Source organism: Porites lutea, chromosome 3, assembly GCF_958299795.1.
Source record: "Porites lutea chromosome 3, jaPorLute2.1, whole genome shotgun sequence".
Lineage (NCBI taxonomy): Eukaryota > Metazoa > Cnidaria > Anthozoa > Scleractinia > Poritidae > Porites > Porites lutea.
Genome location: NC_133203.1, coordinates 44,900,189 through 45,044,367, shown reverse-complemented (window position 1 = coordinate 45,044,367; position 144,179 = coordinate 44,900,189). Strand labels below are relative to the sequence as shown.

At 38.7% G+C, this 144,179-nt stretch overlaps 2 protein-coding genes, 3 long non-coding RNA genes and 1 other non-coding gene across 9 annotated transcripts; 1 reads left to right on the top strand and 5 right to left on the bottom strand.

Moving 5' to 3' along the window:
* Positions 1-23,276: 23,276 nt before the first annotated feature.
* On the bottom strand, positions 23,277-32,283 carry LOC140931237 (uncharacterized). 3 transcript variants are annotated; one of them, XR_012164947.1, is made up of 5 exons: positions 32,123-32,283; positions 31,826-31,902; positions 26,836-26,898; positions 24,006-24,137; positions 23,277-23,606 (listed from the first exon to the last, which is right to left on the bottom strand). It is a non-coding gene; the product is annotated as an uncharacterized lncRNA (long non-coding RNA). The 3 variants fall into 3 exon arrangements; XR_012164946.1 differs by having other exon boundaries at positions 26,836-26,901; positions 32,123-32,281; XR_012164945.1 differs by lacking the exon at positions 26,836-26,898 and having other exon boundaries at positions 32,123-32,277.
* Positions 32,284-44,979: 12,696 nt separating this feature from the next.
* LOC140932388 (uncharacterized) lies at positions 44,980-48,041 on the bottom strand. Its single transcript, XM_073382000.1, has 2 exons — positions 45,170-48,041; positions 44,980-45,080 (listed from the first exon to the last, which is right to left on the bottom strand). The coding sequence occupies exons 1-2, from the start codon at positions 48,039-48,041 to the stop codon at positions 44,980-44,982; spliced, it is 2,973 nt and encodes a 990-aa protein (XP_073238101.1).
* Positions 48,042-72,959: 24,918 nt separating this feature from the next.
* Positions 72,960-82,731, bottom strand: LOC140931236 (uncharacterized). The gene is made up of 3 exons (XR_012164944.1): positions 82,464-82,731; positions 82,168-82,244; positions 72,960-73,160 (listed from the first exon to the last, which is right to left on the bottom strand). It is a non-coding gene; the product is annotated as an uncharacterized lncRNA (long non-coding RNA).
* A 15,762-nt stretch (positions 82,732-98,493) lies between these two features.
* Positions 98,494-98,566, top strand: Trnat-agu (transfer RNA threonine (anticodon AGU)). Its single transcript has one exon. It is a non-coding gene; the product is annotated as a tRNA-Thr (tRNA).
* A 5,566-nt stretch (positions 98,567-104,132) lies between these two features.
* On the bottom strand, positions 104,133-109,216 carry LOC140931235 (uncharacterized). The gene is made up of 2 exons (XR_012164943.1): positions 108,673-109,216; positions 104,133-105,372 (listed from the first exon to the last, which is right to left on the bottom strand). It is a non-coding gene; the product is annotated as an uncharacterized lncRNA (long non-coding RNA).
* Positions 109,217-122,274: 13,058 nt separating this feature from the next.
* LOC140931234 (uncharacterized) lies at positions 122,275-133,836 on the bottom strand. 2 transcript variants are annotated; one of them, XR_012164942.1, is made up of 6 exons: positions 133,173-133,836; positions 132,769-132,956; positions 126,693-127,801; positions 126,032-126,168; positions 122,803-123,740; positions 122,275-122,420 (listed from the first exon to the last, which is right to left on the bottom strand). XR_012164942.1 is itself a non-coding variant. In XM_073381000.1 (5 exons), the coding sequence occupies exons 1-4, from the start codon at positions 126,872-126,874 to the stop codon at positions 122,933-122,935; spliced, it is 606 nt and encodes a 201-aa protein (XP_073237101.1). In that variant the 5' UTR covers positions 126,875-126,964; the 3' UTR covers positions 122,275-122,420; positions 122,803-122,932. The 2 variants fall into 2 exon arrangements, 1 of the variants encoding a protein (XP_073237101.1); XM_073381000.1 differs by lacking the exons at positions 132,769-132,956; positions 133,173-133,836 and having other exon boundaries at positions 122,803-122,984; positions 123,478-123,740; positions 126,060-126,168; positions 126,693-126,964.
* Positions 133,837-144,179: the final 10,343 nt, after the last annotated feature.

Genomic DNA, 144,179 nt, shown 5'->3' with positions numbered 1-144,179 from the left:
TCAGTCAATTTTGAGCTTACAAGAAACCTTTAAAAGTTTCGTCTATCAAGCGTTATTTAAGAGGTAAGTGAGATGTGAGATCTCTGACAAAACTTCCACTCGTTATTCAAAAGTATGTTAAAATAGCGTCCTTTAACGACGCTACAGTTCTTTAACAATGATTTAATTCCTCATCGAACTCAAAGCTAAAATAGCCTGCGTAGGCAACCCGGTCTCTTTTTAGGGCGAAGGGAGGGTGTTCCCCTCGCTTGCCTTTGATGTGCCCCTATATAAAATAAGCAAGAAAGTCATCGGCACCAATGCCACACTGGTTAAAGCTACCACCAAAACTATGTACTGATTGAAATGCGTATCATTTGCACCATAATATGACCGTACAGAAAATCAACTTTCTATACACGAGTTTAGTAGATAGTGGTAACAGTAGTTTAGTAGTAACAGTATAGCGTTATACTTGTCAAGTTGTACAAAAAAGTGGTTACCAATATCGTGCAAATGGCGTTCACGCAAGTAACAATCAGTTTAGCACATGGCGAAAGCTGGCGAAATTCAATAGTAAAGCGCTTTGATACACGATAAAAGCTACAAAAGCAACGTGACAAAGCGGCCAGTGAAAGATTTATAATGAAATATATATGTTTACTTTCAAAAAGCTAGTTTCCTTGATCAAACCGTGCCGCACAAGTATTAGTAGCCCAAATTCTGATTAAAAGTTCCATGACTTGTAGACTAGATTTCTTTCTCAATCAAAGAGGCAACTAAGCATCGTGACGAACTATTTGATGGTATTTATTCAGAAAACACAGAAGAAAACTATGTCGGTACTTCCTTTCCCCATTCCAGTCAACTCTTGTGGGTGATAATGGCCTGATTTTTTTTCAGGCTTTCTTTTCGCAACTGCATGCATAAGTTGCGTATACAACTGCGATGATCTTCTTTCAAATAATTCTTCACTCTATACATATGATTTTCATATATTCATAATTTTAAAAGTGAAACTTGTTTGAACCAATCAGAAGCACTCTGAGTAGTGACACCTCATTGGTCATCCTCTGTTGATCCTCGCGCGTTAGTCAGACGTCGTTTCTCGGGGGAACCAGTATTGGTCGGCCATTCTCAGGCCAACAAACAATCAATATTAAAACTTTCAACACACTGTTTTTTGTTGAGGGATATTTTCTTACGTCACACTATATCACTGTTATCGTGTCATGCTTCAGAAGGTGTTACAAACTGACTTATTCCCTCAAAAAATTTGAAAAATAAAAATCCTCTAAAAACTAGAACTATTTGCCGAATGAATTTTTGCATTGTGTGTGTGTGTGTGTGTGTGTGGAATTTGAAAATTCAATCATTGCTTTAAGGTGTCATTGGGCTAATGAAGCTGATTTTTCTTAGAGCATTTAAACAAATGTTCCTTAAAGAACGGATGATAGAACCGTAATTATTATTTTGGTACAGATAATTAAATCGTAGCGGCAAGGCATTTTCACATTATGGTCTGGGGCTGATACATCTTAACCAAAAATTAGGAACATGTGTAAAAACACTTTAGCATAAGAATACATCTTCATCCTTCTATTGATCCTCAGCTGTACCCCAGTACTAGAACTAGGAGTACCTTCCGGCAAGTGCAAACGAAGCGAATTCGTTTATCTTTTGTGGAATGTGCCTATTCAGATCTTCGCGATATTTTTTTCATAATTTTGAGGTTTAAAATGGATTCTGCTATAGAAAAGGATGCCACCCAACTAGAAAACAACAACTTTGGCACATACGTGCATGTACAGTAAAAACCCGCGTATAAGAACCGAGGTTTTTCCAAGTTAGCCTAAACAGGTTCTTATATAAATGGTATTTAGTGTAAAATTAGGCTAACTAGGTTCTTAATTAGGTTCTTAACTTTTGTTCAAGAAATAAAGCTGAATTTTTAAATGATCTGGTGTTTAATGTCCAAAAACAGTATTCTTGGAGGCTTCGTTAAGCAAAATACTATACTATTTTAATCTGATTCTGTTACAATCAAACCTATGGTAAAGTTTTATGTAACCATGCTATAGTGTTTAGAGTATTATTGCATACAGACTGTGTTATATATATATATATATATTTTGAAAATAAGAACCTGTTTTAGGATTTTAGCCTAAAATTGTTCTAATGTGCTTAAAAATGAAACTTTAGCCTAACAGGTTCTTAAATGTTAGGTTCTTATACGCGGGTTTTTACTGTATGAATAATAGTGAGCAGCCGCGTCTTTTCGGTTTCTGTGCTTTTACTCTTTTTACTCTTCGTTGGGAGAATTTATACCAACCACAAGTATGTCAGCTCCTTCCTAAAGTTTGGACACATAACTGGGCGAATTTTAACTACAGCAGAGTCGCTATTTATGTCTACAGATGGAGTTTTTGGTTCTCGATCTGCGGTAAGGGACCGGTCATTATTTATCACCTGGGGGGGGTCGGAGGATTTTGGGGGGGATCACTTGATTTTTAGGAGAACAGAGGGGGGGATCAGTCGTAACTGAGAGCCCAAAAGGGGGGGATCACTGAAAATTTTGGAAGGATTCAGAGGGGGGACCACTCAAATCTGCTTGAACAATTCCAGTTTGAAAGCATACAACATAAATGTGCCCATTCTGCTGGGAGATGATGGCATTTGCAATCTCAATTTGTTCTATTAACACAACTTTATTTAAAAAACGGAAGTCTGTCACTCTGGCGAATGTGTGCATTTCAATTTATATCGAGAAAGCTTTGTTTTAACGCTTTTATATTTTTCCTTTTATAACGTGCTCATGACTTAGCTAATATTCATCTTTAAACATGACAGGTGAATTCTAAATTGTGAACTATATAAACTTCTGATAACTGGAACATTGTAAAAAGCGTGTTTGTTTAAACATAAACCATTTATCGCCTCTCCAGGAATGGGCGTCCTGTGTCAGCTCTATACTAAATTCGATTCAACTGCTTCATCTGCCTCATCTTGAGCCTCATCATCCCATTCAACAACTTCATTTGCCTCTTGAGCCTCGTCATCCGATTCAACAGCAACATTTAGTCCCCTTCGGCAGGTTGACCCTGGACTTTGTGCCCTTAAAATGGCCGCTACTTGCTCTATATTTTTTGCTAGGGTCGTGCTAAAAATACCCTTTTCTAGTAGCCATAGCAAAGGGTCTAGATGCAAACGCCTTGTTAGTTTCTTAGCAAAGTCAGCATTGATGCTATCTACAGGAGTAACTCTATCATTCTCTTCGATTGAACCGAAAATTTGCCCCGCGACCTCGATTGAGGTCAAGTTTCCTAAGAGATGACGTGCCCTCTGCTTGAGTCGCTTGTCCTTGGTTTTTCGGACCTTCCTCTTATTTTCCTTCTTTCTTCTTGACATTGTTGATTGTCTCGCGCACAAAGGAAACTTCTTTGACAGGTTAATATGCGCTGTTGTCAACTTGTTGGATGCGGACTGAAGTTCCTCGTGCAGTGTAGTGATTCGCCTATGTGCTTCTTCTAAATAGGCCAACTCATCGCCTGCAAATGACTTTAGAGTGTGGTCCTCTGAAAACAGCTCCTTACGTTTGCTATCGATCAATGACCGTAAATCAGACGCACTGTTCAAAGTGTCATTTACAGTGCTCAAGTAAGACTCGCACTTTGCAACGTCACTGCTGTTGCAGGTGTTTGTGCCTGAAATGAACTTTTTAATGTTTTGGCACACTCCATATCTCTCATTCTTCAGTAAATTGTTCGCTTTGTTTGACAGCTCCTCTATCTTGTTATTTAGCGCCCATCGCGTTTGCTGTTGTTCAAGCAGGTAGTTCCTGAACCCAGATTGCTTGTGACGAAACGCAGACTCGTAACTTTGTTGGACAATGCTGTTAAAAAACCTCAGTTTCTTGGTGTGTGCGTTTGAAAAAGACACGGATCAAGAGACACTTTTAAAAAAAGACTGCGCGATAACGGCTTTATTATGCTGTAAGTACATCATAGTTAGAAATACTACCTGTATATGAACGTTTAAAACACTAAATATACACGTCGAAAGGTGAATATGGGTACAAAGACATGGGGGGGGGATCACGAAAGTTATATATAGTTATGAGGGGGGATCACTTCAATAAAATAACATTTAAAGGGGGGATCGGCTAAATTTCATCGTGTTTAGCCCAAAATCCTCCGACCCCCCCCAGGCGATAAATAATGACCGGTCCCTAACTTCGTATCTTGATGTCGTGTTCGACCGGCCCTTTGGCCAATAGCGCTGAATTCTTGTCTAATGATCCAGTGTCTGCTTTGTTTGGATGGAATTAACTAAAGAATGGAAGGCGCCATGACGGTGGGCTTAACAGTCTTAACACTTCATTCTTTCATGGAAGCTCGAATCATGCACTGTGGAATATTCATACTGCGGTCTCGCCTTCTGGTATTGACACTGAATGGGAAGCCAGCCAGGAATTCCTGCCACCCCTTACACAATTAATCACAAAGTGTAAAAGAAGAACAAAAATCACCAGAACGATCAAAAGATCTAAACAAAGTCATTGTTACTGCCCTAACTCGGTTACGACAGATCGTCTCGTTCTCGCCGGCTGGTGACGTGGAAACAAATCCCGGTCCTGATAACGCAAACATGAACGGGAAGGAAAAAGTCAGTGCAAAATATTACAGTCAAGAAGAGTTGTTTAGCATGCAATAAAACTATATGGCTAAACCAAAAGGAATTGACATGCAATCTATGCTCTGGATCTTTTCATGACAAATGCGAAGCGGGAAAATTGAAATTAATGATAACCTTTGGAATTGTAGGTACCTGCCACTATCTCCCACACCATGCCTTGTTTAAGGAATCTGCAACCACACCAATACGCGTCGTGTAAGACTGCAGCTGTCGACAATCCTAAGAACACCCTAGCCTTAATGACAGTCTGTTACCAGGGCCACCTATTCTTAATGTCTTAACTGCTATCCTACCCCGATTCCCCCGCCGTACGTTTGGTTTTGCAACTGACACTGAGAAGGCTTTCTTAAACATCAGTCTTGGTGAACAAGATAGGGATGCTACGCGCTTCTTCTGATTGAGTTACCTCAGTGACCCTAACAGCCCCTTTCAAGTTTACCGCTCCAAGGTTATCTCCAACCATTGACCATAGATAACCAACAGACCTATCAGCACCATTTCCAGGCTCACCTACGTCAAACCCTACGTCCTGCGGTTTGTGCTCAATACCAGAAAGAAGAACAAGAACAAAGGAGCTCTGACAACACAAGAACTGGCTCATGCCCAGAGAGAATGGATCAAGAATCGTCAGCAAGTGAGTTACCATAAGGAGATCTCCAGCATGCTCTCCAAATCTACGCCAAAAACCACTAGTTCGACAGCTACTCCTCTTTTTAGATGATACTAATGTTATCCGTTTCGGCAAGAGGGCTCACAATGCGCTAGTTTCCAAATCTACCAAGTTCTTACTCCTCAGACATCAGTGTCACGCATGTTAATCAATTATATGCTTGTTCGAATTTCACACTGAATCTCGTACGTCTGAGATATTGGATTCCTGCTGGACGCCAGCGTGTCAAGAAAGCCGATCAATCACTGCGTCACTTGCAAGACGATTATAGGATTGCCGTACAACATCCTGACCCATCTCTTCTTCCAAAGAAAAGACTCACTCAAGCAGAACTATTTACAGTCTCTGACGTAGACTTTACAAGAGCTTTAAACACCCGCAAAGCTATAGCCGAAAAGAAAGATTACATCTGCTTCTTTACACGTGCTACAACAAGAGTAGTCTACCTTGTAGTCGTTACAGATTTTTCGGTACAAACCTTCGTTCTCGCGTATCGAGGATTTGCTGCCCGAAGGTCTGTCCCCCAACAAACGATATCTGATAATGCTTCTACGTAACTGTTAGCTGCTGAAGAGGTAACCGCACTGTTTCCATCGCAGATATTAAAAGCGTCACTGAGCAAACAGGGTGTAGATTGGCGCTTTATACCTAAAAGAACACCTTAGCATGAAGGATTCTGGGAAAGGTTAATAAGTGTCACCATTCACGGCTTTTCAAGGATAATTTACAACACTGGTTGGAGGACTTTGCCAGACTGCTTAAGGTGCAGTTTACAAGTAATGAAGGAGTGAGTAATGATGCCCCCATACATAAGTGTGAAAGTGAGATAGACCACTACACCGGGCACTACATATACGTGCCCTACTTTTTACGAAGAAGAGAAGAGTCCCACAGATTTATTACATGTGCAAGGGCTTGTAATTATGAGAGGGGGACTACAGTTTATAGTCCTTATCCGAGAAGACTAGAAAGTCTAACCGTTTGCAGACGTTATTACAAGGGCAGCAATTTCTCCTCAGTTATTTAAAGACCCTGAGTGTTGGTCCGGCCGGGGTTTGAACCTACGGTCTCCCGCTCAGCAGACCGGCGCTTATCCCATTGAGCTAACCGGGCGGCGGTCGCCTCAGATAACTCTGAAGAAGGTCCTTAGACGATCATTTATAACTTTTAACACCCTGCACACCATTGTTATTTATATTGAGGTTATCCTGAATGACAGACCACTGACACATGTTTCTTCCAACGCACACGATGAAGAAACGCTCACTTAACCCCTTCTTCTATAAAGAAGAAGGATCACAATCCTTCCTCACATTAGAGTTAAAGAAGAAGAGATTCTGATTACACTTAGAAAGGAGATGCTTCAAGAGAATTTCAAAACGCTTTGCTCTTCTCCTACAACACTTTTAAACTAATAATAATATGAAAAGTTTAATGAATATTTAGCTGAGTTATTTCGTTTTGCTTTTCCGTATGTAAGGATTTCCGGTCGTCTTGTGCCGTATTTTGGTGTAATAATGTTCGCCTTTTTCTAGTTTTGTATTAGAAATATGGACTTTCATTGTACATTTCTCGGGAAAAAGGAGATAATTATTACATCAAAACACGGCACAAGGATCTTTTTGCCCATTACAATCTTATTCTAAGAAAACTTTGTCCCGAAAAGCGCTCGAAAATACATGCCCCCTGGGCATCCTATAATACTCCTTAAATCGAATTAATTCAATATGGCCGCCGTATATCGGTAAAAAGGTCTATTTACGAACTTAGCTTTCCGCCCTATCGGGCGGGGTGGCGGGGGTGGGGGCAGGAGGGTATACAACAACAAAGTGTTATAATTAGAGACTCTCCGTCCTGACTGTTCAACCCATCACTCTTTTGTATACCATTTTTGACTGAAGAGGTGTCCCTTGAGGGGCAGAAAGCAACGCAAATCGCAGACGAACGTTTACCAAAGCCGAGTGGCTCAAGTTTTGTCGCAAATTATTTTCGGTGTACTTAAAGACTATGCATACTGAAGGACGATGAGGAACCTGGAGAAAGAAATGGCAGCAAAGCTGTGGTGGAAGCAATTGCTGGCAACCGCCCTCTGATGTATGATGAGTACAATCTTTGCGAGAAGGCTCACGTAAATCTTTTTCCTTCAAAAACAATTTGCTTAGGGAAATTTACAAGCATTTTGAGATTTCGTTCGGCACAAGAACCACTCATTTTTCTTCCGTGGGCTAACTGTGAATTCACTGCCCTACAGGAAAAATCACCAGCTTAATATGTGCATTCAAGAGAGAATGAGCTAGATCATTCTCTCTTGGTGCATTTCTGCAAAAACGGTACAAGAATTTGAAAATATGGCGCTATTAATAATTAACCAATTTCGCATTAGCGAAGCTTTCGCACGCGCGAAAGAAAAAATGGAAACCTGTAGATACGAAAAAATTAGGTAATCACGTGATCGTGCGTAGGTCTGTTCACCCCTACTATCACTACACTGACGCCAGTAACAGATAAAGAGCTCGAACGAAAGACAAAACAAACAAAAAAGAAAGGAGACGAAGTTCATCGAGGAAGAAAAAACATGAAAAATTCAAAGGTGTGATGAGAAAATAGGAAATGCTAGCGGCCAGCGAGGTTCATTTGAGCGAGGGGGAATGTCCTCTTAGGGGCCACCAGACTGTTCACTGTCCCTTACCTTTCCGTAAAATCGTCCAGATGTGCGGCCTTCTTGGGTCCGCTGCGCCAAAAGTAGATTTCATAGTTATTCACGGGCTAAACCCGGTACATTTGAAACCAAGATGGCGACCTGTTAGAGAATGTGCTTGATCCCGACGATTTTACGGACAAATAGAGGACTGTAAACAGTCTAGCAGGCCTCCTGTCAGCAAGCACACTCCAACCCCATCCCCAGCCCCAGCCTGAGTCGGGAACCCTGATAAGACCTGAAAACAGATACTCGTCGGTTTAATACTACGGGCTAGCAGAAATTTGAAATATATTTTAAAAAAATAACAAATGCAAACATAAACGACAAACATAAAACAAAACAAAGGTCGCCAAAGTTTATATCGAATAACAGTGTTGGATTACAAATTAAATAAACAAAGGGAACTAAATTAAGTTGCATAGGTGAGCTTCGAACCCCGAAGTGCTAGCTCCGAAATCCATCACCTGTACCACTACACCACGGAGGATTTAACTATTGTAACAAAATTTTCTTTAATTTCACATATTTTTAGTGGCAAACCTAACAGTAAATGCTTGCTAACAGTGCTTAACCCTAATCACGATAGTCAGTGCGCTTACTCCCATATTAGGAAATATTTTGTGTAAACATAATGAGGTGTCCAATGTGGTTCTGGACGATGGAATCTAATGTTGACCATAAATAACACATTTTCACAAAGAAAGAGATATCGCATTTATCTCAGACTTTTGCAATATTCATTAACGTTCCCCGCGTGCCCGTCCCACACGTCCCCATGTCCCATACTTGATGTCCCCAAGTCCCTCGTCTCGCGTCCCCAAGTCACAAGTCCTCACACACGCGTCCCAATGTCCCCGTCTCCTTGTCTCTGTCCCAGTTTTATACACATCCGTAAACAGGCACACCTGTAGTATTAATGCGTTCGGCTTAAAGTGCTTACTTTCCTAAATGATGTTCAATTGTGTTAAAAGTCACCAAACGTTTATACGTTTCATGAATTATAATATGTTATTGCGGCTTTGCATTAAGACCTTCCATCGTGTATTGTAAACAGTCATACTGACAGAAAATAGGCATATTTCGTCGATCGGCTGTACTGATAAATCGCTTACATCACAACATATTTTTATGTTTCTAAGTTTTTGGACATTCCCTTTGTTGGTCTGAAAAGCTATTTTGTTTAGAAGATGTGGGAATTTTGCACAGTGCTAGGATGAAAATATGCATTTTGAGCACCTTTACCGCCTACGGCAAAGTGGGTGTAAATCAAAAACTTTTTGGTAGATATGAGTTGCTTTTGAAGGACCAAAATTGTGTGCTTTACATCATTTAAGGACCAATTTAATCCTAAGAAGTGAAAAAAAAAAAAATCGCTGAGAGTACAAAACGTTGAAGTGGTGAACTCGGCAATATGCGCTATTTTTACTCTTTGTCACTGCAAAAATTTGGCCGTGGGGCGCTGAAGTGAAATATTTTCAAAAACTAATGCGGTTTCAATTTACTTTTGGACTAAGATATATTCATGGGCAAAATTTAACGGAAATTGATTCTCCGACCCGAAACGCAGTGGACCGGTTTTAGGGAGACTCCCTCTTAACCAAATCCTTACAGAAACAAACCGCAGGATATAATTGCTCAGTATGCATGACTGACCCTCTTAATGTTAGACTCAGAGCGGCAGAAATTTGAGTTGCTCAGTTAAAAGAACGAAAACCTCTGATGGTTATTGAAAGCTAATTCAAAGGTCTCGTTTCACACTATCACGAGCTTATGATTCGCGTCTAGCCTTTTAACACTTCATTTTACAATTCAGTTCAGTCTGTAGTTCATGTTACAGTTACACGGTCGGCGGTCAATTAAGGGCGGAAAGAGCTCTGTAAGGGAATGTTTACAGGCGTTCCCTTTCCCCCTTTAGTCTCCCGTCGTTTTTTTTTTTCTTCGTGAATTTTTCTCCCGCGCTCTACTATCTGAACGCCTAGAACAGAGTAGTCCATCAGCCAGATGTCTCCTGTTCACTCCCTTGGACAATTCAATCCCTCCTTAAGGATATCCAGTAGATCACTTGAGCGTGTTAATAGAATCAAGCCCCTTGGGATCCATTTCAGTGAACATTTATATTGGGAAGAGCATGTGCACAATTTATCAAAGTCCTGCTACAGTGTGCTTGGCATTTTACGGAAAATTAAAAAATTAAAAACTTATCTCACAATAACCCTCGAGAAACTCAAGTTAAGCCGGCCTGTCTGGTTAGGAACTGGATGGATACTTCGCTGCGAATATCGCCGTGAAGGTGACTACTTTTTTCTTTCCTTTGTTCTTCTTCTTTCCGTATTGTCTAAACTGAAACGCACTTTGGAGAAACATAAAGTAAAACAAGCTCCTCTGCGGAGTGAGATTTACCGACAATTGCTCTTTTATCTCCATTTTGGATCGCTCGTATTTTGAAGCTGCTGGGCCAAATTGCTTCAATGCTTTCTGTAAAATACTTCTGAAATCAATATTTCTAGCCAGGATCATTTCTTGATCGCCAGAACGGGTGCAAAAACAGTGAAAAAAAAAACACTGGGCACCTCGACGTCACAAATCGATGACGTCACTGGACTACCAACCCGACTACTCGCCGCTTTATTAGGGAATGCAACTTCTCAACTTGCAAATTAATTTGACTTTATAAAATATTTTAACGATTTAAGCCAGCAGATTGTATAGAATGCCAGAAAAAAACAAGCGGAAAGTTTAACGTACGGTTTCGAATCGCGCTCGAAGTTGTTTTTGTCAGTATGCAAATCACCCACCCCTTCGCATACTTTCCATCAAACTTATTTTACATTATTTTGTGAAAGCGGAATTCTTTCATGTGAATTTACGCTAAAAGGAAAAAAACTTCCAGGAAACGTTGTGTTTACAACCACGGCGATACGTATCTATTTCGCTCCACTTGCACTTATACTCTACACCTATTTCAATTAAGGTTGCTTCAGAGAAGAATGATGCATGATCCATTTTTCATAGCCCGCGGTGCATTATTGTAGAAAGTCCAGTAAATTATGTGCCCGCAACGAGCTTGAACCTAGAAAGCAAACGCTGCTGACGCTTCTATGCTACGCTAGCAGAACGTTAAGACAATATACTTCAAAACACTGAATCCTATTCTAGGCTTTTTAATGAAAGACAGTGATTGGAAGTTAGGGTTTTCTCTGTGGTAATATGCAAATGCTGCAAATTTTCAACGAGTTTGCCTGGCTCGGACACATGGGAATTTTGGATGGAGTTAAAAAAAGTAAATTCAAGGTGTTTGTTGAACAACAATAAATAACTTAACATTACGTGTTTACGTTAAAACTGAATATATAAAAAAAAGAATAGCGTTGATTTGCTTTATTGAAATAACCAGCATTCTGGCCCATGCAAAAACGCAGCTTAATCAGGCGGTAAAACCCTATTCATTTAATGTTGTTAAAGGAAGAGGCTTCCAATTTTTTACTATGAGATTTTAAAAATGAAATTTTTCAGCTCGCTTATGCTTAAGAATTTTAGCAGCCATTTGACTTGAAAGCTCTCTCAGGTGAACGCCTTTTCACAAATGGTCTCCATTATTTCAATGAACGTGAACAAGACTAAACTTTCTGCTACAAAAGGGTTTACCATAGTGCACTGCAGGCCATGGTTCACAGGAGCAACCTTAATTAAAATAGGTGTATGCAAATTCCCCTTCATTCGGCGGATCACGCTAGAGACAAAAATGTCGCCTTTAATTGCTCAGATGCTGGCCTTTTTGGGCACTCTGTTTATTTTGACTATGGCTTCAGACTTTTCATTCCAACGTTTTAATGACGGAAAGTTATGACAAATGCTGTAACTGAATAAAGTCATGCAACACGCTGTAAGACCGCATAACTTGATCTTTCTGGTATCTTTTGTTCTTTAGTATTGTCTCCAAAACAATCAAGAGGTTTCACCAATAGACCTCTTTAGCTTGTAAGTTTTGTTTCCCCAACACAAGTCATGTGATAATACTCTAGAGAACTGTTTCTTTCAAATTTCGTCTCTTATGTGCATATGTACGCATAATTTATGAAAAGACAAAGGGCCAAGTTCCCCTGGGACCTCTATTGGGAAAACAAAACATACAAGCCAGACGCGTACAAACTAGTAATAACCAAAGGTTACGGAGTGCGGGCGACAGCGATCGAAGGTCAAAACCAGGGCGGATAAAGGTTGGGCGGTGAAACGAGCGCGTCCGAGCAAAAAGGTGTGATGCAGTGGACTGGGACTCTGCTCAGAAATGTCGCTTGTTTTCGACTTCGGTCAGGGCTTGCGAAACTTGCGATATGATGTGGTTTGCAAATTAGAAACTGCCGCTGTCACTGAATTATGGCGGCTTGAATTGTTCTCTTGCACTTCTTCCTCGTTCCTTTGTGCTGGTACGCTGTCTCCGAGAGGCAAATGTTGCTATTTTTTGCGGGAGGTTTAGTTGGAGTAGACAAACATCCCTTTCAAGGGGTTTCTTTTGTTGCTTCCGTGACTCTACGACTGAATTATATTTTCGTTCTGCTACTCGCCAATGTCGATGTTATTCCAAAACAAAAACAACTAAGTACTGTCTAAAACACGAAGGAAAATCTCATCCATGTCATCCATGGCAAAACTGAAAGAGAGCAGATCGTGTTTCATAACTAGATGACGTGTATTTTATAAATGCGTGCAGCTCGTGCAAGGTGAAATTATAGCTAAATTATGATAATTTCAATCACCATCATCCTTCTTTTTAATTTTGAAAAAAACATCTCAGACGTACGCGTCTTTCTGTTTCTTCGATACTTCAAAATTAGTTTCCCCTCAGTTTTTTCTGTTTACCTTGTTTTGTTTTAGAGAGAAAAACGGAGAAAAAACCTTACAACTAACCTCAATAAATTTTGTTTACATGCGGTTGCCGGATTTGCAACGCATTGCGCGAATCGCCGTGGCGCGTTGCACCCGAGAAGCAAAGTTTGAAGAAGTACAACGCCACTATATCAATATATATCAATCTAATTTTTTGTTATGTTATATAAGATTTATCCCCCTTTAACATATGTAAAAATTGAGGTTAAGAAGTGTTAAGCTTTTGCAAACGAAACGGCGAAAGACGATTAGGTGATATTAAGTGGAAGGAGGAGGTATTCAACACTTTCAAATTAAACTCAAATTTTGGCATTATACGACCAACAAGTTTGACTTACAGACGTACAGACACAAACATATGAAACTGTTTATTGATACTGTTATGAAACGAATTTATCTATTTAACATTGTAGCCTGAAATTACAGAAAGAAAATAGGATTTCCGGTTTGCAAAAAGGAAAATTTCGCCGGCCTTCAAGCGCACCCGAAGCGCGGAAAGAGCGCTCGTGCCAGTCCTACTCCGTATCACACATCAAATGAAGAGCGGAGCGCTCGTTTCACCGCCCAACCTTTATCCGCCCTGGTCAAAACGCTTTTGCTCCAGTGCTGTGCTTTGCGTAAGTTTCACGTGGCAGATGGTCAAAACACGCGTGATCAGATTACGAGTGATGGAAGGTCCAAACAGGCGCGGGCGTCTCTTATCGCCCGTAATAATTTGATTGAGAGAATAATTTGCATTTTCTAGCAACACATTTCAATTGGCGGGATTTCGTAATGAAGTAGACTCCTGTTTCTGTCTCGCTTTGCATCCACGAACAGTCCACGTGCGATGCGAATTTCGACAAAATTATTAACTCCATCCGCCTGCAAGGAACAGACTTTAAGGGCAGAAAACACCTAATTGAATCATTAGTCTCATCTGAAATAGACCGGCGGTCTTAAATTCTTGATAAGCCGAAAAGTCTGGTATTCTCTGGAGATGCGAAAATTGATTTGCATACCTCTTCTGAACAACTGGGGAGAGTTTATGGCTATGAGAAAGCCATTTAGCCAAAAACGTTATTCTCTTGATTCGATCATGCAAAAGCAAAAATTATAATAGAAGGGTGCCCTTATTGTTTACACGTCAGTTCAGAACTATTTTTTCGCATACCGTATTTTACCTCTTACATTGATGTTAATGGCTTGCCTTTGAGGCAAATGTGCAATAATTTATGTGTTTTATGGGTTGCCTAATGACCATATGGTAGCCTGCAGTGCAGGCGTTTTCTTTGAGTGCGCCATGTTGAAACTTCCCGAAGAGAGGAGGAAACGGGGCGAGTCAAAGGGAGCGGGGAGGGGGCGGGGAGAGAGAAGAGAAAACGCCTGCCCGAAAACACTGCGAAAATGAGAAACACCCCCTAATTAGACGCGCGTGACCGCTCCTCCAGAAATGAGTAGCCGACAATAACAAAACAATTAGTCACTCCAGTCCAAAGACTCGCATTGTCTTAAGAAAAACAAGCTGGAGTTTATCATTGTTTTTATCTTGACTGAGTCACAATGCAATTCTCCACAGCTGATGACGCTTCAGTTTAACCTGCAATTCATTCTTCTACATTCATTTCTGCAAATCGCTATTCGTGAGAGTTTAACATCCTGCAAACAATTTAAAAAACTAACGAGCTGGGCCTAGTGTGATAAAACATTGCAGGAAAACATCACATTCTCGGACTAGAAAGAAAATCGCTTAGTCATTCAGATCCTGAGGCACTTTGGACAAAAATAAAGAACCCAACAGTCTTATTTAGCGACAAGAAGAGCTTTACGCTTCAGAAGAGGTCAAAGAAAACGCTCTTGCATCAGAGGGCAAATCATGAAGACCAGAAATTCAAAACCCACGGAAAATCAATAAGCGTGTCATGACCTCTTAGTGTGAAACAAGCGGCTAAAATCACATTTGCTCAGTCAAAACATAGAACCCTCTAGAGCATAATCTACTCGCCAGAAAAAAAAAAAGTATTGGAACAAGCAGCATTTGGCATGAGGTAAAAGTGGTGTAGGTTTTTGTACTGCGACTAAATCTTGTCCTGATGACCACTGTAGAAATCGCTTTGACTTTCGCATTGTGTAATACATGCGACATTCCCACCCGCTCCAATTCCAAAAGACTGACGGAAACGGAATAAACAATATAGACTTACAGTTAATTGACAGGCATCAATCTACTTCCCTATCCCGCACCAATCAGGAGCTCAGTTTGCCAGCGTACGGAGTCACCCAAAAGAACAGGCGTATTTTTTTTCTCCCCTCCCCCTCCCCCCTTTCCTTCTTTCGCCCTCGCACCTACCGTAGGGACCGTAGGGGTTACTATTTCTACTCTCCCCAAACTTCCACTTTCATAAAATCGAAGATGGCGGCTACAACAATATTACAAACACGAACAAGGTTTCGCCCACCTAAAATACGCCTGCACTGCAGGCTAACCATATGTAAGCAAAAAAACACCTTCGCAAGTACATTATGCCAAATGGACGCTGTTTCCAGATAAATTATCTAATTTTCCATCATTTTTTTTCGTGATCGAGAAATACACACGCTTGTTATCTCAGCATCTGCTCGCAGCACTTAACCTTCTTTTAGGAACCAATAGTTTTGTCTTATGGTATCTATACGTTTAGTCCGTATTTCCATTCAGTTTTTTATCATTGTTTTGTTCTATTATTCGTCATAAAACCGCCATACAGGGATTGTTAGTACAGGAGCATGGTCTATTCATTACGGAACAATATGCAGTTTGATTTAGTCTAGTTTTTTGTGCATGAAACAATGTTCAGAGTCAAATACTGCTAAATGTTATGATTAAACATATTTTAAACTATATTTTGTGTCCCCAATTAGTTGTGAAAACTTAATACATTTGCACATTAATAAAGCTGTTACTTATTTACTTAATTACTTACTATATGCCGATTTCAAGTGGACGAGGTCGACAATTAGTTCATGGCTTTGCAAACCAAGCACAACGTTAAAAAGCCTTTTGTTGTAAGGCGTATGGATTTTAGGAAACTAGGTCTGAAAACGGGTGTTAAAAAGGAAATATGAAACAGGCTCGCGATTTGAAGAATCCTGCAGCACAACCCAATACGAATTCCGAGGGTTACGCCTCCCTCGCTACCAATGGGCACAGTGAGTTTTATTATAGATTTGTTACTTAATGTTCCTATGGCTGGAGCAATCGCTGAGCGTCGTTTAGATCGCAAAAGCCTCACAATCTTTTTATTTTTTAAATTCCCATATGGAACCAAATAACGTACATGTTTTAGTGGCTCCACTGTAAGGGTTTTTTAATCTTGTGTCATTCGTAACTGGCTCACGTAATAACTATTGTACCCTGGGTGCCAGAGACTTTTCTAGCGCGGTTTCTGGTTTCTGTCAAGCCTTTATAGTGACCCGCGCGAAAAGAAGGCGCCGAAGATGTGTCGGCCTTTGGCAAATCCCGAAAATCCCCGCTGCACGCGAGAAAAACCTCTGGCGCCCAAGGTATAACTATTGGTCACACCGTTATCAATCACGAATAAGATAAGCTTTCGGAAATATCACTCGGTATAATTTCAAAATTCCATTTGTTTGTACTCATCTATAGCTTTTAATAAATAGCCAAGCAGACTACATTCATCAGTTTCTACAAATACCGCGTTCTTTTGTTAAAATTTTGGGAGGTTCATTTTGCACCATCGAAGAGCAAAATTCACTTCCCTTGAAGCGAAATTTAACGCAAATTTCATCGTCTCAATGGTAAAACTACGAGTTGCCAGACTTTGAGTAACACCTAAGATCAGGCTTTGATGCAGCCTTTGTTACTGTGTGAGGGAATTTGAAAATTCAATCATTGCTATGTTAAGGTGTCGTTGATGAAGCTGATTTTTCTTAAAGCATTTAAACAAATGTTCCTTAAAGAGCGTATTGATAGAACCGTAATTATTATTTTGGTAAAGATAGATCATAGCGGCAAAGCCTTTTCACATTATGGTTCTCGGGCTCATGCCGGATCTTACTTAAAAATTAGGAACATGTATAAAAACATTTGAGCGTCAGAATACAGCATCCTTCTATTGATCCCAAGCCCGGGGGGGGGGGGACTCCCATATGAAACAGACGGGGATGCTCGTTGGAAATTTTGAATTTAACCCCTAAAGGAGACCATCTGGGCGTGGCTCAAGCTTTTTGTGACCCCTAAAGGAGTCCAATCTGGGCGTGGCTTAAGCAAATTTTGACCCCTAAAAGAGACCGCTTAAAAACAAACAAATACGAAATGCAATGAGTTTTAATGATATAAAGACATAATCATCGAATGCTTTATCTAAAAGTAATTTTTAAAAGCATTGTCATAAATCTCAAGTTCTTCGCGGAACCCTAAACTTAAAATATTGGCGCTTTGCCCGGAACACCCTAAGCGAGACCAAAATCCAAAATTTACACCCCTAAGCGAGAAGACGAGCATCCCTGTCTGTCTCATATGGGAGTCCCCCCCCCGGGATCCCAAGCTGTACCCCAGTAATAGAACTAGCTCTACTGGCGCTCGTGATTGCCAGACTGGAAAGTTTATGTTTTCGTATTTACTCGCTTGCCTAAAAAGCGGACGTTCACGTGTAATCTTCATGAACTACCTTCGTAACAACAACGGACAACGAATATACTACAGGGAAGAAACAAGGAAAGATATAAGAAAATCAGGTGAAGAAACAGTTGGTGTAGCTTTTTGCCCAGACCTAACTCAATACTTGAGATAAGCATTTCGTCACAATGTGTCTGTCAAAAACAGTCGATAGCGTGAAGGGAAGGTTGGACATGCAGCAATGTGCAAAGCACCACGTCGCGTATGGCAAGGGAGCTCATTTGGAACAAGCCGTCGAACCACTGGCGCCCTAAGGCTGGTATTTGCACGATCGGCATAAACTGCCCATTTATGACAAGATGTCAAAAAAAGGTCTCAGGAAAGATCGATATTGCGTACTGATATTAAAATGATCGAGACTACATTTTGTACGTCACAACGTAAGCGAAACACTAGCCTCTGCTCAAAGGGTAGAGATAGTGCGAAGTAGTATTTCAAACACGACAGGCACTGTTTCATCCAATTTCCAGACACCGAGAAGTGGGTGCACAATCCTACTTTTTGTACTCAGCTGAGTTGTCATTTTTATGCTAGAGACGATAAAGCCGTCATAAGACGACTATAACATCTATTGTAAAAACGGCAAATAAGACAGACGCATTTAACGTCTGACGACATTAACGTCTTCTGTTAGTGCGTCGCTTAGACGCACTCACTAACAAACGACTTTAACGTCTCCGGCGTTAAATGGGCCTAGCCTAAAAACGGGACGGCGTAAACTGGGACGCATTTACACGCCCAACCCGTTCGAAAACGACTGGGAAGAGTCAGTGTTTTGTCCTTTTCGGAAAACTCTGTTTTGTTCAACGTGTACCTCTACTTTTATACGTCCCGGTCTTACACCAGACGACTTAAACGTCTCCAGCATAAAAACGGCCAGTTAATAACTTGTTCTCCTTTCTTTCCTCTTTATACAATATTTTACTCACTGGAAGTGAATTCAGTTAACCCAGGGTCATAAAGCGAGAATAAGAGAGGGAGCTGCAATTTCTTTTGTTTTACAGTGAATCGTCTTTCGTTTTTTAACAACACAGTAATTTATCGTTTTCTATCTAACGTGACGCGTTTTTTATTCTCACTGGACGAAAGCTATCCGTCTTATAATTATGGAGACGTCGAAAATTCAGATTTAGCATCCTTCTTCAGTGCTTAGTGAACTCAACTCCAGCCATTTAAAACGGACCCGTGAAGTTCAATTCTTGCTAGACAGGCAGAGGTGGAAGCCCGAGCTTCTGTCATGCCGCCAGCTTTAGCTAAGAGAAAATTTCAAAGAAACAACCATATTTATTAATGTCGAGGGTCAGTTGACTGCATTTTAACGCCTTGCAAGTCAAAAAAGCAAAACTCAAAGAAAAGACAGGGATGGCTATAAATTCAAACTTTTAGATTGAAACTTTTCATGCGCATCACGTTTTGACTCTGAGAGGTACGTAGTGTGGTACCAAATGAACACTGATTTTGAAGGAAGGGTTAAGCTTCTAAGAAATAAAACTGTGGTGTTGCGGCGGTGGTGGCGCCTGACATGCAAAACTTTGGTTTTATCAACTGAGTTGATAAAGTAGTTTGGCCTCTCTAGAGGGATTGAGAAACGAAGCTGTGGTTTATACTGATCAGATGCTCAGTTTTGAAACACAATGCTATCTGATCCGTTCGATCAAACTTTCAGTCAGAGGTGACGTAGACTAAAAACTTAGCAAAAAACGAGTGGAACTGGGTGTGTCACTAAATTGTGATGCAGATTGGTTGAAAAAGGGTGAGAGGTAGTCAGTTTGTCTAGTTTGAAAGGGTGACTCTCCCGGGCGATAAACAAATTAGGTTTGACTCTCCCCTAAGGGGAGTGGGGCTTCAGAAGTCGGAGGGTCCCAAAACAGGTAACTTTCCTGAGAAAAAGCAGATGGTTTTTTTTTTCACCTCATAACGAGTTCCTTTTTCGTCGCCTTTCTGTTGTCGTTGCTTTTGTTTTCGATATTGCTTGTTTTCTCTTGATCTGGCGAAGTTCCAGAGCAAAATTGTTCTCAAAGATCCCGCAGAGTTTCTCAGGAATTCTCGAAATTCCTTCGCGTTAATTTACACTAAAATTCTCCAGAATATAAAATAATGGTATTCACTTCACATCTGATCTATTTTTTTCAAAGCACCTCCATAACAAGAACAACAATAACTGGTATAGTCTTCAAATAAAAAGACACAAACTAAAATATAAAAAAAGTCAAGTGGAAAAGCGGTTGTCATAATCTCTTTGATCAAATTGTACACGTGAGATAAGGGTGCCCGTAGTCACAATACACGTGTGAAAAAGAAACGCCAGAGTTTACGCTATATAGTATTTCGAAGTCGAAGGTGCGTGTTCGTGGTGGTGGTGGGAGGGGGGGATATTAACAGAAGAGACAATATGGGCTTCCTCAAAAGGAAAAAGATGCCAAGCGTCTCTTATCGGTCTTTCGGGTCATAAAGGACACCCTCAATGTTATTGTCTAGTATTGATACCATAAAAGAGATTTATAGTAATCATTAGTATGAAGGGAAAGGCAATATAGAGGGTGCATGAGCCAGGCTACGGAGATTATGTTCAAGGCCCGTTATTATGCGTTATAGCAAAGGATACTTAATAAACATCTATTCTGAAAAGTAGGCGTAAAGCTCATGTTGGAGGTGTGGTCACTCGGGTTTATAAATTGGCACCACCTACCATAGACTACCTAACATTCTCCCCATGGAGATTATGGGGGAGGTGCTGCATGCTACAGAAACCGCAACCCGTTTAAGGCTAGCTGCATATGCATAGCCAGGTGCGCCTTTACCTACTCAGTAGCCTTTGACGTTGCGAGCGAAGGTTGTATTTTTGCCGTTCTTTATAAAGATAGTGAATGAAAACGAGTTCTCTTGCAAGATTTTGAGTCGTTGTTTTACATTTAAAAGAATATTACGTTTGAAATCAAAGAGAAATTAATCATATGATTTGATAATTCAGAAACCTAAAGCCCCAAAGAGGTGGGAATAAACTGCAAACTAGGTTAGAAGAGATAAACATGATCCATTACTGCCAAGGCTTGGAGGAAATTTGTGTATAAGAAAATTAACGAATTCCTTAGAACATAGCACGATGAGATTCATCTTACTGTCCCTTTCCCCAAATAAAAACCAACTGCTAACGCGCTGTTTAACCGTGTTGTTTTGTTGCCCTTCTGTTGCCGTGGTCTTTCTCTTTTAGCCTGTGTAGTATTATAGCAGGCGTCAAAAGTGGCAGGGGATTTGGAGAAAGAGGAAAAGGGAGGTGGATTGAGGAGAGAGGGTAAGGGACGCCTGCTATAAGAACCCTTTAGTTCATTTCTGCAGACGCTGGCGTCGGCAAATTCCTGATTGGCAGAGTCATAATGAGTAACTTATTGACGTGTATTAGTAAGAAACAACCATGATCCAGGAATCAAAGGAATTGTGTCCTATAGAGACATATTTAAGCTTTGGAAGATCAAAATTACTCCATTCATGTAGTTGCTTCACGTTGAAATTCGAACTAGAACAAACTGGTATAGCTTGTTTAGCAGGCAGAAATGCTCAGGAGGTTTTCTATTCTGGATTTGTCCAAACACCGAGCGGCGATTCGAGGCGATTTTTGTCAGGCATCTGCAATGCCGATCCACAAGACCACCGGTTATAATATTTGAGAAACTGTACGCGCGCCTGTTCCGCAAAATCATATACCGCCTTGGATGAACTTCTAAATGGTTTGTAAAGAGAGAGCTCAAGTTTCGGTTAGTTAACACTATCCGTTGAGCGTTTTAAAAAATGTTCATAAATTACTTTCCACTCAGGCTGGCGACTGTTACGTTTTTTGCGACCATTGTGTTTGATGAGGCAAGACCAAAGGTTTTGTGTACTCACACGAAACTGATCATTGTTTGTCGTGTTTGCTACAGGAACCAGAACAGTAAAAATGTTTCATTTTGCTCGTTCCGGCAAACAAAGTAATTCAGTTTGGACCATGCTGGGAAGCGCCCCTATATACTTGTGATTAGTCATGTATTGACAGTTGCCGTCATCGGATTAGTATGGAAATTGATGAGCGCAATACAAAAACACTGACTCTTAGGGACGGACCATTAGAAGAGTTATGGGGTAGGGGGGGGGGGAGAATTTTCGAGCAGCAGGAACTTTTTTTCGTTATCAAATTCCTTTTATGAATTTTTTTAGGCCATAGCATGAATATTTTTCGGATTAATTGGCATGCACGAATTTTTTTCAGTTAATTTTCCCTTGCGCGAATATTTTTTTTGTACTTCGCCCCCCCCCCCCCCCCCCCGCCAATAAGTTTTCTAATGGTCCGTCCCTTATAGCAGGCACTCCCTGCCCTTTTCCCTTTTGCGCTCAACCTCGTTTTCGGAAATGACCTATTTACCCATAGCTGATTATGTCAAGCCTAAAGGCACACCTCTTCAAAACCATCCCGCAGAATGTAGGGACATCATTACTTATTCATAATCAGCGAAGCGATAAATCTGAAGGCGAGTTGGCTAAGAAAAGCTCACAATAAGCCAGGTAGCGCTGATAAAACTTGTTTTCCTGCTTTCCAAAGCCAATTTCTAAAAACCTTTATACGCGCGGCTTTTTGAAGAAGAATGGCGTACCTGCAATTTGAAACTAAATCGAAGATTAAACAAGAATAAATATATATTATCCCTTTGAACTTGAAAATATAGTAAAAACGGCCTTTGTTAGTATGGACAAGAGAGAATAGCTCATTCTCTCTTGCTATGGAATCTATCTTCGAAAGAGGTTTTCTGAAAATTTACACCGCTTTTGAAAAATCTACGCGCGGCAAATGAAAGATGGACCTTTTCTCGAACAGACTCCGTTTTAATATGGAAAATCGTTTGAGTAGAATCACTATCCCTTTCATTTTGAAAACTTCTGGAAGGAGATGTCTTCGAAATTGGCGCGGGATATTCGCGGATCTATCTGAGCTGTTTGGGTTGTAAGTTTGAATTTTTTACTTGTTTGTTGGTTATGATCAAGACTAACACTACGCGCAAGTAACCACGTACATACGGAGTCCTTACGATAACCTGCCCGGCTGCAAACAAGGAACAGATGTAGTTAAGACAGATATTTAATTTGAAAAGGCCTTTTCTACTAATTATGAATGACATGAGAACATAATATTACGGTAAGATTCATACTAGTAATATGCTGAAAAAACCATATGCAAAAAAATGCCTAATTAACCTGTTAATACCTTGTGCAAGGCCTACGTATCACCACGGAAAACGGTTTATTATATAGATACTGATGAAATACCAGTCGCGCGCAGTGAACATATATACTATTTTTATCTTTCACGTGTGAGGATATTGGTGTCGCCATGGTTACTAACATGATTAGCCAATTACAAGTGAGCTTCCCGTTTTTAATAGAGTTTTCGAAGTTTTCACGACAAACTGAACTTCTCCGGGCCCTGTGGAAAGGCTAAACAAACCAGATGTCTGATGGGCGAAAAGCTATAACCAGAATCTGTTTTAAAGTACAACTCCAAGTAGCGATTAACCAGTATAGGTAGGAAGAGACTCAAAATACTAAATCTGAAATGCAACACTCTCCCGCTGTCCATGAATATCTGGGCAGAACAGGCCAGAAGATTAGCCAATGAATTAACGATGAAAAGTAAAATTGAGATCAAACAGCGAAACAGAGATGGGGCAGAGGACAGTTTATTTATGATCTCCCTATGGTTTTTCAATAATATTTTGTCATGCGGCTACACTAAGCTCCAGAAGTGTACAACATTAAACTACTGTCAAAAAGTTGTAGAAATGTAAATACAATATTGCTAAGTATTAGGTATTAAAATTAAGTGCATGTTTGTGCAACTTTATTTGGTTTGTAAACATTCCTCTAAGTCTATTAATTTTGTTGTTCAATACCATTCCATCTAGTTGTCTACTTTTTTCTTGTTCCCTCCTGCACTGGAAAAACCAGGGCATCAGTAACTACTTAAGAGGGTATATGTTGCTTTTAATGATTCCCTAGAAAAGACAAAAACAAATCATTTATGAAAATTAGGTACGCACTCCTCCCAGCCTAAAACAAGTCCGATCCAACAAAAATAATTACTGTCTGCAAAAAGTACAATCCCATGCATCGACCGCCATTTCCTGCCAGCACAACCTCCTGTGTTAATGGTCAGTGGTCCGCTTGCAGCTGTGCAGTGATGCAGTCTAGAAGTGCGTGTGTGTTACTGTTAACATATTCAATAATTACATGTATACTATTCAGAGGAACTACCCCAATTTCAAAGTGGCACCAGCCAGAAACATCAGATTTTCTCAAAATCTCAGTAGTAAATACTGAGTGTGTACATGTATTATATACAGTCTGTAAAAACACTGGCAATCTGTTAGGTTAATTATTAACGATTAACTTACATCTTCATTGTACAGCTGTTCAATCCATTGCACTGGGTCAGTGGTTTCAGTCGTCCCTAAATAACTTGTTCTTAACTTTGTGTGCTATTTCTCTTCTGTGGCACTGTAATCTTGAAATCCGTATATATGTGGCTATATACAGAAAAAAAAAAAAAAAAAAAAACACTTCACTTTCTTTGTGAAAGCTCATTCTGTGTAGGTTTTCCTCTCTGAGTATTGTCACTTGCACTGGATGTCTATTCAACAAAGGCCTTGTTGAATAGAAAGTGTGCATAAAATGTATACAACTAGCTAATAACAAAACTTGCCTTTTGCTTAACCTTTCCTTATATAATTATGTAGGTTAAAAATTAACTTTGTTCCAGCTGTTTGGCATTATAAATTGTAATGCTGTATTAACATCTATCTTTCCTGCAGCTAGTAGCCTCTTTCCCCTGGTACTACAGAAGACCAGGGAAAAGTCAGCCTTCTTTTAGCAGGGGGACGATATTATCCACACACAGAAAACTATTTTTTAATACACATGTTCATGTATAGTTATTTCATACATGTAGTTTAGTTTAGGTCAAGCTATCCTACAAAAGGATCATAGTACCAAAAAGAATATCCCTTTTGAGGATAGTCTGAACAACTCACAATGCTAATTCTGCTCAACACTCCCATAAACTTAGCATAAAAAAAAATCCAGTAAAAGTTTGAGAAAAATACAAAATCTCCTTTGCCATCAGCACAAAAAAATCCCATCCCAAAAGAAGATGAAGACTGTTGCCATTCCATTTAAAAAAACTAAGAGTCATCACTCAGTAAAACCATGAAATTGATTCAGTCAACCCAGCTTGGAGCTGATAATCCAACTGGACCACAAGAAAAGGACCTTTGTCTTTTAAAATGTTCCCCCTTTGCTCAAAATTATTGTCTACATTTGATAATAAAATGCAATATTGTATTCAGAGGGAGATGTGTAAAATAAAATAATGTTTACTTGTCCTAACACTGATCACCACAACCCACACGACCTCTAATCCCCACTGACAGTTTATTTATACGACTTACGTTAGAAGGAAACAAAAAAATAAACAACAAATTTAAGTATTTTAACTCTATTCTTCATAACAAAAAATAATCACAATGGGGAGTCATAAAAAAAAAAACACTTTGTGTTGGAAAGTGCACCTCTGAGGGTCTAGATTATTTCATTCTTTTTTTCTAGGGGGTGGGGGGTGGGGGGGGGGGTTGGGTGGCAGTGGTGGAGGGCAGGCAGGCATGCCCCAGCCTCCTAGATTCTAAGAGGGTCTTAGTGACCTTTTACCCTTACAGTCTGTAGCACTTCCCATGACACATGGGTAGCCACCTTATATCAGACACTGAACATATTGAAACAGAACTCTCTGTGAATTATCAAAAAAAAAAAAAAAAAAGACACAAGTGCAAGCATTCCCACATAAAAAGGTATTTTATAGTGGAGGTGTATGTAACCTGTTATTTTCAACATTTTTAGTTCTCTGATGAAATCTAGGGAATGATGTGTATGCAACTGCAATTTCAAAAAAATGTTCATGGGATTTCACCTGAAAATAAAAATCATTCACAGACACATTTGGGTGGGGAAAAGAAAGTTCTGTAGACTGAAAATCTCTTGAGCCTGCATAACTGGCCAGATTGTTTTTGTGCTTGAGAGTTTTGGCAGCAAAGCGACAAGAAGTGAGTGTCTCCTCCTTATTCTCCACATGGCTTTACAGCTTGACCTCTACCAAAACTTTGTGCACACTTTCAATCCTGCCAGCAGCTACGCTAGAAATGTCCCCCCCCCCCACCCCCACTCCATCGCATAAAATTCAAATGCTCCATCCCTTATAAAGTTTAGTAGCTGTTGATGTTGTTGTCCTTTGTCAAGGGATCAGCTAACCCTTCCCACTGCACATGAAGGAAAAAAATCAACATGGCTGACTGAAACACTAACCTTTAACACTTGCCCCCAACATTTACAAAAACCATAGAGGAATAAAAATACTTATATGAAAGTGGATCATTGCAGTTATAATATAGACGCAACTTTTGCAGTTGTGAAAAGAAAGCAGAGGTCAAGGGTTTGAATCCCGTACAAGCCTGAATTTTTTTTCTTTTAGGCTTTCTTTTCACAACTGCACAAGTATAATTGCATCTATAACTGCAATGATCTACTTTCATATAATTCTTCAGCCTGCAGTTCACATACTATGATTTTTATATATTCATGTACAGTTAACTTCAATAAAAAATACTCTCATACAGTCACTATTCCTTTGTTGTAAAATATATACTTGTGCATGTACATGAAGTATAAAGCTGAGCGATTACCTTTCTTTCAATTTGGTTGCATTTTTTTCTGCAAGCCTTTATGGCTCAAACACAAACTCCACAAGGCCAATTTTTAAACAGTCAAACATTCCACTATATCAGTTAGGGTATTTGTAAATTAACAATAGAAAAAACACTGAGAACATTAGGCAAGGTGTCTTTAAGCACTTGCACAGCAAAATTCAGCAGCAACTATTAATGCTTAATTTACACTATCTAGTACAATGTGCAGGCTGTGTATTACAGCTGTATGTACTCATGATTACACCACATATGCTGTAGTGGTACATAATATCTACGTAATGACCAGCCTCCTCTCTATCAGCAATATTTTATAATATTTTGTTTACCTGTTTTAATTTTTGGTCTATTGTATTTCAATTCAACACATATATAATACTCTTACTCTTACATTAAATGATAGAAAATCTAATAACAAATTCTCATTTCAAGACAATATTCTTTGACTGTTAAATGCTCAAATCACTGGTACCTTAAATCCTCCAGAAACTTTGCTACAGATACCTTGGTTGTGTTTCACAAAAGGACACATTCTCTGCTGTGAAGAGGACAAAAATAAATGATAATACCTTCGAGGAAAAAATTAATAATATTAGTTTGTGGTTACTTGAAATTTTTTGCCTTCCAATGTAAAGATCACAAGAAACTTTTAAACTTTTTCTTTGCATCTGTATTTTCTAACTGTGCATTTTTAGGCTTACAGCTGTACCATGAAAACAATGGCATATAAACCAACCCTCAAAAAGAGGAGAAATCATTAATTTTGAACATGTATTAAGTGCCCCACAGCTTAATTTTAATTCCTCCATCTTGCATTGTTCTCATGACCAGATAACCCAAAATAGCTTGCACTTTTACTTTTTATGTTATAAAAACAAAAACATTGGTGGGGTGCAGATGCTGAACATTGGCAGATAATAATTAAAAAGGTAATTGAAGTCCTGCAATTTGGAATGCTGATCTGTTGTACATGTATGCCAGGAAGGTTCTTAAACCTGAACAAAATTGCCGTGACCACTACGTACTCTGCTTTATAAAATAATTGATATTACAAGAAATTTGATGCTGATCAATGTTTAGGGCTTAAAGGGTTAAAACATCACTCAGGTTAATCAAACATAAATTAAAGGTCCTAAGAATAACAAAACATGATCACTAAGAAAAAAAAGGTCTTTGATGTTAAATAAATTCTCCCCATCAGTACCATTAGATAGGAAATGTAAAGAAAACAGTGTGCATGGAGAATATTAGTGAAATTAAATGAAATAGAATATTTAATTAAAAGAAATGTACATAACATGTCTGCATATTTTCCAACACCCATGACCAAAAACTGATGCACTCAATTTTCAAGGAAACAGGAAAAAGTATAATACATGTATTATTCCTTTAATTTATAAGTATCTGAGCACAAACAAACTAATTATCATCATTTCAAATTTGTTTTAATAAACCACACAAAAATTAAACATTAACAAGATTTACTTATTTTTAGTCAAAAATGTTTTGTTTACACTTGTACTTATGTTAAAGCTTAAACAATGATTCATTCACTATATATATAAAGCATTACATGTACAAATCTTTGTGGTAATATTAGTGCATGCAGTGTATGCTAAAACCAGTTGCAAAAATGTTGAGACACTCCAATGAAAAACCAGCCTTTCTTATTTCGAATCGCTGCTAATCACACTAATGACCTTGATCTTTTACTGCTAGCAATTTTGATAAGGGGAGAAGGGGGGGTATGACAAGCACAAGATCATTGACAGGCCATTAAGCCAAAATAAGGTACACTGTCTCAAGTACTTTTGCAACTGGTTGTAGATTTGCTTGGTGCAGCATGTATGAAAGCTTACCGAAAGGGTTTATAATAAACAGAAATTGTAATAAAAACAAGGTGCTGGCACATGTATATTGGGAGTAATTTTTAAATCAATAGTGAAAGGAACAACAAAAATGACAAAAAACAATATTCTTTTGATAAGATTCTGGTGTTTCAAATCCAGCTTAACTCAGTAGATAATTTAACCCTTTTTTTATAAAAGAATTATCTTGATGAATAATCAGCACTTTTATTTGCTGAAAGACATGTTACTGTGCTCATTTGTTTACAGGAAACTTGCCAGGCGCATTTGAGAGGCATTACATGTATGTGCAAAATTATAATCACTACGCAAAACAAAAGAAATAAATTATATTGAGCTGACCTCAGGTGACACAAGAAACAGCAGTTTTTCCTAATAGACATCGACTCTAATCAGTTTACATGTATGCAAACTTGTTATAGTTATGTCTTCAGTGCAAAATTAAGTTAAACGCATTTCATGCTGTACTTTGCTGTACTTTGTTGCTGAGCAAAAGTTCAAACTCTTCAAAACTAGACCCATAACTATCAACTCAGGCTTCGTACAGAAATAAACTTTGCTTAAAAGAATATAAAGAGGTCCTTTAGTACTGAAGGGTATTAAATTGGGTTTCCTTCAGGAGAAGACAAAATTCTTGGGTAGAAGTACATTAGTAGAAGCATGGTTAAAATGTTGAATTTCATGGGCTACATTATTTTTTGCATCATTGTGCTTACATGAGAATAATATTAATAAATGAAAATATGTATACAGTCATGTAAAAAATATTATAATCAATAAACTTGCATGGCAAAGATCTTACAGTATAGATTCAGGATGTATTTTGTAGAAAATGCATGTATAAAGCGAAGCTGTAAAATTTCAACATAAACAATTTATATTACGATCATGCTCAGAACTATTCTACACAAATAAAATCAATAGCAAATTAAACAAAAAGACATGTAGACATACAGGTGTATGTCCAAGCTTTGTTCACTTCTCTGCCTCAAAACAAACAAAATGAACATTAAAAGGAACGTTACACGTGAAGAACCCTGCAGTAGTACATTACAGCGGTTCCCAATAATACGCGCCCTCAAAAGGTTTTTCTGTTGGTTGAAACCTGAGTTTTGTGTACATTAATCAACTGCTTCCATTGCTCTGCTAGAGAAATTGTTTTACTCGATGAGCAAAAAATTGCAAGAACATTTTCGAATGACAAAGGAGTATCCAATTTTGCTGGGATGGAGAATTATATAATGGTGAAGCAAAGTGGACGATGGCTGAATGAATTAAATAGCCGAAACACTTTCTCAGTGTACTATGCAAAGTTTTTCAGGTTGCTAAGATTTTTTTGATTGTATGAAAACACGAGCCATGAGCAAGTTCTGCAATGGAATATAAAGTCAATGAAACAAAAGATATCAGGTATCAGTCAGAGAAAAAATTCTCCTATGAAACAAGACTCTTTTTCCAAAAAGTGAATATTACGTGAATGTGGATTTCTTTAAGTTGCAGACTAGAAGCATCTTTGATTTGTACTTTTTCTTCTTCTTCTTCTTCTTAATGTTTTATTGTACAGAACTACAGTAAACACCCGCATATAAGAACACACGATTTCGGAGTTCAGGCTGGTTGAGTTCTTATTTATCGGGTGCTTAATGACAAATCAGCCTCAAAATGTTCTTAAAATGTTCTTAAATTTTTATTAAGTAATGCTATCCAAAACAAATTGTTGCTTGAGGTATATTTAGCATATTTTAGGAAAATAAAATAAATAATTATTCTGTAATTTGATTTTAAATATTATTAATATCATAGGTGACGAATTACTCCCTCATTTTGGCGCGAAATTTCAGCGTTAATTGTAATTTCACATGTTAAATTACAAAATTGCCATGGCAACCTTCCGTACGTCTCAGTATCAAGATGGTGATGAAGTTTTAAAATGTCATGAATGAAGATGTCAGGGCACAAAAAGACGCTTTAGAAAACCAGGGCCCAGTTGTTCAAAGGCCGATTAGCACCCAACCCGGGGTTAAATTTAACCCGGGTTTCTTTTTCTTGTGTTTAAAAGCATTTTCTCGAATAATTTTCTGTGCTATTTTTAGAGATTCCAATCATCAACTTGTAGACAACAAGAACTAAAACTGAAATGCCTTTTAAGCTTTCAAATCTGAATTCAAATCTCGCACTAACCCTGGGTTATCTTAACCTAGCTTTGAACAACTCGGCCCTGAACACACGAAAGAGCACATCAAGAAGAATTCTAACAGGTATTTTGTCGAAAAACTCTGAACTTAAGCCAAATTTCAGCTCTAAGCGTTCGAGAGAGTGCAGGAGTTCTCGATCAATACGATCCAGGATAGACATGTCCAAAATCCAAGATTACTAACGTAATTCGTCACCCATGATATTAATAGGTAATCAAATGGTATACTGGTGAAATTAGGGAATAATTTCACTCGTCACCATTTGATTAGACATACATATTATATTATATTATAAACTTACATGTTTTGTAATTATGACACTTTTTCCATTTTATAAGAACATGTTACAATTTTCAGCTGATCTTGTTCTTATAAAAATGGGGCTTTATTGGCCAAATTTCAGCCTGGTGTTCTTAATCCGTTTGTTTTTATATATGCGGGTGTTTACTGTATAACTTCTATAGTTATGTTTACAAGCATTGTGAATGTCGATTGAAACAACAGTATATTAGGGTTGTATAAATCCCCAAAACGGTAAGTGAAACAGGACCCTGGACCCATGCGAGCTACAGCAAGAATGGTGAAAAAGCAATACAGTGTCCGTTTAGATTAGCAAAACAACAAGTTTGCATAACGTATCTCACGTTTTCATTACCATCACTGCATGACTACCACGTGGAATTATTTCATGTTTCATGAATGACACAATACAAGGATTTTCTGTTTCTATTTGTCTGAACTGTTGGCTGCCCGACCAACCTGTCACCATGATCTTTTTCTTGCATTTCTCTCAAAAATGTCTCTAAATTTTGTCCTTAGAGCTGCCAATTGATAAGAGTATTTCCATTTCAGCTCATTACAGGTGACATTAGCTGATTTTATGTCTTCCAAAACTCATTAATAATTCATAAATAAGAAAAAAAACACATGGCTACACTTTTTTTATGTCCAATTCTTTAAACCAAAATAACCCCAAACCTAAATATTAGTGCAACAGTGAGTTGATCTGTATCAGAGATTTTGAAGCCGTTCAATGAAAAACTCGTCTCGAGTTTTTAAACCTGATAATACGCTCCTGCTCGTACTCTAAACAGTACATGATGTACAATGCACGCTTGTACCTCATTGTAGGTCGACATTAATTTTTTGTAGGTCATTCAACCTCATTGTAGCTCATTATTTATCACTGTATAAGCTCATCGTACCTCATTCCTTGTTGTAGTAACGATAGTGTACGAGTTTTGAAAACATAAAGTTTCATTTGCTTAACAAATGGGCGTTTGCAGCGACAGTGGTCAATGCACTTATATATAAAAGGAAAAATGTTAGCAAGAAGCAGAGAGCGGGGAGAGAAATTAAGTGAAACCTAACATTCACATTCCCTAGTACATGTATGTACCTGAATCACTTTGCAGTTGCTGGTGAACACCTCGCAGATCCCGTCCCACATCCTTTGATAAGCTTATTCTTCTGTGGCTATAACGACGAGCACATACAATTAATTTCAGTAACGGTAATGACATAATCGTAAATGGATTACCTTGCAAATTCAGAGGAAATAGCACATGTACAAAAAATCGGAGGGAAAGTGGCATAACTGTATAGTATGCATAATGGCACTTGGCATTATTGATCTTAATATCGCATCGAACAATTTTGATGCCATGGTGTATCGAACGCGAAAATACAACCATACCTTTAAAATTTCTGAACGGTCTCCAATTGTAAAATCGTAGCAAACTACTTTTGACATCTCTAGCAAACAAAATTTCACGAGAAATTAATGCAAACCGTCGATGTTAGTTTGTGCTTACTGGTCCGCCATGATACATGTTAGCAACATCGTCCCCAGGGTTTTCTCGTTTGGTCAGCACTCGTTAACATCCGTCGAAAGGCCCTTGTATCTTCGGTCGGATTTTCGTAAACGTATGACGTCACGCTCGCCTTGTGGTATATATAATGTATGCTTCTGCTTCGATCGTGTACTGATTTGTCTGATGATCTGACGGTTTGTTCCCAGGTCTTGTCTTGCTTTTTTGATCATCCCTCGATTGATTCAAACAAGAAGATGTCACTGTCCCCGTTTAAAGGATGTTTTGAAGTTTCAAGCCTCTTCTTGCTCCGCGGGGTAAATTAAAGGACCTTTCAGTGGATGTTACTGAATAACATCCTTTGCATCGAATGGCCCCAGATCCCGGGGGAGGGACTCCCATATGAAACAGACGAGGATGCTCGTCGGAAATTTTGAATTTAACCCCTAAAGGAGACCATCTGGGCGTGGCTCAAGCTTTTTGTGACCCCTAAAGGAGACCAATCTGGGCGTGGCTTAAGCAAATTTAAGTAGATGCCATTTAACTTCATGAAGCAAAAAAAAACATGAAAGAGTAATTATTCAACAGAAAGATTGTTTATCCTTGTTTGATCATCAATAACCATCCCTTCTGTTTTCTATGTGCATTATTGACTGTGTGATTTGACTGGTGGACTGATTTTTAGTGCACTCTCAATCCTCCTCTTTCCCTCTAAGTGTTAATTTGTTCTCTTATTTAGTATCAAAGTGTTGACCAAATTACTCTAGAATTATACTGCTTGTAAAAGGCATCTGTTCAGCCGAAGTGTCCCATGTGGCTGAATGAAGAGAGGAGTATTTGCTAGCTATGGGCTATCATGTACCTCTATATGGATCATTGTTACCAACAAAAAATGTCTTTATGTACAATAGTTTGTAAACGCAGATTTTTAACATAGAAATTGTTGTGAATCCAGATTAGTGTCTGTTAGTACGAGGTGCATGTAAGCTTATAGGAGGTGTCTGTTAACAGAGGTTCTGTGCGTACAGTACCTGATGGAAATTGGGATTTTTTCTCCTGCTCAAGTTCTCTGCTGCAAACTAAATGTCATGTAGTAACGTTAACAATGCGAATCATAATATTATAATCTTTACTATTACATTATTATTGATCAATTATAATATTATAGCCACTGCTATTACAAATTTTGGCAATACTATGCAAAATGTACTGGCCATGCAGAGAAACTCAGCCAAAGTGATAGTTGTTTACTTGAAAGGGAATTGCCTTTAATGGATCGTTTTAGCCTTTGTTTGAACAAATGCCTACTTACGCATACCCAACGGTCAATTACTGATTCTATGGACACTGTTAAGATCTCACAGCGGTTTGCTTGTGCCAACGAACAAAGCAAATGACATTTTGGGAAATTGAAGTAAGGCTATGGGCTAGGCTTGGTGTATGATGTGTCCCCACCCTCCTCCCCTTTCTCCTGAGTTTCAAAACGCTGCGCCGTTTTTCTAAGGCTTCCAGACTTCTAGTGCTTTATCCCTGGGGCGATATGAGAGGGGCGGGAATACCGAGACTTTGATCGGTACAGGTTATTATTAAGTTTTGCTTCCTTAGTAACTAAGGTAAGATTGGGTCAATGGCCCACTTTGTATGTAATAATATAGCTACTTCTCACCTGTGCCTCCAAAGCCTTTGCTTGCCATGTAGTAGGAAAATTTTACGGTATGTTGAGTCTCAAAATCGTCGATTAGCTTCTGGGCTTCTTCAGCGGATGAAAAAGAACATAAATTAACCTCGGGGGGAGGGAGGGGGGTGGTACCCCATTTAAGGTCCTATACGGGGAAGCCCCGCCCGAAAGGGGTACTTTTTCAGGCTTCAGGTATATGAAAGGGTAGGAATTTTACTTGTTGAAGTTTTCAATAGGATAGGGAAATCTGTCATTTCGGTCTGTGAAATGGCCCAAAGGGCCGAACAGATAAATTTTATGACTTTGTAAAGTCGGGGAAACATTCTATTTTTGAATTCATCCCTGTGTAAGTGACAATGCATTGGATGCAATGTTCTAAACAAGGTGTGTAAAAAGGGTACCATTTGTCAACAGAAATTATACGAAAGGGGTACCTTTTTCGTGAAAAATGGTATATAAAAGGGTAAGGGGCTGGACCTCGGGCGGAGCCTCCCCGTATAAAAATTTGTTAACTACCCATCCACCCTTCTCCCCGGGGAAATTATCAGACAGCTTAGTACAAGGTTTGGCTTTCTCTTATTAATACTGGTATACTTAGCTTTCTTTTGCTGTCTTCCCCTTTCCACTAGTTTTTTTCTTTTAAACTGTGAATGTTTTGTGTAGCTGTGTGTGGTGTTTGGTCCCTGACCCTTTAATATAATAATTCATTAATAATCTTATTGAGACTGACCTATCCTTTTAGCCCTCAATGGTTATTAAGGGCACCCTGTACTCTCTCCATATTTATATCTATTTTTGGTATCATGCAAATCAATGTAGGGTACTGAAATAAAGTTGTTGTTCTTAGTTGCAAGCATTCATTATTATTCGACAGAGACAGACATTACCGTATGGATAATTTTCCATTATTCCCGCCAATATTTTGAAAAAGTTGTTAGATGGGGCAGCGGTTCATTTGAGTTTTATTCGCTTATTTGTGTAATTCTTCCTGAATGCCATTCCAGCCGGGGCCATTCAAGGAATGTTACTCGGTAACATCCACTGAAGGGAGCTTCTCGATTCGCCAAGAGGCTTGATCGAGGCGAAACATTAAAGCATTATTTCCAAACGGATGCAATATCATCTTCTTGGTTGAATCAATCGAGGGATGATCGAAAAAGCAAGACAAGACCTCGAAACAAACCGTCAGATCATCAGACAAATCAGAGTGGAAGATCTAGGCAGAATGAGTCACGGGTAAATATATACCACGGGGCGAGCGTGACGTCATACGTGTACGAAATCCGACCGAAGATAAGAGGGCCTTTCGACGGATGTTAACGAGTGCTGACCTTCTCGTTTTCCGATATGGCGGCCATATTGGAAAACGACAGGAAATGAGAGAGACGAGATTAGCAAGGGGAAGGATGCTTTGCGCTGCTGTCCAACCTTCTCCTCTTTCCCAACAGTTACAAAAACTCTCACTGTCAAAACAAGGGTAAGTGCAAAATCTCTCCGGAGTGAAATATTTTTCAAACCAGTAGCTTCGCACTTAGCTTCGCTTTGACACTGAGGATTGGGGCAGCTCTCAGATAGCCAATTCAGTTTTTATCTTTATTTTTATTTATTTCCTTTTTTTTTTTTTTATTTTTCACTTCTATTTCAACATGTCGGTTAACCCGAAAATTCCAATTAAACACGACTTTCTGAAAGACGCAAAAGTAAATAGTCCCCAGGGAGAAAAATCAGTCTTTTACAACAGCACTAATCAGTTTCAGCAATATTATGATGATGATGATGATGACAATGATAATGATAATGATAACGTTGATAATGATGATGACAATGATAATAAACAAAACAAAAGCAAAATAGCCGCTCCAAAAATATAAAACTCCCGCCAACATTTCGTGCCACACGGTAAGTTGACAGGGTTGCACAACATTTCGAGAGGGGAGGGGAGGGTAACAGAAGACACAATAAGGGTTTCCTCTGAAATAAAAGACAGTTGGGGTCGAAGATGTCGATTAAGCGGGGAGAAGTCGAATTCAGTCCAGGGTTTCATGCCAATGGGCTTTTTGCTGGTGAAAAAGACCCAGAGTATATAGCACACGAGTGAATAGTGTTTTTCGCGCGCTGATTGGCTAGCCGGGTGATAAGCCAAGTGCCATTTATTTCCGAGCCGCGCTGAAGAGAAACAAAAAACATTTTGAAGTCTTAAAAGGCTGAACGGGCCTGTACTACAGGATAAAATGTGAATAGCTTTTACAAACTGGCGACCGAAAATGATTTTTTCTGCTTATCCCACACAAATTGACTATCATTTCTTTTCCTGCAGGTATTTGAACGACAACAAACTGAAGAAGCTTCCGTCAGGGATATTTTCAGGTCTCGTTTCCTTGGGGCTTTTGTAAGTAAACGACACATTTCATTGCTTATAAAGTGATAGAAATCTCCCAAAAGGAATCAAAGACCTCTCACGGTACCGGGTTGCTAATGAACAAGAGTCAGGGATTGATTGTCCTCAAGGTGTAGTTATTCGTCTTCGCAGTTTACTAATTTTATCAGCAGGTTTGGCTATATTTCAAGGTAGGTCTTATTGATCAGCCGAGCCGAGGGCCGAGGCTAATAACACTTACCGAAACTTTGATTAAACGAGATATTACAAAATCTGAAACTAATAATTGTTTTATTATACACTGTTTTAAAGACAACATCGACAAACACACCATTGCAGGGACCGCAGTCTCACATTGCTCTTGGAAATCATGCACTTCGCGCGTAACCTACAGATTTAAGTCAACTAATATCTGCTATCAGCAGATAACTAAATAATCTGTAGGTCGCGCTGATTTCCACAATTAACTATAGGCTCTTATCAATGAGAAGAAAGATAGTGGACCCAATGTATAGATAGCTACATGGTAGATAGATAGTTTATTCAAGCTTGAAATTAAAAAAAAATTACAGCTCTAGAGCTGAATTAGATAAAACTTTACAAATAAATACAAACATTTCAACCACGCTAAAATGTACATCCACAAAAATCATTTAATAAAATCACCCGGCCTATATACAATTCCTGTAAAAAAGCAGAAGAAAAAAAAAAAGCTCTTTAGTCTGTCCGTTTTACAAATGGAACTTGAATTATCAAATCTTCGGGTTTTTTTTTTAGATTAAGACTGTTTGTTTGAACCCGGTAAAAAAAACTGTATAGTTTGCCAGGTCGGGATTGTTACTTATGTTTTGAGACAATATAATTTGACCGTTTGAACCTGCCTCGCTCAAAAAGAGTTTGTAAACTAGCGAGTCCAAGTGCCTCCTGATATAGGTGAGGGCATGCGAGAGAATTAATAATTCTCATGGCGCGCTTCTACAAGCCCTCAAGCTCATCTGAGAGGTAGCTTGGAAGTGAGTTGTGAAAAACGGGACAAGCATACTCTATGACCGGACATACGTATGTTGAGAAAAAGTTTAAGATTTCCTTGGTTGCGATGCTCGCCCTGTTGCTTTAGGTTGCTTTAGGTAGTAGAGCCATGCCGAGACCTTGCTGGAACTTTCTGACATGTGACAGGTTCATTTCAGATCTATTGAAATGTTCAGGCCAAGTAGCTTGACGCTGGACATCACCTCGATTGCCTTCTCTTTGATGGTAGTTTCATAATACCAGTGAACTTAGCATCGATCTTAGCCAAGGAGAATTCGCATCTCTTTACGTTTGCTTCTGTTCAACTTAATTTGTTCGTCGGACTCACAGGGACTCAGTGACCTATTCGCTGGCAGTGTTTTGAATCATGTTTCCTTGATTCTTAGCCACAGGCTCTGGAATTGTTGTATGGTCCACGCACTGCCATATTTCTGTATTCGTATTATTGGTGTGTTTTTTTGTCTTGTTATGAAACTGTAATGCCCTGGGGTTTCACCTCATGGAAAGAAAGCGAGCCACACCACACAGTAAAACTCAACACAAACTTTAAAGGGGCTGTGTCACGGCCGTCCAGTTTATTTTGTTTAATTTTGCCAATTACTCGCCCTCAATCGCTATGGAACTTAAAGTAAGCAAAGATTTTACATGTAAATGACAAAATCAGAGATCCGAGACAAACAAATATGTCTCCTGAGCATAATTTTTGAAGTTGCAAACGGCACCAATCAACTTTAAACTTTCAAAAAACCATAATTTCAATCCCGGTTTCAATCTTCTTCAGTTTTGCCCATCCGTGCATCTGTTATCTCTGTTATGTTATTTTAAACTTTCTTTAAAGTTTTAAGCGGATATTTTTATGTTTCTCTTAATTTAACGGGCATTTTGTAATTACCTAATTTGGCTGAATTTCGTGAATTTCTGTGCGGGACGTTCCGAGTTCAAATTTCCATGTGTGACCCCAAGTCCTCAGCTTGTTTCGACTAATCTATTCTTTCCGCGTAGCCTAGAGTAGCTTTAAGGTCATTTCTCTGGAATAGAACTTGCTATGAAATTTTTGTCAGAATTTACCGAATTTTTGTTGTTTATGTTGTAGAAACTAAAGTTTTAAAATAAAATTGAGTCCCCATACTCGTCTAGGAGCAGCACCAACTTGTATATACGCAGAATTCCTTAAAATACCAATATGACTATATTTACAAGTACAAGCTTTGAACACGTTTTGAATAAGTTTCTATTTATTCGAGGGAAAGAAAGAAGATTAAAGAAATAGGTCACCATACTCGTTTAAGAGAAAATGAGGATTTAACTCTCTGGGAAGCACCAGTCTTAAGGCAAAAGCCAGCATGTTTGTACGTGCGTGCGCTAATCAAGCTTAAAACTAAGGAAAAATCTTTTAAGTGACTGGTAAAACGGAGCATTAGACTGAGCACTGAGTTGGAAGGGAAGGGGGTATGACGTATATTGAGCGCACCGTCGCCATCAGATTCGTCAGTCTAATGAGGACCGTCTCGTGATACCCACGTAAAAGAAGAACCATAACCTTAACCTCTTGACTTCTTTCTCTACTTTGTCCTTCTAATCAGTGGATAGCACAAGGCAAGAAAAACGACGACGGATTCGACCTTCTTCTGAGGTACATGATAGATTATAATCAAATTCCTTGATAACCTATAATGGCATCGAGGCTACGATACCAGTTGAAACAACGGATCTTTCTTTTTTCTTTTTTTCTTTTTCATCCGTCTTTACTCCGACGAGTCTCTTTGTAAACAACAATATTTCTGTTCTTTAGCAACAACATAAACCAGTTATACAGATGCGCGATATATCACTTAACTGAAACATTCCTCCATGCCTCCTAATTAAGGAATGCAGTAAGCAAAGTGCACTTAGTCTTTGTGCTCTCTTCAATCTGTCCGTTACGAACTGCTTGCATCACCTCTGAATGGAAAAAAAACCAATGTAACACCAGTGCATATAAAAGACTCTGTGAAACCGAATGAAAATTATAGGCCTATTTCCGTGTTATGTATTATTAGCAAAGTCTTGGAAAGTTGTGTCTGTATTAAACTTTACAATCATGTTAAACAATTCATCAGTCCTCTCCAGCATGGCTTTTTGCGAAATCGCTTCTGCAGTACACAGCTGCTATCTGTTAATGCCATTAGTCAAAACCTGGACAAAAATATTCAAACAGAAGTTATCTACCTGGACTTGGCTAAGGCTTTCGGTTCCGGCCCCAGGTTACATCGGAAGTTCCTCAGGGCAGCCTACTTGGTCCAGTTTTATTTGTTCTCTTTATTGAAAAGTTACTGCGTGTACATGAGGAGAAGGATCTGGGTGTAGTTATTTCGGACAAGCTTACCTGAGACCTACATTTACACCTGACTACAGCAAAAGCAAACAAACTTCCATCTGAACTAAAGTGGCATTAAGAAAGTCTCTATAATTATCAAGCGATTATGAAACCCCACCTTTGTTACGCTACAGAAATCTGGTCTTCTGCTCAAAGGTCACTAGAACTTGAGGTTGAACAAGTTCAGAAGCTTTCCACCAGATAGTGTGATGACAGGCCAGATGTGATATGAGAAGAGACTTCTTACCTTGGATCTGCTGTCCCTTCCTTACGATGGAGAAATCAAGGATCTCATTTTCTTTTACAAAGCGAGTACTAAAATATTGATATAGACATTACTTATTATGTAACCTTTAACAGTCATCCACGTAGACGCCGCGGCCAGTCTGCTGGCTGTTACTCTTACGTACCGTCCCGGCCTGTAAGACCTGCACTTTTCAATCTTTATACTTTGTTCGTATTGTAAAACTGTGGAACCAGGGGCACGGGAGCATTTTGTGATAGAGGGGTCCTAGAGATATAGTATACATAAGGACAGCGAATGACGCACTTTTCTAGGGAGTTTCGGGCGCATGCTCCTTCGGTAAAATTTTTTAGATTGAAGTTCTTCGAGATGCAATCTAGTGCATTCTGGACGCTTAAATTTAGCAAATGCCTGGATTCCATGTTGAACATTTAATGCTGAAACATTTTATAAACCGCAGGTGTGGTTATGGCCAAAGAAGTAATTAACACTTCATGCCAGCAGTGGCCGAAGCGATTGCAGCGAGAGCACAAACTCCCCGCAAAGGGGCAGCATTGTCTCCCTGAAAAATTGTCAAATCAGTTTGTTTGAGACTGATATTTACTGCATGTATTCTGATAGCTTTGGTCATTTGCGACTAAAAATGTAGGCTTCGAACACAGATTCTTTTCTTAAGGTTATTAACAATGTTTGTTAAAGAAAATATATATTTAAGTAACAAAGCTCGAAGTACCATCCGGCGCACGTTTACAAAAGAAAAAAAATTCCCAGACGAAAGGGGGAGGGGGCGGGGCGGAGCCCCCTGGGCCCACCTCTAAATCTGCCCTTGTGAACAACATGTGCAATGTAGCTTTACCTAGAAGTTTTACGTACGTCCTTAGCTGTTTTTTTATCATTTTTGAAGAACCTGTATAAGTCTCTTTTAACGAGTGTTTTTTTTTGTGGACCTGCTCTGCTCATGGTCCATCTTACGTGACTGTTCATGTCACTACATTCGATTGCTTTATTATAATTAGATTTTTTACTGTAATAAGCTTTCCCTACAATTAGACTGCAACTTATTACAATTACATTTTTTGCTACAATTTGATTTCTTCTTTTATATCTCACAGATTTTTCATGTCAATTAGTTTTTTTCTCTTGTACGTGTTTCGAACTCTGTAATTTCCCTTGTAGTGGGGCGGATATGTGCAGATTTGGGGCCGGATTGTTCACTTTTTGTTAAAAGCACCAAATTTTCAGGAATGACAGAACTAATTATGACTATTAAAATGTGATATGGTGCCATCGCAAATTTTTCCTGTTAAACTGGTTTTTGGAGTGAAAATTAAACCGGCCGCCATTTTGACGGGAAGTATTTATTATCTAGCCGAAAGTACACAAAATTAAGCATTTTTTAAGCCAAAATAACGATCAAATTGTTTATCATATTAACTAATCGTGGCTATTAATATGTGATGTGGTGCCATCGCAAATTTTTCCTGTTAAACCGGCTTTTGGAGTTATTACTAAAATGTTCGCCATTTTGACCGGAAGTAAATATCACCTAACTAAAAGTACACGAAATTTAGCATGTTAAGGTCAAAATGACGACAAAATTGTTTGTTCTATGTTTTTCCGGATATTTATGTCATATAAAAAAGTCAACCGTGTTACAAATTAGCGGATTAAATGAAAGAACCGGAGGTAAAAGCGGGCCAAAATGGAAAATGCAACTCATTCAAAGCCCCTTACCAAATCCAACACTGTTTTGAATGTATTTTTAAGCTATTTTTGAAAACTGTTTTTAACCTGTTTTGTGAAATAGGTTTTAAATAGGGTGAAAAGTGTATTTTTAATGTATTTTTCGACTGCTTTTAAAGGTGTTTTAACCTGTTTAAAACGCTATTAAAAAAGAATTTTTAATGTATTTTTAAATTCGTTTAAAATATATAAAAAATTCCAGGGCTTTTGCAAGGCTCAAAACAGGTCTAAAATAGTTTTTGAATATCTTATAAATCGGAATAAAAACAGGATAAAGACAGTTTCAGAAACATATTTTAATTTGCTATACTATTTTAAAACTATTTTCAATGGCAATTTTAAACGTATTTTGAAAAAAACAGGTTTAAAATAGGTCCAAAAATATATTTTTAATATATTTTTCGACTGATTTTAAAGGTGTTTTAACCTGTTTAAAACGCTATTAAAATGTTATGCTTCACAATATATTTTAATAGCTTTTTAATGGGTTTCGAAATTTAGTAAAATAATCGTATTTGCAAATACAATAAAAATACTTTGAAAATAGTATTAAAATACCACAGAGGAAGAAAAGCAATAGCACGCGTATATTGTGAAAATACATCAAAAATAGGATGCAAAAATGCAAAAACAGTATAAAATTGTAAGAAAATAGCCTTAGAGTTGTCTGAAAACAGTACAAAAATCGGTCGAAAGAGCATAAAAACAGTACAAAAACAGGATGAAAATACCATTTAAATTCATGAAATAAAATGAATACAAAACCGTCGAAAATTACAGGCGGGAGTATATAAATGTTTACTACCCTTCATTTGTTTCTCATATGGCGTATACTTAAGCGTCTTAGTAACATGTTATGCATATATTGTGTATAATACTCACATAACAGAAGACTCTTGGATTAACACACAAGACAGCACAAGACCGCGTGCTTCGGAGAGAAACTGAACCAGATCCTTTCAAAGTACATAACAGTCGCTGAGGAGTCATACCCATTTTTGATCCGTGATAAATGCAACATCTACGCGTTCAGACAATCCGCAGAGTTGAAATGTATACTTTTGTAAGATCGTAACAAACAGTAAAATCAAGCGCACCCGCCATCACAGCAACCGCCAGTACAATAATTTGAAATGAGCAAAGGACAAAGGACGGTTTGTTTATCACGTGCATTTGTCACATCACCGCGGCGCGAAGTCGTGATTTCAGTCGCGCGTGACATCTTAGAAATAATATGCCATGCATGTGCGGAATTATCTATGAGAAAAAGATAACCATATGTCGGAGTTTATTCATATCTGGGCTTTGTTTCTTGATGCAATATATATGAGGTGAGATCTTAGCTTGGATAATTTATTTATTATGTAATTTCAAGGGCTTATTTCCGATAAACCTCTGTTGACCGCGTGCATCCGGTTCTCGGCCCGCGGCTTCGGCTGTTTGTGAAAAAATTTCTATATGAAATTAAAATACGATTTTAAGAAGTTTCTTTTAAAAAACTTATGGAAAGTCCCGTAACTGCATTAATTGAATCACGGCTAAAATCTACGCGGAGATTTTCGCAGAGAGCTTGCAGGTAATGAACAGTGAGGAACGGATAGATCTTTTATCGGAACACTGTCACAGTTACGTGTTGTCAGTCAAAGCTAAAACCTGTTCCTAATTTTCTTCTCTTTTTTTATTTAATTTAGATTTAATTTTTCGCTCAGCTTCGAACTTTGTTGGGAGGAGAATCCGGTCCACAATATGTGACAGCTTGTTTTGAGTCATTTATGAGTTCGTGACACGATGAAGGCTTAAAAATTAACTTTGTGCAATTGTTACTTTTATTTATAGTCTGAGTATAAGTCTCCCAAAAGACATTACAGTATTGCACCCTAGTAATAATAAGTTATAAGTACACTACTTTAAAGTATTTACAATAAGTGTAACAATGACGCCCGGATGGCCGTGTAATAAACCCAGATTTAACTTTAAAAGGAACTACACTTTATTAGGCCGCCATGACACCCGGAAAGCATGGCCCACACAAATATCCATGATCCTTTGCACGTTTACAGTAACCGAGAATTTCCGCTAACACAACTTCCGGTAGACAATAATATCGATACATTACATCCCTTCCTTTCTTTAGAAACAAACAGACTACGAGAAAAAGTCAATGAGGCACTTAACCGCGAAAAATAAATCTGTATGAAAACTGTTCTGCTCGCATTGAGTTATCTCAATAAGACTGTTCAATAAAATCTAATAACATGAAATCAAATCTAACAGACTTCAACATAAGTCCAACGTGTCAACAGAGTTCAGTTCATAAAGTACATAGTCCTTGTACTTCTCCGGCATTCTGACAGTCCGTCTTGGTCTTGATGTCGCTATACTCTCCTCCGGTGGAAGAGTATTGGGTGCTTCTTGGGAAGCGGCCTCTGTGGCTTCTGGGGATTCCCCGGGTGGGTTGTACCGCTTAACAAATGAACTGTTCCGCCTGTATTCCACACCCTCCTTTGACCTAACAGTCACCTCACTGCCTTCCTTAGTCTGCACTGTGTATGGCTCACTCTCGAAATTGGCTTCTAGCTTGCCAGACGTTTTCGTGTTCTTCAGTAAAACCAGATCTCCAGGCACTTACAGGGCTTTCGGCTGCACCCCGCTTGTTGTCAGCATGTTCCTTGTGGGCGAACTTGTGATTCCAGTCACGATCTCTGACCCCCTCGTCCAACAGGTTACCAGCGCGCCTCAACTCTGGAAGTTTGGTTTTCAACTCTCTGCCAAACATAAGGAAAGCAGGAGTAACACCAGTGCTTGTTTGCGGTGTGGTTCTATATGCTAGCAGAAACTTCTGCAGTTCTTCACGCCAGTTTTTGCCCTCGACGTGAGCAACTTTCAAAGTCTTAAGCAGAGTTCTGTTCTGTCTCTCAACATGTCCATTGGCCTGCGGCCACAGCGGTGGGGAAGTTAAGTGTTCGATTCCGTGATCAGAGAGAAACTTCTCAAACTCCGCAGAACAAAACTGAGGACCATTGTCAGACTTGAGTGTAAATGGAAATCCATATCTGGAGAATATCTGTGTCAGTATATACATCCACTACTCTCTTAGCTGCTGTTGAGCACATGATCGCTACCTCGTAGAATCTACTGTAATAGTCTACGACTACGAGCAAACTTTCTCCAGTGGGAAGGGGGCCCATCAGGTCTATGGCTATGTCTTGCCAGGGTCCAGTAGGCGGCTCCACTCTCTTCATGGGCTCAGGAACCTGGAATTCACCTACGACTTGGCAACCATGACAAGAGTTACACACCTGCTCTGCGTCTGAGTCAATCTTTGGCCACCAAACCTTTGTCCTTAAACGTGCCTTCATTTTTACGATGCCCTGATGTCCCTCGTGGGCAAGACGCAAGACTTCTCCCCGTAAAGCCTTCGGAACAACAATTCTCGTACCTCGCAAAACAAGTTTGCCTAACACACACAATTCATCCTTGACACACACATAAGCTGTCATCCTACATTGAGACCAGTCCCCACTTAAAATGTACTGTCTCAGGCTAGCAATTTCTGGGTCACTATCAGAAACCAGTTCGACTTGTTTCGCTGTCAGGGCAACAGGTAAGCTTTCCTCAGCGACTGCCTTGTCAAAGTCAAATTCCTCCCCACTTGTGTCTTTAGGGTTACATTGATTGAGTCTTGAGAGAGAGTCTGCGATATTCGCTTTGCCAGGCCGATAAACAACTCGGTAGTCATACCCCTGCAACCTCAAAACCCAACGTTCGATACGTGCTGATGGTTTTGAAAGCCTGCCAAAAATACACTCGAGTGGCTTGTGATCAGTTTCAAGTTCAAATTTGCGCCCGTACACATAAATGTTGAACCTCTCACAAGCCCATACTAGGGCAAGGGCCTCTTTCTCGGTCTGGCTGTATCTCCGCTCCACTTCAGTGAGGTTTCTGGACGCGTACGAGATTGCTCGCCACTCGCCATCTTGAAGTTGAGTCAGCACTGCACCTAAACCCTGTGGACCTGCATCGGCAATAATACGTGTGTTACAGTCTCCTCTGAAATATGCAAGCGTAGTGGCCTGTGCAACTAGCTGTTTCAACTTCTGGAATGACCTTTCCTGTGCTTCACCCCAGATGAAAGGCTCATTCTTCCTCAGGAGACTCCTGAGTGGTTCTGCTTCTTGCGCGAAGTTGGGAAGAAACTTTGCAGAATACTGTACAAGCTGAACAAATGATCTGACCTGTGAAGCATCTTGTGGAGGGCTTGCGTTCAAGATGGCAGCTACTTTCTCTTCACTGGGCGCAACACCTTGCCTGCTCAGATCATGACCGAAGAATGTAAGCTTGGGAAGACGAAACTGGCATTTGTCCCCATTCAAGGTTAGTCCTTTCTCTTTCAATCGGGTCAGTACAGCATGCAAATTCCTGTCGTGTTCCTTTATGCCACAACCATGCACAATCAAATCATCTGCCAAATTAGCCACTCCCTCGCAACCATGCAAAACATCCGCCACAATTTTCTGGTACTTTTCAGGCGCCGATGTTACCCCGAACATCAAACGTTTGTACCTGTACAAACCACGGTGTGTAACAAACGTCGTGATCTCGCGCGATTTTTCATCCAATTCCACCTGGTGGAAGCCCCACTTGAGATCGAGCTTTGAGAAGACAGTTGAGCCATTAAGGTCGTACAATACTTCCTCAATTGTAGGGATTGGGTGTCTTTCCCTCTCTATTGCTGAATTCGCCCTGCGCATGTCCACGCAAATCCGAATTTCACCGTCTGTCTTCGGGACAACAACCAACGGCGACACCCACTCAGTTGGGTTGTGTGACACCTCCTCGATGATGTCTTTGGCTAACAACTCATCCAACTTCTCGTCAACCTTGGCTCTTAACCCAAATGGCAGTCTCCGTACGGGTTGTGCAACCGGCGTGACATCGTCTCTTACATGTAATTTCAGCTGAAAATCCTTCAGCTTTCCAAACCCGGTAAAAACCTCTCTATACTTCTCACGGATGTCCGTATCACTTCCTTCAACGGTTAATGAACACACATCTGGACCGACCCTTAACACGCCCAACTTCTCTGCAGTGTTCTTTCCCAGTAGAGATCTTCCTGGACCTTTAACCACTGTGAATTCGTCCACACAACTGTTGCCACTGATCTCGCACACAATCTCAGACACAAATGTCCCAATCACCTCAATAGGATCTTTCTGTCCATAAGCAAACAACTTTTTGCTTGATTTCTTGGACTCACACTGAACACTCTTCTTCTTCAAAACTTCCCAGGTTGCTTGATCAATCACATTGCACGACGCTCCAGAATCAATAAGCACCCCTGGTAACGTCACTCCTCCAACCTTCAAATCAACTTCACTACCACTTATAGGCTGACTGACTCCAACTGTAAAAACATAATAATCTTGTTGTCCAGTGGCTGAATCCTCTGATAGTTGATAGGCTCTACCCCGTGTATTATTCCTTCCCTCGTCATCCGTTGTAAGACGTTTGCGTTCCTTTGTTTTGCAACAGACTGCAAAATGTCCAATCTCGCCACATGCATTACATTTCTTGCTACGGGCAGGACAATTCGGGTCACGTGCCATATGGTCAGTGTAATTACAGCGAAAACAGCCTCTTACTTTTGTCTCCTGAGAACCACCCGACGGTTTACCAGACTTATTTCCTCTGTTTCTACTCTGCGCTGTCCCTTTTCCTTTTCCTTTGCTGTGAGGTTTGCCGGAAACAGCATTCACCTGACCGGATGACTGATCCATAGCCTTGACCTGCATGTTCACTGCTTCTTGCACACGAGCCAAATCTTGTAAATCCTTCAGAGTAGCATTTGTTTTCTCCAGGAACTTACGGCGAAGTCTGGGGTCCCTGCATCTCTCAATAAGCTGATCCCTTATTGCCTCATCTACATTTTCAAACTCGCAGAGGATCGCTTTCTGCCTCAACCGACAAACAAACTGATCCACCGACTCTCCTGACGCCTGCTCCATTTGCCTAAACTGATGTCTTTCGAATGGAACGTTCAACTGCGGTGCAAAATAGTTATCCAACAACGCCATACTCTCAGCGAACGGCTTGATTTCCGTACCGGTCAATAACGTGTAATAAAGCTCCTGAAAATTCAACCCTCCAGTATGCAACAGCAATGCGGTTTTCTGTTCATCTTTCGTAATCCCTTTTGCCACCAAATACAGATTGAACGAGCGTTTCCACAACTTCCAGCGAACTGCAAGGGTGTTCGGATCTTCCTTTGGATTGAAGGGAGGAAGGCTGGCCACATCAAGTAGAGGAACAAACGTCGCGGTTGGCGAAGCTTGTGAACTTGAAGCTGTACTCGAAGTGGTTCCACTGTCGTCCGTCATCTTCCTGACAAAATACGAGGACTTTCCGCACAAATGACTTCCAAAACATCCACTACCTCACAAAACGAATTGAATCCTCGTCGCCAATGTAACAATGACGCCCGGATGGCCGTGTAATAAACCCAGATTTAACTTTAAAAGGAACTACACTTTATTAGGCCGCCATGACACCCGGAAAGCATGGCCCACACAAATATCCATGATCCTTTGCACGTTTACAGTAACCGAGAACTTCCGCTAACACAACTTCCGGTAGCCAATAATATCGATACATTACAATAAGGTAAGCATTTGATGACTTTAAGCAGACTTCAAATAGTTTATGGATAATCTGTTTTTATAGTCAGGGTGCTGTGTGCCCAAAATACAATTCAAATAGACCTCAAAACAGTGTTTAAGTACCCTATTTAAAAGTATTTAAAATGCGGTCAGTTCTTAAGGTTTTAAAACATATTTCAAATAGTCTATTTGAACTCTGTTTGTAACTTTGTGAGTGGATGCGTCTCAAAATACATTTTAGATACAACTCAAAACAGAGTTAAAGTACCCTATTTAAAAGTATCTTAATTACAGTCAGCATAAAAGCCCTTAAAACATATTTCAAATAGTCTATTTGAACTATGTTTGTAACTTTGTGAGTGGATGCGTCTCAAAATACATTTTAGATACAACTCAAAACAGAGTTAAAGTACCCTATTTAAAAGTATCTTAATTACAGTCAGCATAAAAGCCCTTAAAACATATTTCAAATAGTCTATTTGAACTCTGTTTGTAACAGTGTTAGTGGTTCTATGCCCAAAATACATTTTAAATACTCTATTTTAATCATATTTATTAAACAAAATACATTGTAAATTGATGAGAGAGGTTTTCCTTTACATGAAATACAATTTAACTACACTCAAGATATATTTCAAACAGGGGCGAAAATTTAAATTTTTTTGTCAAATAGTATTAAAATACAGGAAAATAGTGTTCAAATACTGAAAATACATTTTAAATACTTTAAAATCAGTTTCAAAATACATATGGTTTGGTGGAATTCATTTCAGTAGTGCATTTAAAACAAATGTGAAATAATGATTCACATTTTTAAGCATAGGAAAGGTCAAACATTCGAACAAATTAAACCAGCAAAAAGCAGATTATTTCTTTTTACTTGGTTTAACCCTTTAAGTCCCAATAGTGACCAACATCAATCTTCTTCTGACTCACAATATCCCCTGATACAAGGTCAAGAGATTAGGTTCATAGAATTAATAAAATTATCACCTGAGAGAAAATGCTTTTCTCTCTTTTATCAAATTATCTCAACTTATTCTTTTAAGGAAATGTATAGAGACCAGTTTGAAGAACTTGTAAGGGTTAAAAGAGTTGATCCATTATTAACTAGAATGGAGAATGCTTTGCGGTTTTCAAAGTAATTTGAGGTATAATAGCTCCACCATTTTGTGTTATTGAGGAGTATAAATAACACCCTTTGCATGTACATATTGGATTGAAATTGCTTTCACGATAACGTCTGCTCACTTCAAAGTTTACCATTTTCAAAAAGTTTCCGGGAAATCCGTTTGGAAGGTAAATGGCTCCCCTACTCAGCCTACTCTTTACAAACAGTGTCTGGGTTCTTTAACTTCCCACAGCATTTTATATGAACAAGGACCGTGAAAAGGGGCCTACAGGTTTTTTTTTTATTCCAATAAGACTAGAAAGTCTAACCGTTTAGAGATGACATTAAAAAGGCAGCACTTCTCGTCAGTTATTTAAAGATCCTGATCGATAATTGGTCTGGCCGGGATTTGAAACCGCGGCTTCCCGCTCAGTAGACCGGTGTTTTATCCACCTGGAGCTAACCAGGCGGCGGTTTAATTCAGCTGTATTTCATGATCACTATCAAGTGAATCTGCGCCTCTCTCGACCGAAGTGAGAGTTTCTCAGTTTGTCTCTAATCTTCAACGTAACCACCCCCAGAATGCCATTTAATCATCATTGACTGAGCAGCACTGACTATCATGCTAAAGTCCACATGCAAGAAAATAAGGAAAGAGCGTTTTCCGAATGTGCATCACTTACGTTAATCCCCTGAGCATGTATAATGTATTCTCTTGGATATAGTACGTGACAAATATGTCGCACCGAGAACGGCTTGAAGACTAAGATCTGGGGTAAACGTGTATCAGGAGCTATACTAAGAAACTGGAAAAAGCTAGTTCTATTGTAAAGATCGAAACAAGTTGGTGTTTTTTAGATTCCTTGCACATTGAGCAACGCATGTCGCCTAGGGCCAGACGTCCAGTCTTTTCCCTGCATCGTTTGAAGTCAATTCGCTAGAAAGCATTTATTGTTATGCTATATCACAAAGCAGATTCCCTTCTTTTAACTCTCTATTGTAACCGAGACATTTTCGTTGAGTCCACTCTCCGTTCTAACTACCCATGAAGCTTCTCTACCATGAAGCCAAGTTAGCTTCCTTATCACATATCTTGGTACTAATGTACATCTACGCTACCTTGCACCCTACGAGATGGCTAAAGTGTTTACTAAAAAGCTGCACTTTCACTTCCTCCGTTCCATGCATTCACTGGATGGGACAAAGTTAGTACTTCTGGTCACCTCCAGAAATAATCGGAGTTGTTTTTGCTTACACGTTCTTCTATACGATAGAAAAAGTAGTTCTTTACCGTCAACTGACGAAGCCAAAAGTAGTTTCTTTGACCCGGCCTGCATTACTTAAACATTTCAAGGGCACGCCGAACCATGCTGGCCACATATGGAGTCAGCAGGCACTGGTACCAAGCATCTCGGTTCCAAGTCTGCAAGATTGGGGCTGGATATTTCTAAGAGGAGAGTGGTGACTCTCCTGTTGAGGGTGGAACTAGTAAAGTACGCTCGTCGGAAGGGCTATGCCCAGAAGAGTGACAATCGTGAAAGGCGATCCCCAACTCTTTTTTCGATTACAAGCACTCGCCTGCATGAAGTATCAAGTCATTAGGTCACTGAGATACCATTTGCTCTTCTTCGATATTCCGTATCATAGCCAAAGTAGGCTGAAGTTCAGTAATGGGTTATACATGATGAAAATAGTAAATTGAGCGTATACATTACATTTATAAAGAAAATATTAAAGTCAAGAACACTAGCAGGCACAACAGAAGTTTAAGCTCATTCCTTAAAAGTTCCGACTTAGACTACGAGCAGTCTCTCTTTTTTCTGTAGTCCGTCGAGCAAAACGCGAGACACGCAAATGGCCATAAACCTTAAGAAAAAGAGAGACTGCTTGCAGTCTCGTTCCGACTCTGGTAGTTTTACTTCCGGTCTAGCTGGCGGGCACTTATATCATCTCTATTCTACTTTTTAGACAATTTGCGTTGAAATAATATCTCTTTGTATGAAAAAAAAACAGCTGCCTTGCTAAAATTCAGACGTTTTAAAGAAAATGTTAATTTCACTTCCGGTTGAAATGGCCGCCATAATAAAAAGTCCTATTTTTCGCACTTAACGGACTTTTTAGCGATGGCACCATATCCTATCTTTTTTAGGGCCTTGAAAACTATCATCATGCCAAATTTCATGCTTTTAACAGAAAGTGAACAATTCAAGCACATATCTGCTCTACTATTGGGTGGGCACCCCGCATGAATCCAAAAAGTGTCCCGTTGGTGACTTTCCCTTATGAACATAAATCCGTTCCGTTATCATGTAGGAATATTTCATTTAAGGACTTGTCAGAAATTAGCAGGGGGTGCGGGGGAGGGGGGGGGGGGGTGGAAACAGAGGGAGGGTCACAACTTTTTGAGACTGCAGAAAAGGGAGGGGTCATGAAAAATGGGCCGTTAAAAGGGGGAGGGTCATGCAAATATATGTGCGTGTTCATAAAGAGGTTCACCCACAGAAGAAAAAAGAAGTTCTTTATTTTGTAAAAAAAAAGCCTGGGAGAAAGAGGAGAGTTGAGTGATCAGCGTCAGAATCAGAGTCGGACTCTTAATGCTGTCATCTAAAATGCATGTATATGGCATTACTAAGAACAAATTAGAAATATATTTTGAGCTTTCATAATACTGACTCACCCTAGTGTATTGCAAGAACTAGATTTTATCATTTATACAAGAGGGGGAGGGTCATGATATTTTGGGCCAAGATCAACGGGAGGGTTAACAAATTTCACTGCCATTGCAGGGATGGGTCACCTCATTTCCGAACCCAAATTTAAAATTCCCACCACCCTCCCCCCTGCTACTTTCTGACAAGTCCCTTAGTTTAATCTTGATCAACCTTATGGTGTCGTGACGTCATTACTAGTACTCGCCTAGACAAAGTTACCATTAATTAAACAAGTTTTCCGCGCATTTTATTCAAGAGCTATTTATTAAATTTTATTCCCCACTTTTACTTCCCAAAAAGGGTATAATTCTGCTGGGACACTACTACTCCTTTCACACTGAATGATTTGGTCAACCAATCAGATTCAAGCTGTCACATGAACAGTTGATGCCTATGATTTCTCGCTAAGCTCAACAAAACAGCAGTTCATATGCTTTTCTTTGTTATTCGTGGAACACAATCCCCTCACACCCTCCCTTATCGCTGTTTGGCTCTCTTTGCTGGTTTTCTCTTGATTAAAGTTCAAAAGGTTTTTCTAATACTCATTGCACTGTCACAAGAACAGCAGTTAATTATTGTTTTCACTGTATAAATCCATTGACAGTTGTCATGGAGATATGGCACTAGAAGGGTGAGATTTTCACTGAGGGGCATCATTATAAGCTGACATCGCTACATGCCTGTGGTCACTTTGCGCTTTTTCTTTTGATTATTTCAATTTGATTGCAGTTTGCATGTAATTTATTTACAGCTTGTATTAACATTATTTTAGTCCAACGTCAGCCAATACTGCCAAGAAATATTTCAAAAATGTTGAGAGACAAGTCATTGGACTTAGAACAAAGTTTGGAGCAATTTATAGTGCTTCTAAAACTAAAGAGCGCGTTTAAAAGAATATCTCGATTGACAATCAGATTTGGTTTAAGAATAAGCAAACACTAGAATTACTTGTCCCGAAAATTCGAAGTGGTGGCTCGTTTTAACTCACTCAGGGAAATATATTTTTTGAAATTCCAAAACAATTTCACAGCTGAATTTTGAACGAATTTTAGTTACGGAGTAGTGCTCCAACAATTCTTCGAAATTTCTCTGGTATATTTATTATATTAATAAAAGCAGATACTAGAATTTGCAGTCAAACATATAAGCAATGTCTTTTTACTAGACGCGAATTTGTTTAAACAGTAGGGTCAGCTTAAGCGCTAATTTCGCAAAAAATATTTCATATTATTGCTGAATGATATCTGTTGTTCTTTGCAAAGTTTGGGAGCCATCGCATTAAAAGCGAAAAAGTTATGACGAAAAGTTCGTCATAACTTAATGCGCCTGTATCAACGACGGAACCACCTTAAGGTATTATTTATACAAAGGTGGTAATCCTTGGAAAAGGGAAAGGCATTTTAGAGGGTACCATGAGTCTGTTTTCAATGAGGTAGGGTCAAGGAAAATATGGACAAGAGCCGTTCTAGCAAAGGATAAACGCCCTTAAGTTATTCTGAAGAGTAGGCGTCCTCTTGGAACCTCTTTCCTTGGAGTACATTTACAGTTCATTTTGAATACGTGGTAGCCGAGTGATTAACACCTAGAACTTCGAATTTGTAAGTCCGATCCGGGTTCAGGCCTTGCCATCGCGTTGTTCGCCGCTTGGAGAAGAAACTTTGTTCCACTCGCATGGCTGTGTTTAATATGGAAACCTGTGGTTTCGCCCTTGCAGAACGTTTGTATAGGTCCACTGAGCCCGTTTGTCTCGTGCTTTCTAATTCATGGTTATTTCTTTTTCTAACCTTTAACCGCAGTACCGCTTTAAAACAAAGAACTATTAAAGTCTTAAAGCGATGCTGACTGTACAGCGGCTGAGAGTAAATCTCTTTCCGATTTATTGTCAGGTGCGACGGCCTGGCTTTTATTGATCATTTCTAATGGTACATCTCTACCATAAAGTTCCCGTTCCCAGAAAACTGTTTTCTTGCAAATGTAGTGCCCATTTTTTTTTTTTTTTGTAAATATTAGAACGTGTTACTTTTTCTTATTTTTGATTCCGTCGAATAAAAGTCGAGTTACTTCATAAAGTCTGTCATTAGGGACTAAAACCCCTAAACTTTCCTAGAAAATAAGAGATACTATAACATATTATCCCCGCAAAAATCAAGATGGGTAACTGTATAACCTCTGTCGAAATAACAGGAATATTTCTTGCATCAGTCTCTTTTACAGTTTTTACAATTTTTAGGCAATAATTTCATTTCAAGTTACATGCTACTTCCGGACGGCCTGTAAACAACATACTAAATCAAAAATGGATGACTAGGGCAAGTCGTGCGCAGGTGCAACCGTCTAAATTGTTTCCCGCTGTACTAAAGCAGTGTCTTGATATTAGCCAGAGACGAAAGAGGCATCGCATAAACCTATGACGATATGAGCTCGCTTCCAATTCAACTTCGTGGCCTAGTCAATTCTAAGCGTACCGATGCCCCATTCCCGGGGAATCCGGGGTATTTCTGTCAAGTTCTAAGTTCTCACGATGAGGTCTTCCCGGTGTGTTGCCGTACCTGTTGAATTTTCCCCTGTTCTTTGACAGCAGCAGCATGTAGCTCTATACAGTGACAAAGGTGCGTTGGTTCTGGATAATCTTAATTCTTGTTTGGATTATTTGGGCGCTTTCGATTAATTTATAATTCTCCCAGGTCATGGTCACCAAGGAAGGATAAATCTATCACTAGACTGACAATCAGCGACGAAATTTTTGAGACGTTGTACTCAAATAGGGTAACTTCAGAGAACAAAAGAATCCGCACCCCTCCCTCCTCTCCTCCATTTAAAGGTGGGGTGTTTGTTGTTTTCTGTAGGTAGCTCGAACAGTGACACATTATTGCATGGAGGGGATGGGGGAGGAAAAGCCTTATTTTCCCCATTTGAAGTCAGTAAAACGTCAGAAATCCCATTTAGGGCGAAGTGTCTCAACTAATTTTATCGCCGAATGTAGCCACCACTAAACTGAACTCCTGCCCCCTTCTTTATTGTACACAATAAAGACTCTTTCAGCTTAGGTATTACATTTAGTTACTAATGCTATCAGCTAAAGCTTGAAAATTCAGGAGAAACAATTGCAAATTGCTGTCTGGATTAAATAATTGAGTGATGGTTGCACAAGACAATTTCATTTTACAACTGGATTTAACTGGATCGTCCTATTTCAGTTTTACATCTGGTTTCTTGCAACGTCGACGTTTAAGGTCAATGTTTTTTTTTCTGTAAAGAGCACCTTATAACAGGAAATTTGTAACTTATACAGCGTATGTAGCCCGCTAAAACATGCCTTTCAAACCTGTTTTTTTTTTGTTGTTGTTGACTGACTGTCTTTTAAATGCGTTTCCTAGTTTCAGTAAAACAGTGTCATCAAACCATGGATTTATGTGAATTTAATTGAATGTAGCTTGTCGGTCGGTTATGTCAATCTAAAACTGAAGGCTAGCTTACCTGAGGGTGAGAAATATTGGGTGTAGGTGTATTCCAAACCGTAATATAACGCAAAATTCGTTTTCCATGTACGCAAGTGAAGTTAACAGTACATCCAGAGGTCAGTACGACAGCAACAAGTCGCCCCATGTAAGGGAATCCGGATTCCAGAATCCAGGAAATTTTTGCTTGTGGAATCCGGAATCCTGGGCTTTGGAATCCAGAATCCAGCACTAGGAATCCGGAATCCTACTAAACATTGGAATCCAGAATCCACCTTACTAGAGATCCACTCAAGATTGGATTGAGCAACTCGCTCGAAAGACAAAAACATCTATGGAAAGCCTCCTCAGGGTATATACGTCAACGTGACGACATAAAGTGTATTATTATATAGATACTGATGAAATACCAGGATTTTTCCTTTTACTAAAAAATCATATCTTCATCGCGCGCAGTGAAGAAACCATTTTTATCTTTCACGTGTGAGGATGTTGGTGTCACCATGGTCACTAACAAGGTTAGCCAAATACAAGAGAGCATCCCGTTTTTAAAAGAGTTTTCGAAGTTTTCACGACAAACTGAACTCCTCCGGACCCTGTGGAACAGGCTAAACACTTTTTTATTTTCTCTTTGGTTTATTGATTAAAGCTTAGTTCACACACCGGATAGCTTTTCGTGTCGACACTCTCTTCTCCGCATATGCATCCGTAGATGAGCTTCAAGTTGTGTTTTATGTAGGAATTTCATCAGTATGGTGCTGAAAGTATCTCTCACGAGTGAGCGAAGCGCACGAGTGAGAGATACTTTCAGCACTCGAAGATAAAATTCGTATCCCCGCGCGGCCATGTAATATCCTCTATATATCGGCATATCTGGTGTCAAAACCATAGTTCACGAGCTCCATATGAAAGGTCAGGGTCACGGTCAGCGAGGGAACCCTTGCTTATGAGCGGCTGGCAGGATCACAAAATTAGGGGGTCTTCAAGGGAATTAACAGCGCAGCCTTTTTAAGATATAAATTGGATTGTTGTGAATAACGTCAACCTCTGGCTATGTTTGATTCTCTGTTGTTCACTCGCTTCGCTGAACTTTAAAAAATCAAAAGCGATTTGACCTGGCGCCGGAAAAGGTGCACCTGGGGTGTACCTTTTCTTGAACCTTCCTGGTCCTCCTGATTCACAATTAAAAATAAACGTCCACTTTCAACATTTTACCAACAAAGAAAAAAAAGAAAGTCACATTCTCCTAGTTCCTAATTTGGTCCTTGTAGTTTCGATGAGAACAGTTTCATGGTTTCGATAATCCGCTTTATTTGAGAAATAAGCTAGGTACTGTCAGAACCGTATCAATCAGCTGTCACTAAAGTAATCACGTGCAAGGCCGCGGTGGGTGTCTTTTTCATTCATCCCCGGCATTCGAGTGAAATCTCGCCACCTCATCGATCAGACGAGTTTGAAGTTTGTTGGATTTTTCTTTTCTACTTTATTAAAAAAAAAAAAAAAGACGGTATGGGAACGCACAAGCAAAAAAGAAAGGCTGAGAGAGAAAGGTACGTGTAGTACTGTGTTGTGAAATTTTATACCAATTTTTAGGTGACTGATAGATCTAACCGCGCCAAAGGCAAAACTGCATGATTTTTCGTTTGCGTCGATCTGTGGACTGTACTGAACGTGGCGGTAAGCAAGTAACAAACATGAACGAAAGATTGATTTTTTTCTCAATCATAATTGAATGTAATATGAAGTTTACGTCGTCCGTGGAAACAATTTGGTATAAATGGCCGCTATTTATGGTTGTCAAACACTTAAAACTAGCCAACGCGTCAGAAACGCTCAAGTCTCTCTCGATCTCTCAGTCATCTCAGACTCGGTCGATCTACAGTTGTGCTCCAGTTTAGGCCTCGTTCACATTGAGGTCACTTTTGGAAATTAAACTGATCTGAGATTGATTTAGCCCGTAACTTTTCTTTTTGTCTGAAATGGATCCTAGAGATCCCAGACCATCCCAGAGACCCAGATCTATTATTGACGAAGCTGAAGGCGAGATCTGGTCAAATCCGATTATTGCCTGTCTGAATTGTGACAGGCGATGAAAGAGCGGATGCTCGAAATAAATCCTCAATTTTCGACGTGTTAAACAACGAATTTGATAGAGCCGTGAAGTTTTTTTCCTAACAAAACGTGGTTATATGCACATCTTAAGTATGAATCAACTAAACAGAGCCAAAACGACCTAAACGATCCACAACGATCAAAACTAATCGACAAAAGATCCACAACGACCCAAAACAAGTCAAAAGTTAAAATTGATATAATGATAAATATCTTACTGCTTTTTTGTATGCGGAGCGAAGGATGATCTGTATGGTCTTCTTATACAAGAAGACTTCAAAACAAAAGGATAACAAGCGAAATCTGGGCGTTGCATGCATTTTTCTATCTCCATGGCTCAAAATAGACTTCACAAAAATAGAGTAAGTGAAAAATAGAGTCCTGAGGTCAGTCTCACTCTCTACGAATCACTAACCAGCTCCGAGATCCTCCATCCCCAATTACATGGAGATTTGGATTAGATTAATCGTAGGACGAAACTTTAAATTGTGATGTCAGTGTTTCGCCACGTTTTTTTTGCGGTTATTCGGTGTTTGTTATTTTTTTTCTGCGGTGTTGCGGTGTGGACAATCCCCCAATGTCCCCCTCATTATTATACCATAAACCCTTAAGGAACTCTAATACATTTCTTCCCCTTATTTTGTAAATCAAAAAAGAAAACAAACTTGGTGTTGTTATGCCTCCTAACAACGTCTTTCAATACAGCAAGATTCGAACACGAAAACGAAATGCGAAGAAAAGCATTAAAACAGAAAAAAATATTTGGAATCCAGCTCTTTTTGGAATCCGGAATCCACTGAGCTGGAATCCGGAATCCACAGGGTGGAATCCAGAATCCAAGACTGTCATGGATTCCCTTACATGGGGCGAAACAAGCAACAAAGGTAGAACTAAAATAGACTAGCTAAGGATAAGGTTGATTTCCACTGATCAGTCTTAGTGCCATGAAATACGCAGTTGAAATAATTAAAACTTATTCGGGTATCTACACAACAATAAGATCGAACAGCTTCCGTCAAGGGTATTTTCCAATCCATCTGAGCTAGGGCGGTTGTAAGTTTGAATTTTTTTGTATTGTATGTTGCTTATTAACAAGACTACAACACTAGAATGCGACGCCAACCACACATATAAGATTCCGTACGGTTTCAAAACCTACGCGGCTAGCATACAAGGAACCTAAGGCCGGAAAGTTACACACCAGTGCAACACGAAAAGATGTAGGTAATACACATTTTAAAGTGTTTAGTATCGCCCCATGTAAGGGACGGACCAATAGAAATAACCGGAGGGAGGAGGTGTGAAAATTTTTCGATGCGTGAATATTTTTTTAAGCCCCCACTTGCCTTCAGGATTTTTTTTCCTGAGGCACAAGCTTTGCACAATTTTTTCCCCCAGACATTTCTTCTTTCGTAACTAAACTACGATTTACGTAAGATTTATATCATAATATAATGTCTAAGAGAATCACTTATTATAGTTTACCACTTGGTACGTACCTTTTTTGCCGTGTGTCTGTTCAGTAATCAATCACACGATGTTAAAATGTGTTTTTGCACATGAGCCGCAGACATTTTGACGGCTTCTGTGATCTATTACCGAAAAGACCTGCTCAAGGCACAAAGGAATCTTATTTATTTGTGTAATTCAATGAACAGAAAAAATAATCGGCAAACTTGCCTTGTGGCACGCTTCCCGAAGCAGATTGTAACTGTTACCCAGTTTAGGCATTTTCCCAGTCACCAAAGCTGCCCTTCTTTCCCTCTTTTTCTTGACACTTGTAAACAGTTTCTTCAAAACTTTTCATTCACCGTGTTTACTTGGGTCTCAAAGCGATGACAACTGCGCATGCTTTAAAGAAGTTCGTTTTTGTTCTTATTGTTCTTTTTTTCTTTATTTGTTTTTTAAGGCATTTTTCAAGTCCCCCAAAATTACTTTGTCTCAAAATTATTTGTAAACATTTGCTGCTAACCATTTTTCGAGGCCTTTCCTTGCTTCATCCGAAATAAGAATCTCGCAAACATTTTCAAAACTGAGCGCCACACCAATATATCATAGGCAACGACCAATCATAGAGGACGTTGTATTTTATGGAACATTATTGTATAGAAGAAAAAAGGCAATAAGAAAAGTCCTGAATGACCCAATCTTTTGAGAGCGAAGTAAACAGAATGAGAGAAAATAAATCCGAATTAAGAAATTCAATTCTCTTTATCTTTAGGCATTGTTTTATGTTACCTTTTTCCCCTTTATCCCACACTTCTAATAATCTTAAATGCCTTAGATTCCCTTAAAGGAAATCTAAGGCAGGCTTGGATTCTGGATTCCACGCTGTGGATTCCGGATTCCAGGTACTGGATTCCAGTTTTTGTCAGTGGAACTTGAATTCTGGATTCCGATCGTTAGTGGGATTCCGGACTCCTTGAGCTGTATTCCGGATTCCAAAGCCCAGGATTCCAGATTCCACCAACAAAAATTCCCGGATTCTGAAATCCTGATTCGCATACATGGGGTGATTAGTGTTTTCTTTCATTATTGCTTATTCTGCTTCGCCTCTCGTTCTCTCGTGCTCCTGCGCCCGGCTCGACAAAACCGCCATGCTACGCAGGCTAGAGTCGTCTTCGCTGTGTACACAAAACTGATATCACATGATGGCTCCCCATTGTCACGCGTTCCTATATCTGGAATTGTTACACCGCGAAAACATTTTTTGCTAGACTGCGAGCAGTCTCTTTTCTTTGCAAAGTTACTGCACGAGAAACCTAACCACGCAAGCGGCGAGGCCGCTTGTCGCGAGAAAAGAGAGCGTAAGCCCGAGAAGAAAAAATAAGAGACTGCTGACTCTTTTGTTCTGTCTGGGGACAACAAAGCTGTCAAGGTAATTTAATTAATCAATTAAAAGTTTTATTACTGAGATTACTGCTTGGTTCGCTATTGTTTGCAGTTGGTTGTGACGCGTGACTACTTTTATTGCTTGCAATCTCACCACGGACCAGTTAATGATCTGTCAACAGCTGTGCAATTGACCAATCGGTTACTCAGTTTCTGGGCTGACGGAGGGTTTGTTCACTACAAAAGAGTCAGCAGTCCGTCTTTTCTCGTCTCGTCTCAATCCCTAAATCATAATGTAACATCGTAGTTTGCAATCGCGCTGGATGAGATAAGAACTGGACGGATTTTAAGAGAAAAGGCGGACTGCAAGCAGTCTAATTTTTTGCTAGTCTGACTAAAATTGAAAGGCAGTAAATTATTTATCAATAGAGTATACTATTACATTTCTTGCTGTTTTCGTTGACAATCTAAAAAATAAAGAATCATGCATGCACAAGTGCCTAGTGCATTAACAATAGCAGCTTTTTAGTTCTCCAGAACAGGCTCCTGTCCATTCAGGTTAGCATTTTTAAAACAATTGGTTGTCGCTATGAGCTTTCACTTTGTTTTGTTTTATGTTTGTCGTTCATGTTTGCATTTGTTATTTTTTAAAATATATTTCATATTTCTGGTAGCCTGTGGTATTAAACTGACGAGTACCTTTTTTCAGGTCTTATCAAGCTCCCCGACTCAGGTTTAGGCCCGGGGATGACTATGAAATCTACTTTCGGGGCAGCGGACCCAAGAAGGCCACACATCTGGACGATTTTACGGAAAGATAAGGGACAGTTAATGGTCTAGTGGCCAGCAAGCAAACATCCCCCCTCGCTATTATTCTGGAGTTAGGTTACCCTGCATTTATAACTGGCATACTGGTTTACCTCGTTTAGCGCTTTCGATTTCTTTCATAATCACTAATATATAGATTCAGATAGGGCTAAAAGCGCAGCCGTCGTTGATATACTTGGAGTTGTACCCCTGCAAATAATAAAATCGTGTGATGCTAACCTGCAACGGCAACGAGAATTACAAAAAAAAAACAAAATAAAACATCAACAATAGGTCTAATAGACCTTTTTACCGATACGGCGACCATATTGAATTAATTCGATTTAAGGAGTTTTATAGGATGCCCAGGGGGCATGAGCACATTTCGTTTGTATTTTCGAGCGCTTTTCTTAGAATAAGATTGTAATGGGAAAAAAGATCCTTGTGCCGTGTTTTGATGTAATAATGTTCGCCTTTTTCTAGTTTTGTATTAGAAATATGGACTTTCATTGTACATTTCTCGGGAAAAAGGCGATAATTATTACATCAAAACACGGCAGAAGGATCTTTTTGCCCATTACAATCTTATTCTAAGAAAACTTTGTCCCGAAAAGCGCTCGAAAATACATGCCCCCGGGGCATCCTATAATACTCCTTAAATCGAATTAATTCAATATGGTCGCCGTATATCGGTAAAAAGGTCTATTTGCGAACTTAGCTTTCCGCCCTATCGGGCGGGGTGGCGGGGATGGGAGCAGGGGGGTATACAACAAAGTGTTATAATTAGAGACTCTCCGTCCTGACTGTTCAACCCATCACTCTTTTGTACACCATTTTTGACTGAAGAGGTGTCCCTTGAGGGGCAGAAAGCAACGCAAATCGCAGACGAACGTTTACCAAAGCCGAATGGCTCAAGTTTTGTCGCAATATGTTTTCTAACAAAATCATTTGAAAAAATTATTTTCGGTGTACTTAAAGACTATGCATACTGAAGGACGATGAGGAATCTGGAGAAAGAAATGGCAGCAAAGCTGTGGTGGAAGCAATTGCTGGCAAACGCCCTCTGATGTATGATGAGTACAATCTTTGCGAGAAGCCTCACATAAATCAACTCTTTTTCCTTCAAAAGCAATTTGCTTAGGAAAATTTACAAGCATTTTGAGATTTCATTCGGCACAAGAACCACGAAATCTGATCTTCTTCAAAAGATAACTGAACTGGTTGTAGAGTGCTCTTGTACAGTGTAAAAGATTGTTGCAAAAGACGCGAGAAGAAGGAAAACGACTCTAAATCGGTCAGTTTATACCCTGCCTACTCATTTTTCTTCCGTGGGCTAACTGTGAATTCACTGCCCTTCAGGAAAATCACCAGCTTAATATGTGCATTCAAGAGAGAATGAGCTAGATCATTCTCTCTTGGTGCATTTCTGCAAAAACCGTACAAGAATTTGAAAATATGGCGCTATTAATAATTAACCACTTTTCGCATTAACGAAGCTTTCGCACGCGCGAAAGAAAAAATGGAAACCTGTAGATACGAAAAAATTTGGTAATCACGTGATCGTGCGTACGTCTGTTCACCCCTACTATCACTACACTGACGCCAGTAACAGGTAAAGAGCTCGAACGAAACACAAAACAAACAAAAAAGAAAGGAGACGAAGTTCATCGAGGAAGAGAAAACATAAAAAATTCAAAGCTGCGATGAGAAAATAGGAAATGCTAGCGGCCAGCAAGTTTCATTTGAGCGAGGGGGAATGTTTGCTTACGGGCCACCAGACTGTTCACTGTCCCTTACCTTTCCGTAAAATCGTCCAGATGTGCGGCCTTCTTGGGTCCGCTGCGCCAAAAGTAGATTTCATAGTTATTCACGGGCTAAACCCGGTACATTTGAAACCAAGATGGCGACCTGTTAGAGAATGTGCTTGATCCCGACGATTTTACGGACAAATAGAGGACTGTAAACAGTCTAGCAGGCCTCCTGTCGGCAAGCACACTCCAACCCCATCCCCAGCCCCAACCTGAGTAGGGAACCCTGATAAGACCTGAAAACAGGTACTCGTCGGTTTAATACTACGGGCTAGCAGAAATTTGAAATATATTTTAAAAAAATAACAAATGCAAACATAAACGACAAACATAAATCAAAACAAAGGTCGCCAAAGTTTATATCGAATAACAGTGTTGGATTACAAATTAAATAAACAAAGGGAACTAAATTAAGTGGCATAGGTGAGCTTCGAACCCCGAAGTGCTAGCTCCGAAATCCATCGCCTGTACCACTACACCACGGAGGATTTAACTGTTGTAACAAAATTTTCTTTTATTTCACATATTTTTAGTGGGAAACCTAACAGTAAATGCTTGCTAACAGTGCTTAACCCTAATCACGATAGTCAGTGCGCTTACTCCTATATTAGGAAATATTTTGTGTAAACATTATGAGGTGTCCAATGTGGTTCTGGACGATGGAATCTAATGTTGACCATAAATAACACGTTTTCACGAAGAAAGAGATATCGCATTTACCTCAGACTTTTGCAATATTCATTAACGTCCCCCGCGTCCCCGTCCCACACGTTCCATACTTGATGTCCCCAAGTCCCTCGTCACGCGTACCCAAGTCACAAGTCCTCACACACGCGTCCCAATGTCCCCGTCTCCTTGTCTCTGTCCCAGTTTTATACACATCCGTAAACAGGCACACATGTAGTATTAATGCGTTCGGCTTAAAGTGTTTACTTTCCTAAATGATGTTCCATTGTGTTAAAAGTCACCAAACGTTTTTACATTTCATGAATTATAATATGTTATTGCGGCTTTGCATTAAGACCTTCCATCGTGTATTGTAAACAGTCATACTGACAGAAAATAGCCATATTGCATCGATCGGCTGTACTGATGAATCGCTTAAATCACAACATATTTTTATGTTTCTATGTTTTTGGACATTCCCTTTGTTGGTCTGAAAAGCTATTTTGTTTAGAAGATGTGGGAATTTTGCACAGTGCTAGGATGAAAATATGCATTTTGAGCACCTTTCCCTGTACTGTCGCAATTTGTAATAATCATCTCACTTTGTAATACCTGTCGCGATTTGTAATAAATCCATCGCACTTTGTAATACCTGTCGCAATTTGTAATAAACCGTGTCGCACTTTGTAATAAAAAAGCTGTCGCAATTTGTAACAACTGTCCATCGCACTTTGTTATAAACTAAGCTGTCGCAATTTGTAATAATTCCATCGCACTTTGTAATAACTTTTTGAGAGTAATTAAATTTACTTCGTCAACATTAATATAACACCAAAATATGCATGGTACTTCATAAACAAAGATGGAGATGACGTCTGCTAGCACGTAACATCTCCGCTCATTCAATCATTTAACTTTATTCACAGTCCTAAACATTTTTTTAGATTAATGTTGATTAGTTATCTGACTTACGAAATGGTGTATTCTTGAACCTTGCTATTGTACTAGGTGGCTTGCATTCAATGGTTACCCGGCGGGTGTACTTCCTTATATGGCCGATACGGGGATGTGCCTCTGGGGCACAGGGCATTGCCAGAGTAGAGGATCTAGACAGAGCTAGACACACTAGACACAAACAAGCCATTATTAAAAAGCATTTAATTTCCGCTAATCGTAACATCCATCCTACATCATTCGAATAAGGACACCAGGAGAGTTCAAGCTTTCCTTGTTAGATGTTATAACAGGTTGACACAGCACGTGGTACACCGTTCTTGTCTAACGAGCAATCTTAAAGAAGTAATAGTGGCTTCCATATTTTGGCCAACTTAATCAAACGAGGCCTGGAAAGATTCAAAATATTTACTGCAAATGAAAAAAAAAACGTCACCAGTGGCAAACCTTCGAACCACAACCGAAACCTAAACACAAAATCCAATTAGTCGCTGGTCAATACCTTCGTATGTACCTGTTTTTATAACACTCACTTGGGGTCTTACACTGAGCCGGCTGGGCATTTGGTCCATTATTCTCACTTGATTTGGTCCCATATAGGAACAAAAGGAGTACTCACTCCATCTTAAAACAATTGTTTTCTGTAAGGAGTCCTCTAAAGCAAATACCATGGGGATGGTAAAAAATTATCCTTCCCTGCGTATATACAACTCGTAAGACCTTGCAATTCTTCCGAGCGTGTTCTGGATTTCTGTTTTTCTACAAAATGGAAAGGATGGAATAAACCATCCATTACTACTTGAGTTACCCTATCTAAGGATCAAACCAAAGACACAAGGCTAACAACGTAAAAAATGATACCCTATTAAAGGCTCGAGATCCTCAAAACCCATACCCTATCAGGCGGCACTTCGCTATCTAGCCCATCCATATATGGGATTATCCCCCCCCCCCCCTGCATCTGTAATCAAATCCTTACAGAAACAAACCGCAGGATATAATTGCTCAGTATGCATGACTGACCCTCTTAATGTTAGACTCAGAGCGGCAGAAATTTGATTTGCTCAGTTAAAAGAAGGAAAACCTCTGATGGTTATTAAAAGCTAATTCAAAGGTCTCGTTTCACACTATCACGAGCTTATAATTCGCGTCTAGCCTTTCAACACTTCATTTTACAATTCAGTTCAGTCTGTAGTTCATGTTACAGTTACGCGGTCGGCGGTCAATTAAGGGCGGAAAGAGCTCTGTAAGGGAATGTTTACAGGCGTTCCCTTTCCCCCTTTAGTCTCCAGTCGTTTTTTTTTTTTCTTCGTGAATTTTTCTCACGCGCTCTACTATCTGAACGCCTGGAACAGGGTAGTCCATCAGCCAGATGTCTCCTGTTCACTCCCTTGGACAATTCAATCCCTCCTTACGGATATCCAATAGATCACTTGAGCGTGTTAATAGAACCAACTCCTCGGGATCCATTTCAGTGAACATTTATATTGGGAAGAGCATGTGCACAATTTATCAAAGTCCTGCTACAGTGTGCTTGGCTTTTTGCGGAAAATTAAAAAATTAAAAACTTATCTCACAATAACCCTCGAGAAACTCAAGTTAAGCCGGCCTGTCTGGTTAGGAACTGGATGGATACTTCGCTGCGAATCTCGCCGTGAAGGTGCCTACTTTTTTCTTTCCTTTGTTCTTCTTCTTTCCGTATTGTCTAAACTGAAACGCACTTTGGAGAAACATAAAGTAAAACAAGCTCGTCTGTGGAGTGAGATTTACCGACAATTGCTCTTTTATCGCCATTTTCGATCGCTCGTATTTTGAAGCTGCTGGGCCAAATTGCTTCAATGGTTTCTGTAAAATACTTCTGAAATCAATATTTCTAGCCAGGATCATTTCTTGATCGCCAGAACGGGCGCAAAAATAGTGAAAAAAAAAAAACATTGGGCACCTCGACGTCACAAATCGATGACGTCACTGCGACTACCAACCCGACTACTCTCCGCTTTATTAGGAAATGCAACCGCTCAACTTGCAAATTCATTTGACTTTATAAACTATTTTAACGATTTAAGCCAGTAGATTGTATAGAATGCCACAAAAAAACAAGCGGAAAGTCGAACGTACGGTTTCGAATTGCGCTCTCTCATAAATTTTGATTTCCTCCCCGGAAACCCCGGGACTCCGCAAAGCGTGAAAACTGTCACTGCAAACGTGCCGCATATTAAAAAAGTGACAACTTCCTGTCAAGTAAGTTTAGACAGCCGAGGGCGTAGAATTATACATTTATAAATCGCTTTCGCAACAACATCAAAGCAATGTTTTTAATCACTGATATGATTTTTTTTTCCACGGGGACACAGAACTTCAACGTGTCCGCTCGGACAAGAACTCACTACTTTGATTCTCGTTTCGTTTACTTTTGAAAAGTCGTCCATACTGCAGTGTAGAAGACCACTCCCCATCGCAATCAACAAAAACATGATATATTTGTCCGTCTGGAACTGGCGAATAGCGTTTCCTGCACTTGGTTCTCTCAAGTTTTACTCCAGTTGCTTCCAATTCTTTCTCTTTTCCTTCTTTACGGTCACGCTGCACAGCTACACTGTCAAGTACATGTTTCTGAATTTTTCTACCCAGTATAATTCAATCGGGCGAAGAAACCGATCTTCCTAGTGTAATTCAATCGGGCGAAGAAACCGACGTTGGAAGACAGCGCTTGAATCACTCTTCACTTTCACCTTGCCGGTTTTCAAAACTAAACAAGGCGCTTGACACTAACGACTACAACTGATGAAGGGTTTTCATGTTCCTTCCACAAGAACTACAAACTCGGTCCGACTTATCCTCGGCTCGCAATATTCTCTTTGCGTCCAGTTACATCAAACGAGCCCGTCTGCTTTGAGAGCTGAAACAAGTTCTCGGTACCAATTAGCCTCCCACGCAGGCGTTTTTAGGGGAGCTCGTTTTTCATCCCTCTATGAAAAACGAGCTCCCCTAAAAACGCCTGCGTGAGAGGCTAGGTACCAAACTGATCTCCCTGAGAACCAAATTTGACACACAGACGAAGCGGGTGCCAGCTTAGCCTGTTATCAATCAACTTTGATTTCCGAAACGTCATTTTTCAGCCAATGGTATTTCCCCTCGTCTGGGCGAAGTACAAATGAAATTTTATGAGAGATCGTTGCAAGCTCTCCTTTCCCCTGCCCCTCGCGGCTTCGCCGCTCGCTCGCGCGTTCTCGCGAGACTCCCCTTACTCGCCCAAATAGGAGAGCTTGCTCGCAGGCTAAGTTTGTGTTTTCGTATTTACTCGCTTGCCTAAAAAGCGGACGTCACGTGTAATCTTCATGAAACTACTTTCGTAACAACAACGGACAACGGAGATAGTACAGGGAAGAAACAAAGAAAGATATAAGAAAATCAAGTGAAGAAACAGTTGGTGTAGCTTTTTGGCCAGACCTCTAACTCAATACTTGAGATAAGCATTTCGTCATAATGCGTCTGTCAAAACCAGTCGATAGTTTGCAGAGAAGGTTGGGCAGCAATGTGCAAAGCACCATATCGCGTATGGCAAGGGAGCTCATTTGAACAAACCGTCGTATAAAAAACGGGTTAGAAAAAAAAACTTAGCAAAAAACGAGTGGAACTGGGTGTGTCACTAAATGGTGATGTAGATTGGGCGAAAAAGAGTGAGAGGTAGTCAGTTTGTCTAGTTTGAAGGGGTGACTCTCCCCGGGCGATAAACAAATTAGGTTTGACTCTCCCCTACCCTCCCTTCTGAAGCCCCACTCCCCGTCCCCAAAAAGGGTACTTTTCCTATAAGAAAAAGCGGACGATGCTATTTTTGTCACCTCATAACGAGTTCTTTTGTCGTCGCCTTTCTGTTGTCGTTGCTTTTGTTTTCGATATATTGCTTGTATTCTCTTGATCTGGCGAAGTTCCCGAGCAAAATTGTTCCCGAAAATCCCAGGGTTTCTCAGGAATTCTCGGAAAATTCCTTCGCGTTAATTTGCACTAAAATTCTCGAGAATATAAAGAAATGGTATTCACTTCACATCTGATCTATTTTTTTCAAAACACCTTCATAACAAGAACAACAGTTACTGATAAAGTATACAAACACAAAGACGCAAACTAAAATATAAAAAAACTCAAGTGGAAAAGCGGATGCCATAATCTCTTTGCCACATCAAATTGTACACGTGAGATAAGCGTGTCCGTAGTCACAATGAACGTGTGAAAAAGAAACCCCAGATTTTACGCTATAAGTCGAAGGTGCATGTTTGTGGTGGTGGTGGGAGGGGGAATATTAATAGAAGACACAATATGGGCTTCCTCTAAAGGAAACAGATACCAAGCGTCTCTTATCGATCGGTCTTTCGGGTCATAAAGGACACCCTCAATGTTATTGTCTACTGGTATTGATACCATAAAAGAGATTATAGTAATCATTAGTATGAAGGGAAACGCAATATAGAGGGTGCATGAGTCAGGCTACGGAGATGATGTTCAAGGCCCGTTATTATGCGTTATAGCAAAGGATACTTAACATCTATTCTGAAGAGTAGGCGTCGTCTTGGGATCTCTTTGCTCATTTTGGAATATAGTTAAACGCTCATGTTGGAGGCGTAGTCACTGGGGTTTATAAATTGGCACCACCTACCATGGACTAACATTCTCCCCATGGAGATTATGGGGGAGGTGCTGCATGCTACAGAAACCGCATTAAGCTGAACCCGTTTAAGGCTAGGTGCATATGCATAGCCAGGTGCGCCTTTACCTACTCAGTAGCCTTTGACGTTGCGAGTGAAGGTTGTATTTTTGCCTTTCTTTGTAAAGATAGTGAATGAAAACGAGTTCTCTTGCAAGAGTTTGAGTCGTTATTTTACATTGAAAAGAAAATTAAGTTTGAAATTAAAGAGAAATTAATCATATGATTTGCTAATTCAGAAACCTAAAGCCCCAAAGAGGTGACAATAAACTGAAAACTAGGTTAGAAGAGATAAACACGATCCATTACTGCCAAGGCTTAGAGGAAATTTGTGGATAAGAAAATTAACGAATTCCTTAGAACATAGCACGATAAGATTCATCTTACTGTCCCTTTCCCCAAATAAATTGCCAATTTCGTGCCTCTCCCGTCTGGCGCCATCAGTCACGCGCATGGCCATTTGCGTGTCTCGCGTTTTGTTCGACGGACTACAGAAAAAAGAGAGACTGCTCGTAGTCTAACTTGCATTTTGAGGTTAAAACGAAGAAGATTAAACAAGAATAAGTACTATCCCTTTGAACTTGAAAATACAGTAAAAACGGCCTTTGTTAGTATGGAGTCTATTTTCGAAAGAGATTTTCTAAAAATTTACACCGCTTTTGAAAAATCTACGCGCGGCAAATGAAAGATGGACCTTTTCTCGAACAGACTCGGTTTTAATTTTGAAAATCGGTTGAGTAGACTCACTATCCCTTTCATTTTGAAAACTTCTGGAAGATGTCTTCGAAATTGGCGCGGGAGATTCGCGGATCTATCTACGCTGTTTGGGTTGTAAGTTTGACTTTTTTACTTTTTTGTCGGTTACGATCAAGACTAACTCTACGCGCAAGTAACCACGTACATACGGAGTCCTTACGGTAACCTGCCCGGCTGCAAACAATAAAACATGAACAGATGTGGTTAAGACAGATATTTAATTTGAAAAGGCCTTTTTTACTTATTATGAATAACATGAGAACATAATATTATGGTAAGATTCATGCTAGTAATATGCTGAAATAAGGCAAAAAATGCTGAATTAAACTGTTAATTCCTTGTGCAAGGCCTGCGTATCACCACGGAAAACGATTTATTATATAGATACTGATAAAATACCAGGATTTTCCTTTTACTAAAAAATCATATCTTCATCGCGCGCAGTGAAGATACTATTTCAACAACAACAACAACAAGTTTATTCAGTATTACCATTTTGTACAGGTGTTACCGATTAAAATAACAATAATAAACAGCTAAATTTAAGGAAATGAAGATATGATGGAACGGTAGAATTAACTATGTTTCTTTCGTCTTTCAAATGCTTGAAAGATGAAATTAGCAGCTAGCCTGCTGATATGTGAATCAGTATTGTTAAAAAGAAAACAGACTTTATTATGGATATTGTAATTTGTAAATAATGTATTTCGGTCGTTGATTTTAATAAAAAGAGTCTTTCTCAAATCGTTGTATTGATCACAGTGAAATAATATGTGCAGTTCATTTTCAACTGAATTTTGGTTGCAATGATCACAGATTCTAAGGTCTTCAGGAGGTTTGGGGAATGTAAATCTTCCAGTTTCTATTTTTAAATTATGATTTCCTATCCTAAATTTGGAAGCTACACGCCTATGTTCAGGATTCCGGATATGATTGATGAATTCAGAGTGATTTGTTTCATTTTTAAAGATGGAGTAGAATTTAGCTGGTGGTTTTTCAGATGTTTTGTCAGATTATTCTCAGCTTTGAATAGGAAAGTAGAAGGGTTTTTAAAGTTAACTGATTGTTTATTAATATTAAGTTGTGTACTCAAAAGATTTATTTATTTAATATTAGACCTGATTTATTTTCTTCGGCCATTTTATACGATATGTTTAAGCAGAGTTTAGCGATGCTGTCAGGGGGTTGATTTTCAAGGTGAATCCAAAACTGGAAAATGTTCATTGTTTATTTCTATCTTTCACGTGTGAGGATATTGGTGTCACCATGGTTACTGACATGGTTAGCTAATTACAAGAGAGCTTCCCGTTTTTAATAGAGTTTTCGAAGTTTTCACGACAAACTGACCTTCTCCGGACCCTGTGGAACAGGCTAAACATTTTTATTTTCTCATTGGTTTATTGATTAAGGCTTAGTTCACACACCGGATAGTTTTTCGTGTCGACACTCTCTTCTCCGCAGATGCATCCGCAGATGAGCTTCAATTAAGTTGTGTTTTATGTAGGAATTTCACCAGTATCTATAAAAAAAAAAAAACAGAACACTACATGGCCGCTTGGGGATACGAATTTTATCTTCTCGTGTTGAAAGTATCTCTCACGAGTGAGCGGACTCTCAGCACTCGGAGATAAAATTCGTTTCCCCGCGCGGCCATGTAATATCCTCTATTTCTGTAGCTTCAATTTGCCATACCAGATGTCTGATGGGCGAAAAGCTATAACCAGAATCTTATTTAAAGTACAACTCCAAGTAGTGATTAACCAATATAGGTAGAAAGAGACTCAAAATACTAAATCTGAAATGCAACACTCTGCCGCTGTCCATGAATATCTGGGCAGAACAGGCCAGCTCCAGTTGTTCAAAAGCTGGATAGCGCTATCCACTGGATAAATCACTATCCAGTCGATAAATACTAGGGAAACCAATTGCACTATCCACTAGATAGAGACTTATCCGGTGGATAGCGCTATCCACCTTTTGAACAACTGGGGCCAGATAAATCACTATCCAGTGGATAGCGCAATTGGTTTCCCTAACACTTATCCGTTGGACAGTGATTTATCCGGTGGATAGCGCTATCCAACTTTTGAACAACTGGGGCCAGAAGTGTACAACATTAAACTACCGTCAAAAAGTTGTAGAAAATTTATTGCTTATAAATAAGCAATAATTATGCAAATGTAAATACAATATTGCTAAGTATCAGGTATTAAAATTAAGTGTATGTTTGTGCTACTTAATTTGTTTTGTAAACATTCCTCTAAGTCTGTTAATTTTGTTGTGTACAACACCATTCCATCAACTTGTCTACTTTTTTTCTTTTTACCTCCTGCATTGGAATAAACTAGGGCATCGGTAACTGCTTAAGAGGGTATATGTTCCCTTTAATGATTCCCTGGAAAAGACAAAAAAAATCATCTATGAAAATAAGGTACGCACCCCTCCCAGCCTAAAACACGTCCGATGCAACAAAAATAATTATTGTCTGCAAAAAGTACAATCCCATGCATCTGCCGCCATTTCCTGCCAGCACAACCTCCTGTGTTAATGGTGAGTGGTCTCTTGCAGCTGTACAGTGATGCAGTCTAGAAGTGCGTGTGTGTTACTTTTAACATATTCAATAATTACATGTATACTATTCAGAGGAACTACCCCATTTCAAAGTGGCACCAGCCAGAAACATCAGATTTTCTCAAAATCTCAGTAGTAAATACTGAGTGTGTACATGTATTATATACAGTCTATAAAAACACTGGCAATCTGTTAGGTTAATTATTAATGATTAACTTACATCTTCATTGTGCAGCTGTTCAATCCATTGCACTGGGTCAGTGGTTTCAGTTGTCCTTAAATAATTTGTTCTTAACTTTGTGTGCTATTTCTCTTCTGTGGCACTGTAATCTTGAAATCCGTATATATGTGGCTGTAGACAGAAAAAAAAAAACAATTCACTTTCTTTGTGAAAGCTCATTCTTTGTAGGGTTTCCTCTCTGAGTATTGTCACTTGCACTGGATGTCTAAAAGGCCTTGTTAAATAGAAAGTGTGCATAAAATGTATACAACTAACTAATAACAAAACTTGCCTTTTGCTTACCCTTTCCTTATATAATTATGTAGATTAAAAATTAACTTTGTTCCAGCTGTTTGGCATTATCACTTAATTGTAATGCTGTATTAACATTTCTCTTCCCTGCTACCAGGGAAAAGTCAGCCTTCTTTTAGCAGGGGGACGATATTATCCACACACAGAAAACTATTTTTTAATACACATGTTCATGTATAGTTATTTCATACATGTAGTTTAGTTTAGGTCAAGCTATCCTACAAAAGGATCATAGTACCAAAAAGAATATCCCTTTTGAGGATAGTCTGAACAACTCACAAAGCTAATTCTGCGCAACACTCCCATAAACTTTACTGATGGGGGTGCTCACACACCCCAGGCCTACCTATCTGCTAAAAGTATGAGAAAGTCTCCGTAATGGTTGCCATAATACTTTGATTTAGAATACCATAGGGAAATTTATTGACTTTTCTTTTTAAGGGACTAGCCATTAGCAAAGTGATATCCTTGGGGGGTGGGGGGGGGGGGGGGCGCAAAAGCATAAAAAAATCCAGTAAAAGTCTGAGTCAATATATACAAAATCTCCCTTGCCATCAGCACAAAAAAAATTCCATCCCAGGAGATGAAGACTGTTGCCATTCCATTTAAAGAAACTAAGAGTCATCACTCAGCAAAACCATGAAACTGATTCAGTCAACCCAGCTTGGAGTTGATAATCTAACTGGACCACAAGAAAAGGACCTTAATTTGTCTTTTAAAACGTTCCTGGCCTTTGCTCATAATTATTGTCTACATTTGATAAAAAAATGCAATATCGTATTCAGAGGGAGATGTGTAAAATAAAATAATGTTAACTTGTCTTAGCCCTGCATGATCACCACAACCCACACGACCTCTAATCCCTACAGACAGTTTATTTATACGACTTATGTTAGACGGAAACGAAAAAATACAAAAATTTAAGTCTTTTTAACTCTATTTTTCATAACAAAAAATAATCACAATGGGAAGTCATCAACAAAAAACACTTTGTGTTGGAAAGTGCACCTCTGAGGGTCTAGATTTTTTCGTTCATTTTTTTTTCTAAGGGGTGGGGAGGGGGGAGTGGGAGTGGGAGTGGTGGAGGGCAGGCAGGCATACCCCAGCCACCTAGGTTCTAAGAGGGTCTTAGTGCAGACCTTTTATCCATACAGTCTGTAGCACTTTCCATGACACGTGGGTAGCCACCTTATGTCAGACAGTGAACATATTGAAACAGAACTCTCCGTGAATTATCAAAAAAAAAGAAAAAGAAAAAGACACAAGTGCAAGCATTACCACATAAAAAAGGTATTTTATAGTGGAGGTGTATGTAACCTGTTATTTTCAACATAACTGCTTGGATCTGCAGTAATTGGCTTTAGCTGTTGGGGTGTCCCTGCCCAAATATTTACGTTATTATATTTAGTGTATTGTTACGTTCTTATTACTAGTGTTTACATATCTTCGGTGTTTTTTTTTTTGGTATTCTTCAGGGCAAAGCTAATAAAATAAAATAAAATAAAATAAAATAAAAAATTAGTTTTCTGATGAAATCTAGTGAATGATGTGTATGTTTGCAGCTGCAATTAAAAAAAATGTTCATGGGATTTCACCTGAAAATAAAAATCATTCACAGACACGTTGTGGGTGGAGAAAAAAAGTTCTGCAGACTGAAAATCTCTGAGCCTGCATAACTGGCCAGATTGTTTTTGTGCTTGAGAGTTTTGGCAGAAAAGCCACAAGAAGTGAGCGTCTTCTCCTTATTCTCTACAAAACTTTGTGCACACTTTCAATCCTGCCAGCACGCAGGCTAAAAATGCCCCACCCCCCCAAACTCCAACTCCATTGCTTAAAATTCCTATGCTCCTTCCCTAATAAAGTTTAGTAGTTGTTGATGTTATTGTCCTTTGTCAAGGGATCAGCTTACCCTTTCCACTGCACATGAAGCAAAAAAAAATCAACATGGCTGACTGAAACACTAACCTTTGCCCCCTGCCCCCAACATTTACAAAAACCATAGAGGAATAAAAATACTTATATGAAAGTGGATCATCGCAGTTATAGACGCAACCTTTGCAGTTGCAAAAAGAAAGCAGAGGTCAAGGGTTTGAATCCCGTACAAGCCTGAATTTTTTTTCTTTCAGGCTTTCTTTTCACAACTGCACAAGTATAATTGCGTCTATAACTGCAATGATCTACTTTAATATAATTCTTCAGCTCGCAGTTCACATATATGATTTTCATATATTCATGTACAGTAACTTCAATAAAAATACTCTCATACAGTTAATATTCCTTTGTTGTTACATACTTGTACATGAAGTATAAAACTGAGCGATTACCTTTCTTTCAATTTGATCGCATTTTTTTCTGCAAGCCTTTATGGCTCAAACACAAACTCCACAAGGCCAATTTTTAAACAGATAAACATTCCACTATATCAATTAGGGTATTTGTAAATAAACAATAGAAAAAACACTGAGAACATTAGGCAAGGTGTCTTTAAGCACTTACATAGAAAAATTCATTAAACTCCAATGTTGTAGCAGCAACTTTTATGCTTAATTTACACCATCTACTACAATATGCAGCCTGTGTATTACAGCCGTATGTACTCCTGATTACACCATAATTATATGCTGTAGTGGTACATAATATCTACATAGTCATAATGACCAGCCTCCTCTCTATCAGCAATATTTTATTGAATATTTTGTTTACCTGTTTTAATTTTTGGTCTATTGTATTTCAATTCAACACATAATATTACTCTTACTCTTACATTGCATGATAGAAAATCTAATAACAAAATTAATTCTTATTTCAAGACAATATTCTTTGACCGTTAAATGCTCAAATCACTGGTACCTTAAATCCTCCAAAAACTTTGCTACAGATATCTTGGTTGTGTTTCACAAAAGGAGGCATTTACAGCTTTAAAAGAAAATTTGTAAGGTAGATCTTGAAAAAGTAATCCCAGAGGGTTGTAAAAACTGTTTTCTATGTTGTACATAAATGACATTTGCTGGACAAAAACGACACCTCTTAATCAAGTATTATTTTATATGATAAATCTGAATACGTTTTATCGATATTTTTTTAGTATGTATATATTTTTGTAAATTTTATTCTTTGTAAATATTTTTTTATATTAATTAGTTAGAGCTGATAGTATTTTAATTTAGTGTCCCCTATTAGTAGGCCTTACATGGCCAGCTAGAAGACCTGACACTGAAATAAAGTTTATCATCATCATCATCATCATCACATTCTCTGCTTTGAAGAGGACAAAAAAAAAATGACAATTCCTTCGAGGTAAAAATTAATAATATTAGTTTGTAGTTAATTTTACTTGAAATTTTTTGCCTTCCAATGTCAAGATTGCAAGAAACTTTTAAACTTTTTCTTTGCATCTGTAACTAACTGTGCATTTTTTAGGCTTACAGCTGTACCATGAAAACAATGGCATATGAACCAACCCTCAGAAAGAGGAGAAATCATCAATTTTGAACATGTATTATTTTTGTGCCCCACAGCTTAATTTTCCTCCATCTTGCATTGTTCTCATGACCAATAACCAAAAATAGCTTGCACTTTTACTTTTTATGTTATAAAAACAAAAACATTGGTGGGGTGCAGATGCTGAATGGCAGATAATAATTAAAAAGGTATTGAGGTCCTGCAATTTGGAATGCTGATCTGTTGTACATGTACGCCAGGAAGGTTCTTAAACCTGAACAAAATTGCCGTGACCACTACGTACTCTGCTTTATAAAATAATTGATATTTTTACAGGAAATTTGATACTGATCACTGTTAGGGCCTAAAGGGTTAAAACATCACTCAGGTTAATCAAACATAAATTAAAGGTCCTAAGAATAACAAAACATGATCACTAAGAAAAAAAAGGTCTTTAATGTGAAATAAATTCTCCTCATCAGTACCAAGATAGGAAATGTAAGGAAAACAGTGTGGAGAATATTTAATGTATAATTATTCATCTTGATAAGTGAAATTAAATGAAATAGAATATTTAATTAAAACAAGTGTACATTGTCTGCATGTTCCAACACCCATGACCAAAAACTGGTGCACTCAAGTTCAAGGAAACAGGCAAAAGTATAATACATGTATTACTCCTTTAATTTATAAGCATATCTGAGCACAAACAAACTATCATCATTTCAAATTTGCTTCAATAAACCACACAAAAATTAAAAATTAACAAGATTTACTTATTTTTAGTCAAAAATGTTTTGTTTACACCTGTACTTATGTTAAAGCTTAAACAAAGATTCATTCACTATATAAGCATTACATGTACAAATCTTTGTGATAAAATATTAGTGCATGCAGTGTATGCTAAAACCAGTTGCAAAAATGTTGAGACACTCCGATGAAAAACCGGCCTTTCTTATTTCAAATCGCTGCTAGTCACACTAATGACCATGATCTTTTATTGCTAGCAATTTTGATGAGGGGAGAAGGGGGGATCACAAGCACAAGATCATTGACAGGCCATTAAGCCAAAATAAGGTACACTGTCTCAAGTACTTTTGCAACTGGTTGTAGATTTGCTTGGTGCAGCATGTATGAAAGCTTAATTACCAAAAGGGTTTATAATAAACAGAAATTGTAATAAAAACAAGGTGCTGGCACATGTTTATTGGGAGGACAGGTAATTTTAAATCAATAGTGAAAGGAACAACAAAAATGACAAAAAACAATAATTCTTTTGATAAGATTCTGGTGTTTCAAATCCAGCTTAACTCAGTAGATAATTTAACCCTTTTTTATAAAAGAATTATCTTGATGAATAATCAGCACTTTTATTTGTTGAAAGACATGTTACTGTGCTCATTTGTTTACAGGAAACTTGCCAGGCGTATTTTTATGTGCAAAATTATATTGAGCTGATCTCAGGTGACACAAGAAACAGCAGTTTTTCCTAATAGTCATCGACTCTAATCAGTTTACATGTATGCAAACTTGTTAATTATGTCTTCAGTGCAAAATTAAGTTAAACACGTTTCATCCTGTACTTTGCTGTACTTTGCTGTACTTTGTTGCCGAGCAAAAGTTCAAACTCTTCAAAACTAGACCCATAACTATCAACTCAGGCTTCTTATGGAAATAAACTTTGCTTAAAAGAATGTAAAGAGGTGCTTTAGGACTGAAGGGTGATTGGGTTTCCTTCAGGAGAAGGGAAAATTCTTGGATAGAAGTACATTAGTAGAAGCATGGTTAAAATGTTGAATGTCGATCATGGGCTACATTATTTTTTGCATCATTGTCCTTACATGAGAATAATATTAGTAAATGAAAATATGTATACAGTCATGTAAAAAATATTATAATCAATAAACTTGCATGGCAAAGATCTTACGTGTACATAAGTCTTCCCCTACCCCCTTTAATATTGTAAACACAGAATCGTTGTACTGTATACATTTCCAGTCAAATGAATAGATATCACAATTAATCATTCACATACCGATATAGACAGCTACAAACGACATGTACTTAATGACAACCAAGTACCTATGCGATCACAGAAACTGTACAGTAGAGATAATCATTGGACCAATGAAAAATCCAGTTAACCATAAACAACAAGGTATGCTTGGTACAGTATAGATTCAGGATGTATTTTGTAGAAAATGCACGTATAAAGCAAAGCTGTAAAATTTCAACATAAACAATTTATATTACAATCATGCTCAGAACTATTCTACAATCAAATCAAAAAATCAAATGGAAAAAAAAGACATGTCGACATACAGGTGTATTTCCAAGCTTTGTTCACTTTTCTGCCTCGAAACAAACAAAATGAACATTAAAAGGAACGTTAAATGTGAAGAACCCTGCATTAGTACATTACAGCAGTTCCCAATAACACGCCCCCTCAAAAAGTTTTTTCTGTTGGTTGAAAACCTGAGTTTTGTGTACATTAATCAACTGCTTCCATTGCTCTGCTAGAGAAATTGTTTACTCGATGAGCAAAAATTGCAAGAACATTTTCAAATGGAAATCCCAATTTTGCTGGGATGGAGAATTATATAATGGTGAAGCAAAGTGGATGATGGCTGAATGAATTAAATAACCGAAACACTTTCTGTACTATGCAAAGTTTTTCAGTTTGCTAAGATTTTTCGATTGTATGAAAACACGAGCCATGAGCAAGTTCTGCAATGGAATATAAAGTCAATGAAACAAAAGATATCAGGTATCAGTCAGAGAAAAAAATTCTCCTATGAAACAAGACTTTTTTTCCGAAAAGTGAATATTACGTGAATGTGGATTTCTCTAAGTTGCAGACTAGAGGCATCTTTGATTTCTACTTTTTCTTCTTCTTCTTCTTAATGTTTTATTGTACAGAACTACAGTAAACACCCGCATATAAGAACACACGATTTCGTAGGTCAGGCTGATTGAGTTCTTATTTATCGGGTGCTTAATGACAAATCAGCCTCAAAACGTTCTTAAAATGTTCTTAAATTTTTATAAAGTAATGCTATCCAAAACAAATTGTTGCTTGAGGTATATTTAGCATATTTTAGGAAAATAAAATAACTAATTATTCTGTAATTTGATTATATTATATATTATATTATATAATATACTTACATGTTTTGTAATTACGACACTTTTTCCATTTTATAAGAACATGTTACAATTTTCAGGCTGATCTTGTTCTTATAAAAATGGGGCTTTACTGGCCAAATTTCAGCCTGGTGTTCTTAATCAATTTGTTTTTATATGCGGGTGTTTACTGTATAACTTCTATAGTTATGTTTACAAGCATTGTGAATGTCGATTAAAACAACAGTATATTAGGGTTGTATAAATCTCCAAAAGGGTAAGTGAAAATAGGACCCTGGACCCATGCAAGCTACAGCAAGAATGGTGAAAAAGCAATACAGTGTCCGTTTAGATTAGCAAAACAATAAGTTTGCACAACGTATCTCGCGTTTTCATTGCCATCACTGCATGACTATCACGTGAAATTATTTCATGTTTTATGAATGACACAATCCATTAGGATTTTCTGTTTCTATTTGTCTGAACTATTGGCTGCCCGACCAACCTGTCACCATGATCTTTTTCTTGCATTTCTCTCGAAAATTTCTCTAAATTTTGTCCTTAGAGCTGCCAATTGATAAGAGTATTTCCATTTCAGCTCATTACAGGTGACATTAGCTGATTTTATGTCTTCCAAAACTCATTAATAATTCATAAATAAGAAACAAAAGACTTGGCTACACTTTTTGCGTTCGCAGAACGCCATCCTAAATTAGTAGCCAGAAAAATCGAGATTTTTCGAGACGGACTTCCAAATAGTCTGGCCTCTTGAAAGAACGTAGCTGTCCTGGGTACGAACGATACAATACACATGACTCATTTTTCGACCAATACGAGATGACTGTTGGTCCATGTGACTTGTAACACACAATGGAAACTTTCAGAATGTTTCTTGATCTGTTTGCCTTTTAAGCTCGATTCAAGGTTTTCCTGATGCTAGCGGAGGCGAGAAAATCAAGTTTTAACGCGAACATAGGTGAATTTTGTTCTGTTACTTTTGTTTGTTTGTTTGTTTGTTTGTTTTTTATGGCGCCTTAAATTACTTGGATATATTTCGAATTCAAGCATATGCGATTAAGTGCGTTACTTGAGCAAATTTTTGGTGTACATGGCGTACAAGTAATGTTCCTCCGACTTTCGACTTTCGTTTAGTTATTTAAACTAATTAAGTTTCATGAATTGTAGTGTGGATCTTTCAACTTTGAGTAACATAAAAACCGCATGCAGTGTTCAAGTTAAATAATTATTGCTTGAGGCTTTCCCAGTAGCACTGCACTTTATTTTTTTAAGTAATAACTTAGAAAGCTGAAAAGGAAGCTTATATCCTTCCGATTGACTTCATTAGAGAGCTTAAAGCAAAGTCAAACAAATTCAAGCAAGTTTTGAACGAGCAAAACATTACTCTGCACGTGCACGATGGACGCTTTTCTGTTGGATTTTTTGTTTTCGTTGCTGCATGAATAAAAATCTTCTTATATTTTATTAGTACATTATGACATTATCTGATTATTGCCAGTAAATTTAAATCCTGCAGCTTAAGAAACTAACACTTGGTTCAACTAACAACTAATATCATTTTGTTGTTAACTGATGTGCAATATAATTATGCAACATATATTGTTCCATATCAACCTTATTACAATAAAAGTGTTTTTTAACAATATGTTAATCATTGCCATCATCATCACCTTTTTCTCCTCCCTGGACACTTAATCATAGAAGCCCGTAAAAATCTATGGTGTGCCCGGAAATAACTCACTTCGCATATCAAACGCACTCTTTAATCTGTGATTACCCCTAGTTTTATGTCCAATTCTTTAAACCAAAATAACTCCAAACCTAAATATTAGTGCAACAGTGAGTTGATCTGTATCAGAGATTTTGAAGCCGTTCAATGAAAAACTCATCTCGAGTTTTTAAACCTGATAATACGCCCCTGCTCGTTCTCTAAACAGTGCATGATGTACAATGCACGCTTGTACCTCATTGTACGAGGTCGACATTAATTTTTTGTAGGTCATTCAAGCTCATTGTAGCTCATTATTTATCACTGTATAAGCTCATCGTACCTCATTTCTTGTTGTAGTAACGACAGTGTACGAGTTTTGAAAACATAAAGTTTCATTTGCTAAACAAATGGGTGTTTGCAGCGACAGTGGTCTATGCACTTATATATAAAAGGAAAAATGTTAGCAAGAAGCAGAGAGAGGGGAGAGAAATTAAATGAAACCTAACATTCACATTCCCTAGTACATATATGTACCTGAATCACTTTGCAGTTGCTGCTGAACACCTCGCAGATCCCGTCCCACATCCTTTGATAAGCTTATTCTTCTGTGGCTATAACGACGAGCACATACAATTAATTTCAGTAAGGGTAATGAAATAATCGTAAGTGGATTACCTTGCAAATTCAGAGGAAATAGCACATGTACAAAAAATCGGAGGGAAAGTGGCATAACTGTATAGTATGCATAATCACTTGGCATTATTTATCTTAATATCGCATTGAACAATTTTAGGCGCCATGGTGTATTGAACGCGAAAATACAACCATACCTTTAAAATTTCTGAACGGTCTCCAATTGTAAAATCGTAGCAAACCACTTTTTACATCTCTAGCAAGCAAAATTTCACGAGAAATTAATGCAAAAATAGCGAATCCCACCGTCGATGTTAGTTTGTGCTTCCTCGTCCGCCATGATACATGTTAGCAACATCGTCTCATCGTCCCCAGCGTTAACCACATCGATCGAGAGGGACTGAGATTGAATTTTGGACACCTTGTGACATGCTATACCAACGAAAGATGCCTACGATGTTTCTCGGGGATTCGCCTTCCTTTCGCTTTGACTTTGAGCTTAATGGTCCTTAATTATATTTGGGAGATCGCGTTCTCGCCAACAAAGGGTGAATATAACGAGTATAACTGTATTTTGGCAAATATTGTACATGAAGTTTTAAAACATGTTTCAGATATTTCATGGGGCAACATCTAGCCCCGAACACTGTTGGTGGTTTTGGTGGATGTTGGAGTCTACATCCACCAAAACCACTCGGCAGCACTAAAACATGGAATCCGGAAACAGAAACGGAATCACGGAAACGGAATACGAAATCAAACATCAATGATATAAAATTAAAGAATTTCACATTACACAATTTAGTACAATCCAAAGAGAATTTGTCTTAGTTTTTTTGGCAGTTCCCTTAATTAAATATATTCTTGTTATTGTGTCTTAAAAAGGTTTGCCGTAATGAGGGTTACTGCACTGCAAGGCCGATGAAAGTAATTTTTGGAGTAATTTTTATTCACGAGTTCATGGGTTGAATAATACAGTTAAATATTACTTTTGTAGCTAATTGTCAAGAATAGTAGTAGTTAGCCTCAGAACACACCACGTGATTGTCCCCAAACTGAATACTCCACACATGACCGACCGGTGACGTGACCACAGTTCGGGTGTTTTAGCAATAAGTTCAATTTTTTCGCCAAGCTGAATACTGATGGCATACTGGTGTACCGGTAATTGAGTTTACGTGGACGTCCGTATTTTTGTTGAAGAGGCTTATTAAATATGGTGCATTATTTTGATGTAATCGGTCGCGGAATCAAGCAAATGCATGCACAATTCCCTCTTCTCTTTGGACTCCACAATGCCATGGTTCTCTTGAGTAAGTTTTCTTGATAAATAAAACTGAACACTGTTGAAGACAACCCAGAAAAGACACTAAGAAAAACTTGACAGCGACGCCTTTCAGTTATATAAACGACGCCTCTGACGATTCAAACGAAGTCTGTCTCCATATAACTTACCTTTTTCTTAAGGCACTAGTTTTTGTCAGTAACGTTTTTCTCCTCACTTTGCTGTCCCATGAGAATTTGCATTCATTGCCGATAGTGGTATCAAGCGTCTTTTCACCGGAATCGACTCCTCTAGTGATACAGCAGTCTCCTCTCCTCTACTCAGCTAATTTATTCATTTGTGTTTATTTTTTATCTCTTTATTTATTTTATTGTCATTGCTAATATTTTTTGAAATGGATCTCTTGGAACCTTCTTTCACAGATTCCGTATTCCGTTTCCGTTTCCGTTTTCGTTTCCGTGATTCCGTTTCCGTTTCCGGATTCCGGATTCCGTGTTTCAGTGCTGCCGAAACCACTCGACCTGTCCAGGCCGCACATATGAGCCCTTACCTATAACCATTGTTAAATCTCCAAAGAGGCAAGGGTTTTAATTTCTTTAGGCGCATAGTTACGCTTCTGCAAAATACTGACGGACTTTTTAAGACCATACTCATAAAGCATAATAATTATTGACACAAACAAAATTTTAATCATGATTTTTATATAAGTTCAGAACCCTCACGGTTCGCTTTATTATTATTGCTCATACTGTTATCAATCACAATAAGAGCGACTTTTCGAAAATATCGGTCTGTATAACTTTAACCAAGGGAGGATAAAGGGCTTGATTTCGCTCATTTTTGCTCATCGATAATTAACAGGGAACCAACCAGAATATGCTCAGTTCCTCCAAATACCGCGTTCTTTCGTTTAAATTTCTATTAGATTCATTTTGCACGACGATCGGATAACAAAATCTACTTCATGTGAAGCGGAATTTATGGCAAATTCCATCGTCTCCGTGGTCAAACTATGACGACTTTCCAGACTAAAGGCAACACCGAAAATCGTGCTTTAATTAATTAAGCGTTTATCGTGCATAAGAGATCGTGCTTTTATTTAGCCTGATGAGGTCTTACCTTTCCTTAAGGAATATGAAAGTGAATAAAAATTTAATAACCTTAAATAGATCGAGGCAAGGCATGTATTATGCTACAGGTGTATTCACAATCCATGTATTGTGCTACAGGTGAAGTCAAAATGCCGTGTTTTGCGATACAGGTGTAGTATTTTTAAAGTCCCTCTGCACTCGCGCTAAAATGATGCCTTTATCGTGCTTAAATTCCTGTAAAATTTGTGAATGGTCGCTGAAATAATTGCTGGCCCAGTAGCCGAAATAATAAATAACCGCGTATTGAGAAATCCTATTTTCCATCGATTTGGAAAAAAGGCAAGGATAAGCCCCTCCTTATCAAAAGTCATGCTGATAATAGGACTATTTATAACAGCCGCCGCCCTAATGACCTCTCTCAAAAAACTGAAGATCTCAACTGTGTGCTCAATGCCCTCAGCTCTTGGTCTAGTCTGACTCTCACCTAGCATTTAACTCCACCAAGACCAAGACAATCGTCCTGTCCACCAGCCAGATGTCTCGTGTTCACTCCCTTGGACTATTCATTCCCTCCTTGGGGATATCCAGTAGATCACTTGAGCGTGTCAATCTAACCAAACTCCTCGGGATTCATTTCAGTGAACATTTATCTTGGGAAGACTGCATGTTCACAAATTGTCGAAAGTCCTGCCACAGTGCGCTTGACATTTTACGGAAAATTAAAAACTTTACAAGAAATACTTATCTCGCAATAACCCTCGCGAAACTCAAGTTAAGCCCTGCCCGGTTAGGAACTGGATGGGTAACGAATATCGTCTTGAAGGTCCCTACTTGTTCTTTCTTTGTTTCTTATTTCCGTATTGTACAAACTGAAACGAACTTTGGAGAAACATAAACAAACTCGTCTGAGAAATGAGACGTACCGACAATTGCTCTTTTATCTCGATTTTGGATCGCTCGTATCTTGAAGCTATTAGCCCAAATTTCTTCAATATTTTCTGTTAAGTACTTCTCTTATAAATATTTCTAGCCAGGATCATTTCTTGACGGCAAAACAGGCCCAAAAAAGTGAAACCTACAAACCAAGGCACCTGGGCGTCACAAATCGATTACGTCACTGTGACTACCAACCCGATATAAAGTCAACTCGTGTTTCTGTCTCGCTTTGCAATCCACGCACGTTGGACGCCCGATGCGAATTTCGTCAAAATTATTAACTCTATCCGCTCGCGTGGAACAGACTCTAAGTGCAAAAACACCTAATTGAATCATAAGTCTCATCTAAAATAGACTAATGTGACACTGTCTTTTATCCACTTCCTGATTTTCTCTTGAATTAAAATTTGCTGCTCGGACAATCTTGGTCAAAACGTTTGGGACACTTTGCGTTTTAGGTGAGGAAAATGTAATTCAAGTTGACTTAAAATACAGATTACATGTAAAATCACAGTATTCACGGTATTGTAAACGGCCACAGGGCCAATTTTTCATCCAAATGATAGGAGAAAGGACTGGTGAGGACACCATCTCGGCTATATCTCGGCTATAGTTCAGCGGTCTTTAAGTCTGATCCAAGCAGGTAGACTGGTAGAAGATAGGGATTTTCAATGAAAACGGCAAACTCGAGAAGAAAAATATCGGAAGAAGCCACAAATCTAGCCATTAAGCTCCCGGGAAATCAGTGCGGCGAGAAGAAACGAAAGCGTGACTCCATGCAGAGTCAATCTAAGACAGTGAGAGGAAAGAGAGTATGTTTTTGTAGCTCTTGATTAAAGCAAAGGTGTGATTTTCCTAGCAATACATTTTTCGCATCTTTTTTGGAAAGAGAAATTTCCAGGTTGTTTTGTAAGAGCTGAAACATTAACGCCGTCTTTTTTACGGATAAAGATCCATCCCAAGTTGAATTTAGCCGCTATACATCGGCATTTAAGTTATCCGCCCTAGCCCTGAACTGCACTAAAGTCTTCTTCACAGACTGTTTAAAAACAGCTCGTTGAACATTTTCTTTCATATTGTTAAAAAGATATAACAGGATAAGGTCCTGTGTATTCAAATGTAACGCCATATCCTTTAACGAATGCTAAATATTTTTTTAGTTTGATTTAATACATTCTGGTCTCAGACGTCTCATTGTACATCGCACAATAACAGGCATAAGCGAATCAATTCAATCATTGCGTCTAAAAATGTGTGAATCGAATATTGGTTGGAAACTTGAAAAAACCTTGTTACTGAAAGTTACGTCTTGGGATGCAATGACATCGAGTAAAGTCCATTGTGAAACCTTGTTTTCATGTTTTCAGTTGCTGAGCTCCCCGGCGTGCACGCGATGCTCCATAGTCACGCACCACAGTTCTCCACTTGTAAATTATTTTCCTTTTCTCCAAAGTAGGTTTCTATCAAATTTTTGTTTCCTCTTAAGAAAAGCAACAGTTTCTACTATAGAAACTGCGGCAAGAATTGTGAAATAAACATCTTCCATTTGGATTTTGAACAATGCCAGGAGCCCATAACCCGGAGCGTTCAACTGCCATAAATTCGTGCAACGGCGTTTTTACAAGTGAGTTTATTTTTAGATAAGCTTTTCCCGCGAAAAATGACTTTTGTCGCTTGGACCTTTTCACAGTTGGCTGTTTCGGAGATGATTTCGATTTCCCTTTGCGTGAATTATGCGTTGTCGCCGATGAAGTAGACGTCCCGGGCTCTTCTACGTTTTGCAGATCTTCCTCTGAACTGCTAGTTTCCGTGTAAATACTAAAATTGTCGCTTGAAGTACTGTCAGAAGAATCCTCTGAAGATTCCTCACGTGCGTCCACCATGCTTTTTTTTTATGTGAAGGAGTTGTCCTGGTTACGTATTAAAAGTTTATTATTGATGACGCACTTGCTTGTGATTAGCTTTTCGAAAGCAATTGGCGGGAAAGGCTTATCTAAAAAAAAAAACCTACTTGTGAAAACGCCGTTGCATAGGCGCAGTATGGAAGTTAGACGCTCCGGGTTATGGGCTCCTGACAATGCTCCACTGAACTGTTAGTAAAACGTTTTCCTATAATAAACTCTTAATAAATGATGAGTGGAGCACTGTGCATTTGCTAACTTTCTCGCCTTGCCAGATAAAGGTTTCCTCAAAGATTACAAGAAAATAGCTTTCTCGTCAAAGTTATGTGCTTAAATGATCGCCAAAAAGTTACTTAGAGTTAAAAAAAGGACAAGTTCCCATGGAGCACTGTCAAAGAATGTCACGTTGCGTGCGTGACTTACAATGGGTTGAGCAAATATTCTGCGGTTAGTTTCCTGTGCTTATTTTTTGTCCAGAGTAAGTTTGGCAAAAAATCTTGGACAGGGAGGCAAATTCACCGGATATTTTCGGTGGTACATGTATTAATTCTATTTTCCGAAATGGAAGAATTGCCAATAAAGTAAAATATTAACCTGACATTTAGCTTGATCGACTCACAGACCCCGCCTTTTGCTAAGACTCATGTCGCCTAAAGAATGAAAAGTCCTTTTGGAAATCAATGTCTTTGCTACCAAAGTTCCTAGGTAACGGGTGCTGGAATATAGACAATGTCGTTTTCCCTGACTGCGATCTGCTTGTTGTAATCGTCATTGTGATTAAAAGCAACCACATTACTTAGTTGTAGTAATTCATCGTAATTTCCGTTTACTAAATAAAAGGCACAATGACCATTTTTAACTACACTCGAACGTATATCTCTAAGGTTTGAGTGGTTTTGAATGTTTCTGCTCTTTTTTGCTCTTATGCCATCTGGTATTCAAGAAAATATCTCTATATTTACTTTTCTTTTAAGTAAGAAGATAGCTTTGTAGCTCGGACAATGGTCAAAACGTTTGGGACACTTTGCGTTTTAGGCGAGGAAAATGTAATTCAAGTTGACCCCCCTCCCCCCTGAACAGTGTTGGATGTTACAAGTCAAACACCTTTTACATATCTTGTACACTTTATGGACCTCAAATTTGTGAAGGCGGGGGAAAAATCTTCTTAAGGCCGTGTTTATGAGTGTGTATCGCAGGTTAGCTGCAAATTCCATACGAAACCAACTGAAAAAGGGGAGGTGTCCCAACACCTTTTGGCCAGGATTGTAGTTATGTCACTGGACGTTATGTTAGAGACATATATGTTTTAAAAATAGTTTGGTTTCCAATGAAGGAAATGATAAATTTTCATTTACTTAAACTTGTTTTCAAGGCTTTATATTTTGACGCCTGGCCATCTTACCTCAAGATCAATGAGGTTGCCCATACAGGTCTGCTGCGTTCTAAATGCCGCGAAATTAAGATTCACACTGTAGCAGTACTACACGAACAGATGTTAACAGTCGCTTTTTATGAATAATATGACTAATAGCCTAAGAAAAAAGTCGTATTCTGAAATACAGAATTTAACTGTTGGTTAGTTGTTTTTGTTTTCCCTTATGACGGTCCATTAAGTGTGCAAGAGACAACAATTGCAAACCGGGGAAACATTTTTGGAAATTACTTTAGTCTATATCGCTCTATATGCCGCCTGACTACTGTATTGTACATTGCTTTCTTCTTTGCGAAGTTAACAGAGACTTTTGTTCATAAAAAAGACTAAAACTCTTCGCCCAAGCAAACGCCGAACGTTGCACTTAATAGTTTGCTTTCTGGCGTTTGCTTTCGAACCGGCGGTCTTAAATTCTTGATAAGCTGGAAGGTCTGGTTTCCTCTGGGGATGCCAAAATTGATTTGTATACCTTTCCATCACATAATATGATTTCGAAACCCATTAAGCTGACGGGCTTTCTGGCTTAAGTTGCTGCTCTGACTCAAAAGCGTCGAAAGCGTTTGTATGATGTGGAAAACTTTACCAATAAAATTGTTTGGATGAGGCTCTTAGCTTTTGGGAGCCACGTAACCAGCTGCAACCGGGGTTCTTTCTCGAAGCAAGAGAGAAAACCCTGGGAACGAGGTTATTTTTGCGAGACCTGCCCCAACGGATTTGTCAGGTATTTTAAAGGTAATCTTATTTTACTGCTCTTACACTATAAGGAGTTGCAGACGTGTCCCTTTATGGCTACGAAAGCCATTTAGCCCAAAAAGTTATTCTCTTGATTCCATTACATGCAAAAGCAAAACTTTAATAGAAGGGTACTTGTATTGTTTGCACGTCAGTTCAAAACTATTCTTTATATAGTGTACCGTATTTTACCTCTTATATTGATGTTAATTGCTTGCCTTTGCGGGAAATGTGCAATAATTTATGTGCTTTGTAGGTCACCTAATATGACCATATGGAGGTACAAAAACGTCTTCACACTTATAATGTACGCATTATGCCAAATGGACGCTGTTTCCAGATAAATTACCTAACTTTCCATCATTTTTTTCGTGATCGAGAAATTTAACGCTTGTTATCTCAGCATCTGGTTGCAGCACTTAACCTTCTTTTAGGAACCAATAGTTTAGTCTTATATACAATTAGTCAGGTATTTCCATTCAGTTTCTTATTATTGTTTTGTTCTATTATTGTTCGTATAACCGCCATGCAGGGATTGATTAGTACATGGGCATGCGGTATTCATTACGGCACAATATGCAATTTGATTTAGTCTAGAATTTTGTGCATGAAACAATGTTCAGTGTCAAATACTGCTAAATACTAAATATATTTGAAACTAATATGCTGACTTCAAGTGGACAAGGTCGATAATTAGTTAATGGTTTTGCAAACCGAGTACAACGTCAAAAAGCCATTTCTGATAACTCGTACGGAGTTTAGGAAGCCAGGTCTGAAAACGGATGTTAAAAGGGACATATGAAACAGGCTCGCGATTTGGAGAATCGTGCAGCACACCTCAATACGAATTCCGAGGATTACGCCCCCCTCGCTACCAATGGGCAACTGAGTGAGTTTTATTATAGATTTGTTACTGAATGTTCTTATAGCTGCCTAGTTATTTAGACTAAAACTTCATTGTGGAGCAATTTCTGAGCGTCGTTTAGATCGCAAAGGCGTCATAATCTTTCTATTTTTGTTAAATTCCCATGGAACCAAATAACAAACAAGTGGCAATGGCTTCACGAATCAGTGACGGTTTTGTAATCTTTTGTCCTTAATCCTTAAATTCTTAACTGGCTCGCGTAATAGCTACTGGTCATACCGTTATTAATAACAATTAAGATCAGCATTCGGAAATATCACTCGCAATAATTTCAGCATTCCATTTCGCTCATTTTTTTACTCATATATAGCCTTTAATAAATAACCAAGCACACTACACTCAGTTTCTACAAATAGCGTGACGGTTTCAGTTAATTTTGGAAACGAGCTATGGATGACTTATCAATGCAAGTATTCGTGTATCAGCTGTGTTTCAATTTTAACCTTGCTTAAATAGCAGTAACAAATGGACAAGCAATTCGACTGCTCGCCCAAATTGGCGCCAAAAAGGGGGCGGCAGACACGCGCGCATGCTTCCCTGTTGAATTTTTTTTCTTTGCACCATTTTCCATAAATTAAATTCCACATAAGTCATTCCGAAAGCCATGCCACATGCCATTCTGCATCTCATTCCGCCTTTTACCCTCACCGGACATGAGTTACCACGTGTGACTTTGTGAGCATTGATATGCATGAACAAGCCATACAAGTTACGGCAGCAAGCTAAAAGAAGGCAAAGCGAGGATCTATGGCGAGATTTTAAGAACGCTAGAAACGAGGTTACCCGCCAGCTAAGAACGGCAAAAGCCTTGTACTGGAAGAATTAATTTGCAAAAACTCAAAAGAGCAGAGAGTTTTGGAACCTTGTAAAGAAAGTTGAGAGGCAGGAATGTAAACAAAACACTATTGGCCCTATTAGAGATGGTTAAGATAACATCATTTTGTACGACAGGGTGAAAGCCACTCCTTTGGATGATTATATTTCGACTATTAGAGAAAACCTAATGTCCAATCTTCAACCAACACAGGATCACTCAACCATACATCATCTATAGGATCTCTCCCACATGCCCCGACCTCACTTACCCCACGCTCCTTAAGGATATATTAACTATCAACCCAAGGTAGGCAACAGGCCCTGACTGCGTTTCTCCCAAAGATCTCAAGCTGTGCGGGGAATCCATCATCAGAGGCCTCCAACCATTATTTAAACTTTGCCTTGTGCATTCCAGGGTGCCCTCCTTGTGGAAGACATCACGAATGCACACTTTTTATAAGAAAGGCGATTCCACGGATAAAAGCAACTACAGGCCACTTCAAATGCTAAGCATCCCTAGTAAAATCTTGACGGCTACCGTTTGCCGAAACATCGATACTTTATCAACGAAAATGGCCTTTCCAATGAAAATCAATGGGGGTTAATAAAAGGGAGATCGACTGAAGGACTGTTGACACACTTGACAGAGAAATGGAAAATAGCCCTAGATAATGGAAATGTAGTGGGTGTTGTATTCATCGACTTCAAAAAAGCATTTGACTGTGTCTCGTACTAAATACTCTATCTAAAGCTTTAAGCCCTAGGCTTGAGTGGCTCTGCACTGGAGTGGATAAGAGACTATCTTAAAGACCGGAAACAGTTTGCTGTTGTCAATGGATGTAAATCACAACTTAATGCTGTGAAATGTGGCATCCCACAAGGATCCCTCCTGGGTCAAAGACTTTTCTCCTTTAACGACTTGCCTGATCAGATTAAAGAAGGGAAAATAGATATGTATGCAGACGACACAACACTATTCTACATAGGCCCCTCAGTCGATGTAGTGTGTGATGCACTAAATCGCATATTGGGGGATGTACATAACTGGTGCAGAAATAATAAGTTAACTATCCATAGTGGGAAATCAGAGGTCATGGTACTCAATAGAAACAGCTTTTGTGGCCCCCTGAAACCAGTGACACTCGGAGATAAGATCTTAAGTTATGTTAATTCAAGTGTCTGCTTGGAGGTAGTCATTGACTCTAAATTATCCTGCAGCCTTAGATCACCGCTGTGTAAGAGCTTTAGTCGAAAACTCAAAAATCTAAAGCGATTGAGGGTCCTACCCAGGAGGATCCTGAAAGCCATTTACTTTAGAAGCATTGTTCCCAGCGTTACATATGCATGGCGTGCTAGTCTGGGGAACTTGTACCCTCTCCTTGTTATGTGATGTTGAACTGATCTACTTAAGAGCAGCTACCTTGAAACGCATTCACTGGCAGCCCTTAACTAATGTTTACGAACTTAAGTTAACCTTACTCATGTAATCAGCCTATTATGGCTTAATACCTAAACCCATCTGTGACTTATTTCACAAAACTGAGCAGCGACCCTATAACCTAAGAAGAAGGGATGGATTTAAGGTACCAAAGTACAATTTATTACCCCATGGGAAGAACATCCTTATCCTACAGAGGGCCTATTGAGTAGAATATCCTGCCCGAGTCATATAAACTTTCTGATAGCCAGTCAAGTTTTAAGAGAAAGATCAAAAAAGACCAGTCGCTACTAGATAAATTAAGCTTCGAGAAGGAATCATGCTGATTACAAATAAGGATGATGATTTCTATTATTTTTGAACATGTATGTATGCATGTATGTATGAATGTGTGCGTGTATGTGTGTATGTATGTGTGTATGTATGTATGTATGTATGTATGTATGTATGTATGTATGTATGTATGTATGTATGTATGTAAGTATGTATGTATGTATGTATGTATGTATGTATGTAAGTATGTATGTATGTATGTATGTATGTATGTATGTATGTATGTATGTAAGTATGTATGTATGTATGTATGTATGTATGTATGTATGTATGTATGTATGTAAGTATGTATGTATGTATGTATGTATGTATGTATGTAAGTATGTATGTATGTATGTATGTATGTATGTATGTATGTATGTATGTAAGTATGTATGTATGTAAGTATGTAAGTATGTATGTATGTATGTATGTATGTATGTATGTATGTATGTATGTATGTATGTATGTATGTATGTATGTATGTATGTATGTATGTATGTATGTATGTATGTATGTATGTATGTATGTATGTATGTATGTATTATTAACGTTTAACGGAAGTACCCAGAATTCGGAACTACTGTAACATTGCTGTTTGCGTAATTAAGCAAAAGGGTTAAGAACAGGGGAGAAATAAGCACTTTTCGCGTGTCCGTAGTGTTGCTAACAGTGCTTCTAAGACTAAACAATGCGTGCGAGGAACAAGATTTCCATTTACTTGATCAAGTGTTCCATCCCTGGTTAAGGCTAGTACTTGTGCCAGAGACCCCGTGCAACAGCATTTCTTCTGTATCCCATACGGTGTCTTCACTGAAGCACACGTATGGCATGCATATAGCACAGGTACATACCAATTTAATGAACTCCCGCACATCAACCATAACACATTTTGTTGAACATTCTACGCGGCTGGTATGACTGTAAAAGTTACAAATAGCATTTACAAACTGATGACCGAAAATGATTTTGTATTCATACATATTAACTATCATTTGTTTTCCCGCAGGCAGTTGAACGACAACGAGCTCAAGACGCTTCCGTCAGGAATATTTTCAGATCTCTCTTCCTTGTATAATTTGTAAGTAAACAACGCATTTCTTCGCTTATAAATCCATACCACTCTCCTCATAGGATATAAAGGCCTCTTGTGGTACTGGCGCGCTAATGAACAAGAGCGGATTGATTATCCTTAGGATGTCGCTATTTGTTTTTGTTTTTGCTAACTTTTTCCACAGATTTTTCTATATTTTGGGGTAGGTCTTATGAACCGAGGCGAACGCCAAGGCTAATAACACTTACCGAGACCTTGATTAAACCGAATATCACAAAACCCGAATTTAATAATTGTTTTATTATACATTGTTTTAAAGAGAAAAATAGAAATAGACAAACACATCGTCGCACGGACCACAGTTTGACATTGCTCTTGGAAATCATACATTGTGCGGAAAATCTACATATTAGTCAGTTACCTGCTGGTAGATAACTATCAAATCTGTAGGTTGCGCTGATTCCAAAAATTAACTGAAGGCTTTTATACAATGAGAAGAAAGATGGTGAACACTATGTATAACAATTCGTATTATTAGTGCTACCAATAAAGTGCATGAGTGTTTTTGTTGTTGTTGTTGTTGTTGTTTTGTTTTGTTATGAAACTGTAATGTGCTGGGGTTTCACGTAATGAAAGAAAGCGAGCCGAACAGTAAAACTCAAAACAAACTTGAATTCGATTTCCGACCAAACACACGGCAAAAACCAACCAATTGTGCACGAGCAAAGTGCGGGATATAGAAGAAACAGCAAAAAAATGGTGGGAAGCAAAATCTATGACAACGATTAAGATTAACGATTAAGAGCCGTTGTCGGTAACTATCGAGAATCCGGCGACATGCAGTTCAAAAAATTCGAATTTTTTTTATTTCACCAAAAGACCCTTTTGGTATACTATTTTCAAACACCTTAGCAGTATTCGAAAGTTCTCATTAGCGAAGCCCCGTTTTTGCGAAAAATAGGAAAGTTTAATTTCGGCTTAAACCTGGAAATTATGCAAATTAGGGCATTTTCAAACCGCTCGTACGAAAAAACGAAAGGAAATCTATACATCATCCTTACAAGGTTTAGTACACATTTCTCAAAGTTACTTTCAAGCTATATTTTATCTCGATTTAGGATTTTTTTGTATTTCTTACACCCGTGCAAAGAAAGTAATGTTTCGTCATTTGTTAACACCGTGAATTTCACCATTTTTCAGAAGATAATAGCATCAAGCGTGTATTTATATATATTTAGCGGTTGTGCCGAAAATTGTCTTTTGAAAAAAACATGCATTCTTCCTGTATGTCATACTAAAAGCCTTTTTTTGGCCCGCCAAAATTAATCGAGCGCGCTAGCCGAAAATATATCAAGTCCACTTTAATTTACGATTTCTCCGTTCTTATAATTTACTCAGCTAACATTGCTAGTAAGAGCGATGTTTTGGCGTCGTTGACTGCGCACTTTACAGTGTGTAGTGCTTTATAGTTAGATCATAGTTATTTGTCTGATCGTTACCACGGACAGTGAAAGTAAACGGTGGCGTGAGCTTCATTATGGTGTTTCCCAGGGTAGTGTCCTCTGACCTTTTTATTCCTGCTTTATACTTCACCCTTGGGTGATATTATCAGACACCAGTCAAATTTGTATGCCGATGATACGCCTCTCACTGAATCATGCTCTGCTGAACTTGCAAAATTAGCGGTAGAAGACTACTGTGTGCGAGATATCGATGCTTGGATAACAGTAAACAAGCTTAAGATGAACAGGGACAAGACAGAACTAGTTGTGCTAACTGCTAGTCATCGCCAACCTTCGCCCCTGACGTTAATTTCAGTTTGTGATGAGGTGATTAGCAAGTCATCGGTAGCTACAATACTTGTCACAAATCTTGAAACACTTGTGTGCGTTTCCCCTTCCCCTGATGTTAATTTGGGTATTACAGTCGTCTCAGTGCTCCAAAATACACGTGGCTCAACATTGAGGAAGGAGATGGGGACTTTTGAGTGAGAACAAATGTGTGAAGAGTGAATGCAAGAAATTTAAGAGAAAATTCATTGGAAAGGGTTTCTGTTTCAACGATTTGTAACGAGTACTGCAGAAACATTGGTGTTCTGTGTGATACATTCAAGTCGATGAAATATCTTCTTACAGTCAGCCGTATGCAAGGCAGGCCTCTACCACCTTCTACCACCTTCGAAACATTAGCCGCATAAAGAAATATATCAGTCGCCATACGGCGGAAATACTTCTGCATTCTTTCATTACTTCCAGATTGGACTTCTATATTTCACTTCTGTATGGACTACCGAACTAAACTATCAAGATACTTCAGCATGTTCAAAATGTAGCGGCCAGAATCCTTACGCCTACACCTAAACATGAACATTTCTCACCAATATTACCGGAAAATGCATTAGTTTCCTCTAGAAGAGCGCATAACTTTTAAGATTCTTTTCATGACCTTTCAAGGTTTAAATGGCTTAGCCCCTCCATATTTGTCCGACCTAGTTACGAGGTATATTCCTCGGCGTCTGCTTGATGTCCGATATAATCTGCGCAACTGTGGTTTCCGGTCTTTTTCAGCAGCCTCTCCACAGTTGTGTAATGATATGCCACTAGAAATTAAATCTTGTGAGAGTTTTTAGGAAAAACTTAAGACTTATCTGTTTAGGAAAGCCTTTTCAATAAATTAGTCCTTTTATGTTTTAGTCGTTTAATTGAAAGTGTTTTTTATCAGTTAGTTTTACTATTTTTAATTCGTTTTTATTCGTTTCAATTTAATGTAATTTATGAGCAATATTTGTAATATTTTAAACATTTCTTGGAAAGCGCCATTGGGTATTGCTGGAAATGGCCCTATAAAAATAAAGTATTATTCTTATCATTTGACTATAAGGAGGGGATTAATGCAACTTATCAAATCGCCTACCTGTCAACTCTCCTAATTTCGCCGAATCCCTCTCTCCACGCTTAGAACTTAGACAACTTGCCTTGTATTTCGTATCCTCAAAAACGCATCGCTCTACATACGCAATTAATACTTCGCAATCGTTCTTTGAGCGTGTATGGAGTACTTAATTATGCTCTAATAAGAAGTCACAATCCTGTGTATTGTGCTACAGGTGTAGTGGCTTTAACGTGTTTCTTATTTCGCGCTTAAATGGCACATTTACCGCTCTTTATAAGTGGTTCCTTCAATAGTGCCTCCAAGGCAAAGACACAATGTTGAAAACGGAAATTAAAGTACGATAATCGAGCTTCTATGCACGGTTACATATCGCGCATTGATAATCTAACGCTTTGAAAGCCATGAACATTCCGTCAGTCAATTTTGAGCTTACAAGAAACCTTTAAAAGTTTCGTCTATTAAGCGTTATTTAAGAGGTAAGTGAGATGTGAGATCACTGACAAAACTTACACTCGTTATTCAAAAGTATGTTAAAATAGCGTCCTTTAACGACGCTACAGTTCTTTAACAATGATTTTAATTCCTCATCGAACTCAAAGCTAAAATAGCCTGCGTAGCCGACCCGGTCTCTTTTTAGGGCGAATGGATAATGTTCCCCTCGCTTACCTTTCATCCCCCTATATAGAATAACCAAGAAAGTCGTCGGCACCAATGCCTCGCAGGTTAAAGCTACAACCAAAACTATGTACTCATTGAAACGCATATCAATTACACCATAATGACCGTACAGAAAATCAACTTTCTATATACGAGTTTAGTAGAAAGTAGTAATAGTAGTTTAGTAGTAACAGTATAGCGTTATACTTGTCAAGTTTTACAAAAAAGTGTTTACCAATATCGTGCAAATGGCCTTCACGCAAGTAACAATCGGTTTAGCACATGGCGAAATTCAAAAGTAAAGCGCTTTGATACAAGATAAAAGCTACAAAAGCAACGTGACAAAAAGGCCAGTGAAAGATTTATAATGAAATATATATGTCTACTTTCAAAAAAGCTAGTTTCCTTGATCAAAACGTGCCGCACATGTAAGTAGCCCAATTTCTGATTAAAAGTTGCATGGTTTGTAGACTAGATTTCTTTTTCAATCAAAGAGGTAACTAAGCATCGTGACGAACTGTTTGACGGTATTTATTCAGAAAACACAGAAAAAAGCTATGTCGGTACTTCCTTTCCCCATTTTTTCAGGCTTTCTTTTCGCAACTGCATGTATAAGTTGCGCAGACAACTACAATGACCTTCCTTCAAATAATTCTTCACTCCGAAGTTCACATATATGATTTTCATATATTTATAATTTCATCATTATCCTTTCACGGATTTATCACGAACCAATTCAACGACCTGCTCCCACTTGGCCTGTTAGCTTAATTGGTAGAGCGCTGCACCAGTATCGCAGAGGTCAAGGGTTCGAATCCCGTACAAGCCTTTCTTTTCGCAACTGCATAAGTTGCCTATACAACTGCGATGATCTTCTTTCAAATAATTCTTCACTCAGCAGTTCACATATATGATTTTCATATATTCATAACTTCAAAAGTGAAACTTATTTCAACCAATCAGAAGCACTCTGAGTAGTGACACCTCATTGGTCATCCTCTGTTGATCCTCGCGCGTTAGTCAGACGTCGTTTCTCGGGGGAACCAGTAGTGGTCGGCCATTCTCAGGCCAACAGACAATCAATATTAAAACTTTCAACACACTGTTTTTTTGTTGAGGGATTTTTTCTGACGTCACACTATATCACTGTTATCGTGTCGTGCTTCAGAAGGTGTTACACACTGACTTATTCCCTCAAAAAACTTGAAATATAAAAATCTAAAAACTAGAACTATTTGCCGAATGAATTTTTGCATTGTGTGTGTGTGTCCGGAATTTGAAAATTCAATCATTGCTTTAAGGTGTCATTGGGCTAATGAATCTGATTTTCGGCTTAAAGCATTTCAACAAATGTACCTTAAAGAACGGATGATAGAACCGTAATTATTATTTTGGTACAGATAATTAAATCGTAGCGGCAAGGCATTTTCACATTATGGTTTGGGGCTGATACATCTTACTCAAAAATTAGGAACATGTGCAAAAACACTTTAGCATAAGAATACAGCATCCTTCTATTGATCCCCAGCTGTAACCCAGTACTAGAACTAGGGGTACCTTCCGGCAAGTTCAAGCGAGGCGAATTCGTTTATCTTCTGTGGAATGTGCCTATTCATATCTTTGCGATATTTTTTTCATAATTTTGAGGTTTAAAATGGATTCTGCTATAGAAAAGGATGGCGCCCAACTAGAAAACAACAACTTTGACACATTATATGTGCATGTATGAATAATAATGAGCAGCCGCGTCTTTTCGGTCTCTGTGCTGTTGCCCTTTTTACTCTTCGTTGGGCGAATTTATGCCAACCACACGTATGTCAGCTCATTCCTAAAGTTTGGACACATAACTGGGCGAATTTTCACTACATCAGAGTCGCTATTTATGTCAACAGATGGAGTTTTTGGTTCTCGATCTGCGGTAACTTCGTATCTTGATGTCGTATTCGACCGGCCCTTTGGTCTCATCGATGTTTTGTTAACTAGTCACGCGGAATGTTATGCTACAAGTGGTTCTTTACACCTTGGACTGAGCGATCACGACTTAATCTTTACAGTGCGAAAAATTAAGAATTCAAGGCCAAAGCCATGCTTGATCGAGTTTAGGAGTATGAAGAATTTTAACTTGCCTGTCGTGACTTTTTGGCTGACTTAAAAAAGGGTCTCATGGTCTTCGGCCTACACATTCGACAATGCTGATGATGTATAAGCTCATTGGCGAACGCTTTTCAAAAGATGTTCTTGACAAGCACGCGCCTCTAATATAAAGAAAAAGTGGATTCGGGGCGACCAGTTGGCAATATGGATATATCCTGATTTGCTGCGTGAAATTTCGCACCGAAACAAATTATTCAAGCGCCACAAGCGAAATCCTACATCTACTTCTTGGGATGATTACAAGCGGCAACGTAACAAGGTTACGTCGCTAAAGCGCAACGCTTTGAAAACGTTCTGCTGTGACGCTTCTTTAAGTGCTAAACATCCGGCCGAATTTTGGAGAAAAATGAAGCCCCTTTTGCCAACTAGTTGTGGTAAAAACATAAAAGGCGTCATCCTCGTTGACAGTGCGTTGAGGGCAGTAGTTTTAATTGTTTCCGACCCTGGGTGTGTGGTCGAAGTCTTTAGTGATTACTTTGCTAACATTAATTAGTAAGAGCATAGATCTGACAAGGGATTAAGGCAATAAGCAATCTACGTTTCTCAAGCGAGTTTAATTACTCCCTAGTCAGTACTTCATATATCCGTAACATTTTGGACCACCTTAATCCGAGAAAGGCAGTTGGGGTAGACGGCATTTCACCACGAATCTTGCGTTTGGGATCCCCAGTTCTTGCCGAAAAGGTGACTAAGTTGATCAGCTTCTATATTCTGAATCGCTCATTGCCGTCTGAATGGAAGCAATCGCGCATTACTCCTGTCTTTAAACGGGGCATTGACACAGACAATAAACCATTAACTTCGCTATCGAAGGTGTTTGAGAAAGTTATTTACGACCAAACTTGGAATGCATTTCATAACATTTTGTCCTCAAACTTATCTGGTTTTATGAAAACTCATTCTTGCTGCACTGCTTTGCTAAAAATGACCGGAGATTGGAGGAACAGTATTGATAACAAGGAAGCTGTAGCGGCGGTCGCTGTGGACTTTAGCAAAGCGTTTGACGCCATAAACCACCGCCTTTTGCTTGTGAAGTTTAAGGCCTATGGTTTCTCTCCACATGCCTCGAAACTGATGTCCGCCTACCTGCTAGGTCGTCAACAATGTGTCAGATTAGAAGGCGTATGCTCTAACTTCAAAACAGTTAAATCTTGCGTTTCTCAAGGCTCACTATTGGGGCCGTTGCTGTTCAATATTTTCATTAATGACTTGAATTTCTGTGTTTCTAATGTCTCATTGCGGCTGTGTGCTCATGACACGACTGCCTACCTGTCAGATGTATCTCCCACCATTCTAGAATTTTCCTTCAACAAAGATCTACAGACTCTTTCATCGTGGTTTGAGTCTAACCATTTCACAGTGAACACTACTCAGACTCAAGCATTATCTGTCGAACCCTGTGACTATCATCATTCTTTATTTCTTAATAATGCTAGAATAGGATTTCTCCAATCTATTTAGTTTCTTGGAGTTACTCTAGACAACTAAGGACCTATCCTATAAGAACACATATCTGATCAACTAAAGAAAGCCTATGCGAAGGCCCCTGCGCTGAGAAGAATAAAGCGTTTTCTTCCTCGTGATGCAATGATAAAAATCTATAAAGCATTTAGGCTACCTCATTTAGAATACTGCAGTCCTCTATTTGTAGGCATACTAGGTACAAGTCAACGCAACCGTCTCGAAGATGGCAACTGTTATATTTTGAGAACATTAATCGGGCACAACAAGTCAATGTCATACGACGAGGTGCTCACTACGGCTAGCATGACATCCTTATATTGTCGGCGCTTACACCAGGCGTTAATACTTCTTTTTAAATGCTTAAATTGTACGGGACCTACTTAAATTGGAAGCCTTTTTAAATATAGGCATACACCGTATGGACTAAGAGGCGAGGGTTTGAATTTGGAATTACCTAACTTTAATCTTAAATTTAAGAAGAATTCTTTCACTTATTCATTTACTAACTTATGGAACAGTTTGCCTTCTCAAGTGCGTCTTTTAAGTGATGCTAATTAATGACTTCAGAAGTAAATTGCACGATTGCAGCTTTTTAGAACGACTGTCTTATAGTGCACGATTGTAGCCTTTTACTGTTTTTAGAACGTGTATTATAGTTTTCCAGTCACGTTTTCAGTATATGGCTTTTTAGTAGGTTTTAGCTTTTTATGTTTTTATTACTAAGTTTTTTACATATTTGTTGAGTTGAATAATATCATAACATAGCTGTAATTATAACAGATTTTATTTATACAAGTTCGTATTTTTAACGAGTTTTCTAGCTCCTCGACGTAACGTGTCAAAATAAATGATTGATTGCTTGATTGATTGATTCTAGGCTTTCACTTTTTTAAACAATAACAAAATGGCTTGAAGCTTTCTTGGTAAATATGTGTAAGTTAGCACTTATGTTTCATGCAAAATTCCATTGTATCAAAACTATAAAAGTAAGAAACAAAAATATAGTTCAAATGGGGCCTTTGATTGCTAAAATTAAAAATAATAATTAAATTCTGAGCAACAGCGCCAATCAGGGATCAGAAAAATATTTTGCGTGGTAATGTACATACCCGGGGCCCCGGGTGTACATAAGAAAAAATTGGTATAAAGTAAAATGTGTGAAAAGCGCAAGAATGGGGCGGAATTTATCAGAGGTATAAAAATACAAACTTGAATAAAATACAACGATCTAATATGAGCGAGTGTCACAGGACAAAGAGTCTCTTGAAAGGCATAATGATAGTCTTCAAAACAAAAGGTCCTCAAATTCGTTGCATTCCTCATAGGAGTTTTGGGCTATCTCAATGTAAATCGGGCAGCAAAAAAAATATGCTGGTTGACAAAATCTTTCGAAAGAGATAAATAAATTCTACAAAAAAGGTCCGCAAATACGTTGCATTCCTCACGGGAGGTGAGGACTGGCTCAATGTAAATCGACCTGCGAAGAACACGCTGGTTCTGATAAAAGTTTTGAGAATGTAACCCTATGCCTTGATCAACTACCGCTTAAAATTCAATTCACAGAGGAAAAGAGAACACTGAAGACCCTGGTTCTGAGTCGAGAAGCGAACACGCTACCTCAATGTAAATCGAGCTGCAAAGAATAAGCTGGTTCTGACAATAATTTGAGCGTAAAACCCTATTCCTTGATCAGCTACTTTTTCAAGAGTGGTTGTCAGAGAAAACCGGGCAAAATGTTAAAAATGTCAACGGAAGGGGATCAACAGAATAAGTTCATACTAACATCATAGATAGGTCTGGTGGAGTAATGGACAAATATACCAAATAAACATAGGTTCTTCACTGCTCTTGTATCAGAGATAAGAGCACTACCTTATTCAGGACTCCAGTAAGTGGAGTTAACCCAAGGTCATACAGCGAGAATAAGAGAGAAAGATGCTATTTCTTGTCGTATTTCAGTGAATTGTCTTATGTTTCTTTTAGTCATTTATTGTTTTCTATCTAATATATCGCGTTTTTAGTCTCACTGGACGAAAGCTTTCCGTCTTACGGAGATGCCATGACTGATTGAGATTTAGCATCCTTCTTCACTGCTCAAATAACTCAATTCCAGACCCGTGAAGTTGAATTCTTGCAAGACAAGCCCGAGCTTCTTTACTATCGCCAGCTTTAGCTAAGAGAAAATTTCAAAGAAACGACCCACAGCATGAAAAATCAAATTTACGTGCGCGTAATGACAACGTAAAGTCAGCGTATAGTTGAATTTTACACAACTTTACGCTTCCTTTACTCTACGTAAAGTTCAGCTTTACAGCACCTTTACGCGTACATATAAAGCTGGCGTAATGAAACAAAAACTTTACGCAACACCTCTACGTTTTGCGTAAAGCTTGTGTAAACCCTACTTTAAGCTTGTGTAAAGCGAAAATACAAGCTCCTTTACGCCATATATATATACACATAAACACACTGGAAACTTTAAAAATAAAGGGAAATATAATGGTAATCGGTAAATTTTTCTTACCAAACTTTTAACAATCAAGATTTTATTTTTGTCCATGTCAAATATCTGAATTTTCCACACAATACTTACGGTACTTAATACCGGTTGTTTTCTTTGGTTCCCCATCATCTCTCCATAGCATTTACAATCTGGAGCCATGGAGGATTACTCATATATACATTACAAATAATTGTATGAGTAATCCTCAATTCAAGTTTCGACATAAAATAAAATACCCTAATATGTAACAACACTTCAACACACAGTTAAAGGATTAGGCCAGAAATTTTGTTTTTATTTTTCAAAACTGACAACAAAAACGAAAAGTTATAAAGCGTTGAAAACCCAATAGACCTATAGAAAAATAAGAACCCAACTTCAAACTGACATTAGTCATCCCTACTATTAAGTTATAACTTGCTTTAATGGAGTTATATTGTTTCACCAGTAGATGAACTTTGAATAAGTAGTAGTTTAAAAAATAGGGCCCCTTTCCGTTTCCAATTTTGCATTACCATAACCAATTTTCAAATTGCCTATCTTTATTTTTACATTTCAAATCCCATGAAAAGCGCCAGGTATGCTAAATTGTTGTAACTGCAAAAGCTGCAAATACGAATCGCATTCTTTAAGTTTAGTCCCGCAAAGAGTGATATTACAAGGTTTTAAGAAACAAAACACACTGATACTCTAAAACTGAATTTTCTAAATATAACATGATTTATTTCTGTGTTAGCATCTTTGTCATTACATTAAAAATTAAAAAAAACGAAAATTTTTCCAACACGTAAGGTTTAAATAAGAAGATACAGTGTACATAAACTTTTCAAATGGGTCAAAACAGTCTTCTCAAAATATATTTAAAAAATCATCTTAACTTAGTATTATACCAAATTAAGATGATTTATAGTTTAAAATAATTATTAGCATTTACACGTAAGGTACAGGGTGTACAAGAAAACTGATGAAGTCAAATTTTGATAAAAAACAGCAACTCTAACACACAAATTAATGTAAAGGTGGGTCAAAATGGTCTCTTCCAAAATGAAAATATTTAGTATAATTTAGCATAATTCAAATTAAAATCTTAAACAATTTTAGATAAGAAATAAAAAGACTGAAAGTCTAATACATGTATAACATTGATGGTTTCTTGATTTAGCCCTTTCACTCCCAGAAGTGTTTACAGTCAAATTTAACAACAAAATCCAAATAACAAATCATTTTCATAAACTGATGATGTAAAAGTTAGATGCACAAGGCTGTCACTAAGATTGCAAGTTGCAGGGTTTAAGTGAAATTAGTGAGCGGGACATTGAAAATGTGGAAAGTTTCGTTTCCTCTCAAAACAGCCAAGTATTGGGCTCAAAGTAGCCGATTTAAAGTCTGGTTTATGGCCCTTAGTGACAGCCCTGGAACCACTTTACAAGACTAAGGCTTGTAATTAACATGTATTAATCCTGTTTGCTTTGAGAGGACTTTCTATCACCAACATCCCATACCAGGCTGATCTGCTGAATAAATAGAAAGCAAGTATTATTTGAGTAAACTACACAGATTATTTGTAGGCTAGTGATAATACACTTAATCGCGCACTAAAGGCACAAGTACATGTACAGTAAGGGGGTGTTTACATGAGAAAACTCACACCGGCGCGAGTCTCATACCGGGATGACTTTTTTATTTTGTATCGGGTTTACATTATGACTGAGTCATTTCATATCTCGTTATTTGAAGGTACACTTCATGTTGATAAAATACAAGTGTGATTCAAAATCGCAAACATTACGCGTGCGCTACCCATTCTAGTCTACCGGCAGACCGATTTCATGCCGAAACGGGTGGTCGTTTCGCATTTACATGATACTGCCATGAGATTTTGTACCAGAGTGAAATTCTCGCCCCAGTACAAGAACCGGGGTGAACTCACACTGGGGTGACTCGCGCCTGCATGACATTTTGTGGTGGTATCATGTAAACAAATATAGAGCTATGAGAGGGAACCGGAGTGAACTCGCTCCGGGGCAAAAGTTGCCCCGGTGTCATGTAAACACCCCCTAAGTTGCCAGAGGACACCGCCTGCTATTACTAATTAATAATATTTTTTCCTACACTCATGGCCAAATTACTACAATCAGCACAATTTTACTTGACACAGGGTTCCCCACATGCCTCTTTTCACAAACCAAGACTAAAAATTTGAAAAAAATGATAAGGCATTTTCCACAAGTGGTCTAATAACGGTGCAAAACCTGAGTAGCAAATGATTTCAAAGTCCACAAATTCACACAACTGAATAAGATTCATGTGACTGTTAAAGATTCAAAATGTTTGACTACTATGAGTTAAAGGCTTTCGTTAAAGGCAATAATATTTACATTTAGAACCCTACTTGCAGTTGAGTGAAAATCAGGGTAAAATGCTACATGGAAACCCTATAATAATAATAATAATAATAATAATAATAATAATAATAATAATAATAATAATAATAGTAATGAACTTTATTAAAGTCTCATGTCTTATAACTCAGGCACAGTGCCTTACTAGTCGGGGAGACTGAAGCACATATATATGTTAAATTTATTAACAATGGTTTATTATATTATTAGAGTTCAATGTTTTACAATGTATATCTTTTTTTATTTTAATGTATGCATTTTTATAAAAGTATCATCCATTAATATCGTTGTAAAGTGCTATGAAAAACCACTGGATGTACATTACTATTATTATTAGAGAGTAAGCAGTGTGCAAAGAAAGTAGTGTCTGATAGCCCGGGGCTAGTGGATTTTGCTATCGAGCTGGTGAATTTTGAACTTAACTTGCCCGATGGGCAAGTGAAGTTTTTTTGAGGAATTCAAATTAAAGAAGAACTGTGAAATCAATTCTGCTCATCAAAACGGTTTGGGGGCTAGTTGAAATGACATTTGGGCTAGTATATGCTAGCTTCAGCTTGCCCGAATGGCAAGCTTTAAAAATCACCTTCTTTGCACCCTGGTAAGAGAGACATTTTCCTATCCACTTGTCCTTCACACAAGCAATACATTAAATTTGGTTGTCCGAAACCTAGAGTTCTTGTCCAAAAAGTTTAGCTTGCAACGGGCATTTAATGTTTTTAATCACATTATTTAATCACATTATTACCCTTGTATACTATTTTTGAATTAAACCTACAACAGAGCTTGTAAAAAAGCAAATGGATGAAACGACTGGCAGTGGAATGGCAAAGTTAATTGGAATATTTAAGGCAACTGTTTCTTATCTTTATTTTTCTAATTAAAAATGTGCTTTTCCCACGGACAAGTCATATCAAAGGTTTACATGTTCGAACTAAATTTCTACCTGTCCCGGACTAAAGTTCCAAATCAATAAACATTCCTAGCCTTCTCATGAGCTCCACCAAAGACTTTCAGGGAAAATATAGAAACATATAAGCACCTTGTTCCCAAAAGTTTCAAATTTTCCTGAAACTTTACCTAATATATTTTTTTTCCTTTTTAATACGAAACGTTCAAGGTTCCTAGTTAATGTAACAGGAGTGAAGCCACTTTGCTATTTAAAGCCCTTATCCTCAATCTTGAAAACAATGCCTCCTAATAATAATGTACAGTGTACCCTGTAAATAAAGCAGCCTATTTTCTTTCCTTGCCACCAGGGACATTTCACAAGAGAGACAGTTGTATTTGCAGATTAATAATGGTGTATGTAGACAAGAGAATCCAAAACAGCTATGACTGCTATGACTCTCTTAAGAATCTTATCTTTCACAACTTGTTTCTTTAAATTTTATTTTCCTTTAAACCTAGATTTACTGACGATACAACTATGGTGCAAATAGAACAATTTCTGGTTTCTAACATGACTGTGTGCTTTGCTTCCCAAAAAGTAAGGCATTCAATTTCCTTACAGTATGTGCTGCACTGTATCCTCTCAAGAACCACAATATAATTTCATAGGAGCAGTGCACAATGAAGATTAAAATTAATGGTAATATATGAAATGAATCATACTTTGAACTGCAGATGAAGGTATGAAACTGTGAAGATGTTAACAACTATGTTGGCACTTACATGAAAATACATTCTAATTCAATCATGGTCTGCATTAGCTATGCATTGAAAGACTCATGAAAATGTCTATTCATTCTCTGTTCATTTAAGTTAAAACCCACGTAATTTAAAATCAAAAATAAACTTTTGTACCTGCTTCAAAAAATACATGCATGCTGTTAAATTATTCACCACTTATGACGCTATGACTGCCCGGGGAATTGGGAAGCTTGGGTTTGTTATTGACTGACGCATGAAAATATGGAACCAGAATACGTAGATTATCTTTGCCTACTTGCAAATTCAACACTTGTTAACACTTTTCTATTCTGTTTATTAGTTCTTCTATAGTCTGTGAAAATTTTCATAAGAATGTTTGTATCACATTACATGTAAGCTTACTTTATACAGATGTCCTTTCTTAATTCCATTGTTTTCTTTTAGTAATTCCCAGTACCAGTGACCAAACTCCTATTTTCCAGTACAAAACAAGGAAATTCTACTCCTTCAGACCCCCAAAGTCCTTACATGATTTTACATTATCATCTTCAACGTCATGGTCTCGTTGCTTGCTTAGTATTGAAAGGTTATGCCAAATAAATACCCATGTTTAGTTATAATTTACTTTAAACGGTTAATGCTGATTTCATTGCTCACTGAAATGTTAGTTACTGAGTACTTGAGACAGTCATTCGAACTCGTCATAAACACGTTGGAATTAAGCTTAAAAAGTTAGAGAAAAGGCGAGCCAGGACAACTTACCTTGCCTTACTATCTGCTCTTTTCAGCGAGATCTTGAGTATCGAAGAGCCTTAGTAATACGTGTAATACAGTCTTGGTCTGTGTTGTGAACATTCCAGTGTTAATGCTTGCGCTTCACACGATGTTTCTGTCTCCATTTCTGACTGAGTATCTCGTCCCGAAAGGGTTGCTGCACACTTGAGAAGTGATCGGTTACTAAAGGCTGATAGTGCCATTATAAATTGTAACAACCTTAAGATGTCCTGTGATGCTATCAAGAAGCATAATATATGAACGATCTCCAACCTTTCAAAGAAGCAAGTTTGAAACCGTTGGACACTTTCAAAATGGACGCCAAATCAACGAACCTGATTGAGCATGTGCAAAGGAACAAGCCCGCTGACCAGGTGTCCCTTCACTCTATTGTTTCCAGGCCCCTTTCTTTTAACAAATTGTCCGTTCCCAAACCTGAAGTCCGCGGACTTAAAATAAGGAAGCGATAAAGGAGGTTCAACAATGAAGCCAGTACTCCGTTGAATGTAAAATGGTCACAGTAATTTGTGAATGCGTTTAAGTAATGCGTTCTTTCTTTAAGTAAAACTCGCCGTTTTTGCAAGGCGATATTTTTTCTTTATTTTCCAATTATTTCAATTTGATCAAATTACAGTTGAAACTCTCTACAACGGTCACCTTAGGGACATCGAAGAAAGTGGCCATAGTAGAGAGGTTGAAAGAAGAGTAAATGTATGTCATGTATGGACCGTCCGCCGAAAAAAACAAAAAAACAAAAATGGCCTGTGTAGAGAGGTGACCGTTAAGGAAGAAACACCTTATACTGACTGAAATCAATGAGGGAATACTACTGAGTATTGAAGGCTATTGTGTTTGCAGCGACAGATATGCCGTTTTTCGAAAATTGCCGCACAGTCGCAAGCTATATCTTTGCATGAACTCTGCCAGCAGAATTTTCTTTTCAGCGTCATTTTTAAGCGTGTACGAAGTCGTTCGCACCACCAAAAAAAATTTGCGTGGTTGGCTTGTTTACATCGCACACTAACATCGAACACCAAATGAGTGATCGAAAAAACTATGCGAACTAGTATCAGGACACAAACGACTTACTAAAAACAGTGCCGGGAATAAATTGCTGTTAGGAAGCTAGCATTATATGACAACCTTACTAAACCTTTACTTGTAGCGTTAAAGGAGCGTGAAGCTGTTACAACAACTTTACGCTAGCTTTATGAAACCTTTAAGAGCCGAGCGCGTAAATTTACCTTTACAAACCTTTACGCGCCGTGGAAAGTTTGCGTAAAGTTGGATGACCAACTTTACGCAGGTTTACGCAAACTTTAATTTTGCGTAAATCTCCATTTTCATGCTGTGACCATATTTAATTACTGATGAGGGTCAGTTGACAGCATTTTAGCGCCTTGCAAATAAAAAAGCACAAGGCAAAGAAAAGACGGGGACGGTTTTAAATTAGCAGACGCTAGTACTCTTTAACAAGCAATGGCGGTAAGGGGCAATACTACGAGTCACACTTCAACCGGCGTGCACTTGAACTAAACCACCGTGCACTTGAATTCTGCTTCGATGTGTTTGAAGCCCAATCATCAGAGAATACCACAGTATTTTTTTTTTGGCTTAAAAAAATCTTACCTACCTCAAATTTCCTTTTGCTTCGTAGCATGTCAGCCTTTCCGAGCTCAATTTAGGTGCCACAGTTCGACTTCGAATGCACATTTCTTCGGCACATTTCAACCGACGCCATTTCTGATTGCCTTGAATGGAAGCTCCGTCTGTCCTCTTTCAGGGGAACTGGGACTCAAGGGACCAAACAGCCCAACCTCGTTCCCAGGGTCTCTCATCTTCCCGCGCAAGCGAGAGAGGAGAAGCGGGAAGACAAGACAAGCCCGAGCTTCTTTACTATCGCCAGCTTTAGCTAAGAGAAAATTTCAAAGAAACGACCATATTTAGTTACTGTTGAGGGTCAGTTGACAGCATTTTAGCGCCTTGCAAATCAAAAAGCACAACGCAAAGAAAAGACGGGGACGGTTATAAATTCGAACATTTAGATTGAAAGTTATTACACATCGAATGTTTTGACTCTGAGAGGTACGTGGTGTACCAAACGGAACACTGATTTTGAAAGAAGGTTTAAGCTTCTAAAAACAGAAACCGTGGTGTTGCAGTTGTGAGGAGTGAAATGCAAAAATTTGTTTTTTATCAACTGAGTTGATAAAGTAGTTTGGCCTCTGTACAGGGATTGAGAAGCTGTGGTTTATATAACAGATGCTATTTTGAAACACAATGCTGTTTAATCCGTTCGATCAGCCAGAGGTGACGTAAGCTATAAACTTAGCAAAGAACGAAGTGGAACTGGCCGTGTCCTGACTAAATTGTGATGTAGTTTGGGTGAAAAACGGTGAGAGGTAGTCAGTTTGTCCAGAATGAAAGGCTGACTGTCCGCGGGCGATAAACAAATTAGGTTTGACTCTCCCCGACCCTCTCTTTTGAAGCCACTCTTCCCCGTCCCCCGTACCAAAAAAGGTACCTTTCTCGAGGAAAACAAAATTGGGTCGGCTTTATTATAGCTTTTGTGTTGTCGTTGTTTTTGGTTTCGATATTGCTTGTATTCTCGTGACCCGGCCAAGTTTCCGTGTAAAATTGTTCTAGAAAATCCCGGGGTTTCTCAGGAATTCTCGGAAAATTTCTTCGCGTTAATTTGCACTGACATTTTCGAGAATATTAAAAAACGGTAGTCAGTTCACATCTGATCTATTTTTTTTTTCAAAGCATCTTCAAAACAAGAGCGACAATAACTGGTAAAGAATACAAACAGAAAGAGGCAAACTGAAATATAAAAAAGTCAAGTGGAAAAGCGGTTGTCGCAGTAGTAGTATAGGGCGCACCGAATTATCCTTATTTTTGGGGAGGATTCTCATTAAGGTGGGGAGGAATAAATTAACGTCGCTGACGTCATAGGCTATTGTATTGATCTCATGAATAAAACGCGGTGCTTTCTCATTAAATTGCTGTGGAATAAATTAACGTCGCTGACGTCATAGGCTATTGTATTGATCTCATGAATAAAATGCGGTGGATTCTCATTAACTGATCATTATCCAGAAAAACCAGTTCCAAAAACAGGTTTTTCACAATACCATTTTGAACTCGCCTAGGCTTGCTCGTTAATAGTTAACACGGATTGGCTCATGTAGAATCTATTATGTGTTCAACATTAAAGCGCGCTTTCCCGTCAGCATTTTATTATTGTCACAAACTCCAGTAAATGATATTTTTGAGCGGATAGCTTCCAAACATACTAGTCAACGGTCCGAAAACAGTACTCGACTTAAAACTATTCACTGTGACCAAAGATAAATATTTTTATTCTACAAAACCATTGATTCTGTTTTGTCAATATAATTCAACCTTCAAACGTTTCTAGACTGTGGTATCGAGCGTTAACCATTAACAGGTTGGCCTTTTTCCTTTTAGACCTGTATCATACGAAACAAAACGAACGCAAGCAAACTGTATTTTATTATTCATCGCAAACTAATTTAATATACACTGAGCCAACATGAACGCTTGTCGCATAAATTATCCACGGGAATCAACTCAATTATATATAAACAATGGTGGGATTAATACGCGCGTTCTACAACCAGACTACACCTTTGTTTTGGTTAAAAAATACATTTATTGATAACAAAACCATCAAAGTGTTACAACAATAGATGAATAGACAGAGTTCCGGCTTAGTCTTCGGGAACAGTTTGTTTGACAAACAATCGATTGAGTAAGAATTTCCGCTTATCGATGGCAAGTTCTGTCGATTCCAGCCAGTCATATCCTTCTGTGTCTTTGAGATCTTGGCGGGTTTCCATCACTTTTCGGAATGTCGGATCTTTCTTCATTGCATGCATCCACTGTAAAAACTCTAAGAACACTTTTCTCAATTCCTTTCTACATACTGGAAGCAAAGCATTTTCAGCTTTAATGCGGGCCACTTCAGGCGAGTCTCCGTTTTGTTCATACTCGTTGATCAGAGCTTCGAGTTGGGCTTCGTTGCGATTACAAACTTCATTTTGAATGCGTGACCAAGGATCTACATGCTCCTCCTCCTCCTCTCCGGAAGAGTCCATTTCTTCGCTAGATTGAGAACTTTGAGATGATTGTTCGCTTTCTTGTGAGCTTTCAATATCGTCGTCATCATCTTCAAAATTTCCATATCCTTCTTGAACGAAATGATTATAATTGCTGAACATTGTGATCCGAACTGCACGAGGTTTAAGAACTGACTGAATCAGAAACAGCGGCTTACTTCTTTTATAGCTATCGATGGAGGCACGGCTGCAAAGCACAACGGAACTCTATGAACTTTCATTGTACCCCTCCTGTACCCCTCCTGTACCCTTCCTGTACCCCTACTGTACCCCTCCTGTACCCTTCCTGTGCCCCTCCTGTACCCTTCCTGTACCCCTCCTGTACCCTTCCCTGTACCCCTACTGTACCCTTCCTGTACCCCTACTGTACCCTTCCTGTACCCCTACTGTACCCTTCCTGTACCCTTCCTGTACCCCTACTGTACCCCTCCTGTACCCCTCCTGTACCCCTCCTGTACCCCTCCTGTACCTCTATTGTACCCTTCCTGTACCCCTACTTTACCCCTCCTGTACCCTCCTGTACCCTCCTGTACCCTCCCTGTACCCCTACTGTACCCTTCCTGTACCCCTCCTGTACCCCTACTGTACCCTTCCTGTACCCCTACTGTACCCTTCCTGTACCCTTCCTGTACCCCTCCTGTACCCCTGAATTCTCTTAAGTACTCCCCACCATTGTAAAATAACTATATATTAAATGATTCTGTTAACTGTGAGTCATTTTTCATAAGCAGTCATGGCTCGAACGTTTCCTCGAATTTGTCCGCTATGTGGCAAACCTGGTGTGTCCAACTTGAGTTCTCATCTTGAAATTGTCCATGACTTAACCGGGCTAAGACGAAAACGACTCTTAAAAGAGGCTAAGGTTTCTTGGGAATCAAAAAGAGAATATATTTCTACAAGCGTCGACTTACCTCGTTGTTCATCTAGTTCCACGACAAAAATATGTGAACCAAGAAAAAGAAGAAGACCAGTAAACGAAACGCCGAAAACTTCTTCTACTGCGAAGAAGGTAAAGCTTTCCCATGATGTTTCCTTGGCAACCGAGCCTTATCCAGATTTTATGTTTCGCCATAAGTTCTCACTCCTTGTGGTTGGACCAAGTCAATCAGGGAAAACAGTTTTCGTAGAACAGATTCTAACGAGAGATCGTATTGTCTACGAAACCAACAAGCCCCGTCGCATTTTATGGTATTACAGTCAGTGGCAAGATAGATACGAAGCTTTGAAATCAGCGATCGGAAAGGACATTAAATTTTTTCGTGGCCTTCCCACATTTCAAGAAGATCTGCGAGAAATTGACCCAAAATACAACAACGTTATCATCTTTGATGATCTAATGGCAGAAGCGATCGAAAGCCCCATCGTTTCTCGGTTGTTTACCCAAGGTCGCCATAGAAATGCCAGCGCCATACTGCTCCTTCAGAATATGTTCCCCAAGGGAAAATGTAACACCGATATCAGTCGGAATGCACAGTACATGGCTCTTTTCCGAAGTCCTAGCGATCGGAAACAAATCGGAATTGTTGCTGAGCGTATGTTTGATAAGAATCGCCAACGATTCATTACAGCTTATTATCATGAAACAGAGAGGCCTTACGGTTACATCTTTGTAGATAATAAACCGGACACGGCGGCAAATAAGCAGGTGTTGAGCGACATCTTTGGCTCTTGTCGAGTTTACCCAAGTATCAACAAAACCTTAAAACCAGAGGGAGAGGTGGAATCGATCCCCCCAAAGGATCTTATTGTACCCCCGAAATATGCTGAAGCTAAATCATCTACGCGTAAACCGAAACCGTTTGATCTGGATTGGTGTGGGATGACCTGGCCCGCCTTGCAGAATTATTTACATGGAGCGCCCTATCTCAAAGCTATTCCAGAAGCGTTTGGCCTTTGCGAGATGTACACGAGCACTCGAAATGCTGTTAACCCTTATACCCCCACGGTCATGTTTGCATCTGAAAATTACTGGCCTGTCAAAATAAAACATTATTCCAACGGCAAAAGAAAGTGGATTTATTTACACGAAGACGAACCAAGTGTCCAAGCATTTGTTCAAGAAACGAAAGCAATCGAAAGAGCTAGAGGGAGAGGTACTTTCTAGGCTTTGAACATTTGCTCACCATATTGTAATCCTTTTTCTAAAGTTGTTGAGTTACTACAATAAATGTATTTTTGCTTTGTAAGATTTGAAGAAATAAAAGCTTTTAAGATGTTCGCCCAAGCGCATTCACGCTATTGTTTGATTTTCGTTTGTTCTGAATAATTCGCTTCAGTGGTTCTCCTCAACCTTGCTTTTGTAGAAGTTGAAGTAAGAAAGAACTTTATGAGGAAATAGGTTTCTGTAAAGCCGTTGAAGCGGAAGACACCCAAGAGAGCGACAACGACACTGAAAACGACAGTCAGGAAATAGAAAGTAGTAGCCCTGAAACGTCCACCACCTTTCACTCTAAAAGTCCCTGTGAACATTGCGAAAACTCTAATGTGTACTCCACATTGATCATGAAATGTCCTAAATGCTTTTGGCACGATAACTACAAGATTTGTCCTATATGCGATCACCAGATCCCCGAGGAGAGAAAATACATCAAAGAGGGCTTTCTTCGGTGTCACGATTGCGGAGCAGTTACACACAAAAACGCGAAGACGTTGGAAACCAATTTCTATTCCCCTTCTACAGAGGACAACGAAGATGAAGATTAATTAATTTCCATTCCTGTGTATTTGACTCTTTTTGTCCTTGTTTTTTAATAAAGTTTTTTAAAACGGTATCTATCTTGTGTTTTTATTGCTAGCAATTATGAGTCGCGTGTTTTAATTGATCCTTGTTAAGTTATTTGTTTTATAATAATACGTCAAGATTCTCTCCCTTGGGTCTTTCCTGTAGAGCTAATTTGTATTCAACTTTGGGCTTGCGAACTCGCATAATTAACTGATTAACCGTGCGTGAAAATGACAAGACTTCAATAGTTTTTCATTTCCTCGAGATAGAAAGGAGAAAACAGTTCTGTAATAGTCAGAAGCGGTGTAGCGCTCGATTCGACTTGTATGTTTGGAGCAATGTTTTAAAAAAAATATTGGTGATAGTAATACTTTTTCCTTAGCAAAGCGATTGCGAGAAGGAAAAACTGAAGGGGAAGCGCGCTTTAATGTTAAACACATAATAGATTGTTTACTATCCAATCAGGGTTAAAAGAGCCCGGGCAAGTCTAGGCAAGCCTATTGTTCCTATTGTAGTAGAGTAACGCTCATTAGTAAACTTATCCACTTCATTATATATGGAGGAAGGCACTTAATTAGTATGGAGGAACCCATTTTTTCCCTAGGTTATCACAATAGATGACGTCATTGACTCGACCCTTATGCCTATTAATTAAGGGAAGGCATACGGAAGGTAAGGGAAGGCACCAACGAAGCTTATCTTCATCCCTATATAACTACTCGCAGTCTCTTTGCGAGATCAAATTGTTCACGTGAGATAAGCGTGTCCGTAGTCACAATGCACGTGTGAAGAAAAAAACGCTAGATTTTACGTCATATAGCATTTCGAAGTCGAGGAAGCATGTTTTGTGGTGTTGGTGGTGGGAGGTGGGATATAACTAGAAGACACAATATGGCCATCCTCTGAAGGAAAAAAGATGCCAAGGGTCTGTTATCGGTCTTTCGGGTCATGAAAGACACCCTCAATGTTAGGGACGGACCATTAGAAAACTTATGGGGGGGGGGGGGGCGGGCGAAGTACAAAAAATATGTTCGCGCAAGGGAAAATTAAATGAAAAAAATATTCATGCTATGGCCTTAAAATAAATTCATGCAAGGAATTTAATAAAAAAAAAAAATTCCTGCGGCTCGAAAATTCCCCTCCCCCCCCCATAATTTTTCTAATGGTCCGTCCCTTATTGTAAAGTATTGATACCATAAAAGAGATTGTGGTAATCATTAGTATAAAGAAAAAGCCATTCTAGAGGGTGTATGAGTCAGGCTTCGGAGAATATGTTCAAGGCCCGTTATAGCAAAGGATAACTAATAAACGTCCTTAAGTTATTCTGAAGAGTAGGCGTCGTCTTGGGACCTCTTTGCTCACTTTGGAGTATACTTACCGCTCGTGTTGGAGGCGTGGTCATTCGGGTTTATAAATTGGCACCAGTGACATACGTAAATCTACCATGGACTAACATTCTCCCCACGGGGATTGTGGGGAAGGTACTGCACGCTGCAAAAACCGCATTAAGCTGAACCCCTTTAAGCCTAGGTGCATATGCATAGCCAGGTGCGCCTTTACCTACTCAGTAGCCTTTAAAGTTGCGAGTGAAAGTTGTATTTTTGTCGTTCTTTGTAGGGATATTGAAAAAAAAAGAGTTCTCTTGCAAGATTCTGAGTCGTTATTTTGCATTTAAAATAATATCAAGCTTGAAATTAAAGAGAAATTAATTATATGATTTGCTAAATCAGAAACCTACTGACACCAAAGAGCACACACGTCCAATATACACAAACGGATACGATTCGTCAAACCGATGGTCCATTGGTACCAATTGTACAGTTGGTACAAATAGAAACTGGTGTCATTCCAATGGTTCTATTGGTGAATATGCATCTTATTAAAAAAGAACGGCCATCGACTCCTTGGTTTGTCTTCTAAAGTCTTTACTTTTGACCACTTATTCACTTAAATCGTTCAGACTTCTTCAACAGTTTACCAATTTCTTTGACTGAATAGCCAGTAGACCGTAAAAACAGATGCCTGAGCTCTAGAGCTCTATAGCACAAACAGAATAGGCCTTCGTTTTCGTGAGGTAGTAGAGAAAATAAATAAAAGGCTAGGCAAAAAAAAACAATTTAAAAAACCTACAAAATGGGCAGGAAAATATGGCGAGAAAAAACTCGCGTACGTGCAAATCTGGGGCAAAACTTCCAAAATATTGTAATTTCTTAAAATTTTAGTTTGAAATTCCTTGGAAAGGCTGTTTAGATAAATTTCTTACCTAAATCAGTGTACATTTGCCCAAAGAAGCATTAAATGCTTTGCGCAAAATACAATATAAAATCGGAACGAACTTTTCAAACACCCTGTAGAGTACAAACAATATACGTGAAACAGTAATGCTGAATTGTACAAATTTTTGCTCATCATATTTCCTCGTCGCATGCACGGACCCTAGTTTGACATTACTCTTGGAAATCATGAATTGCGCGGGCAACGTACAGATCAGTCGTATTATCATTCGAAGCAAATTTTTCTTTCTTTTCGTTGGCCGAGAGCCCACCACGTGACCTGCAAATAACTGCCTACGAATAATGGTCTTCTCATGTGCAATGCCGTCCAACTGTGTTTGGCTGCAAATAATATTTTGCACATGCGTAATGGAAACCGCGCTTTTCTCCTTCTTGCGATCGCTCTTGCGTGAAAATGGCAGATCACTTCGCTTCCCAAGGATATTTATTAAAAAACAAACTCGGTGATCGAATGGTAAAACAATTATTGAACTCGGTTATCGCAAAACATCGTGATTTGTCTGTGGCGAGCAGATCAATTATTTGCCTCAGCCTAGCTTCGGCTTCGGCAAATAATTGATCTGCTCGCCACAGACAAATCACGATTTTGCTCAACCTCCTCCAATAATTGTTAAATATTAGTACTAATAATAAAGTGTATGAGAGTTTTTTAAATGAAGTTTTGAATATATGAAAATCATATTATGTGTACGCATATACGCAACCTTTGCAGTTGCGAAAAGAAAGCCTGAAAAAAAAAAATTCCGGCTTGTACGGGATTCGTTCCCTCGACCTCTGCAGTTTAATTGGTAGAGCGCTGCACCAGTATCGCAGAGGTCAAGGGTTCGAATCCCGTACAAGCCGGAATTTTTTTCAGGCTTTCTTTTCCCAACTGTAAAAGTTGTGTATATAACTGCGATGATCATCCTTCATTTAAGTGTTTTCGTTTTTGTTGTTGTTGTTGTCGTTGTTGTTTTTTGTTTGTTTGTTTTTCTTTATGAAACCGTAGTGTGCTGGGGTTTCACGTAATGAAAGAAAGAGAGCCGAACTGTAAAACTCCACACCGAAACTTTAATTCATTGTCCGACGAAACACATGGTAAAAGCGAATTAACTGTGCACAAACAAAGTAGGAGATATAAAAGAAACAAAAAAAAGGAGGGAAGCAAAATCTGTAAGAATGATTCATTCAACATTTGGCAGTCAAAGTAATACAATTCGATACAATGTGCGTGCAAGAGCCATAACTGAAAGGAAATTCTTCCTCAGTTTTTGCTTGCTCTCCCTCAGTGCTTCAAGGGAAAAGAAGACACTGTCACAGCATACGGCTTGGACTTGAATTCTCGAATTATAGACTTATAAATAATGAAAAGACCAGCATTTTACGATGATTGGCAAAAGTCTTCACGCATTTCGAGTAATTGAAAAAGTTTTCAAGTTCTTATACAACATTGTAGAACCCGAGAAACAGGTTTTCTGTATGTCTTTCCTCTCGGCTCATCGTCCTAATTTTTTCAACTTTTTTCGTTACAAGAGCGAGGAAGCTAAAAATACAAGTAGGGTCAGTAGGAAGACAACTTGTACTTGAGGGTGGCTTGTTTAATAATGACATATCCCTTGAATCTCATTTCTTGTTTGAAGTAATCCTGCACTTGAAACATTCTTTTTTTTAAGGAAAAGATTGGAAACTTGGAACGAGAGCATGCGAATCTAGTGAACTCGATCTCGTGATTCATTTGCAAAGGGGTTTATGTCATAGAAAGTTAAAGCTGAGGGCCTACTTGCATATACGCAGTAATTCTTTAGAATACCAATATCGTTATATTAACGAGTACATGCATTGAACACGCTTCCGACCATTTTTCCTTCTCTGCACTGAAAATGTGTCCTTTTTTATTCTATTGAAATAAAGTTACTACTTGACCTCTCTGGAAGGCTGCAGTCCGAGGTTTTAATGTTCGCACGCTAATCACGCGTAAAAAATGTGCATTAAAATGTAAAAAATGTCCAAAAAAAAAAATACATAATACATAATACATAATAAAAAACTAAGCAATAGCCTTTCAAATACCCATAAAAAGAAGCACTAATGGGGGGGGGGGGGGGAGGGGGGGGGAAGGGGTTAAATTGAGCGCACTCTTGGCCTCAGATATGTCCCCATGTCCCTAAAAATGAGTACCGGTAAGGGATATCCTGTTAAGGAATTATTGTTGAATAAACCGATGCCGCAACTCACCGACAAAGAGAAAAATGACGTACCCACCGTCCAGAAACAGAGTAAAATATCATTTATTTCTGACGAGAGCGTAGAGATCTTTGGTGCTGGAGAGGAAGAGTGATAGCAGATACTGTATGGATGATCAATCAATGACCCTCGTCAGCTAATTAAATTGTTATTGTTCCTGGTAACTTTTGGGCATTTCCCAAAACAATCAGAACGTTTAATATGTTTTGTTAATGTTTATTGAAGCTATATGAACCGTCAAAATACATAGCCCTACAAGGCAACTCAGTATGTGCTATTGTTTCTGTTAAATTGAATTGACTTTTTTTGAAAAACTACCGTAGCAATTGAACAATCATTGATTAAAAGCAAATAGTCCATTAAATTACTTATGGCTGTTGTAGTACACCAATAATTGCATAAAAGGAGGAGGGGTGGAATCTCACATATAAAAGTGATGTACATGTAAATGGTTATTGAAAGTTTTGAAACAAACCGCTGAAAGTTAAAAGAATATCTTTTCAGCGAGTAGCTAGGTACCTATTTGGATAAGCAGGAACATTCCTGTCATAACCAACTGCTCTGGGCTCTTTGTTAAAAAGTTGTAAAATAAGTCTTGTGGTTTTCGGTTTGACAAGCACCCCCAGTTATACCATCACCCTCCTCCGTGCATTCCTATAAATTTTTGTATTTGTAATCAGGAGAACCTTACACTGAACTCGAGGAAAAAATCCATTTAAATTACCACTGATGTGACTTTTAGCTTGGGTTAAAATCTAGGCCACTTTATATTATTTATCACTGTTCATGCAGCCTTCTATTGCAACTCAATGGCAGGGAAACATTCCTTGGTACAGTATGTGCATGCATACACGAAATTTAACAAAGTGAAACATTTTAAAAGAAATGGATAAATTATTGAGATAAAAATCTAGAATATACAAACACAGAAAAAAAAAACCCACTGTGATCCTGCTAACAGTCCTGCCAGCAGTTTGCAAAATTTCATTTAAGTGTGTAATAGAGTCGATATCCGACACAAAATCTGACAAAAGCAGCACAATTTTGTTTTACTACTCAATGAAAAGATACTGAAAATATCCATATTCCCACCACAGAAGAGACTGGAAATTCCTGGGGGCCTCAAAGACCAAAAAAACTATAGAAATGTGTGGGTCTAGAAAATAGCCATACCCCCAAGGATGGTTTTATGGTTCGGACCCTCCTACCCTACCTGGAATTTCCAGTTTTGCTTCATAATTTCCCTTCAAAAATTTGACTTTTGAGACCCCCCTCTCCCTTGGAATTTCCAGTGACCATCCTTGTGATGGGTGTGGACATTTTCAGGAACCACACAATGTATGAAGTTAAATTTGAATTTTTATAGGCGCTTGGGTTCTTATTTTAAAAAATCCCTTCCGTGGAGGAGGTATGGATGTTTTATGGATCAGCACAATTTTCACAACTTCATAATATACAATATTATCATCAGTCAACCTCTCCATCTTCATCATCTTCCACAATACATTGTTCGTCAACTGCTTCAAGGTGCTGAAGCTCTTCAATTATGTCATTGTACAATACAAGCAGTGCATCCTTTTTGGCTTAACTTGGGTGGGCCTTAAAATGTTCCAGCTTGCTAGACAGAGGTCCTCTTACCTCTTCACCAAAAATCTGCTGTAGTTTATCTCCAATGCGTTTCAGAATTTCATCCTTGGTGGCATTCTTTATATCTTCAGCTACAGCCCTTTCTTGAACAGTTACATAAAGTCTTTGTACCTCCACCTCTGTTCGCTTCTTGCCATCAATGAAATGTTCACTGAGCAGTCTTCTCCGGTTATTCTGCAAAATTTCTTCATAGTTTGGGAGATCCTTATCCAATTCAAGGCCATCAAAAGGAAATTAGCTTCTCTGAACAGTTCCCCTCCAGATACCTGTAGTAAACCATTAAAAATACAATAATCACCAGGGAAGGAAATCAGGGAAGGATTTGGCCAACATACATTACAGGGAAATTTGCCATACCATAATAATAATTATGGTTTCTAAAAAAAAACAAACTTTGGAAAGTTGGGAATTAGATGACAAAAGTCTGTGAGCTGAGGTAATGACTTCAACTTTATTCTCATACAAAGCAAAAGCAGTTACCGTGTATCATGTTAGCAAAAATTGTTAGGTCTAAATTTGGAGGGTATATCATACACTGCAATAAAGGTCAAAGAGGTGCACTTGAAATAGTACAGAGACTTGCCTTTCTCTTCGAAGCTTTATCCTCCATGCAAGCACTTCATCTCCAAAGTCATACTTTCTTCTAGACTCTATGGCTTCCTCTTTTGGGTTTTGTAAACCAACGATGGTGAAGAACCAGTTTCTCACCTATAGTGACATTGTTATAAACATTTCAATATTTATGTAAAATATCTGAAAGTAAATGCCACAGTGATTCTACAACAGAAAGGTGTCCCTAATACATGTAGATGGTCCCACCATTTGCTACAATTTCATCTGCAACATGTGTATGAAAAGTCCAGCAAACAGGGACTAAGATTATAAAATTAATATTTTTTAGTTACAAGATAAATGTCATGTCCCAGCCTACAAGAGTTAAAATAATATTATCATCCAGCATGAAAACACATGTCCACATGTCTACTTCCCCTGTTAGCAGCTACCAGATTACATAGATGGCATTTTTTTTATCTGGTGCCTGCTAACAGATATATATGTATACACATGCAAGTAAAAAAGGTAAACAAACCTTGCTCAAATTTCCAAGATTTCTGAAAATTCGGAGCCAGTCAAGAGCAACCATCTTGCCATGCTGCCACACTTTCGAGTCCTTATTTACTTCCTCTAGGCAAGCATCCATATCTTCTCCTTTGCTCATGTTACCAGAGGTACTCACAGATTCTGTGGTTTCCACAAATTGATTGAGTTTCCCTGGGTAGTGAGCACGGTCAATGATATAAATACATGTATTAACAGGAAAGAGAGAATAAACAGGTTGCTTTAAACAAGACCTTTATTTAAAGTTGGACTGCACTAAAATGTGGTCTAATGCATTCCAGAGAAGACCCAACACATTTACAATTACATGTAAATGTACAAAATTTTACAAGTAAAAGTTTATTACTATTAGTTACAAAATGTGTGTACTGCTACAATGTACAAGTAAAATGGGCTAATAGTTAATCGTGGCTGGCTTATGCCTTTTTTCAATTTCAAGGCTATGCTCAATTTTTTTGGTTTTGTTTGTCACACTTGACAATACAAAATTTTTGGGCAACATTTGACAGTTTATCTCAAGACCCCTTTTCACCCATGTGGCCTTGAAGATCCATGTTACATTTTTGCAGTGCGACCCATAAATATTGGCTGCAAAGCCAAACGGATTGACATGGGCCTCAAATTCAAACAATTTAATTCCACTCACCTGTTGTGTAGATCTATCAATGCATATTTTGATGAGCTACTTCTATGGAACAAAGGTGCAAATGACAACTGCCCTGCTCTGATGTAGGAACTATTGTTCCTTCTCACACGTTCCATTGTTGTTTGGCAAACAGGGCAAACACGTCTTCCTTCATTCGCTTTTAATTCATCTACACGCAGGTCAATGTCATCTTTCCATTCACCGTTGACTTTATTTTGCTCCATTAGCAAATCATGAAGAAGTTCATGGATCATCTTTTTGTTCTGAAGTCATAAGAAAATAGAAGAGTCTTATCAATATTTAAGCAATATCAAAAATTATTACAATGTGTTGGAGTTGGTGGAGAAAGGTATTTATTTTTTTATTTTTTTATTGAGCAAGGTATTTAAACGAAACACTAAGCACGGTAATGCAAAAGCAAATTAAATTCAAACTAGAACCACTACGTGGAACTTACCGGGGCCCAGTGGGACACGGGATTGCATAGATATAGTTTACCTCTCGCACCCCTCCCCCCTCCTCTGTGGAGGCTAATACTTAGTCTAAATTAACTCATGCAGAAGAAAAGCAACAAAATGCATGAGAAAGGAGGATGTTGTCGTAAGTTTGTTCAGTGTTATTACAGCTAACGGTCTGTGTTATAGTAGTGTTTTTACACTGTGATGTCAATAAGTGTGATCTGTATAAGGTTTTTATTTGTTTTTAAGTTTGAGTGAAAAAGCAAAAATCACTGACAGTTTTGGGTTGAATGGTAATGACAAAGTTTGCAAAGAAGTTTGTTACAGAATTATCACAATTTCACATTTTCTCAAGTACGTTATCGTCAGGTTTATCATTGAGCTTTATTAATCACATTTATCTATTTTTTGCGAAAACACTGCGAATTTGAAATGATAACAGACATAAGACATTTTTGAAAGATCTTTGTGGTCATGGATTGTTGTCTTGCACTGTAAAAATGTGATCCAGTGTTATATATGGACATAATGCTTATTTATTGATGAATGAGTATCATTTGTTAATTCATTGCACATTGAAATGGAGGCATTTGATTGTAAGGCAGTGGTTGATACATAGTGGCATTCATCAATATGACCTATCGTAATTGTAGAGGAAGTATTTCTTTCCTGAACTGGGTAAACAGTAGTAAGTGGTGCAAAGCCTTGATTAGATTCTACTATTTGTATAGTAACATTTAATACATCTGCAACTGCTTGAATGATAAGTGCATCAGCCCATGTACCTTGAATACACATATTATTCAGTTATCTTAGCCATGAATTTTCGGTATTGCTCTCAATAAATCTCTCTGGATTGTCTCTCATAAATTGAACTCCAGCAGTATGTAATATGCATATGATAGTTGCTATTGCCATATAATTGATGTGATATAGATCTAAAGAAACGATCACCTGCACCGCCAGCATCTATTAATTGATTATAAACAAAGTGCACCTAATCTTGACTGCATCAAATTCTCAGAGGAAATAGGAGAGTTCAAATGCATTGTTGAGCTGCGATTTTGCATAAAAGGTCTAATTATTACTTCATGATGATCAGTGTTGTATTGAGTAGGTCCTGGATTCTTCTCAACATCTTTTAATACTTAGTTTGAAATTCACATAATTGGTCAAATGACTCACACAATTGTAAGAAAACAATGATAAACATCGACATGCTTTACATTTTAGTTTCATTATCCTGTGATAATGCTTGCTAAAGAAAGACAACAAATAAGCTTTCTTGGGTATAGCCATTTTATTCAAGTTAATTATCTTTGGATCGCGTTTGTTATTACATTTGTAACGTGCATGCATGATAACGTTTTCTTACCTTATTAACATAGCGATGGAGCTTTGAAGACTTCGGTATGTCAATCGTTGAAATCTTTTTGAAGACAAATTTTGATAAGTGTTCGCTTTGATTCTCGATAAGTTTCACGATGGAAGGTTCACTATTAAGTGATTGCTCGTAAATTTGTCTCTCCAAATATTCACTCTTAAATTTTCGCTCATAAACTAGTGCATCGTAAAGTTTCCCCAAAAAGCTATAATCTTTCTCTTGCCTCCATGCCTCGTGCTTTTCAAAATGGTGGATAAGATTTCACTGAGCCAGAGATATATCTCAGTCAGCGATATATCCCTAACAATGTAACGTTGAAAAAACGACAGAAACGGTCTGCATTTTATGACCGGTGTCCAGCCTTTGGCTGGGTCCCAGTAATTACTTTTAATTAGTTAAGTTAAATCCAGCACCAATAAATTACTACTGATTGTGTGTACATGTGTGTTAAGGCATTTGTTTATGATAGACAGCTTATAAATAAATTCCTTCAAAATCAGTTCATGTTAGAAAAACAGTCACACTTCTCATGAGACATTAAAATGTAGATTTCTTGTGATTTGAGACCACAAAATCCATTTTCCAGTAAACTGGCTACATGCTCTACAGATAGCTAAAACAAAAACGTCTTTGTGTTTGAGGTAGCTTGCTAGCCAATACAGAAAGCAAAAATGATCGACCGTCTCTAAGGTAGGAATCAAAAGTATCTTACATAAGTTTGCTCATCTGAAAGCCTTTACCTCGTGGTGAATCAATCCCTTGTTGTCCTCTGAAGCAGAACACATGTCCAAAAGCTTTACCTTATCCTCTTCACTTTTCTTCCAAAGTTCACTTCTTTTAGACCATGAACTCAAACAAATATAAATTGTATACATTGAACATGTTGCTGTGACAAGAAGTATTAGTTGCTACATTGTACATGTAACCTTTCAAGACATTTCCTGGTGCAAAAAAATATTATTTGAGCTTACATCCTGAACAATCATTACTGATTTTTAGGAAATACATGACTATTTTTATTTCTACAACTTCTACATAATGTAGGTTGTTGTACATATCAGTGGAAAGTACACTCCCTCTCTCTCGCTTAGCTTTAACACAAAACTGTAATTACCAGAAAACTGCATCCCCTAAAGAGTAAGGACCATGTTACATGTAAATTTTGTGAATTTTTCTTTTCCCTAACCATTTCCTGACCAGTGGCAACCCAGGTCATTCATTAAGTTCCTTGCCTTAGTTATCAGTGCAGCTGTTACAGCTTGCCGCTTTTCTGCATTTAAGTGTAAAATATTAAAGCAAATTAAAAACAAAATATTACAGAAATAATAAGTACATGTAGCAGACTTGGAGTGACCATGTACACTTTTACTTACCCTGGAGAAAGACTTTGGTCCCACTGCAAAGTTCCCTCTGGATGGACTGGAGCCACACAAACACTGGTTAGAACACTAATCTGTGCTTGGTTATCCTTTCGGACAGTCCATTTTTTGATAAGTACTTGATCATTGTCAATAGCAGAAAGAATATCACCACCAGGAACTTGAGGGACATCCATGGTCAAATTGTTCAGCCACGTTCTGGCAGTTGTGATACCACCAGCAGGATGCAACTTCCCATAGATATTTAGGATATTTAGGATATTTAGGAATTTGATGCAAACATCAAGGGGCTAATGAAACTGGTGGCTGCACTAGGGAATAAATTAAGTTGATCAACACTGACAGCTTTCTGAAAAGGTTGAGTTTTTTTCATTTGCAAGTGCATTAACTGCAGAAGCAAGAATGGAATTTCTGGCGTGAACCCATGTATGAGGTGTAACTTTCAAGAGCACAGGCAGACTTTTGTAGGTTTGACTACAGGATGAAATATCTTTTTTGATATCTTCTTTTTCTAGCTGGAAAATTTTTGAAGTCAGATTAATTTTATCTTGACTGTTCAAACAACGAATGGATGTTTCAAGGTTCTCTCTGTCCAGACAAATGAGATTAAACTGGTCAGCAAGTTCCGTGGCACATGCAAGGGCCAACTCTCTGTCCAACAATGGAATGTTTTCAATTAGTGCACTGAATTCTTGGCAAGAATTCTTCTCTTCTTCTGTTTCAATTTCCTCACCACTCTCAGTGTCACTTTCGTTATCTTTCGTCACAACCTTTTCTTCAACACTGTTTGGAGGACGCCCTCTGGCTTTCTTATTACATGGACAGTTTCCTTCAGAGTGACTTGTCCACAAATAAGGTCGTTTTGAGGTCGTCACTTTGGCATGCACATCTGTATTGCCACGAATTCGATAAAGTGATTGTTTGCATCCAGCGCAGATACTATTGGGATGAATTTCTTCCGAGTCTTCCTCAATGTTTATTTGAAACTGGTTCAATAACTCATTTTTAAATAAACTTTTGTCAGCGAAATCAGACTTCCTTGAAAGGACTTTTCCACACAGTCAACAAGCTGTCCTTAAAAACGATAAATGACCATCCATGAGCTGCAAAAGAGATCAAAATAAGAGCTTTAGAACTGAAAGTCAATAGATAAGCAGCAGAAAACACTTGAAGAGCCAATGTTGCCGAAGAGCAAATTATCAGGATGTTACACTAAAAAACAAAACAAGGCGCATGTAGTGTATTGATTACCATAGTAACGATTATGTACTATTACCAACATCAGTGAAACTACATGTACTAAGTGATACTAAAGTAATACAGCACGAATGTAAAAGTACTGATACTAAGTGAAAGTAGATTATGATTTGTACTTTAAAGATAGTGGTTCAGTTAATAAAGGACATTATGTAGAAAGCAATGAAAGTGTGAGTATCTCCTTGTCTCATGACTACACCACACATTGGCGACGAGGATGAACTTGTAACTGCAGACCACGCAGACGACGAAACTGAGCAGCCAGAACAGGCAGCACAAGCAGAGAATACTGCTCCGCCAGACCCGGCCGACGAAGCTGAGCCAGACGAGGTTGAACAAGACGAAGTTCCGCGAACGCTCATTGCCCGCACCCACCGCATTCAACATTGACGCGACTGATCTGTACAGCGAGTGGAAACACTGGAGTAGCGCGTTTGAGATCTACTCTATAGCATCTGACCTACAGAAAAAGGATGATGCAGTTCAGAGAGCCACGATGCTGCATTGCCTTGGTCCCGCAGTGCAACGCATTTTCAACACGCTCCCTGGCGAACACGAGAGTCTCGAAGAAGCCAAGACCGCCTTGTATGGATACTTTGCCCCGAAACGGAACGTGGTAGCAGAACGCTACAAATTCCGGTTGAGAGCACAGAAGGCAGACGAGTCGTTCGACGCGTACCTGACGAGCCTTCGAGAGCTGGTAAAATCCTGCGACTTTGGCACTTTGGAAGAGGAGATGATAAGAGACCAAATTGTCGAGAAGTGCTCTTCCCAAACCTTAAAGCAGAAACTGCTCCAGCAAGAAGACCTTGACTTGGCAAAAACTGTGAGAATTGCGCGGAATGCAGAAACGGCCGTGCAAGAAGCGCGATTGCTGTCTCAAGGCACCAGAGAAAACCCGATCCAGATCGACCACGTGCACGCTTCTCGGGGATCACAAGCAAAAATTTTCAGCTGCTACAGATGTGGTGGAACAGACGGACATGCTCCTGACGAATGTGGTGCAATCAAGTCCAGGTGTAACAAGTGCAAAAAAGTCGGACACTTGCAGAGGGTTTGCCGTTCAAAGCCCAAAGCTGACCAAAGGAGAAGGCAAGAAAGGAAAAGAAAAGAAACCACCCATGAAGGTCCGCAGCTTGAATTCGCAACGTGGCACAGACTGGCTTGAAAACAGCTCAGATGACGAGAGTGAAGAACCTGTACTCTCTCTCAACAATGGTGACAGTTCCATCACAGTGAGGATTAACGAAAAACGGATCAAAATGATCGTCGACACCGGTAGTTGCATAAGACGCAATTTAAGAACTATGAACTGAGTCAAACTCAAAAGTGTTTTACTGCGTATGGACAAAAAGATCCATTAAAGTGTAAGGGTTACTTTAACGCTGCCATTAGGGTAGGCGACAAAACCGTCAATTCAAAGATTTATGTAATTGAGGGTAATGCAGAATCATTACTTGGACGAGACTCTAGTTTCAAGTTAGGAATACTTACCCAAGTAAATTCAGTCGGTCAGAGTAGTAATCAAAGTGAGCTGGATTCATTGCTCAAGGAGTACAATGACGTTTTCCAAGGACTAGGAAAAGTTACTGATTTTGAACATAAAATTACTATTGACCCAGAGGTCAAACCTGTAAGTCAACAGCTAAGACGCATACCTGTCAGTCAAATTGAAGCTGTGAATAATGAACTTGACAGAATGTTAGAACAAGATATAATTGAAGAGGTCACTGAAGCAAGTCCTTGGGTTTCCAATTTAGTAATTGTTCCTAAGAAGTCGGGCGATATAAGGGTATGTTGTGACCTTAGAGAAGTTAACAAGGCTGTAATTAGGGAACGTTATGTTTTACCTAAGATAGACGATACTTTACATGCTATGCGCGGCTCTAAGTATTTTGCAAAGATCGATGCCAAGAGCGGATTCTTTCAGCTTACGTTGGCTGAAGAGTCACGTTACGTTACCACATTTATTACGCCTCGTGGTTGTTATAGGTTCAAGCGAACTCCCTTCGGTCTCAGTGATGCAAGCGAAGCTTTTCAAAAAATGATGGACAAAATCTTGTTTAGCATTGAAGGTGTCCGCATTTCAGTCGATGATGTAATTATCTGTGCCGAAACCATGACCGAACTTCTAAAGCGCATCCGCAAGGTTTTAGATCGATGTCATCAGTACAACCTCAAGCTCAATCGTAGCAAATGTGAATTTGGAGTGAAACAAATAACGATTTTAGGGCACGTTGTCTCTGAAAGAGGAATTGAACCTGATGTGGTGAAAACGGAAGCCATCAAAGCTACGCCTCCTCCTAGCAATGTCTCTGACCTCCGATCGTTTCTTGGGACTTGTGGCTACGTTTCTAAATTTATTCCAAGTTATGCCAATATAGTTGAACCGCTTAGAAAGCTTACTCGTAAGGGGCAGAAATGGACATGGGAAAAAGAACAAGCAAAGGCATTCAAAGCCTTGAAAGAAGCGCTGTCAGACGCACCAGTTTTGGCTTGTTTTAGCTTAAATGCCCCGACTTACGTAATCACAGACGCCAGTCCAGTTGGTTTGGGTGCAATTCTATTGCTAGACCAAGTCAACGGTGAGCGTAAACCGATCGCCTACATTAGTCGATCACTCACATCGACGGAACGGAGGTATTCACAATTGAGCGCGAAGCGTTAGGTTGCGTATGGGCTGTCGAACGTCTACACAATTATTTGTTTGGCATTAAGTTTACTTTGTTGACCGACAACAAGCCTCTTTCTTCTATGTTTGATCCATTTTCAAGCAAAGTTTTACCTCCTCGTATCCAGCGTTTAGCTTGGAGGTTACATCAGTACAGTTTTCGTATTCAGCATATTGCAGGGAACGCCAACACAGCAGATTCGCTGTCGCGATTGCCATCCAAGCAAAATGATTGTTCAGATACCAGTTTCGTTTGCGAAAATTATGTACGATTTGTTTACATGTCAAATATGTCAGATCTTCAAGCGGTCACTCTTTCTGACATGAGATGCGAAACTAGCAAAGACGTCACGCTGTCCAAATTACTTGCCCAAATTCAAAACGGAAAATGGTCACGCGATACTGATCTTGAACCGTATAGCCGCATAAAGGACGAATTGTCTATTTTTAAAGGAGTAATTCTTAGAGGGAATCGAATTGTTGTTCCACAGGATCTCGTTGGTCCAGTCGACGGAAAGTTCATATTGACCTACATTGATTATTATTCGTCTTATCCGGAAGCGTACATCCTAAAAGAAATCACTTCACGCGAAGTCATTAAGGCGCTAACTGATATTTTCGCTAGATTTGGGTTTCCAGAGGAACTCATTTCAGACAACGGAAAACAGTTCATCAGCGAAGAATTCAAAGCATTTCTCAAATTGTGTGGAATAAGGCATATTCGTGTTTCTCCGTACTATGCGCGAAGTAACGGAAAGTTGGAGAGATTTCACCGATACTTAAAGAAAAATTTTCGAGCGGTGATCTCTGAAGGCAAGTCCTGGCAAAAGGAACTACCGAAAATTCTTATGACTTATCGCGCAAGTCCACATCAAATTAGTGGAAAATCGCCTAGTGTGCTGTTGTTCAATCACGAAATTCGTACAAAGGTACCGCACATTGAGTCTAACTCAAATACAGCAGCATCGGCACTTGATCGTGACCATCGATCAAAATGTAGCTTGTATCAAGCGAAATTGAAAGACTATCATGACACTAAGCAACATGCGTCCCTGCATAATTTTAGTGTTGGCGATGTCGTGTTTTGTGCGAATATTAAGCCCAACAAATTGGACTCAAAATTCTCTTTGGCTAAGCACGTTATCATTGAGACCAAAGCGCGGGACACGTTCAGTTTAGTCAATGTGGACACGGGTACCACCTTGGTTCGCAATGCAAAGTACTTAAAGCATGCGCCTAGTAAGAACATAGATTATGATGGCGAAGTAGAAATTTCTACTAACTATAAGGAGTCCAACAATTCTAGTGACTCTAGTGCTAAGGTTTCTGACGCTTGTCACGACACTGAACCTTCTGGTCATGTTGACGAGCAAGCCTCTCAGAATGAACAGGTCGTCACCACTAGGTCAGGACGAGTTGTAAAGTCAACTAAGGACTGTGACAATTTTGTATATTATTGACATTAATTTTTGCTGATTTAAATGATCTTGTAATTAGTTGAATGTATCTTTCGAATATTCTTAGAACCCGCCCGGGAAGGATGTAGTGTATTGATTACCATAGTAACGATTATGTACTATTACCAACATCAGTGAAACTACATGTACTAAGTGATACTAAAGTAATACAGCACGAATGTAAAAGTACTGATACTAAGTGAAAGTAGATTATGATTTGTACTTTAAAGATAGTGGTTCAGTTAATAAAGGACATTATGTAGAAAGCAATGAAAGTGTGAGTATCTCCTTGTCTCATGACTACACCACAGCGCACTTGAATTCCGTTTTGATGTTTTTCATGCAAATGTATTGGAGAACACCACTGCATTTTTCTCTTTATAAAAAGAGTGTGACTGAGGCAGGTTTTAGAGTTTTTATTTAAATAACAAAACAGGCTTGTAGCCACAAAGTAGTTTAAAGTGCTTCTTACTGCACTTCTTTTGTAAGGAATTTATCAATACAGGGAATAAAATTCTTGTGATTTTGATGCAGGGAGTGGTAGTGTGACTTAAAGGAAAATGCATGTATGAAAGATTATGTATGTATCTTAATTCTAAATAATTATGACTGTACAATAAATAAGTCTAAAGCCTTATTGCAATGTCATGTCTGTAACCCTGGTCACAAAAGCATCTTAACTAACCTCCAATTTTCATTCGTGTCACAGCATGTCATCAAGATACATGTACAACCAATAACTTGGAAAGACGCTTTCTTCGCCACATTCAAACGACGCCATTCTTTCTAAACAGCCGACTTGTAATTCTTCTTCTGCATGTATAGAGAGGAAAGACCAAGGTGTAAAACGAATATAACACGACTATCCACGAACTGAAAAGAAGAGCAAAATAGCACCTTTAGAATAGCAGACGCTAGTACTCTTTAACAAGCAATGGCGGTAAAGGGCAATACTACGAGTCACACTTCAACCGGCGTGCACTTGAACTAAACCGCCGTGCACTTGAATTCTGCTTCGATGTGTTTGAAGCCCAATCATCAGAGAATACCACAGTATTTTTTTTTTTGGCTAAAAAAAATCTTACCTACCTCAAATTTCCTTTTGCATCGTAGCATATCAGCCTTTCCAAGCTCAATTTAGGTACCACAGTTCGACTTCGAATGCACATTTCTTCGGCACATTCCAACCGACGCCATTTCTGATTGCCTTGAATGGAAGCGCCGTCTGTCCTCTTTCAGGGGAACTGGAACTCAAGGGACCAAACAGCCGTATACAAAAAAACTGGGACAAAATTTGGGGGCGGGTATAAGTTCTCAAGAATTGTGCCAGGACGACATTTTGATGACGTCATCATATAGACAAAATTGTCTATGGCCCGAACTCACTCAGCTCGCAGAGACCTCGTTGTTTTGACAATGTAATCCTTCATCTTAATCAAATAAATAAAATTAAAAGCGTGGTCGTCGTGCGAAATTATCCTGGTACTTTTTCTCCGCCTTTCATTCAGCGACGAGGGAACCTTCTCTGTCAGACCACGTGAGAAAACCATGGAAACAGTTGATTGACGTCCACGAAAACTCAGGTTTCAACCAGAGAGAAATAAAAACATTCGAGGGCGCGTGTTAGTGGCAACCGCTGTAAACGATTTGTTCATCCAGACCAATCGTACTGCATTACAGACTTGCAAAGCAGAGGAATGAACCTTAGTTTGCCCACCCTGTAATTTCCGATGTAACCACTCCAACTGTTCCGTAACCGAACTTTGTCGAACTCAATCCGAAGCAAAACATTTGCGAGAAAAATTGATTAAATTCGATTTCCGAATTCAATCAAACCAATTGCACTTAATAGAAGGTTTTAAACCAACACTCAAAATAGACAAGGATTTAGGGTGTTCAAAACAAAAGGGGACAATTAGGACATCTTCAGAAGGAATTAGTTGACGACTTTTGGCCGATTACTCACAGAATAAAGACTGATAAGTACCCATATGTGAGTACCCAAGAACAAAGCAAAAAACAACCAACAAATGAGCTAAGATCATGAGAAGTAAATTTTCCGGGTTTATTAATTGAATTCGCTTCGTTTTTCTTTAGCGCTGTGAAAGGAGATCCTTTCCCTGATCCACGTGGCAGAAACAAACGTGGAGAAAGTCTGCGCGACGGTACGATTGACTGTCACGTTACCCGCCAAGGGACGCCGTAAAGTTAAAAACTCTTTCACGAAGCATAATATTCACTCTGTGGTTGAGGAGGTCGATTAAAAGATAAAGTTGTAATATGACAATATAGTATTGTTCGACCCAGGTGTTCTTGTATATTTTATCGCTCCAGAGAATACACTTCATTGATCCACTACAACACTCCCGGAATATACTCAGTCGTGATACAGTCTAGAAAAAGGAAACATTCAGCAAAATACGCGCAATTTTCCTGTATAACGTCCCATTTTAATGGAATGCATGCCAACTTCGACCATCGATCCTAATCGAACTCAACCAAAGTTCGATTGACTTCGATTAGTAAATTTTTTTGTGTGAGAGTTCGATTGCGTTCGATTACCGAATTAAGTCATATGTTCATGTTCGATTAAGAAATTAAAACGTTCGGTTTGGTTCGAGTGGTTACGTCGGGACTAATTATAACTATAGCGGCTAGGATTGATTTGGCGAAGGATACTTCACGGATTTTGATCAGATTATTACAGATTTTTCCTATAAACATGGCATTTGCAGCTTATGTAATGGAAAATGTAATTTTGTTCTTCTCCCCGGGTGGGGCATTTGCACGCATTTTAAAGCCCCCCGCGGGGTTCTTGTATAAACAGCCCAGCCTCACCGTGGGGCTTTTGCAGCTTTTCCAAAGAAAAATGACAACTGATACCCGATAAATGCGCGTGGGGATGTTCACGTTTTTAATTGACTGAGCCATTATCACTTCTCACTACCCTGGGAAATTATCACCCCTGGAGAGGATTATCACCTCTTACTACCCCGGGGATTACTTGGATTATTACACCAATGTGTAGAGAAAAGTGACCTGCTCTCCATATTTGGATTACTTCATCTCTTACCCCTTCCCCCTCAAACATTCTGGTCTAGTTCTTTGCTTTTAGCAAAAGAGTTATGGTTTGCGAGCATTAAAAGCCAAGTAGAGAGCGGTTGCTATAGTTTATTTTCAGATTGACTTCTTCGTCAACCTTACAGAACATCTGCCACTCCTGCATGAAGGAATGCAGCCGTTGTCTGTACCATATAAATTTCTCATTTCCGATAATGAGACCTGCAGATCTCTGTCTTCGCTCCTAGTGTCTAAGGCGGTAGGTCCTGCTGGCAACATTCCCAAAACGCTTTAAAGAGCTTTGAACCCGAGTTTGCTCTTATAATCCGGGATATTTATAAGATCTTTATCAATTGTAACGCCAAAAAGTTCCACTGAGACTTTATGTAATTGATTGATCTCTCTATATGTTCGCGGATAACCATCCAATGTATGAAATAGCGGGGAACCTAGAAACAGCTAACAACAATCTAATAAGAAATGCCAATAATAATACCTCTAATTTGTATGCTTGCAATTTTCAAAAAGGAAACTTCAGTAAATATCAAACTATGCCTTTAATACATAACAGTACAGTAAGTGATATTCCATTACACTTTCAAGGAAACACCATCGAGAGGGTCTGGATGGGGGAGTACAAATGTCAGTTGTCAGTTAAAATTTCGGCCATTTGTCAGCTGTCAGTTAAATTTTAGGCTTTTTGTCAGTTGCCAGTCAAATGGATATTAATGATTAACTATGAAGCTTATTTGTATATTTTTTATGCTAAAGTTGGCGTTAAAGGCACATATAATGTAATGAAACTTTCAATTCGAAAACTGATGCCATAGTACCTTACTTTTTATCAGTTTTGCTATTGTAAGTATTTCAAGTGGCCCTCCTTTACTCAAGTCTTGTGTTAGTCTCCTCCACTCGAACGTTTTTGCTGGCCAGAGTCCAACATTGTAAACCATTATAATTAAGCCAATCAAAATTATACCTTCAGAATATTGTATACGCGTTATGCGTGAGTCTTACGCCTGTGGACTAAAGTCATCGATGTCACGTATCAAGGCCGAGTTTCTCACGCCTGACTCACAAATCCGAACAAATTATTCTTAACACATGATGACTTTGTGTCCTTTTTTGTGTTCTAACGAAATCATGTCAAAGCGCGCTAAAAGTGTTTAAGTAGCTTCGAAAGTGCTCAAACGTCTTCTAGAACATCCGCGCACATTTGATTTTCGGCAACGTTCGGAAGTCTTCGGTAATTCGTCGGAAATCTTTGGAAGTCGCTGGGACGTTTCCGGAAATATCGGTCATAACAAGGTGAAAATCTGACGCATTTGACTCAGAAAAAGCTGGCAGGTATAACATTGGGACGTAGATCGTAAGAAGACTAAGAAAACCGTCTCTGAATCATCTCAGTAAAAACTTGCAATTGCCTTTGTCAGAGTCGGCCAGGGGGAGTAGCGGTATACCAGTATACCCGAAAAAAATTCGCCAAAATATCCAAAATTCATCCAAATATACCCAAAATTATACCCAGGTATACTTTATACCTGAAATTTAAAGAAAGTGATATACCGAATACCCGTATTTAAGTTGCAATATACCGTATACCCGATTTAAAAAGCCCCTGTATACCGTATACCCAAAAACCGTGGCCGACCCTGCTTTGTAACGTCCTCATTCTGAGCAGCTATCGTATGCTGGCGCGTTCTCAGAGAAACGTAAATTTGAGATCATAGGTCATTTATAACAGATGGTACATGACACACATAGGTTTTACAGTAAAATCATGAAAGAAATAGGAAACGTAAGCGTCTTGCTGCTAAGATTATACCTAAAAAATGCACATTTGATCACATTATCATCGCGCAGGATGCCTGGACATCATTAATTTTTCATAGTCATCGAAGCGGCAAATTTGAATGCGAGCGCGCTTTGAATAGCCCAGAAAGAGAAGAGAAAGGGCCCAAATTGGTCAAGTAGGGCTAGTAAAACATTCTTTTCTGTTTTTCAGAAGTTATAATCTTAACTTTCACGCACGGCTTTTTGGAAAGCAATGATGTATCAACACTTTAAGCCTTAGACTGAGGAATATAAGGAAGTATAAACTAAGACTGTTTTTTTAAACTCGAAAATCCGGAAAAATCGGTCGTTTTCAGTATGGACGCCACTTTTGACAGCGATTTTCTGAACATTTTCACCAGCTTTCATATTTTCACTCGCGGGAAAAGAAAGTTGGAGCCTTTCTAGAAAAGAATCCGTTTTAAGTTTTAAAATCGGTAAACGAGAACCACTGTTCTTTTCGATTTGAAAACTGCTAGTGGTTGCTGACTTTGAAAATGGCGCACTTTGGGCGAGTGGGTATTGTTTTAAGTCCACGACTGAATAACAATGGTTGTCATGACTGACACAATGCCCATCCAAGAAAAACACTCAATTATAAACTGGTCAAGAGAAGCCGCGAACTTTTAAACTGATCGCGTTGCGTAAGCTGGTTCATTGCACCTGCCGACCAAATCTTGCAATGAACATGGAAAAAGAAACTGTTACGGATCGGGAGCTCTTTCAGAGCTCTTCGAAAACCCGATCCACCCTTTACAAATTCATATGGTTCCTCCATTTGTTGACGAAAACAGCCCGACGTTCCACCTGCAAATTCATGGTGAAGAAGTTTACGGATGCAGAGAAATTTGTGGGAAGCCGGCGACAGTGTTCGACTTACTTCAAGTGAGTGTCAAGCCGCTTGGTTACCAGTTCAAGGAGCCTGCTCGAGATCGTATTGGGCGCGCAATCGCGGAAAGCATTCGGCGATCTCGGCGAAAGATCCAAGCCACGGCGGACGGAAGCAAAACATTACAATTAGCGACGAGTGTTCTGGCTTCCGAGCTCAATTTTACTCTCCTCGCAGGGAGTTTATTTACGACATAATAGAAGTCTCGCACGCGCTAAAATAAATGGAAAATTCATCTTTCTTTCTGTGGTTTAACTTTTAGACAAAATTCCGGCAAAATAAAGCAAAGTGTATGCATTCTCTTGATTTGAACGTTCACTGTGAAATATGCGCATATTTGCGATTTTTGCGAAACAAAAGAGCTAAAAGGAGAAAACAATATATAGCGTGCTGCATTCATTGTTTAGTTTGCCACCAACAACATATTAATGAATTTCGTCGTGCATTCTTGGCAACCAATGGCTGAAGCGCTTTCATAGGCTACGAACTTTGTTGAACTGGAAGTAAATGTCCCGAGAACAATAGGCATTCTGCGCGATGTTGATGAAAAGAGTGGAACAATGCTATTTAAGGCCTTAGGAACAAGTTTTGTACTAAGGGACGATCAGGCCCTTTGTCAGTTGACAGCAAAACCCAAGGAAAATGTCAGTAGTTAGTCAAATTTTCGGCTATTTGCCAGTTGTCAGTTAAAATTTTGGCCATTTGTCAGTTTTCAGTTAACCCCATCCAGACCCTCCATCGAATCTTCAGGCAGTCTTAAGTTGTTAGGTGTCACCACAGACGACCAGTTGAATTTCAATATTCATATTAATGAAATATGTAAGAGGGCGAGTCAAAGGGTCGGAGTAATGATGAGGCCTAAAAAACTCATTCCTACCAATGCTAAATTAACTTTGCATAAATCAGCCATATTGCCCTACTTAACTTATTGCCATCTGACCTGGCACCTCTGCACTGCTTGTAACAAAAGAAAACTGACGGGGGGGAACTCCAGATATGAAAAGGGTGGGGATGCTCGTCGTCTCGCTTAGGGATGTAAATTTCGGATTTTGGTCTCACTTAGAGTGTTCCGGGCAAAATGCCTTCATATTTAACCGTGAAGGTCTCGTTTAGGGTTGTACGCGACAAAATATAAAAAGATATATTTAATATGTATATTTTTAATTCGTTTTATTAACTCCGTTCATATAATCCAAGTTTTCTATAACATCAATACTTAAAGAAGGCGTCTTTTTCCATTGTTTTACAAGAGTGTGGAACGAAACTTGGCTTTTGACACAAAACGATTACTGCATTCGCTCACGGCTAAAAATATTCACAAGCTTCAGTGTTATTTGATTCTTGCCATAATACCCACTTTTAATAGTTCGTCCATTAATTCCCTGATCGAGCTTCGAGCTGCTTCCATTTAATTTTTACTGGAACATTAATCCCACCGCCAACACGCCATCTTCCTTTTGGATCGTCGAAAGGTCTCCCAATCACACTACTACAAACATGCTCTCTTTTAGGGGTCAAAAAAAGCTTTGGCCACTCCCAGATCGGTCTCCTTTAGGGGTTTATTTCAAAATTTCCAACGACCATCCCCACCCCTTTCATATGCGGAGTCCCCCAACCCCGGGTATCAACGTTGCTTCCATACAGTCTCGATTGGCTGAGGTCACTTGACCATGCTAATAGAGCGGGGAAATAGCTCACGACTCTTGGGATAGCTCTCCGTTTTGTTTTGTCAATTAGTGGACGATGTGAAAATTAGCAGGCGTTGACACTTTGTATAGCAGCTTTAATTGGTCAAAATTTAAAGTTGCCATACAACTAGTTTAAGTATAGAGCTAATTTCTGAAAAACATAGGGCCTTTATTGCGCTTGTGATTAAGTTTTATTACAGATGGGTCCTTTCTTAGGGACCAGTCATAATTTAAGTTGGAGGGGGGGATGGAGGAGAAATTGGGGGGCCTTCAATTTTTTTTGGATGGAATATGGGGGGCCTTAAAATGCCAACAGATGACCTTGGGGGGGTCTTCAAGTTTCTTTTAAGTAGCATCCCTACTGAGCAGCATTATGCTTGAGTATAAAAGGACCTGATTTTGATTCAGTTTTACACAAAGTCCTATATTGTGTAATACTAAAACAATTTCATCAGCATTTTGACAAAAAGATTTAATGCTCAAATAGTAGGTGCATCAACACAACATCCATTATTGTGTAACACTGAAACAATTTCATCGGCATTTAACAAATGATTACGTGCATAAAGTCATGTTATGCAATCTCACTATCCGAATCATTATTTGTAGATGAGGTTGATGTGGACTCACTGTCTGTGTCACTGTCAAGTTTTTTGCTATTAGAGCATGTACTGCTCATATAAAAAGCAATAAGATTTGGCTGATTATCTTCTTTCTTCCTTGAAGCGGTCCTGTCGGCCTCTAACCTTTCGATGGCTTGTCTTATATCTCAGTTATAACACAATCACTGATATATCCTTGCTCTATAAGCTGTTTGAGAGGCTCTAGGTGAAATCTCTTTCTCAGGTTAGTGTGAAGTGCTTCTCTGTTGTCAGTTGGCACATTTGGAAGTGACAGTGAGTAACAGTAACAACGGTAAAGTAAAGAAAATGTTATTTGTTATTACCATTTGGGTATTATGTAAGAAAGAGGGGCCCTTAAATCTTTTAACATGATTGAAGGGGGGGGGGGGGGGGTACCTAAAAAACATGGGTGCTATTAGTAGGGGTCTGGAAATAATTTGGGATAAAAAACAATTTCTCCTCCACCCTCTCCTCCAACTTAAATTATGACTAGTCCCTTATACACTTAATACAGGTTACTACACTGCCTTCTACAAACATCCAAATCTACCTTTGTTTTAAGCTAAGAGAGGATAGTTTTTTCGCGATTCTTCAAAGCTGTTTTAAAAAATTAGGTAGTTTAAGTTATTAATCCTCCTGTCTGATGGATATACTTGGGTACGAATTCCGCCTCACCTTCACTTCTCCCCTCTGGATTGTCAACTGGAAAAGTAAAGCGCTTCAGAAACGTCTCAGTAACCAATATACATGTATCACTGTTATCGTATCATGCTTTAGAAGGTGTTACAAGTCTTATTCCCTCAGGAAAAGGTGAAATAGAAAAATCCATAAACTGCAACTGTTTGCCGAATGAATTTTTGCATTGTGTACGTGTGGGAATTTGAAAACTAGTCATCAGGGTAACTGTACATATGAATAGATTATCTGGAGACAATATTCAGAAATTGAAAATTGCGTGACTGAGACAAGATTTTCCGAAACGGAACCATGTTATTGAAATGAGTCTTTCTAACCGCATATCAGTTGAACTGCTTTTACCGTGCTATGCATGCGTGCAGACTGTTCCTTTGAACGATCGCATTTCCTAATCACACTCTCGTCATCTCTCTATAACTTATTTTTGCAGATACCTGCAGAACAACAGAATTGTACATCTGCCACCTGGGATATTTTCAAATCTCACTTGGTTATATTATTTGTAAGTTTCAATTTTTGTATACTTTTTGTTGCTAATTATGAAGACTAAAACACTTCACAACTATCATGAGAGAATCATTATATCTTGCAGGCATATATAAAAAATTCCAAAGCTTAGAGCAAAAGCAAATTTTAAACTACGAATTAAAATTAGAAAATAATGGGGAACGGCTACTAACTAACTTTGTTGTTACGTAGTCAGGAGAGAATTGTAAATGGCCTGGAGTTGCAGTCTCTTTTCCCTATTCAAAAAGGATTTTCTTTGTTCAATAGAGATGTCCTCCATGATGCGATGTTTGATGCTGTGATCTTCAGCAATAAATACAGGGATAATGTCTGAGTTGATGTTATGACCCTTTTGGCCGCTAGTGTTCAACATTGCACTGACTGTCCATTGTGACCTAACCCAGGATTGATGTTCTTTAACCGGGCACAAAGGCATCCCGCGGTCTCACAAATATTTTAGGGCATTTTTTGGCCATTTACAATCCTCTCTTTGGACTACGTATTAAAGTGAGGCCTAGAAGTTGGAAATGATGAGCACATCATTCTGTGTAACACGGGTTGCCGTTGCATGAGCGGTTTTTAAGTTATAGCATGAGTGGCTTTTCAAGTCGCAGGAAGCCGAAAAAAATGATCGGTCTGAATAGGGTTAAAGAATTTTTGTTGTTAATTATTATTATGAAGTCGAGTGAAATTTTGACGAACTTTGACGAACTTTTCTCTCTGAACTTGAAAATGGCAAGATTATAGGGACGCCTGCACTCTTTCTACCTTCTTCTATATACACCTAATTGCAATAATGTTGTCATAGAAAAAAAACAAAAAGCAAAAAAGCCAAATAGGAATAAATTAGCCTTGTGATTTACATTTGTGTATTTTAATTCAGTATTTAACAATTATTTAAGAATTCATTCACAATAGCAAGAGATGATTCTGTAATAGACCTTGTCACGGTTTTCGACGCCATCTTGACGAGTAGGCAAACGTGTGAGAAATAGGCCACTTGCGCTAAGAGGTCACGTGACCATTGCTTCCTTTAAACAATGAGTTGGAATCTTGCCGATACCAGAAATTGACAGGGCACATAAAAATTAGCTTACACCCGAAATTTGAGAGGAAACGCATGTAAGGGAGATATTGTATGGTACTTTGATTTTTCAACAAAGCAGTATGATTTGTATCGGCCGCCATGTTGGAGGGCATACTCTTGCCCTCCAATATGGCGGCTAAAACTACTTTTTGCTTATATCTTGTTAAACGTTTAATAGTTACGCTCAGATGTGCTGTAAACGTTAGCACATCATTTTTTCAACATCCTCCTTGAAGTTTAAGTGCAAAGCTTGTGTTCAGAAAGAAGTAATTCATAATTGTAAAAATCACATTTTGGTCACGTGACCAGCGAGGAACTTACTCATTTTAAGAAAATGGTGCGGGTTTGAAAAACCAAATCACTATTATTATGTTTAAGATATGACCCACTAATCGTTTTTCGAAGGCAAACTCATATAGCTTTCATCTATGTCACATGACCTCTTAGCGCAAATGGCCTATTACAGTGTTTGTATGAGAATCTAATGTCGAATAATTTCCGTAAGACGGCTGTTCCGAAAAAAATATCAATTGTAAACTAAAGCTACAAAGCAAAGGATTGTCCTAAAAAGTTTTGGAGGCGTACCTGTGCTTAAATTTCCCCGGAGGCTTGCTTTAGATTTTCTATATATTTGTCTGTAATTTTCCCGAGACTTTCTTACAGACAAATGTATAGGAAATTTAAAAAGTCGTTCTAGGTCTTCTAGGGCATATAAAGCCCTCAAATTTTTTCAGTAGAATCCTTAGGAGTGAAGCTTAATATACAGATCTTATTTTTTTTAGAACAGCCGTTCTACGGAAATTATTCGACATTAGATTCTCATACAAACACTGTATTTTCTCACGCGCTTGCCTACTCGTCAAGATGGCGTCGAAAACCGTGACAAGGTCTATTCCGCGCTGTAAGATAGACAGGCGCCATAGTCATTTTAGAGCCAACATTCTCCATCAAAAGAAGTCGCACAATTCGAGAAAGAAAAAGGTAAATTGACGCGAGCAATGTTATGTCTCAGTTGTCGCACGTTCAGTTGCCAATCTATTATGTCCTGACAAACGAAGCTTGGTTTGTGGCTCAGGTGAGGAACTGGCGGAGGACCCCCTCACCCTCTCCACAATGAAAAGTCCTGCCTGCGCCCCTGATTTGTTGCTTGAAAATTGTGATCAGATGGTATTGTGTACTGCAAACCATACGCAGACTGGCTTTTCTATTTAGCACTAATCTAAAACACGCGTTGAGTTCCTGGAATTTACTCCAGGCTATATTTATTGACAAAAAAATGAAGCCATTATTTCTTTGGTAGTTATCCGGCCGATGTGCTTTGTAATTCGAGCAAGTTTGAAATTCGCTAGATGATTCAGCCTTGAATTGCATGAGAATGACAGTAACAAACTGATGCAAATGATTTCTCTCATAATACGTGATTAATATTCAGCTGAAAGCGTGTGTGTTGTGAATGTTGCAAGCTATGATAATTACATGCTAATTAATTCCTATTTAACTTTTTGCTTTTTGCTTTTTTCTATGACAACCTTATTGCAATTAGGTGTATATATATTTTTTCTTCGATAACGCTTTGCCACTTTTATTACCTCGTGAAAAATGACTTTAACCCTATTCAGACCGGGCTTTGTTTTGCTTCCTGCGACCGGGAGGCCCTCCGGGGTCTTCCTCTATAATTTCACAACCGCTTGATGCTACAGCCACCAAAATTAC

What these genes read in the sequence shown, in the direction of transcription:
- LOC140932388 (XM_073382000.1), bottom strand. Translation starts at nt 48,041, where the DNA reads ATGACGGACGACAGTGGAACCACTTCGAGTACAGCTTCAAGTTCACAA. An exon ending in AAGTGGGGACTGGTCTCAAT is followed by an intron (nt 45,081 to 45,169) that starts GTAGGATGACAG and finishes GTTGTTCCGAAG; the next exon opens with GCTTTACGGGGAGAAGTCTT.
- LOC140931234 (XM_073381000.1), bottom strand. Translation starts at nt 126,874, where the DNA reads ATGGATGTCCCTCAAGTTCCTGGTGGTGATATTCTTTCTGCTATTGAC. An exon ending in GACCAAAGTCTTTCTCCAGG is followed by an intron (nt 126,169 to 126,692) that starts GTAAGTAAAAGT and finishes TATTTGTTTGAG; the next exon opens with TTCATGGTCTAAAAGAAGTG. An exon ending in TTGATAGATCTACACAACAG is followed by an intron (nt 122,985 to 123,477) that starts GTGAGTGGAATT and finishes CTCACTACCCAG; the next exon opens with GGAAACTCAATCAATTTGTG.